The sequence below is a fragment of the Gossypium arboreum genome, chromosome 11 (assembly GCF_025698485.1).
Source record: "Gossypium arboreum isolate Shixiya-1 chromosome 11, ASM2569848v2, whole genome shotgun sequence".
Classification (NCBI taxonomy): domain Eukaryota; kingdom Viridiplantae; phylum Streptophyta; class Magnoliopsida; order Malvales; family Malvaceae; genus Gossypium; species Gossypium arboreum.
This window is the reverse complement of record NC_069080.1, coordinates 11,561,139-11,696,207: the sequence shown is the minus strand read 5'-3', so window position 1 is coordinate 11,696,207 and position 135,069 is coordinate 11,561,139. Positions and strand designations below refer to the sequence as shown.

At 34.7% G+C, this 135,069-nt stretch overlaps 6 protein-coding genes, 4 long non-coding RNA genes and 2 pseudogenes across 11 annotated transcripts; 7 read left to right on the top strand and 5 right to left on the bottom strand.

Annotated features, from left to right (window-relative positions):
* Nucleotides 1-26,344: 26,344 nt before the first annotated feature.
* On the top strand, nt 26,345-28,015 carry LOC108473282 (uncharacterized; annotated as a pseudogene).
* A 512-nt stretch (nt 28,016-28,527) lies between these two features.
* Nucleotides 28,528-34,438, top strand: LOC128283636 (uncharacterized). The gene is made up of 5 exons (XR_008274031.1): nt 28,528-28,652; nt 29,126-29,209; nt 30,599-30,667; nt 33,159-33,243; nt 34,192-34,438. It is a non-coding gene; the product is annotated as an uncharacterized LOC128283636 (long non-coding RNA).
* Nucleotides 34,439-36,348: 1,910 nt separating this feature from the next.
* LOC108471123 (uncharacterized) lies at nt 36,349-38,222 on the top strand. The gene is made up of 2 exons (XM_017772712.2): nt 36,349-36,875; nt 37,516-38,222. Exons 1-2 carry the CDS (start codon nt 36,440-36,442, stop codon nt 38,058-38,060), a joined length of 981 nt encoding a protein of 326 aa, XP_017628201.1. The 5' UTR covers nt 36,349-36,439; the 3' UTR covers nt 38,061-38,222.
* A 2,742-nt stretch (nt 38,223-40,964) lies between these two features.
* LOC108473001 (uncharacterized) lies at nt 40,965-42,153 on the bottom strand. Its single transcript, XM_017774571.2, has one exon. The coding sequence runs from the start codon at nt 41,970-41,972 to the stop codon at nt 41,055-41,057; it is 918 nt and encodes a 305-aa protein (XP_017630060.1). The 5' UTR covers nt 41,973-42,153; the 3' UTR covers nt 40,965-41,054.
* Nucleotides 42,154-46,273: 4,120 nt separating this feature from the next.
* Nucleotides 46,274-47,181, top strand: LOC108472521 (uncharacterized). Its single transcript, XR_001869555.2, has 2 exons — nt 46,274-46,601; nt 46,897-47,181. It is a non-coding gene; the product is annotated as an uncharacterized LOC108472521 (long non-coding RNA).
* Nucleotides 47,182-50,263: 3,082 nt separating this feature from the next.
* LOC108471258 (WRKY transcription factor 22-like) lies at nt 50,264-52,426 on the top strand. 2 transcript variants are annotated; one of them, XM_053021156.1, is made up of 3 exons: nt 50,264-50,921; nt 51,046-51,186; nt 51,445-52,426. In XM_053021156.1, exons 1-3 carry the CDS (start codon nt 50,842-50,844, stop codon nt 52,028-52,030), a joined length of 807 nt encoding a protein of 268 aa, XP_052877116.1. In that variant the 5' UTR covers nt 50,264-50,841; the 3' UTR covers nt 52,031-52,426. The 2 variants fall into 2 exon arrangements, with proteins under 2 accessions (XP_052877116.1, XP_017628382.1); XM_017772893.2 differs by having other exon boundaries at nt 50,381-50,921; nt 51,049-51,186.
* A 476-nt stretch (nt 52,427-52,902) lies between these two features.
* On the bottom strand, nt 52,903-56,504 carry LOC108470525 (ATP-dependent Clp protease proteolytic subunit 5, chloroplastic-like). The gene is made up of 9 exons (XM_017771869.2): nt 56,082-56,504; nt 55,682-55,801; nt 55,461-55,575; nt 55,275-55,367; nt 55,114-55,159; nt 54,944-55,016; nt 53,675-53,709; nt 53,482-53,570; nt 52,903-53,278 (listed from the first exon to the last, which is right to left on the bottom strand). The coding sequence occupies exons 1-9, from the start codon at nt 56,207-56,209 to the stop codon at nt 53,069-53,071; spliced, it is 909 nt and encodes a 302-aa protein (XP_017627358.1). The 5' UTR covers nt 56,210-56,504; the 3' UTR covers nt 52,903-53,068.
* Nucleotides 56,505-65,970: 9,466 nt separating this feature from the next.
* On the bottom strand, nt 65,971-91,306 carry LOC128283831 (uncharacterized; annotated as a pseudogene).
* Nucleotides 91,307-97,892: 6,586 nt separating this feature from the next.
* LOC128284343 (uncharacterized) lies at nt 97,893-99,994 on the bottom strand. The gene is made up of 2 exons (XR_008274762.1): nt 99,795-99,994; nt 97,893-98,134 (listed from the first exon to the last, which is right to left on the bottom strand). It is a non-coding gene; the product is annotated as an uncharacterized LOC128284343 (long non-coding RNA).
* Nucleotides 99,995-103,196: 3,202 nt separating this feature from the next.
* On the bottom strand, nt 103,197-103,874 carry LOC108471687 (uncharacterized). The gene has a single exon (XM_017773267.1). It carries the CDS (start codon nt 103,872-103,874, stop codon nt 103,197-103,199), a length of 678 nt encoding a protein of 225 aa, XP_017628756.1.
* Nucleotides 103,875-105,354: 1,480 nt separating this feature from the next.
* Nucleotides 105,355-114,668, top strand: LOC128283702 (uncharacterized). The gene is made up of 2 exons (XR_008274111.1): nt 105,355-105,482; nt 114,505-114,668. It is a non-coding gene; the product is annotated as an uncharacterized LOC128283702 (long non-coding RNA).
* A 4,376-nt stretch (nt 114,669-119,044) lies between these two features.
* LOC108471685 (uncharacterized) lies at nt 119,045-119,410 on the top strand. The gene has a single exon (XM_017773265.2). It carries the CDS (start codon nt 119,045-119,047, stop codon nt 119,408-119,410), a length of 366 nt encoding a protein of 121 aa, XP_017628754.2.
* Nucleotides 119,411-135,069: the final 15,659 nt, after the last annotated feature.

Sequence of the window (135,069 nt, the reverse complement as noted above, 5' to 3'; positions counted from 1 at the left end):
TATATTATTCATTATTAACCCCTTACAATTAGATCCCTAATAGTTTAAACATAACCAGTAAACTTTGAGTTTAATTTAACAATGTTTCAAGCTAACCCATTTCATCTCTTTCATAATTTTCACATAATCAAGTTTAATCGTTTCACCTTTCTAAACTCTCACTTATATCAGGACTTTCTGTTTTGACAATTTGAACAATTATTAACAAATGTAAAAACTAATCAATGGGTTGATTAGTATAAACTTCGTAGATCAATAATTCACCTTATGCCATAAAAACTTGAGAAATTTGTTCTTCCTTTCTTCATTTTTCTGGGTTCAGTCATGAAGAGTAAAAAGATAATGATAATAAACATTCATTCTCCATTTCTTCTTTCTTTCTCTTCAAACTTAAAAGATGTCAGATCTCTATTTTTTTTTCTATTCGAATGATCGTAAGCCTTATAGCTTCTCATTTTTTCCTTCATGAAGCCGGTCACTCCATGCATTAGTGGAGGATGACCTTATCAAATTAACCATCCAAATTACCCCACTATTTGATTTATAAAAAGAATATCACCACTAAATACAGTCGGTTCCCCTTATTGCTATTTAGGTCCTCCTTAAATTCGTAAACTCCTTTCAGATTCTCTCTTCCACCAATACATATAACTTGATTAATTAAGTAAACTTAATTATGGATTTTATAGAGGCCAAGGCAAAATTATCACTTAAGTCCCCTCCCATTTATACTTTCACTTCTTGATTTATTAACAAATTAATTATTGTACTATTTGACTACTAAATAATTTTATTTTCTAATTTTCGTACTTACTTTGAAACTGTTGGATCAATTTTTTTAATGGTTCAATTTAATAAATTCAGATAACTTTTCTTACACCGATAAAAATCGGGTCATCGTCATTCTTGGGTGTCACAAAGGCCATGGACCATGGATGTTATTTGGGGCTCTCTTCTCTTATTGGCCACGATGAGAAACAAATCTTTAGCTTCATTCGGGAACGGCTTAGTAAGAGGATTTGTCTCTGAAAGAACAAGCTTCTTTCTCAACCAAGCAAAGAAGTTGTCCCTAGGATTGATGTGCAAGCTTTACCAATCTACTACATGAGTGTTTTCCTCCTTCCTACAGGTGTTTGTGCTTCTTTCCAAAATCTTATGGATGCATATTGGTGGGGTTCAAATGACAGTCCCTAGCGCCGGATCGATTGGAGTTCATGGGAAAATCTATGTGTGCCAAAGAATTATGGAGGCATGGGCTTTCGAGACCTTCATTGTTTTAACATAGCCATGTTGGGTAAGCAGAGATGGCGGCTTATTTCCTGGTTGGATTCTCTCATTTTCCAAATACTCAAAGCCTATTTTCTTGATACAGGGTTCTTTAAGGCCTCAGAGGGAAACAACCTTTCATTCATTTGGCATGGTTTATATACAACGAGGGGTATGTTAGCCGTTGGGCTTAAATTGCGGTGTTTATCGTTCGCCATGGCTCATTGATGATGAAATTTTTTTCGTAAGGTTAGAGCCTCTGCCTGGTTCGAAACTATGCCAGTGAGTGAGCTTATGACAACGGATAAGGGGTCGTGGGATCGTGATTTTGTTGAGGGTATGCTAGCTCTCAATGACGTGACCAAAGTTCTTAGGGTGCCGATAGCTACTCATAATCTGCCTAATTCGCTGGTATAGAACTTTTAAGGAACTTACACGGTTAAAACAGGATATACTTTCACATTTTCTCTTTATTCCAATATTCATACTTGGAGTACAATGGCCTTTGGTGTCGCATTTGCAATTCGAAATGGCCTCCTAAAGTTGAAAATTTTGTCTGCCTTTGCTTGTATATTTTTGTTCCAAGCCGCACTTGTTTGATTGAGAAGGTTGCAGCATTGATCATTTTTGCGCCCGCTTCCCATTACTGGAGTATATGAACCATGTGTTTTTAATGTGCAACTATGTGATTGATGTGTGACCTTGCTGGTTATATCTATGATTTTCCCACTGTCATAGCAACGACTGATGCTATGGTAAGTGTAAGTTCTAATAGTGTGAAAAGCAAATGGTTTACGATCCTGTGGAAAATTTGTAATTTTCGAAATCTACTAGTATGGCAAAATAAAGTTGTTCTAGTGAGCACTGTTGTTCGGTTGCTGATGATTTCTTGCCATGTTGGGACACTGCGAATCCATCTATGAACGTGTCCAACCAGTTTTGTTACCTGGGGTGCTGTTTGGTGACCAAACCAGAGCCTAGCCTGTTGAAATGCAAAATAGATGCATTGTGCATTGTTGCAGAGTTGGTGATTACATTCAATGCGTTTCTTCGCTATGCAGAGGGGCATTTCTTTGCTAGCTTGATAGGTTTCTTCTTGGTGTTGCATGATTCGCTTATAGCAGAAACCATGTCTATTCGTGAGGCTCTCTTGACTCAAGTTGGAAGGGTGGGATAATCTTCAAATGAAGTTGGATTGTAAAGATGCCATTATTTCTTTGAATGGCCAATCTTTGGGCATTTATGAATATAGTTTTATTTTACGTGACTATTTACGGTTGAAATAACAATTTCAAAGTTTGTCCTTCTATTGGACATATTCAACCACTAATAAGGGGGCTCACTGATTGGTTAGGGTGTTTTTATCTTACACAGATCATATGTTTTTTGTTTCTCTTATTCTTTGTCTTTTTGATATCTTAAGTTTTGAACAGCGTATGAATAGCTCTATGTTATAGTATCAATACACATGTGATTAATGTGTAACTAGCTTAGTGTAAGTAGCTTAGTGGTTATGCAGACAGTTACAAAGCTGGTATTTGTTATATTCTGTTAGCAGCAGTTTAGACTTCATTTTTCTATATAAGCTTATATTGTGAATATATTAAGATCAGAGTTAATTTCTTTACCTTGAAAATATTTCTTCTTCTTTTCTAGAGCTTTATCTTGTTGTTCTTCTAGTATTCTATCATGGTATCAGTCGCTCGGTGATTCTCGGGCATGGCTTCCACGCACTCTGCTAACTTCGATTCTGTTGAGCCTCATGGCTCGGTGTTTCTTGGTGATCGCATGGTTACCTCCTTTCCTCGACATGAGGTTGTTAAATTGGATGAAGGCTCGCTCGTTCAATGGCAACAGCAAGTCCGGCTTATCCTTCGTGGTTATGGTCTGTTTGGGCTGTTTGATGGCTCCTTGACGGCTCATGTGCGTCTTATTCACTCCGATAGCGGTCTTGTTGTTAATCCGGCTGTTTCGATCTTTGATTAGCAAGACAATTTGCTTACCTCTTGGTTGTTATCCATAATTAGCTCTTCCTTCTTGTCCTCTTTCACGGATGTTCGCACCGCTCATGATGTCTGGATCGTGGCGAACAACTTGTTTGCGACCGATTCAAGCACGAAGCAGTCCTAGTTGCCTCATAGACTTCACTCCCTTCGGAAAGGTAGCCTCTCTGTTCAAGCCTATGTAAATAAAATTACTAGTCTGTGTGCTCTACTTGCAGCATCTAGCACTCAGATCTCGGAGGCCGAACGGACCGCTGATAATACTCTAAAATGACGTGTTTTTATATACTAATAATGTGTTTATTTTGAGCTTGAGCCTACTAATTTGAGCTATTTATGTCTTTTTATCTTTTAGGGACTAAATTGGAGGCGAAAAGTAAATTCAAGGGAAAAAGCGTCAATTCGGAGATTAAATGGGCCAATATGCAACGTGGGACAAATATGGTGCCAAAAGTGCGAACATGGAAGGCACAAGGACTTAAAAGCAAATAGAAGAGATTTTATTTTGGAAGACTCTATTTTATTTTATTCTATTAGGATAATTAATATTAAGATAATTATTAGGATTATTCAAATTTAGGATTTTATTTTAATTATCTTTGTTTATTTTTAATTAAATGTATTTATCTTTTTAGAATTTAAGTTCAATTAGACTATCTCCCTAGCACTATAAATAGGGGGTGAAGTAACTCTATTTGGAAGGATCTTTTTCTGTAAACACTCTCCCCCAAAAGTCTTTTGTTCTTTCATATTTCTTTTCAATAAATTTTCTTTTTCTATATTTTTATTTATTTTCTTTCCCACAATTATCATGAGCCACTAAAACCCTTCTAGCCAAAAGTTGTTAATATTTCCCCCAAAAAAGGTTCTTGAGGCCTAGAATCCGTACTTAGCCTTCTCGCCAAGTATTCATTGTTTCTCCGCACTATGGGCTGACGCTTCCGTCCATGGCCCTTAAGAAGTAAGCTTTTCAGCATATGCAAAGGCGGCCGCTTTGTATGTTTTGGAAGGATTACATAGTCGGTTCGTTAACTTCTCGTCGAGGTTGGCGAGCCAAAGAGAAAATGGCGTGGGATTCGCCATTGAGAAGCGTTGATCTAGCATAGATTCTTGGCTAGAGTCAGGTTCCCTAAAAATCATAAGTCTAATCTTTGGAGCTGGTGGTCGTAGGCGTCCTCTTCCACTATAACTGGCTTACTCGAGTCGAGAAGGATCATCCAAAAGCCAAGGATTGAGCCCAAGGCGGAATGAGACAACCGAGGTGGAACTTTCCATAAGAATTTCTTTTCACTTAAATCTCTCTTTATTATTTTTATTATTTTCGTAATCATAATTTCATAAACTTTAAACTTTGTTTTTATTTTATTTTCGCTTCCAAAATCAATTCTTAAAATCTATTTTTTTATTTTTCCATGAACGAGTTTTCTTGGGCACGATTCTTGAGATTTGAAAACAAGCATTCGTATAATCCGGTCCCTGAGTATTCGACCCTACTTCCCCTTTACTGTTCTTTTTCTATTTTTATTATTTTACAGGGAATAGGTTATTTTTGGTACTCTCAACGACCGCATCAAATTTTGGCGCCGTTGCCGGGGATCGGCAACATACTAATCTTGTTTTTCGTTGTTTTCTATGACCAGATCTGCTCCAGGTACTCTTGCATTCGACTCAGAAATCGAAAAGACTGCGAAAGCTAATCGAAAGGAAACAAAACTAAGGAAAAAATAGTCAGCGGTAGTTGGAACTCAAAGCAATCCACCGCCAGAAATTAGAATCAACGATGAAGTAGAGTCTAGGGTTAATGAAAACCCTACTCAAACGTTAGAAAGTAAAGAAGAAGAAGTCGATTCCCCTGAAGAAGTGCTGAACACTAGGGTTGAAGAAAACCCTAATTTAACACCTCAACTTATGGCTCAGACAATTCGGCAACTGGCCGAAGCGCCTATAGAACAACCGCCACTATGCATCGCGTATCCTACTATGGATACTGATTTTGAATTAAAGTCAGGCTTAATTCAGCTACTGCCAACTTTCCGTGGGTTACAAAATGAAAACCCCCACAAGCATTTAAAAGAATTCCATATGGTTTGTTTGAGTATGAAACCTCAGGGGGTAACTGAGGATCAAATTAAATTGCGCGCTTTCCTTTTTTCCCTAGCGATTCACCGGGGAATGGTTATTTTATTTACCTCCGGATCCATTACAACTTGGGTGATCTATCTCGTTTATTCCTTAATGAGTTTTTCCTCGCATCACGGCGGTGAGTTAAGAAGAGAAATCGTGGGCATAAGGCAAAAGACACGAGACTCTATCGACTATTGGGAGCGATTTAAGAAGTTGTGTGCAAGTTGCCCACAACACGGTATAACGGAACAGTCTTTGCTCCAATACTTTTATGAAGGCTTGAAACCCATGGAGATGAATATGGTAGATGCCGCGAGTGGAGGAACGTTAGTCAACATGACTCCACAATAAGTAAGAGACTTAATCTCTACAATGGCTGCGAATTCCCAGCAATTTCGAGCCAATCCTGAACCCCCTAGAAGGGTTCACCAGCTAAGTAATTCTACCATTGAAGATAGACTTGATAGACTTACTAATATTGTGAATTCCCTTGTTACAGAAAAATTGAAACCAGCCCGAGTATGTGGAATATGTGCTACACCTGAACATACGACTGATGCGTGCCCTAGTCTGTGTGACGATTCTATGGCCCATTTAGATGCTGTGGGAAATTTTCCTGGGCCACCACAAAGACGATACGACCCTTACGCCAATACCTACAACCCAGGATGGAGGGACCACCCTAATTTTAGTTATGGGGCTAATCCACGATATAACCAGCCATACCAAAATCGAGCCCCACAACAGTCGCAAGATTCAGGTAATTCTTTAGAAACTTTGGTCAATAAATTAGCAACTAATGTCCTTGATTTTCAACAGCAAACTCTCAATTTCCAAAGAGAAATGAAGGGTTTTCAGCAGAAAACTGAAGCATCCATAAGGGAGTTGACCACATCAATTGAGAAATTAAACTCTCAAGGGAAACTGCCATCACAAACAGAACCAAACCTGAGGCAGAATGCGAATGCAGTAACGTTACGAAGTGGAAAGATCCTGGAACCAGTTCCTGGCAAAAATCTTGGTCAAGAAATCGCCCAGGAAACTCCAGGAAACGACGACCAGATCCGAACGAAACCCCCACTGCCGAAAATCCAACCTCCATTCCCAGGACGATTAAATCAGTGTCAAAAAAGTAAAGAAGACAAGGAGATCCTCGAAACATTCAAGAATGTTGAGATCAACTTACCACTGTTAGATACCATTAGACAGATTCCGCGGTATGCCAAGTTCCTCAAAGAACTTTGCACCAACAAACGAAAACTAACAGGTAATGAAAAGGTAAGTGTTGGTGAGAATGTTTCCGCAGTTCTACAACGAAAAATGCCGGTTAAATGCAAAGATAGGGGTATGTTCGCTATTCCATGCAAAATTGGCCATTTGGGAATTAAGAAGGCTATGTGTGATCTAGGGGCCTCAATAAATGTAATGCCTTATTCTATTTATGAATCACTTAACATGGGTTTTTTGACAAAGACAAGTGTTATTATTGAATTGGCAGACAGGTCTATTGTGCATCCCGAAGGAGTCCTCGAGGACGTCTTGGTAAAAGTTAATGAACTTATTTTCCCTGCAGATTTCTACGTAATTAAGATGGAAGAGGACAACACTGTTGGATCTTCAGACCTCCTGTTGGGCCGACCCTTCCTTAGTACTGCTAGCACCAAGATTGATGTCCGAAGCGGCACTCTTACGATGGAATTTGATGGGGAGATCGTGAAATTCAATGTTTACGATGCCATTAGCCATCCAAGCGAAATCTTGAGCGTAAACGGCGTCGACCTGATTGACTCATTAGTGGACGAGACTTTTGAGTCAACTTATGAAGACGAATCTGAATATAGATATGATGATTATGAATTTGTTAAGACATTATTATCACCATCAGAAACTAAACTTCTACCTTCTGTTGTGCAGGCTCCAGATTTGGAATTGAAACCACTTCCCGCGCATCTCAAGTATGCATTTTTAGGAAAAGGTAATACCTTGCCCATTATAATTTCAAATAAACTCTTTAAACCCAAGGAGGAAAGTTTGATCCAGGTACTAAAGAGTCATAAGAAGGCAATTGGCTGGACCATTGCTGACTTGAAGGGGATAAGCCCCTTGACATGCACCTACAAGATTTACTTGGAGGAGAACACGAAACCAAGGAGAGAGGCACAAAGACGCTTAAACCCGAATATGATGGAGGTGGTGAAAAAAGAAATAATTAAGCTGCTGGATGCTGACATCATTTTCCCCATTTCTGACAGCAGATGGGTAAGTCTGGTACAAGTCGTGCCCAAAAAAGCAGGCGTTCTGATGAAAGAAAAATCTTGAGGCGACTTAGTACGGTCCGAGTGTGAATCGGTGGCGGTGTCGCATCGATTCTGAGAAGTTGAACGCTTATACTAGAAAAGATCATTTCCCTCTTCCTTTCATAGATCAAATGCTTGAACGTTTAACTGGTAAAACTCACTTTTGTTGTCTTGATGGATATTCAAGTTTCTTCCAGATCCCTGTTGCGCCAGAAGACCAGGAAAAGACCACTTTTACATGCCCGTTCGGCACGTTTGCATACAGGAGGATGCCATTTGGACTTTGCAACGCACCAGCTACATTCGAGATGCATGATGAGTATATTTTCGAATATGTAGAAAAATTATTGAAGTTTTATGGATGATTTTACCGTGTATGGAAACTGTTTTACTGAATGCCTTAAAAACCTTACGATAATTTTGAACAGGTGCATAGAATTTAATCTTGTCTTGAACTATGAAAAGTGTCATTTTATGGTAGACAAAGGTTTGATTCTAGGTCATATAGTCTCATCTAAGGGAATTGAGGTTGATAAGGCCAAAATTGACATTATAAATTCTTTACCATATCCCTCTACTGTTAGAGAGATACGTTCTTTTCTTGGCCATGCAGGATTTTACAGGCGTTTTATAAAAAACTTCTCAAAAATAGCTGAACCATTGTACGAGCTGTTGCAGAAAGACAAAAAAATTGAGTTTGACTCAAAATGCAAGGAGGCTTTTGATACACTTAAGCAGAAGTTGGTAACCGCCCCTATAGTACAAGCACTAGACTGGAACTATCCCTTTGAAATTATGTGCGATGCAAGCGAACATAGCATGGGAGCCGTATTGGGACAAAAGATAGCGAAAGAGCCTCATGTCATCTGTTACGCCTCAAAGACCCTAGATGCTGCACAAAGCAACTACACAACCACAGAAAAAGAACTTTTAGCTATTGTGTTTACTTTAGATAAATTTCGATCATATTTACTGGGATCTAAGGTGATTATTTTTTCTGACCATACAGCTCTTAGGTACTTAATCGCAAAGAAGGAAGCAAAGCCAAGGCTCATTAGGTGGATTTTACTGCTTCAAGAATTTGACATCGAGATTCGTGACAAAAAGGGGTGTGAAAACCTGGTGGCCGACCACTTAAGTAGGATAAAAACTCCATTTGATGTTGATCCCATAAAGGATGAGTTCCCCGACAAAAGCTTATTCTTAACCGAGGCTTACTATCCGTGGTATGCAGACATAGTTAATCTCTTAACCACGGGATCGCTGCCCACTGAGTTAGCTCAATCCGTAAAAAAACAAGCTTAGACGATAAGCTCGGTATTACATATGGGACGATCCATACTTGTGGAAACATTGCTCAAATCAGATAATACGACGATGTGTTCTAGAAACTGAGGTAACCTCTATCCTTACTTTTTGTCACACAGAAGCTTGTGGAGGTCACTTTGGCCCTAAGCGGACAGCTCACAAGGTATTGGAGTGTGGGCTATATTGGCCTACAATCTTCATGACGCGTTTAACCACAGTAAGTCTTGCGATAAATGTCGACATACGGTAATATCACTAGACGAAATCAAATGCCCCTATCCCCGATTCATGTATGTGAGATTTTTGATGTATGGGGCATTGATTTCATGGGCCCTTTATTTCTTCGTTTGGAAGCGATATATACTTCTTGCGAGACTATGTTTCTAAGTGGATAGAAGCAAAGCCTACTCGCAATGATAATGCTAATACTGTTGTGGAGTTTCTAAAACGAATTATTTTTTCTAGGTTTGGAACACCTCGAGCTTTGATCAGTGATCGTGGTACCTACTTTTGCAACAAGGTCATGGAGGCACTATTATCAAAATATGGGGTTCATCATCGTATAGCAACAGCCTAACATCCCCAAATGAACGGCCTAGCAGAGGTTTCAAACAGGGAGATCAAGTTAATTTTGGAAAAAACGGTTCGACCCAACCGTAAGGATTGGAGTCTCGGCTCAATGACGCGCTTTGGGCCTATCGGACGGCGTATAAGGGACCAATTGGCATGACCCCGTATCGACTTGTTTTTGGCAAAGCATGTCATCTACCAGTAGAGTTGGAGCATAAAGCTTATTGGGCTATTCGACAATGTAACATGGAGTTAGAGCCCGCGGGGAAGGTAAGGAAATTGGACATTCAAGAATTGGAGGAAATTCGCAATGATGCCTACGAGAATGCTCGAATTTATAAGGACAAAACAAATATGTTTCATGACAAAAATATAGTTCAGAAGCATTTCTCAGTAGGACAAAGAGTTTTGCTTTATAACTCCGTATTAAAGCTATTCCCAGGTAAGCTTCGATCTCGGTGGCAAGGACCTTTTATTGTGACTGAAGTATTTACAAATGGCGCAGTTGAAATAGAGAGTGAAGAATCAGGAAAGCGGTTCACAGTCAATGGTCAACGGCTGAAGCCATTTTACGATAATTTCCAGGCCCACACGGCCGAGAAAATTCAATTAGAACCATCATAAAACCGTTTAAGGCGTCGAGCTAACGACGTTAAACAAGCGCTTGTTGGGAGGCAACCCAATCTTTCTTTTTCTTTTTATTATTTATTATTTTCTTTTATTTTTATTTTATTTTAGTTAAATATTAATAAATTTCTCTTCTTCCATCTAGGTGAAATGAATCGAAAATACGAAGAAAAAAAAAAGATAGAAAGTGTGCACCAAAACAACCCTATCTATGCTGCCAAACAGTTCTATTCCAGCCCAGAATGCCATATCTCTACAGCCAAACAGTCCTATTCCAGCCTTAGAATCCCCAAAACCTGCAGCCAAACACTCATTTTCAGCAAATAAAACCCCCAAACCTTACATTTTTTTTTCTTCTTTTCCCAAATTTCTCCATAACCGCCAACTCCTTTCTTCTCCACCACCCACGCTGATTTCTCAGCCACCATGGTGAGAACCCGAAGCTGAACCGCCGTTGCCACGTCACCCACCCCGTCTCCACCTCTTGCCGTTTTGCCATCTTTTTCTCCACCGTGTGCGCCTACTGACGGTAACTACATGGGGAGTTTTTCTAAACTCTTTTTTTTTTCTCCACCTATTTGTTTTCATTTTACTTTCACATCGAGGACTATGTGTTTTAAGTGGGGGGAGCATTATTCGTTGTTATTATCTACTATTTTTGCTGTCATATTGTTGTTGCTGCTGTTTTGTGCTCGTTTTTGCCCATTTATTTTAAGAATATCCTGCCGCTTTTCATGCCCAATATGTTACTAGGAATTGCCTACTGTTTGACCTACAAGCATGATTCTTACCTTCTAAGGAAGTTATGATTTTTCCCATAATTGATGCCATCTCCACTGTTTTATTTTTATTAAGCTAAAAATAATTGTGATTAATAGGGTTAATTCTATCTTGCTTTTCGTAAAATTGATCAAGTTTAATATAAAGTGAACACTTAAAATGATTGCATGCTTAATTAATGTTCATGGCTATTAGGTGATTATTGAAACTTATTTTTGACACTTAAATTTTTTTCTTTCCTGAGTTCTCAAGAATTTTAAATATCGTTTAATTTTTAATAAAATTTTTTCCATGGTTATGAGTACAGCTTAGATCGTGACTGACTGAGTAACCGGGGTAGGGTGCTTGGGTTGTCATTCTACTTCGCGTCAAAAGGTTGTGTGACGTGACAAGTAAAACTCCGCTAGCCGAGGTTATGAGTATGGCTCAAATCGTGGCTGACTGAGTAACCGGGGTAGGGTGCTTGGGTTGTCATTCTACTTGGCGTCAAAAGATTGTGTGACGTGTTGGGTAAAACTCCGCTAACTGGAAATAAATAATTTTAGGAGTATGTTGAAATGAGTAACCGGGGGGGGTGCTTGGGTTGTCATCTCTCTTAGCGTCAAAAGGTTTAATATATTCCTAAGTAAAAAATAATAATAAAATTTAAAAAATATATAAAAAAATCAAAAAAGGAAAAAAAAAGAGAAGAAAAAAATAAGTACTAATAAAGTTGCACTTCGGGGACTAAAGGAGGAAATAATTAAGGTGTCTTAGTAGGTTTGATAATTTACCTAAATGGTATAACTCAAGTCGATCTTAATTTTTGTGTGAAATAATTGGAATACTTTTTCTGTTTTACTTAAAGCAAGCTTAGAGGTCTATTTATTTTTCATATGCGTTTTTAACTAATTTTTATGAAACTTTGGAGTGGTATTTCTTTTATGGAAGAATCTAGCTTTCACAGTCGATAGGAACCATACTTGAGGGCAAGCATGGGCTAAGTAGGGGGGAATTTGATAATACTCTAAAATGACGTGTTTTTATATATTAATCATGTGTTTATTTTGAGCTTGAGCCTACTAATTTGAGCTATTTATGTCTTTTTATCTTTTAGGGACTAAATTGGAGGCAAAAAGTAAATTCAAGGGAAAAAGCGTCAATTCGGAGATTAAATGGGCCAATATGCAACGTGGGACAAATATGGTGCCAAAAGTGCGAACATGGAAGGCACAAGGACTTAAAAGCAAATAGAAGAGATTTTATTTTGGAAGACTCTATTTTATTTTATTCTATTAGGATAATTAATATTAAGATAATTATTAGGATTATTCAAATTTAGGATTTTATTTTAATTATCTTTGTTTATTTTTAATTAAATGTATTTATCTTTTTAGAATTTAAGTTCAATTAGACTATCTCCCTAGCACTATAAATAAGGGGTGAAGTAACTCTATTTGGGAGGATCTTTTTCTGTAAACACTCTCCCCCAAAAGTCTTTTGTTCTTTCATATTTCTTTTCAATAAAATTTCTTTTTCCATATTTTTATTTATTTTCTTTCCCACAATTATCATGAGCCACTAAAACCCTTCTAGCCAAAAGTTGTCAATATTTCCCCAAAAAAAAGGTTCTTGAGGCCTAGAATCCGTACTTAGCCTTCTCGCCAAGTATTCATCGTTTCTCACTTTTCTGGTGGACGCTTGGTCCATGGCCCTTAAGAAGTAAGCTTTTCAGCATATGCAAAGGCGGCAGCTTTGTATGTTTTGGAAGGATTGCATAGTCGGTTCGTTAACTTATTGCGTCAGAGGTTGGCGAGCCAAATAGACAAAATGGCGTGGGATTCGCCATTGAGAAGCGTTGATCTAGCATAGATTCTTGGCTAGAGTCGGGTTCCCAAAATCGTAAGTCTAATCTTTGGAGCTGGTGGTCGTGGCGTCCTCTTCCACTATAACTGGCTTACTCGAGTCGAAAAGGATCATCCAAAAGCCAAGGATTGAGCCCAAGGCGGAATGAGACAACCGGAGGTGGAACTTTCCCATAAGAATTTCTTTTCACTTAAAACTCTCTTTATTATTTTTATTATTTTCGTAATCATAATTTCAAGAAACTTTAAACTCTGTTTTATTTTATTTTCGCTTCAAAATCAATTCTTAAAATCTGTTTTTTTTATTTTTCCAATGAACGCAGTTTTCTTAGGCGCAGTTACGCCTGATTTGAGAAACAAGCATTCGTATAATCCAGTCCCTGAGGATTCGACCCTACTTCCCCTTTACTGTTCTTTTTCTATTTTTATTATTTTACAGGGAATAGGTTATTTTTGGTGCTCTCAACGACCGCATCAACGGCGATTCTTCTTACCGGTCTCTCATTGGATTTTGATGCTATTGTTTCGTCCGCGTCCCTCTCCTCGGGGCCATTTCCATTTCAGCGCATCGTTGATGTTTTGGTTGAGTGCGAAGCTCGACATGGTCAGACTGCCCAAGAAGTTTTGATCGTTGCTAATATAATGGAGGAGCCGCCACTTCCATCGACGGATACTCTATTTCGTGGAAGAGGGCGTTCCTCCGTTCGTGGTCACGGTCGTTCTTTCAGTCTGCGGATCTAGTGTCAGATCTGCAGCCGTGCAGAGATGCTACTACAGGTACGATCATGATGATCAATCGCCGATCGATGACCTGTTGGCTCGACAGGGTGGTTTGTGTCTGGCTTGTTTGGGAGAGATGATGACCGAATAAGAGAGAATGGCTTTGGTTAAAATTGGGGAATTGTGGTCAAAATTGGAAGTCATCTGTAACGACCCGAACTTTAAGGTTATCGAAAAATGTATTTTCGGGTCTCCGTTTCTGAAAAATTGATCAGTAAATATTTTAAAAATATATATATTTATGAAGTTAGTAGAGTGGTTACTTAGAGTTTAATTAAGTGAATTTAGCTTAATTAAGAGTAATTAGGAAAATGACTAAATTGAATAAAGGATAAAAGTTGAATTGTAGATTAAAAGAAAATAAAAAGGACCAAAATGGAAAATAGACCATTTAGTATAGTTGAGGCGACAAACAATGAAAAATCTAAAGATTTTTCTAGATTATTGTTGAATTATAAATTATAAATTATTATTAACTATTATTATTAAATAAATAAAAAAAAGAAAAGTGACAAATGTATGGTTTTAAATAGATACACATGTATTAATAATATACACATGTATAAATAATAAATAAGTATTACTTATTATTTAAGTATAAATAATATTATATATATATATGTATATAAAACAAAAAGAAAAAAAAAGAGAAGAAGGGAAGAAACAGAATAGTAGAAACGAAACAGAGAGGGAAGGAAGGAAAGAAAGAAAAGAAAGAAAAAAGGGGAAAATATAAGGTTTGATGCTTGAAGTTTAATTTGGTAAGTCAATTAAGTCATTTCCTCTTAAATTTGATGTTTTAGAAGCTTTAAAACAAGGTTTTATTGAAATTAAGTTGATATTTTGAGAGTTTATAGTTTTTCAAGTATAGTTCATGTTGAATAAAATAGTGAATTAAGGGTTTAATTGAGTGAATTTCAAGTTAGAATTGATAATAGGATCAATTTGTAAAGTAAGTTATAAGTTTTATGTTGTAGGAACTAAATTGATGAAATTTTGAAATTAGGAAAATATGCTGGAAATTTAATATTTAAATGAGAGTATGGATGAAATTTGAATAGAAATAGAATGTGAATTGAATTAGAAACGTAAGTGAAAATTAGTTAAGATTAAATTGAAATTAAAGTAGAAAATTGAATAGAAAATTCAATTAATTAGATATAAATTAGTAGTGAATTAATGAATATAAATTGTTTTAATTTCCGTAGCTAACGTTGTCTCGAGAAGTTTCGGCTAAGTAAGGAAATAGCAAAGTCGACGAGGAAAAGCTTGGAAAAGCTCGAAAAATACAGTTTGTATTTCTATAATCCGAACTCAGTCATTATTTGTTATATTTATATACATATGACAATTGTTAGTGTTAGAATTATGATGTTTTACAATTGAAATGGATTGATTTTGGTATGTGATGAATTTATCAAATTTATATTGATTGAAATCATTTTGATTGAATTTATATTGATTGAAATTATAATATATATATATATATATATATATATATGATCTATGTAAAAATTTGAATATTGAATGAATGTTATATTGAAAAATTATATTGATTGGAAATATGAGGAATTGATATGAATATATGAGATTTGTGATAATTGAATATTTGATATTGAAAAGTGAATTGAGTTGTATTGGATTATGAATTAATGTGAATAATTGAAATATATTTGTTGAATTGAATGAAAATGTATGAAATTGTGAAAATGTGTGAATATATGTGATTATTAGAATGGTATATTGATGAAAGATTCATTAAATTGAGAAAGTGAATCAAATACCCTATTAACAGTATTGGACCAGATTGGATACAAATGGCATGCCATTGGGTTTGTGATGTGATGAGGAGATTTGTAGTTCGCCCGAGAAGATGTTTCTGTTATTATATACTTCGGTTTATCTGAAGAGGCATTTAATGCCTTATTGGTGTGTTTGGGAGGATATGATATACTGGTGTGTTATGGAGGATTTATAATATTTCGGGTGTGTTTGGGTTGGATATTGTGGTGTGTTTGGGAGGAATCCGCGTATCTATCAGAGTCCGAGTCTTGTTAATAGGGGTAAATAAGTGAAAAGATAAATCGAGTGAATTTGATTGATTGAGCTATTAGAATGAAATGAGAAATTGAATTGAGAATTGAAATTGAGATATGAGATTGAAAACATGAACCAAAAGGTTCATGAAATGAGTGAAGTTCAAATGGATGATGATTGATGTTAGAATGAATTAAAATGGTATATTGTTAAGAAGTAAAGTGTGAATACAAGTGAATTGTTAATATATTGTATAGAATTTATACGGTAAGTAAATGAAATTCATCTATAAAATAAATAAATGAATACTTATAATTGTTATTGTGATTTTAAGTTTAATTGTTATGTTATTAAGTGTTCGGATTATGGAAATACCACTGAGTATACCATACTCAGCGTACGGTTTGTTTTCGTGCGCAGGTTAAGTAAAGATAGAACGTTGAATCAGCATCCCAGGCCGATCCCAAATTCAATGAGGTAAAGTGTGTTAATTATAGGTAATGGCATGTACCTAGGATGCCTTATGTGTGTGTCACTTTGAAATTGTAAATGTAAGGATGAAATAAATAAATTTAAGGTTTGGTTATGGTATAAAATAGGATTTGAATAATTTGGTATGAATTTGAATTTTTATGAGACAATGTCAGATTGATTTCGGAATTCCCTATTTTGAATTGGGAAAATCATTAAAAATTGTATAAAAATAATTATGGGCTATAATTTATATTCTTAGAATCCTTAATGAGTCTATTTTCAAGATAAATAAACGGGAACATCACCCGAGTCCTGTGCTATGAGATAATTAAATTTTAGTAAAGAAAGGTCGAAGCTGTCAAATAGAAGACCAGGGGTAACTTTAAGGAATAAACTGTACTAATTGGCTAAACCAAAAATTCTGAAATTTTTATGGTAGAAAGGTATATGAGTCTAGTTTCAATAAAAATTAACGGAACTTAATTTTGAGCTTCGTAGCTCCAGATATAAATATTTTAGTGACTGTTGCTCAAGAAGACAGCTTTGACATGAACATAAGAAAATAATGGAATTGTGTGTAATTATTCTGTAAACTCCGGTAATGCTCCATAACTCTCTTCCGGTGATGGTTTAGGGTTAGGGGGTGTTACATCATCTGTTTGGACAAATTATTGAATGGCCAATAGTGTCCCACGTGGGCCACATGCAGGGATTCAGAATAATGGATCCAATCCATTTATTAAACATAGAAATGGGCAGCCTAGTAATGATGACCCAAATTCATATAATAATAGGCGTGATTTTAGTGATATGGGTTTTCACTAATGACTCCTTGGGCAATGCGTATGGTAAGATGATCTCTCAGTTACGTGGGCCTAGTGGGTCGGTTCGGGTCCATACACATGATGATCGATTTGTGCCCGAGCCTTCTGCTAATTGTGTTGATGTTGATAGATCTTGGCAGACTGTTCATGAGGCCCCGTGGAGAATAAAACCACGTGCTCGTGTGTTTAGTGTTGCCTCGTCTACATATGACTCATCCTAGTTTGTTGGGCTTCCCCCCCACTTCCTGAGTTGCACGCCTCTGATTATTCTGATGCTTCCGCATACGACTCCAATTTTAATTCTACTGACTCCTATGTTCCGTTACCGGCAGGAAGCATGTCCTGGTGCCCGGACTCAGGGGCTACTCATCATGTCTGCAAGAATACTTCAGATTTACATGGTTCCACTCCTTATACAGGTACTTCTTCTCTCTTAATGGGTAATGGGGTCTCTACCGAAATATCATCCATTGGGAGTACAACTTTTCCTTCAATGAAGCGGTTGCTACATCTCTCGAATGTGCTATGTGTGTCGAGTATTCGGAAAAATTTATTATCTGTGTCTAAGTTTGCTACTGACAATAATGTGTTTTTTGAGTTTCATCCTTCGTTTTGTGTGATTAAAGACATTCAGACACAGGAAATCTTAATGCGGGGCCAAGTTCGTGATGGGCTCTATCAGTTCTTCGCAGGTTCGAGTGTTTTGCCTACTCCATCTGTTAATAATACGGTTGTTCAACGTTCTTCTACAGCTGATGTTTTTGATTTGTGGCATAAAAGGCTAGGACATCCTACTCCTAATACTGTAAAAGATGTTTTAGATAAATGTCGTATTACTGTAAATAAAAGTTGTCTTGATAAAGTTTGTGTTGCCTGTCAAAAAGGGAAATTTCATAAGTTGCCTTTTTCTCGTTCTTCTACTGAGTATGTTGATTTGTTTGAGTTGGTTGTTTCTGATTTGTGAGGCCCAGCTGCTGTTCCCTGTGAAGGAAATTTGTATTATGTTTCTTTCATTGACATGACCAATCGATTTACCTGGATATATCTGATAAGTCGCAAATCTCAAGTCGTGGTGTTTTGGTCAATTTCAAAAAATGGTTCTCACTCAGTTCGGGAAGTGTATTAAGAAATTTCAAAGTGATTGGGGCGGTGAGTTTCGTGCTTTCTCGTCTGTTCTTGCTAGTCAGGGGATAATTCATCGTGTTTCCTATCCTCACACGTCTGAACAAAATGGTGTCGCTGAACGTAAGCACTGACATATTGTGGAGACTGGTCTCACTCTTTTGGCTCAGGCTTGCAGTGCAGTTCATCTTATTAATTGGTTGCCCACTTCTGTGTTGAACGGACGATCCCCGTATCAAAGCTTGTTTGATCGCGAACCGATATGATCATCTTAAAGTATTTGGTTGTTGTTGTTTTCCATATTTACGTCCGTTTGTTAAACACAAGCTTGATTTTTGGTCTCAACCATCTACATTTCTTGGGTATAGTGCGCATCATAAAGGTTATTTTTGTCTAACACCCGATGGTAAGGTTATTGTTTCTAGGCATGTTGTGTTTGATGAAACTCAATTTCTGTTTTCAGTCTCTTCTCCTACCAGTACTCCGATGTCTCCGGATACTACTATGTATGTTCCTGTAGTTCGATCGTTTCCCCCTACGGACACTGGTGTGCCTTCTGCTCTCACACCTGGGGTTTCTCTAGGAAGTCATACTAGTGAACCTGATCTGAGTGGTTCTTCTGCTACGTGTAGTGCTTTTCGTCATAGTTTTGTCAATTTGCTCGATGACTCAGAACCTGTTGTCTGAGAGGAGGCTATCTCTACTCCAGTTTTTCCTGCTGCACTTGTTCCTATTCATCCTGTTTCTACTACCAATACTCATGGTATGGTGACTCGATCTAAGGCTGGTATCTTCAAACCCAAAGCTTTGTGTGCAGACAATGTTGAGGTTAAGGTTGAGCCAAGTTCTATTGAGGAGGCTCTTGCTCATCCAGACTGGCGGCTAGTTGTACAAGCTGAGTATGATGCATTAATAGCTAACTCTACATGGGAGCTCTGTTCTCTCCCTCCTGGTCGGAAGGCGATTGGTTACAAGTGGTTGTTTAAGATAAAGAAAAATCCTGATGGAACAATTAATCGTCGAAAGGCACGATTAGTAGCCAATGGCTGTTCACAGGTGCCTAGATGTGATTTTCAAGAGACGTTCAGTCCAGTAGTCAAACATGCTACTATTCGAGTCATCCTCTCTGTTGTCGTAACCAAGGGTTGGCCACTCCGACAAGTTGATGTAAATAATGCATTTTTGAATGGTGATCTAACTGATGACGTATTTATGAAGAGCCTCTAGGTTTTGTGCAACATAGTTCCAGTGGTGAAAAGCTGGTGTGTCATCTGACTAAAGCGTTATATGGTTTACAGCAAGCTCCCCGTGCCTGGTTTGACAAGTTAAAACAGTTTCTTGTTTCTACTGGTTTTACGTTGTCAAAGTCGGAGCCTCATTGTTTGTTTGGTCTTCTTCTGATTCAACTCTATATGTGCTTGTCTATGTGGATGATATTGTTATTACTGGCAGTTCTTCTGATGAAATCAATTGTTTTGTCCAGCAGCTACACAACAAGTTTGCTTTAAAGGATATAGGTGAGCTTCATTATTTTTTGGGGCTTGAGGTCAGTCGGTCTTCCTCTGGTAGTCTTCACTTGTTTCAGCACAAATACATTCGAGAGTTTCTTGCACGGAGTTCTATGTCTACTACCAAAAGTGTTCATACACCAATGGTTAGCTCTTCCATGTTGTCGAAGGATGATGGTGAGTGCCTTGTTGATCCAACTGAATATCATAGTTTTACCGGTGCTCTTCAGTATATTGTGTTAACTCGACCTGATATTGCATATGCTGTTAATAGGGTGTGTCAATTTATACATGCTCCCACTAATCTACACATGGTAACGTTAAAACACATTCTTCGGTACTTACGTGGTACTCTTTCTTATGGCTTACTTTTTCGGCGGTCTGAGCGGCTATCATTGGTCGGTTATGCCAATGCAAATTGGGGGCTTGATTTTGATGATCGTCGGTCTACTACGGGATACTGTGTGTACTTTGGTCATACACCTATATCTTGGTGTTCCAAGAAACAACAAGTTGTTTCTCGCTCTACGGCGGAGGCTAAATATCGTAGTTTGGCCGCTGCCACTAGTGATGTTGCTTGGCTGGTCTCTCTTTTGACAGAGTTGAAATTAAGTTCGGTTGATCCTCCGACAGTGTGGTGTGATAATTCTAGTGCAGTTGCTGTTGCCGCTAATCCAGTTCTGCACTCCAAGTTTAAACATGTTGAACTTTATCTGTTTTTTGTCCAGGAAAAGGTAGCCGGTGGCGAATTGGTTGTTGGCGAAGTTCCTGCTTGTGATCAAGTGGCCGATATTCTCACTAAACCATTGTCTGTGTCGCTCTTTACTCGATTTCGTAATTTTCTTCGGGTCGTCCCACTTGAGGAAGTTGGATGAATGTTATAGTATCTAATACACATGTGATTAATGTGTAAGTAGCTTAGTGTAAGTAGCTTAGTGGTTAGGCAGACAGTTACAAAGCTGGTATTTGTTATATTTTGTTAGCAACAGTTTAGACTTCATTTTTCTATATAAGCTTGTATTGTGAACAGATTAAGATCAGAGTTAATTTCTTTACCTTGAAAATATTTCTTCTTCTTTTCTAAAGCTTTATCTTGTTGTTCTTCTAGTATTCTATCACTCTACAATTGAAAGAGATGTTTAGGACATGGTGTATAAGACAAACCTATTAGTTTGGGGTTAGTGTAAATCCCTTTGAATTTGGTTTTGGTTTTAATGATAAGTAGTTTGCCTTAGAAAAAGTGAATTACAAATGTATAAAAAAGTTCAAGTTGAGTTTTAATCTTGAATGTTAAAGTTTAAGCTTGACTCATTTTTTAAATGAGTTTATATTTTTGTACAGTTTAATTTTTTGGGTAATGTATTTTTATTCAAACCCTTTTATATTTTGGACGAGTTTTTAAGTTTGGGCAAATAAGTTGGTCAATGAACAAGTCTAATAGCATATTTGCAAATTTTTGCTTGATTGTTGTAACTCTTTTTAATTTTTTATTATAATAGGTTTTTGTAAAAAATATTTCTAAGAATACATTTTTTAAGAGGTATTTGGTACCATGAGTGTCGAGTTTAATGATATTAATTGCATTATCAAGTTTTTTGCACCTTAAAAGAATTAGGATAATTATTTGGGAATCACTACAGCACCTTAACTAGAACACCCCTAACCCGTATCCATCGCCAGAACCGGGTTATAGAGCATTACCGGAATTTTCAAATCAAATAGACAAAAATTTCAAACATTTCATATCATATAATATTTAGATTAGAGACCAATCAATTCGTACATATTGTCCCTTATTCGAGTCCTCGAGACCCAAAATACGTGTTAGAAACAAATCGGGACCAATTCGAAAACTCAAAAAATTTTTCAGAATACATTAATTTTTTTTAAAGCTGCAGGGTGCACATGGCTGTGTGGCTAGGCTGTGTGGGCATTCGAAATACGGACACACGGTTGTGTTCCAGCCCGTGTCTGTGCCCGTGTAACTCTTTGACTTGGATTACACGGCCAAGCCACACGCCCGTGTGCCAGACCATGCACCCTTTTGAAATATTCTTGCACGCCCGTGTGTTAGCCTTATGTCTCACAAGGCCAAGTCACACGGCCATGTGTCTGGTTGTGTAGACCTAAAATGTGCCCTAAACAACAAATTTACCATTTCCTACATGCTTGGACAGTAAACAATTTAAAAACCATTCATTTAACCATTTCAAAACATGATCAAACATATTCAAATCCAAATTATAAACATACCAATTTCAATCTATTTTGCCTAGTTCATAAGCACTTAAACACGAACTTAAATTCACATGCACATATCTAGATTTAGTTCAATTTACCATGCCATGGTATGGCTTCAAAAACAAACACAATATTATATATATACCAAACCAATATTAAACTTATATTCTCAATTAAAATCCATCCACAAAATAACTATTATTTAGACACCTAGGTACATGCCAACACAAAAGAAAGACATCACCACATTTGAGTTAAACCGAAATAAATTGGCACTCAGTGCCTTATCGACTCGAAGTCGAAGAAATTCCTAAACTCTTCCTATCTATGACATACCATTTATATCCGTCTTAGCCCGATACAATTAATAGGGTTTAATTTCACATTTCATATGCAACCAATATCCAATATTAAGTTTTCATATAATCACATATACACATGAATTCAGTTCAATTTATAACAATCAATATCCAACTTTCACATTAACACACATATTCATTTCACTCAACTGTCAAAATGTCAAATACTCACCTCAACACTTACCATATATATTAAATTGAATTACAACAATAAACAACTAAATTCGGATTATAGAAATACAAATCAGGAATCAGGAATTCCGAGCTATTCGAAGTCAAATTTATCTTTCCCCTTTTTAGTTGAGGATTCCAGTACTTCGTTAGCTATGGCATTAAAACAATTAAAATTCATCAATATAACACAATTCAATTTCATATTGAATATTTCAATTTTGACTCAATATTTACCCAAATTTTAATTTAATTTTTAAGTCGAGACTAATTTTTATTCTTCATAATTAATTTTATATTTTCATACAAATTTCACTTTATACTAAATTTAACTCTCTATTTTCACTTAAACCTCTAAATTTTGAGTTTTTACAATTTAGTCCCTATAACTCAAATTTTACAATTTATTCTACAATTTAATCATTTTTCACTTGTAGCTTAAAAATCTATCAATTTAATCTCTATTACTAAAATTATTCAACATTAACAACATTTAAAAACTCAATCAATGCTAAAATTTCGACATGGGTCGGGTAATACTTAACATTGAAATTTCAAAAACATAAAAATTACAAAAAAGAAAAAGACTTTGACTAACCAATTAAACTTTGAACAATTTGAAACCCTAGGCCGCGGGTTCTCTTTCTCTTTTTCTTTCTTTATTTTCTTTCTAATTTTGTTTGGCTTTCTTTCTTTTTCTCTCTTTTATTACTAACTGTCCCACTTAAAGAAAAAATTGGTAAATTTCTTTTTTAGTCCCTTTAATTATTCTTTATTTATAATTCAACTTTCACTTTATATGCAATTTAGTCTTTATATCTAATTACTTTTAATTTATACAAATTCACTTAACCGAAATTTAATTAACTACACAACTAGCTTCTTAAATACTTATTAAAAATATCTACGAGTTTGATTTACAGGAACGGAGTCCTGGGAATGCACTTTTTTTTTTCAATTTGGTTATTTTTAATTAATTAACTATCGAAACGTTAAAATTTTTCAACGAAACTTTAATACCACCTTAATGACACTCTGTAAATAATTATAAAAATATTTATGGCTCGGTTTATAAAAATAAGGTCTCGATACCTTATTTTCTAAAACCACTTGAACTTGATAAATCACTTATATAACATAAATTATCAAATCAAAAACCTTTTTTAAAAATCACATTTGACAATATTTATGAACTTACTCGTCGAATTTAATGACTTCAAAACCATTGAAAAACAGGTTGTTACATTAACATCCACAAGTGTCGTGTTCTTTTAAAATATTTGAATTTTAAATTGTAATAATATAATTTAATTTGTAATGGTTGTGAATAATATTTAAATAAAACTCAATACACACAAATGTTGAAATCCTTTTATAAATTTTAAACAACGTAAATCATACTTTGAAACTGATTACTTTGAAACTGATTATTTAAAGTGAAAATGATAAATTTAATTTACCTAGTTACCCATGACTGTCGAAGTTATCTCAAAAGCAATAACAAAGCAATTCTAAAACCTATACTCGTTAATTTTTCGCAAAAACCCAAAACATTCTTCCTCTACAAATTATACTATTTTTTCATCATGTTTTAATATACAAGTTAGTAATAAAGTAATTTCAATTGATAATATTTAACAACTCTAATAACTTATTTTTAGAAAAAAATCATTTACTTTATAAAAAGAATTTTATTTATCATTCTAATCTTAAATTTAAATGTGTACTAATTATTTTTTATTTTATATCTAATTATATATTAGATAAACAACCAAATGTAGCATAAATATTTCTAAATTTTGATTTTCATTTATACTAATTTCCAACGTTTTTCTGTTAGACCAAATACATCATTAATTTCCATCCAAGGATTTCCGCTTCGGCAGAGACTTGAGCGGTACAAAAATCAGGTCTTTTAATGGGTGGATGGGCTACCCAACATCTTTTAAACTTTCTTTATTACTAAAATAATATCAGCAATTTACCTTTTAAATATTATAATTTTAAGCATTATTAAAATATTATCACATCACTCATTTTAAATATAACCAAATATTATTATACACTCATTTCTATCTATTATTTTTTAACTTAAATTAATTTTAATTAAATTAGTTAATATAACTAAATTTTTAAATAATAAACAAACATTTTTTTTCTTTTACAATTTTTTTATCAAAAGTTATTATTTTTTTTATTTTTGTGCCACCAATTTTCTTAAAAAGAAATTAATTTCTAGACGGTGGAATTTTTTTTCATTTTAACTTTTAATCAAATAATATAGTTTGATAATACAATTAGTGGGTGACTATAAATTTTCAATTTCCTCCAAACCTTTTTTTATTTTTAATTGTGGGTTTCATTTTTCTTTTATCTCTTCTTTTCAAATTTTAATTATTTATTTGAGGTTTTTCAATTTCTTTATGGGTTTGTTTTTTCAAGCTGTAGTTTAAACATATTTGGTTTTTTTCCTAAAATTTTAATAGTTTTTATGTAATTTAGACGAATGTATAATACTATTTGTATGTTTTAAAATTTAATGATGTGAAATAATTTTATTAATATCAAAAATTATAAATTTTAAAATGATGTTAATTTAAAATATTTCGTAAAACATATACTATTACTTGTGGTTGGTTGCCGTGCATCTCCTTCTTACTAAAATTTACGATCTAAAAGTTCTTCCGTTGACTTTCAATAAATAAATGCATTACGTCATCCAATCTGGATTCCGCAAACCGTAAAATAAAAAACAATAAAAAATAGTAACAGCTTATTTTGGCAATGAAATTTCTAAACAACTAATGCCAATCCTTTTTTTTTTTTTAATTAATTTATTATATATATATAAAAATGAGGTAATTGTAGTTGTTTTTATTTATTCCTTAAAAAAATCAAAAAGTAAAGAAGATGATATTAACATGGTTTGACTTTGTGTGAGGGATGTGGTGGGAATTGGAAAGTGCAGTTTGTAATAAATATGATTAATCACGTCACCTATAATTCAACCACAATCTCCATATTTCACACACCATTTCCATCTACCCAACCTAATCCAAGTATCATCAATCAACACTGACTCAACTTATGTTTACATGCACTCATTAAAACTTATCTCATTATTAATTTTATTTTCTACATTTCTTTCTTTTTTTAATCATTGTATTAATTATATTGTTTTCTTCTTAAACACCATCTCAATTAATTTCTATTTATAGTCCCATTTATATATTTATATATATATATATAGATATAGAATTATCTTGTATAGTCTGATTTTACTTTTATTATTATTATTGGTGTACTTTAATATTAATTGATTGACCAGCAGCTATCAGGACTTTTAAAATATTATATTGTTTGATTGCTATCTTCTTAAAAGAAAATTATTATTATTTTAAATAATCTCACTTTTGATTATATATGTTTTTTAACGCAATACCTAAAATTATTTATAGTCTTTTTTTAATTTATAAATAGGAGAATAAAATGCTCAAATGCTTGAACTTACATCTTCTACATTTTTAACATTATCTAAATTAGGTTAAAATATGCCATAATTTCTTCTTGTACTATTTGTAAATTTAGAATTTACCCTTTATATTTTTATTTTTAAAATTTTAGTTTATTTATTGTTTAGATTTTAAATTTTAAATTCAACTGCTAATATTATTTTATTAAATTTAAGTTCATTACAACACAAATTTTTAGTTATATTGCTATAAAGTGAGTATTTTTTCTATTTTGAAATGCCGCACGAAAAAAATTAAAGGTTTTAATAATTGGACCTAAAATTTAAATTATAAAAAAATAGAGAGATTAAATACCTTAAAATAAAAGTGTAGGAAGTAAATTTTAAATTTATGGAAAAATGAAATGCAGAAAAAACAAATCAAATACCAGCAACCCGCTCCCCCTCCGTTTGGGCTTTACTTAAACCTTTATTTTTTTTAGTTATTTTGATTCCACAAGTCCCATAATAACACGCATCACGATGAAAGAAAAAGGCATGGCGCTTTGGTTTTGCTCAGCAAGGTTTCTTGTTTTCCTCTTCATCGTATCTGCACTTCCAATCGCTTACATACTCTTCCAAGAACGCGCTAAGACTGACCACCACGTTTTCCACTACCACATCTCCGGCTTTTTCCGCGAGTGCGCCAAGTGGGACGATCAGGGCCGTATATTCCTTGTCAGTTTCTTGGAAGGCGGCGTCGGAGAAATCCACGTCCTCCAAAATTACACCCGTGACGTCGTATTACAAGAGGTCACAGTCATCAAAGACTCTGACTTGACCGGGAATGCTTCCAACGGCATTGCCCTTGACCGGCCCAGGAACCGGCTACTTGTGGCCGTAGCCGATGTGCTAGGAAACCGATATAGTGGACTTGCGGCTTATGACTTGTCCACGTGGAAACGGCTCTTTCTAACCAAGCTGAGTGGCCCTGGCAAGTATTCTAAACCAATCTATGTTCTACTGTAACAATAATCAAATTCAATTCAATATTACCTGAAATATAAAGTTTGAATTGGGTTGGTCTAAGTTCTCGTTAGGCTGATAACAGCATATCCCAACTCGCAAGGGTACCGTAGAAATGTTTTTGTTTCTTTTGGTGATTTAAGTTGGCCGGTAGATGATGGTGGTATAGTTTTTGACTTGATAAAAAGAAAAGAAAAGCATAAATGTTAGTATTTAATTGGTGGAACTTTATCTTGGAATCTGAACTTGTCTGTATGTATGGATATTTTACTTCCATTGGAGGAGGTATAGTTTTTTGTATGTATGTTTGGTGGTATAGTTTTTGACTTGATAAAAAAGAAGCATAGATGTTATCGTTTTGAATCATCATATACATTTCGGAGGCCAGGCCAGCACTCAGCAGCCTGGGCTTGTGTTGTTGCCTAATGGGCTATGGTCAAAATTCAAGGCCCGTTTAAATCATTGTCCAACTCACCGTTGATGTTTTGGCTATGTCGTTATCTCTCTATGCTCTAAATAAAACTATAAAGAAAAGTTTTTTTAAAACGCTTTTTTAACCTAAACTTCTTGATGTTTAGGAGATGAGAAATCCATGGCAGATGATGTTGCAGTAGATGCAGATGGTAATGCGTACGTGACCGATGTGAAAGGCAGCAAGATTTGGAAGGTAGGTGTGGATGGTGAGTTATTGTCTACCCTCACAAACCCACTCTTCACTCCAAAAGAGTGGTACAAAAGCTTGCTTAGATTAAACGGAATTGTCTACCACCCCGATGGCTACTTAATTGTAATTCATACTCTCAGCGGAAATTTGTTTAAGATTGATCTAGGCAAGGGAGATGAAGTGAAGTTGATTGAAGTTGCTGGTGGTCCACTAGCATTTGGCGATGGTTTAGAGTTGATTTTTCCTACTAAGCTTATAGTTGCCGCCGGAAACCCTTCTGGGAGATTGGTGGAGAGCACCGATGGATGGGAGACGGCTTCCGTCGTGGCAAAGTTTAGGGTCCTATGCATCGTTTAGCCACGGCGGCGACTGTGAAAGATGGGAAGGTTTATCTCAACCATATGTTTGGAATGGGGTACCCCAAGAAGACACATGCCCTCATTGAGTTTGTTCTCTAAACTTGAAATTGAACAATCTAATTGGTGTATATGGATATGGACTTGCACTTACATGATATAAGTTATCAAAATTTCAACTTCCAAGAATCCAAACTATTCCTTTTCTTTTGTGGTTTTCACTTTTTTATTGTATCATAAAAAGAAGACAATTGTTAGGTAATTAATGATTTTATGCACTAAACCACAGTGCAATTTCATATGCATGAGCTATATAAGTCCTCTCTAACCACAATTTACTAATATAGGAATTGTAACAGCCCGATTTTGGGCCTAGTCGGAACAGTGGTTTCGGGACCACTATTTCGAGGCTAGAGAAAATTATTTTAGTATTATTTTATGTGTTATAATATAATTTTATAAGTGCATGTAAATTTTGGTAAGTTAATTTTAGCAATTTCTAGTCCAATTTCAAAAAAGGACTAAATCGCGTAAAAGGTAAAAGTTGTGTTTTAATACCTAAAAGTGTTAAATTGCCTTGTAACTTAAATTGGGGGTCTTTAAAGTGAAATTAGGCCATTGAAAGTGTGATGGCTGGCCATGGGAGACAAAATTGTTGAAAAGTCAAAATTAGGTGAAATTTGGTCACCAATTTTGACTAATTTTATTATTAACAAATCAAAAAGAAAAAGCTATCATTTTTCTCTTCTCCTTCACCGAAATATGCAGTAAAGAAAGGGTTTTGAAGCTGGAAAATTTCAGCAATATATTTCCCTTGCTTGTAAGTGATTTTAATGTCTTTGCTTGATGATTTTTACATTTTTGGAACCCCTAAAGCATGAGCTTTCATAAGAGGGGACTATTTTGCAAAATGATGAAGAGTCTAGGGTTTTTTCATGAGAGTAAATGTGTTGTTTGCTGTGTTTTTATGGAAGATTATGAGTCCTAGTTGTCTAATAAACAACTTTTGTGAAAGAAATTGCATGAAAACACCTTAAAAAAAGGGCTAGATTGCTAAGTTGTAAAATGAGTTGTAATGTGTAAAATAGTTGAAATTATGAGTTGCTATAGTTATGAAAATGGTTCATCTAGACTCAAGGAGTAAAGAAATGTGATAAAAATTATTTTACGAGCATTGGGGCAAAAGTGAAAATATGCAAAAGTTTAGGGGTCAAAATGAAAATTTGTAAAAATATGATTTTTAGACCCATATGAATATTGTGACTGATTGGTAGGCTAAATGTGATATTATAGATCAAGGAAATCGAGATTTGGACCTAGAACGGAAAGAAATCGATTAAGGGATGATTATGTCCTTTTCACATTTGTGGTATCGAGGTAAGTTTGTATGTAAACAATACCATGCTATACATGTATTTAAATGTTATCATTACATGAATTGTACAGATATTAAGTGTATGTGATTAATAGAAATATGATAAGACAAAGCCTTAATAGACGAGGAAAAATCCCATTTGAACCTTAGGAATAGAATAGGATACGAGTGACATGTCACTAGGAATTATGAGTCTAGATGACTAGCTCGAGAGTGAGCATTGAAATGTCATGAGATATGAGGTAGCTTTAGCTACAATTGAGGCACTTATGTGCAAAGGCTTTTCCGAGTTTCCAATTAGTATTCTAAGTGTTCAACGGGTAATCCAAGGAAAGAGTTGATGATGGTCCCAATGAGGTAAGTCATTGGTGAGTATACACTTGAGATATGTTACGAGTTGTGCAAGTATGTATATTAAGCCTATGAGAATGCCTTGATATGTGATGATCTATGATGCATAATATGTGTTCTTACCATGATGGATGAAATGATGTTGTATTAATTTTGTGAACAATGATCATGAATGAGTAACTTAACCTTGACAAATTTAAGTTACTGCAGTAGTGTAACTTTGAAAATACACTAAAAATAGTGGAAAATGAGTTAGAGGAAGAATAAAATATGGGATTAAATCTTAATGAGTCTATTTTCACATGAAAGAAACAGGGGAAGAAAAAGAATTCTATATTGTGTGATATTTGAATTCTTGTAAAACAGGGTCTGAATGAATTCGAGATCTCCTGTTCTGACTTTAGAAATTCATCATAAATTTTAAAAAATTTATTAAGAGTCATACCTTACATGCATGGATTCCTTATTGAGTCTATTTTTAAGAGAAACAAACAGCATGGTCATTGGAATTTTGTACAGGGAGAAATTTGGTTCGTAGTGCACAAAGGTCAAAGTGGTCATACCCTGAAACAGGGGAGAATTTAACTAATAAAATCTACTAAATGGCTTGACAAAAAATTCTAGAAAAAAATTAGTAAGTATACATATGAGTCTAGTTTCAACAGAAATAGATGAGAACATTATTCGAATCCTGTACTATGAGACAATTGAACTTTAGTGCAGAAGGGTTGAAGCTGTCAGACAGTGAATCAGGAGCAAACTTGAGGAATAAACTGTACTAATTGGCAAAGTAAAAAATTCTGGAAATTTCATGAAAGAAAGATAAATGAGTCTAGTTTCAGGGAAAATTAACGTAACTTAATTTGGAGTTTCGTAGCTCCAGATATAAATAATTTAGTGACTGTTACGCAGGAAGACAGCTTGCAGTGAACTTGAGAATATGTTGTAAACATTGATAAAACAAGTTAATGAGTTGCTTATTGTTTTCATATGAACTTACTAAGCGAAAGCTTACCCCCCTTCTTTCCCATGTTTTCTAGAGTTTCCAGGTTAGCTCGAGTTGGAGGCCGTCAGAGATATTATCACACTGTCGAGTTAACGCTATCGGTGTAAGTAAACTCAAGTGATTCTAGTCTATGGCATGTATAGGGTTTTAACGTGAGTATGTAGTATTATGATTTAGCCAAAGGCATTGGCTTGTTATTAAGGTAGTATTAGTCATTTAAATTGGCCTATGTCGGCTAATATCGTTATGGGCCCATATGATTATTCTTATGCATGTATGTTATTATCTCTTGTGATGTGGCTTACAACATGTATGCCTAGAGATTGAATTGAGATTCATTGATGAGCTAATAACTAATGCAGGATTAAGTGATTGGTAAATAGTTAATAATGCTTCATGAATGGTTTGTGGATATGATTATGCATGCTTTGTGATGGACATGAGGTTTGATGACATGTTGATAGCTATAGCATTAATATGGTAAAGATGAAAGAAAAACTTATTGTAATGGTTGCATGTGAAATTACCATGGTCATGTCATGTGAGGAAGGTTTAAGTGCCTAATTTTGCCATGTTGTATGCTATTGTATAAGTATGTGTGCATGTGTTGTGAGTGTGACAAAATGGCTTGGAAAATTGCCTTGTATTTGTCCAGGTTTTGGACATGGGTTCGGGACACGGGCGTGTTCTTAGCACCCGGGCGTGTGTTCTATACCTACACAGGCGTGTGGAGCCTTGATACAAGAGATTTCCTAAGTTTTTCATGAGTTCTCTGTGACAGCCCTAAATTGACCCTAGTCGGAAAGTGGTTTCGGGACCACAAAACCGAGTTATAAAAATAAAGAACCGTTATTTTCTATGTTTATTGTGCATGAACATGCATGTGTGAAAATTTCAATCTTTAATTTATTCATTTGAATGTGAATCTTTTTAACAGGACTTATGTGAGACAAATGTGAAATGGGATAGGTAATCCTAGAAGTGGTTCAATAATGCATGTAATCAAAAGGGTGGACTTGCATGTCAATTCCCCACTTTGATAGTAGTGGCCGGCCATGACAATGAGGATAAGCAATATGTGATGGGTAATAATAATAAAATAATGTATTAATGGCATAATTTATGAAAAAAAGAAAAAGGGTGTTAAACTAATTAAGTGAATAAAACAAAGAAAAGAAATAAAGTGTTCATCTTTTAACATCTTTAGCCGAAAATTCTAAGAAGAAAAGGAAGGAAACAAACATTCGCCACTCCTTCTAGTCTTGAATAAGGTATGTAATTCATGGTAGCTTTTGAAATTGTTGAATGTATTAAGCTAGATACTAAGTCCCTTAGTTACCCCATGTCCAAATTTTGAATCTTGTTGGTAACATGAGTAATCGGTTAAGAGAAAATGTTCAAGAAATGGTTGTTGTTCATGTTATTTGGATGAAAAAATTGGTAGTTAGGTGAAGTAGAGTCTAACAAATGAGCACATATGTGCATTAGTTGCTAGATGGAGAAAAATCGGCTAACAAGTTGTGTACTAAGGCCGAATATGATTTTGGATATTATTGGGCAATGTATGTGTTTTGAATTGATGGAATGGAGAGGATGCTTTAATTGTGTTATGAACAATTATATGTTAAATTAAGGTTTGCTAAGCTAGCTATTAAGGTGAAGTGCAAATGTTAGTATTTGATTGGTAGTGTATATATGTGTATTAGCCGAGTTTTGAACTTGAATAATGGTTTGAGCACCATGTGTTGTATTGAGATTGTTTGAGTGAATTTATAGATATTTATATGATGAATTCGATTGTAGATATACATGCTTAAATAAAATGTATACAAAGAATGTGTGAAAGAGTGATTTGGTAAAAATCTGCTTGGGGACAGCAGCAGTAAGGTGATTTTGGAAAATCGCCATAAATTGTAGGAGTTGAGTTAGAAGCTGAATAAATTATTTCATTAAAGCTTGAAGAGTCTAGTTTCTTAGAAAAGAAACTATAAAAACAAAAGAGTTACTGATCTTGAGATATTTGAAGTATTGTGGGGCTGAGTCAAAATGACTACTGGATTCCCTGTTCTGTTTTTATAAAATCAGTATAAATTGTAAAAAAATTGCCCTAAGATAAAATTTATATGCTTAGACTTCTTAATGAGTCTAGTTTCAAATGAAATAAACGAGAACATATTTTGAATTCTGTACAATGAGAAATTTGATTCGTAGTGAAGAGTAGTCAGTTTAGTCAAACAGTGAAACAAGGTGAACTTTAAGAAAAATCTGGTATTGTTGGGCTAAACTAAAAATTTTGAAATTTTTTTTGATAATAGATAAATGAGTCTTCTATCAAGAAAAATTTACAGCAATTAATTTGGAGTTTCGTAGCTCCAGTTATAAAAACTTTAGTGACTGTTGCTCAGGAAGTCAGCTTATAGGGAAATTGTAATTATATTGTAAACATTAATGAAAATTTGCTAATGAATTATTTATTGATTTTTATAAAGCTTACTATAATCTATATGTGTGAAAGTCGAATCCATATGTATTATATTCTGAAAGTAATACTTGAATAGTCGATTAATGACTAGTTAAAATTTGTTGAACTTAAGCTCAAGAGCATAGGGGGGCAATTTCAGATAAGGGAAAAGAGAAAGTAACCGAGTAGCCACTCCGCAACTGTACCAAATATCCGAGGTAAGTCTTTGAGTAATGGAACTTAGTTTATGATTTGATTAAGTCATGACATATAAGCATAACAAATAAACGGTGATATAATGATTCTACTTGAATTATATATTGAGGTGATTAGTTTATACTTGTGACGGGTAGCCGAATGTGTATAGAGGTCATGTTATAAAGCCAATCAAAATCATGCTCTTTGTATGTGGCTATTGAGCCGAAATTGGTAAGGTTTGATAAGTGTCTTGTGTTTGAGCTTTAGTAATGAAAATGAAATATGGATGTGTCATGATTTATTGATATATGTGCATGATTATTCGAATGATATCCGGCTAAGTCCCGAAGGCTTTTGTGCTAGTGACTATATCCGGGCTAAGTCCCGAAGGCATTTGTGCTATTGACTATATCCGGCTAAGTCCGAAGGCATTTGTGCTATTGACTATATCCGGCTAAGTCCGAAGGCATTTGTGCTATTGACTATATCCGGCTAAGTCCGAAGGCATTTGTGCTAGTGACTATATCCGGGCTAAGTCCCGAAGGCTTTTGTGCTATTGACTATATCCGAGCTAAGACCCGAAGGCATTTGTGCAAGTTGTTATATCCGGCTAAATCCCGAAGGTACTTGGGTTTGGAATTGAGCGATCTTGCTGTAATAATTTCAATTAATACGCTCATAAAATCCAAACGATAAGGTATGTTTCGTATATGCATCGGAAAAGTTAATTCCTTTTTAGATAGTATTCGCTCTATTGATTAACAACTTCCGGCCTTTAGTTCGGTTTGATCCCCTGTGTATGAGTATACTGGTTGAAGTGTGAAGTAAGTATGATTTTAGGAATATGCGTATATGCAGCTATTCATTTAGTCATATGAACGCTATACTTTAGTCGTAAATAATTTCATTACTTGAACTTACTAAGCATTAAAATGCTTACCCTGTTACTTTGATTCTCTGTTTTATAGATTTTGTTCGTCAGCTACCGGACTCGGAAGTGTCAAAGTCGAAGTCATCCACACTATCTAAGCCACTTTTTGGTACTCTTTTAGTTCAATTTTGAAAATGGCGTGTATAGGACTGACCCTTGTTGTTAATTAAGTACCCTTTGGTAATGTGTATTCGTATAGCCATGCGAAAATGGCTCGTATATTTCGAAGTATAACATTATGGTCTTGTGATATGGTTATTAAGTAGTGTGGAAATGTTTGGTAATGACTAGCTATTGGAATGGCCAATCATGGTCCTATTGGTGCTACGTACGTCATGGCTAATCGGGATTACCCTTGATAATAATGTATGTCAATTTGCTATTTGATTCATGGAAAATTATGAAATAGGTAAAATTTACCTTAAAATAGATGCTGACAGCAGTAGTAACATAAGTTGGAAAAATCACTAAAAATAGTAGGAATGGAATTAAATAGTGAATAAATTATGTAATCGAATCTTGATGAGTCTATTTTCATATGAAAGAAACGAAATGACCATATGAGTCGTATTTTATGAGATGTTTAAGTTTTCGTGAAACAGGGCCAGAGCATTTTCTGGATCCCATGTTCTGATTTTGAAAATTTACAATAAATTAACCAGAGACAATTAGAAGTCATTCTCTATATGTATAGATTCCTTTTTGAGTCTAGTTTCATTAGAAACAAACGGCATAAGTATTGAAGCTCTGTACAGGGAGATATCTAAATCGTAATGCATGAAGGTCAGAGTAGTCAAACCCTGAAACAGGGGAGACTTTAACTAATAAACTGTACTAATTGGCTCAACCAAAAATTCTATAAAAAAATTTGTAGATGGAAATATGAGTCTAATTTCAGGAAAAATTTACGGAATCAGTTTTCGAGTTTTGGAACTCGAGATATGATTTTTAAAGTAACTGTGATGCAGTTAGCCAGCTTGTCTGGAAATTTTAAAATGAACTGTGTAAGTAAATGAATTAAGTCCGTTAACACCTCGTGTTCGACTCCGGCAACGGTCTCGGGTACGGGGCGTTACATTCTCGGTTGGGTCCCGAACCATCTCGAATGCATGTATTGGGCCTCGTAAGCTCGCACAAAGGACAGATTGCATGAGAAAAGAAAAGTTTTTAATTATTTGAGATTTTATGGCCCTGTTTAGTATGGAAGTGTTAATAAAAGTCAGGTAGCACCTCGAACCCCGTCCAGGCGTCGGATACGGGCGAGGGATGTTACAGAAATAATTCATTAGCATTTCCACTATGCTTTCTCTTTGTTCCCTGCGAGTGGAATCACTAGGTTTCTCTTTAATTTTGTCCTCCTTTTTTGGGGTTTTCCCTTCCTTTTCATCTTACTTCCAAGTCCCTTCTCAAAGTTTTACCAAAGTTATTTAATAAAGTACATTACCACAAAGCACCCAGAATTTAATATTTTAATCTCAAATAATAAATGCATAAACAGTAACTACTTAAACAAAAAAAAAACTAAACTACTTAAAACTAAAAATTAGACTTAAACAAGCCTCGTCTAAGAAAAATAAATTAGAGAAGAAATATCATGTTTCCACTCTAATGGCTTAATATCACATTCGCCCCATCCATCTTGGAACTAGTCTCATTTTCTCTTTCATCTAGATATCCATTAGTCTTCCCTTTCGGTGTTTAGCTTTTTTGTCTTGTATGTCGACAATTTGAATATCTGCCTTTTTTGCATCACCAGGTTGTTAATTACTGTGTTAATCAAAAGATCCCGCATGAACTCATCTTTAGTGTCAACTCATTCATCAGAATTTGCAAAGGTGGAAAATAAAGCCCTTCCTTAGATCATCAAATCTCACAAATATAATATAACAATATACCACATTCATGAATCACATTAGTTGAACACTTGGAAGGCATTAGTCTTGAACACCAAAGTGAAAATATTTCAACATACAATAAAAAATATCTTTGTCAGTATAATACTTTTACTTTATTTATAGATTAAATATATATATTATAAGATGACAAAATAGCCTTCAACATGAGAGTTGGATCATCTTGAATTAAATAAATTTTAATATAAAAATAACATGAAAAGTCAAAAAGAGCGCATAATTTTATAAAGTGAATTTTAATATTTTCTATTGATTTTTATGATATTAAGTCATCCATAACATTATTTAAAAGAAGAACAGTCCAAAGAAGAAATCAAAGTATGAAATTGAAACACCAGCAGGCTACGCCTACCTCTCTCTCTTTGGAAAAACATGGCGCTTTGGTTCTGCTCTGCAAGGTTGTTTATTTTCCTCTTCATCCTATCCGCACTTCCCATCGCTTACATCATCTACCAAGAACGCGCCGAGACTGATCACCACGTTTTCCACTACTACAGCTCCGGCTTTTTCCGCGAGTCCGCCAAGTGGGACTATGAGAGCCGTCGTTTCCTTGTCACTTTCTTAGAAGGTGGCGTCGGAGAAATCCATGTCCCCCAGAATTACACCTGCGACATCGTATTAAAGGAAGTCACAGTTGTCAAAGACTCTGATTTGACCGGGAATGCTTCCCTCGGCCTCGCCCTTGACAATCCTCGAAACCGGCTGCTTGTCGCCGTTGCCGACATGTTCGGCAACCGATATAGTGCACTCGCGGCTTACGATTTGTCCACGTGGAAACGACTCTTTCTAACCAAGCTCAGTGGCTCTGGTAACGATTCTTAACCCTTTTTGCCTACTGTAATAATAATCAAATTCAATTCGATATTATTTAAAGTAGTAAGAAATAACAGCATGTCCGTAGTCTCTTTAATCTAAACCGTCAAAATCTTTTCTTATATCTTATTAAAAATATTCTATATATAAAATTTTAGGTCATTCCTGTTTATTTTTAACAATAATTTCATTAAATTTATTAAAAGAACAGTTTAAAAATTAATAAATATTAATAATTTAAAAAACAATTAAAATCATTTTAATAAAATATATAAATAATAGTGATAAAATTTTTCATTAAACTTTTTTTTAACAGCCTCAGCTTGTCAGTTTAGGGTTGATAACCTACCTAATAGGTTATGGTCAAAATTCTAGGCCTGTATGAAGCCTGAAGTTGTAAATGAGCAGTTGGGCCACTTGGATGATGGCCTTCTCTGTGCTGTTGATAATATCAAAGTGGGCATTTACGTACAATAGACAATGAACAAAAGCAATTATCCCCTTAAAATTTAGGGTCCAACCCAACTAACCCGGTGACATGCTACCATACACCTTTAATTGCTTCCCTTTTCACATGCTCAATGCTATGTCGTTATATAGAAACATTTTTCATACCTTAGTTGCTTGATTCTCAGGTGATGAGAAATCCTTGGCGGATGATGTTGCAGTAGATGCAGATGGTAATGCGTACGTTACCGATGTGAAAGGCAGTAAACTTTGGAAGGTAGGTGTGGATGGTGAGATCTTGTCTACCCTCACAAACCCACTCTTCACTCCCAAAGAGTGGTACAAAAGCTTGGCTGGATTGAGCGGAATCGTTTACCACCCCGATGGCTACTTGATCGTAATTCATACTTTGGGTGGCTATTTGCTTAAGATTGATCTAGCCAAGGGACATGAAGTGAAGTTGATTGAACTTGCCGGTGGTCCACTATCATTTGGTGATGGTTTAGAGCTGATTTCTCCTACCAAGCTTGTAGTTGCCGCCGGAAACCCCTCTGGGAGATTGGTGGAGAGCACCGATGGGTGGGAGACGGCTTCTGTGGTGGCAAAGTTTAAGGGTCCTATGCATCGTCTTGCCACGGCGGCAACTGTGAAAGATGGGAAGGTTTATCTCAACCATATGGTGGGCATGGGGTACCCCAAGAAGACGCATGCCCTTGTTGAGTTTGTTCTCTGAACAATCTAATTGGTGTATATAGATATGGACACGATATAATGTTCCAAATTGTTGCTTTTCTTTTGAGTTTTTCACATTTTGTTGTATCACAAAATGAAAACTAAAAACTATTTGAAGGATTTCTAGGAAACTTTTTCTAATCAAATAACCTTCCATACAAAACTACAGTCAACAACTTTGAATTAATTCAACTAATCTGACTTTTAGCCAAAATAGTTAGAATCGAAACCAACTGCTACATAGCAATATGAAGAAACAAAAAAAGAAAAAAGAAAAAAGCACATGTTAAAATAAACCAATATTCAACTCATCAATGAGATTTAGGATTAATCAGAGATTGTTGAATCAACTTGCACCTAGACACGCAGTGAATGCTTCCCCCAACAACTAGAGACCAAGTGACCATTTTGGAGAACTGTAATTCGTTGAATTTGAACACTATTGCTAACAATTTTAATCTAACAACTCTTTCTAATGTTTAATTAAAATAGTGAAGAACTTTGCAAATCTGCATCCATTAATGTGAAGGGAAAGGAAAAAAGGCCTTGCAAAGGACCAACACGTGAAGAGTATCATTGATGTGGGCTGGCTTCTACTGTGGAGATCCGCCTTTTTGTCCGTCTACATGGGCCCCTGCCCTGCCCTGTCTTTTCTTTTATTAGGCCTAAGGAATTTCTTTTGAAGTATTCAAAATTATGCCCAATATGAAATTTTTTATCCATATTTTAATTTTATAGAAAACAAAGAACGATTTGTTCTTATGATATTTTTTGGCATAATGACCTTTTTTCCCTTCAACTTTATAGAAAATGTCATTTTAACCTTTTATTTATTTTTTACATTTTTTAACCTTTAAACTTAAGTTTTTTTTGTCAAAACATCCCAAAATGAATGAAAAAGGGATGTGGGTAAACAACCTAACTCCAGGGTACATCCTACCTTTCATGTACCCCTGTTCGAAAGGACATTGTGGGTAAACAACCAGTCCAATCCACCCTGCCTCCTACTGGCTATAATGGCATGTTGCTCAAGGAGCCTATTCGCATCCTTGATTATTGAATGGTGAAGAAGGGTAACCGAGATGCTACTGAGGTGCTGGTTGAATGGGTTGCTTCTTTTCCTGAAGATGCCACATGGGAGTTCTTGCAAGAACTGCAACAATAGTATCCAAATTTTGATCCTTGAGGTCAAGGAGCTCTTCGAACAGGGGTATTTGTTAAGGGATATAAATTGGTTGCTGAAATGATGTTTAAAATTCTGTTAATTCTGTTATACTGTTGTTTATTTTTTGTTTCTGTTTTTGTTAGTTGATTAAATGCATCGCTTAAGGGCTTAGTTAATGAAACAATGTGTTTAAGGTGTAAGGAGGTGAAACGGGCCGTATTGGGTTGGGGTAGGTATCATCGTTTAATGAAACGAACGATGCGTTTCATACCTACCGCTGGCCGTAACCGTTTTCAACCGAATTTCAACCCAGCTGAACCTCTCATTCTCATGCTTAACAGTAGAGGAAAGGTGAAGGAAGGGCGAATGAGTATGTTATTGAATGAAACAAAACTTATCTTGTTTTCTTTTCTCTCTCGTCTTCCAAATTCCTCTATTCTTCTTCTTTTGTGGCATTCAATCTTAACAGATTAAGCTACTTTGAAACTTACACAAATTTTCAACTCCCATAATATAGATATTGCCTTAAAACTCTACATGTTTAGAAAAAAATCAAAAATTAGAATTTTACCGCATGTCAACTATTAAAAGAAGAAAAAGTTCACTCACGAATTGATCAGCAATCATAATAATTGACAGTAGCACCTTGGCTTTTATGTAAGTTGGTTTTTATGGTGCAGGGTAGTGGAGTGAGGAATGATAGAGATGGGAGCATAGGATTGGTGGTTCTTATGATGCAAATAAATCAAAAAGAAATATTTTGGATTCATTATAAAGAGGTTTTCAGCTTTAGTTAAAAATAAAAAAAAGCCACGTCTGGAATCCGTTAGTGGATTAATAAAATTTTTAGAGGTAATGACCAATTCGAGTAATTATCTTAATTAGAATGATTAAATTGACAAAAAATATAAAATAACTAAAATACGTACAATACTTTTTTCGAGTGATCAATAGTGTAATTTATTACATTTTGGTGGTTTGAGAATTCCTTAGACTATAGCTGTTTAGGAATTAGAAGTTAGTTAGAAAAATAACTAATTTATTTACCCATTTAATTTTATAAAAATTATTTTAATTCTTTATTTAATTTTACGTGTATTTTAATTATTAAACTTGAGCTTTTATTAAATTTCTTAAAATGAATGAAAAATTAAGAAACAATATTAATTTTGCTGACGTGGATGTCACGTCAACAATTAATTAATTTTAATATTTTTGAAACTTTTAAAACTTTTGTAATATTTTTATTTTTATAATTTTTAAATAATTTTAATAACTTTTATATTTTAAAAAATAATTAATTATTGACGCGGTGTCCATGATAATTCATGTAAGCAAAGTTAATATTAATTAATTTTTTCATCCATTTTGAAGTGATTTAAAATTTAAAAATGAAAAATTAAACAAAAGTTAGAATAATTTTTTATAAAATTAAAAATTAAAAAATCATTATAGGAACCCGAAAAAGAACTCTTACGTTCATATTTTTGTTGTAGTAGCGTCGGGATTGGTATTAAATATTAGGAATTGCAAAATCAGGTCACACATAATAAAGGGTAGATTAGCAGCAAAAATTAATAATAAAGGGTGGATAGGTATTGAGAAATAAAATATTAAATTTAAATATATAAAAGAATTGAATTAAAAATGGAATAATTATCAAAAATCATATAATTTTGCTCAATTAATTGAACTTTTCAAACATTTATATCTGAGTCATCATCCATTGAATTAAAAAAATTATTTGATGAAAATAAATGTTTAAAATTTTATTTGATTGTAGTATAATTATTTAATTTACTTGAGGAATGCTCTTTAGTCTTTACATAATTAATCAAAAAGAAAGAAAAACGGACCAAGTTTAGACCTTGTCTTGATCACCTGGCTGGTTTCAGCAGTAGTGTTTTTTGTAAGCAAGAGAATTCCTAGCCACAGAAGAGCTTTAACAACTCTAACCATCCCAATCGTGGCGGTCAAGTAATACAACCACCACCCAACAAAGTCAGCCATCTCAATCTCCATCAATAGCTGCTTTTTAGCTTCCGCCACAGCCACCAACGACTCCACGTCATCTCTCAGCTTCCACCACCACAAGGTCCCGACGCTGAGAGCAATGGCGGCCCTTTGAATCCACTTCTCTGGCGTAGCAGCCCCGAAGATAGTGTCATCCACCACGGGTTTCACCACCGTTCTAAACCAAAGAAACGTGATTTCATGCAAACCCAAGAAGAATATTATTCTACTCAACAGGCTCCTCTCTACGCCAAAACCCCCACCCTCGATTCCCCATGCTATGCTTCCTTCAATCCCCAATCCAATCGAAACTTGCATTATACATAGAACGATCCAGGCGACCAACAAACGGGGCCGGTAAACGGCATCTGGCGAGTCACTCGCCAAGGTGATTTTCCCTGTCAAGCCGTGGAAAAGGGCGGCGATGCTAACGACTGAAACAACAACAGCTGGGCTGGTGTACAAGTAGAAAGACAAGAGAAAAGGTGGGGAAAAATGTGAAGGATTTGAAGCGGTGGTTGTTAAGATATAGTTAACGCAGGAAAGCCTGGCAAGGAGAAGAAAGGAGAGGGGAAGCAAAAGGCTGAGAAGGTTGAGTGTGAGGAGGTGAAAGGATTCTTTCAGGGTCAGCGTCTGATATAAATTCTTGCAGTTCCACATTTTCCCGATTCCAAACTGAAGGGATCTGTAAAGCTCTCCTCTTTGTGTCACAAAGGAAAACAGGTAGAGATCCATTTATGTGTCTGGTTTAATTTGCAGTTGGGAAAGAAAGAAGGTTAGAGTGGTTGCCACGTCCATGGTTTGAATTAGTTGACACCAAGACATGGAATCTTATTCCAGGCAGCCGTCACATTTTTTTTTAAAAATTCATCATGCAAATTAGTATTTGTATTTAATTATCTAATCTGCCCATCGGAAACGCTATTACTTCAATCTCCAAAGATTTGTATTTAATTATCTAGTCTGGGGTAATTTATATATACTAGTTTTATCTCACGTCTGTTGCGCCTACTATATATATATATATATTCTAGTTTTATCAGCATAAAAATATTAAAAAAATATTGATAATATTTAATAAAATAAAATAAAATAATTTTATTTATAAATTTACGTTTTCATTTAAGAATAATTCTATCTTTATTTTCAAATGCAAAAATATTACATCATTTCAAAGATTAAACCATAACATATTTAAACAACTTTTTATACATAATATATTTAAATAATTAATTGATTAAAATTTTATGATATATAATAATGATATATGTAAATATAATAGTTAATTGGTCTTATGATATATAAGATTATAAAACACATAAATTTAGATTTAATTCAAAAACTTTCATTTAATATATAATTTAATTTATAAATTTTAATTTGATATAATTATACACGTAAAATTTTAATTATGATTAAAATATATACATAAAATTTTAATTATAGTTCAATTCTTCATATTCAATCAAGAGGCCTGGGTGTTCTTACTGTCCGTCCCAACAGGCTGAAACATGGTCGAAACCCTCTTTTGGGGTACTGATGAAAATTAATACAGATAGAGCTCTGAGTAAGATGAGAGGATTGACCTCAGCAGGTGGCGTCTTTCGTAATGATAAGGGAGAGTGGATGCTGGGTTTTTCTCGCTTTGGGCCATTTTTGATGGAATTTCTCTCGCTTGGGATCGTGGCTGGATGGAGGTGATTGTTGAAAGCGACAGTCAAGGAGACGGTGGAACTGATAAACAATGGGCAGACTGCTGATTCTTTCTCTGCTCTTGTAAGGGAAATACACGCTTGTGCGGGCGTCACTGGACTGTTAATTAGCGTATTTTATGTTCCACGTCAAGCAAATATGGTAGCTATATGGTAGCGAAAATGGCTTTGGGTTGTCGGCCTGGGTTGGTTTTCGTATCCAAATACTATTCCGGGTGTCATGCAACAGCTTTTAGATTGGCTCTAGTTCCTATCGTGCTCTCCTTTTGTTAAAAGAAAAAATATATTCCACTTTATTTTATATTAAATAGATATAAATATTTGGGCATAAAATAATGTTACATCAACAATTATTATGTTGATTTGTGAATATTAAATCAAATCAAAATTTAATGTATAAATTATGCATGATAATAGTTTAAATACAACATTACACGTTGGAGTAAAATTTATATATAGTTTTAAGATTTATCCTTAAATATAATTATGATGTGTTATAATTACCATCAAATCTACCATAGGGAAGAGCAATTTTGGTTTTACCGAAAAATTGACCCATTCAATTTTTTGGTTTCTATTTAGTCAGATAGGATGACTTGGTCGGTTTTGACCTTAGTTTAGTCGGTTAGTTTAATTGGTTATCGATTTTTGAATTTCGAAACTGAACCGGCCATAAAACTTGATGTTTATATTATTTTTTAAATTATTTACAATATATTTATAGTTTTATAATGTATAATAGATATATAACCAAATAGATCCAACCCAATAACTCAAGGTCAATTAACCAAAAACATTGACCGAATTGGCTAAATAAAAGTCGGTTCGATTTGATAGTTTTCTCAACTAAAGTTGATCGGATTAGATTTCTTAAGTCAAAGTCAATTAAATCGATTCGAAAAAAAAAATAGCCTACTTAAACAGAATACTCTCACTGCTCTACCATAATCTCCACCTCCTAAAACAAAATAAAGAAACATATATCACGAACTTCCTACCTCAACAAATCTATTTTTTAAATAGATTTCACAATTTCTTTGCTCAATGAGATGATTAGTGCAATAAGAAACGATATTCTCTATTTTATTAATAAATTCACAGAATTTTTCTACTTATCAATATCACACAATGCATACACATTAGCCATCACCAGCACTCTTGCAATAGGATTTTAAGCTCTAATATCTCATTTGATAGTTATTCTACTCCCCAATCTCACATTACGGATACGCATAGGCTATCTAGATGGATCTACAACATTTGTTCCTTCATGAGTGCATCTCTAATCATGCTTGATATTATTGTCGAAACCATTTTTTTTTAAAACAACGGAAATCGACTTTTAAAACAAAGTATGGAGTCACCACCAATCCTTTTATTTAGGCGTGATTGGATCACTTAATAAAACATTTTGTTCCATTTAAATTAATTTTGGTCTACGTAAATTTAAAAAAATGGGTTTGGGAGCCGATTACGTATGAGGAAGGGTTAGCACTCTCACTACGCCCAAAAATTGGTACCAGATTGATTAGGTGTTATCCTTATGTCTAAGATTTTTAGGAAAAAAAATTGAAATATGGTTCCTTTTAAAACATTTGAGTGGTTCAAGTTGGTCGTCAAAACTCTCTCGTTTCAAAGGTATACAACATTACACCCAGCACGATAGGGCACGATCCTTTATACCTTTGAAAACACGTTTGATTTTTTACTTCCAAAAGCTTATACATTGAACATTACAAAAGGATGGCCAATTATTTAGTCCAACGAAGAATCGAAACCCAACACGGTAGGGCACGGTTCTTCGAATTTCTAAATATTGAACATTGTCTTATTTGAAAATTTTTAAATGAACCATTGTAAACTAGCTCAAAACGCCTTAATTTTACTTTTAATAAAATGAAATAATTGATTTTAAAGAGTTGGAAATTATAATGCAACATTTGTAAACCAAAAGAAAAAAATAATAAATATGGGGTAATACGCATGCATAAAGTGCAATACTTGATGAATGAAGATAATATAACTTTACTTAACCAATTAACAGAACAAACAATTAAATATAACTAACCTAAGAAAAATGTAACCAAATTTTCAAGCATGGATGGAGAATAATTGATAACAATATGAAAAAATGTATAAACAATATAAAACAATCAACACAAAATTTATAAAACAAAATAGAAATTAGACGTCACGTATAAGACAATTTTAAAGTAATGATGAACTAATGAATATATATAATATATGAATTGATGAATTGACTAATTTGAAATAATTTGTATAAAAAACTAGGGATATATATATAATTATTAAAATAGATGTTATAGAGCGAATACATTTGAATCAAATAATTTGCAAAATAAAAATATTTATTAAAAATTGGCAATATACACACAATAGAGGAAATTTTAAATAATACATAAAGTTTGAAAGGATAGCAATATATATATATACTAAAATATAATCTTAGAAAATAAATTATATACATAAAACACATATATATATATATATATATATATATATATATATATATATATATATAAATTTTAGAAGCCATTATATGTACAATAGCATGGAATTAAATATGTATCTAGGATGTACCAATATAAACAAAAACATTCAAACAAAATATTATATAAAATGTTAAAATAATTTAATGTAAAAAAATTCAAAATGATGATTTTATAAAAACACAATAAAGTTATTAAGATAGCTCAGCATATATATAAAAATATTAAGAACTTTAAAATAATAGACATTACAAATTGAAAACTCAATGAAAATAATATATGTACAAATATATATAGAATAATTAAAGAAATATTGTGCAAAATGTTAAAATAATACGATAAAAACTTCAAAATAATTGCACAAATAAAAACAAACAAAATTATTAAAAGGATCAACACATATAAAAATATTAAATGTATTTTAAAAGAGTAAGTTATACAAATAGAAAACTAAATTAAAATTGAATTAAAATAAGCGGGATAATTTATAAATAAAATAGGCCACTGAAATCAAAAAAGGACCAGCGCGCCATGCATGCAAATTCTCAGGGATTAAAGCTGTAAATAATCAGATCCCAAAACGCAGTGTTCAGGCGCAGGCTAAAATACAAAAGCACGCTGATTTTGGGGAAAAATTAAAAAACAGATGAGACGCAAATAGGAGCCAATTGAAACGCGGGGCAAAGGGGAAGGACTAGCCGCGAAATGTTCCCATTTGAAGCGTAAAGGTGTGGATCTGGGTCCTGGAGCGGGTTGACACGCGAATCCACCTCCCTTAAACGGCGCTGTTTTATTTTATTCTAAAATTAAAAGAAATAGAATGGCCATCTGCCATTCACTACAACCACTGAATCAAAACCCTAATGCCCCATGTTTTCCCCTCATTTAACCGACAAAAGAACCAAAACCTTAGATCCTTTTGATTCTCATTAGGTTTAACCGGAAAAAAACTCATTAATCGCCATGACACCACTGTATTTGATGATTGGCGACGAGTATATGCCCCTCTTTTACCCCGTTTAAAACCACAACTTGTGGACTGCTGATTTTAATTCTGAAATCCCATCTCAAGCTCCGATTGCGACGAAGGAGATAGGGACCCCGACGGTGGAGATAGGGACCCCGACGGTGTACTTACGAAGGTAGACTCTTCCTCTATACTTTTCTATGCGAAAAAATAAAAAAAATATGCAGGCCCAAAAAAAGAAGCAAATCGCAAAAAAAAAAAAAAAAAAATCTAAGATCACCTTATAATTTTACTTGAATTGCTTTTTCTTGTATTTCATATGCGTAAGCTTACAAAGTACAGGTAATGGCCCTTTTATAGCCGGATCTACAGAGAATAAAGAATAAAAAAATATTTTTCTTCTGGCATGTAGCAGTATATTTTGTTAGCTTTCTCTTCTCGTGTATTCTAACGTAGGAACGACCGTACAGAGGGGAAGACCTGGTGGCCATGCGTGGGAACCACTCGTGGGAGTCCTAATCTGCTATTGTTCTAGCGTTTTCCAGAAACCATTAGGGTTTCTGGTATCCTCTGTTATTGGGCCTTTTTCGGGTTATTTTTGGGTCTCGAGTTTGGGCCTGAAATTTTGTAAATGGGTTTGGATTTAATTTAGGCCCGAAATTTTGTAAACGGATTAGGTCTGGGTTTTAATATTTGGGCTGAACTGTAAATGGACTTTGGACCTATAAATAATTTAGTTTATTATTTTTGTTTAATATTTTTTGATATTTTTCGGTTTTTTATAAGCCCGGGAAAATTGGGCCTATTACAATTATGTTCCATTTCTTCATTATTATGTTTTTCACATATAAAATCCACAAGCCATGTCATTAAATGTGTCCGCTTTCTCTTTTGTTATCTTTGTCTCAAACATGAACTTGTTCCTTTTCCTTTCTCATTTTCTTTCTCTTATTAATAAAGCCATTTCATTTAGCACCGATAGCATTGTGGATATGGATTTGTTAAAATCTTTTCTTTTTTAAAGTGAATATATGGCAACACATCTATGCATTCTAAAACTTTAATTGGTAACTAATCACCATGGTAGTTGGGTGTCAGGCCCTACTTGAAATAACTTAATTAATTAGTTAAAATATACATAATTATAATCTTTTATGAGTGATTTTTCATCGATACTGCCTATCTTTATGGACCAATAATCTGTTGAAAAGTTGTCATATTTTAGGTGAGAAAAGGGGCTCCCATCACAATTGCCCAAGTAAACTTGAATTTCATATAATCCAAGCACGTCAATGGTTCCATCTCTTCAAACAAATTCGATATCCAATCCTATCCTTATTTAAGAAACATTCTTTTTCAACCCATCTCATTCAAAATCAAGAAGAAATGGCTTGAATATTCTTCATATCTCCCTTTCTTCATTATTATGTTCCACGAATAAATTCGTAAAGTTAGCTCACTAAATACACCCATTTTCTCTCCATCTTCTCCATCTTTGACTTGAACATGTTCCTCTACCATTCCCAACTTATTTTATTCAAATATGAAATTTAAAGGTGGATGGCATTGGAGATGAATTGGTTAGAATTATATTCTAGACAAAAACAATCAATGGAAGCCAATGCATCTCTGCATTTTGAAACTCTAACAGGGAATTGAATGCCACCACACAATTAAGTGCTAAAGCCTCTTGGAAATGACTTAATTGAATATTTAAAATTTCATTATCATCTTATCATAATCATAATCTTTTATAAGTGATTCTTCCACCTATGCTACTTCTCTTTATGTATAATAATGTTTTTTAAAATTGTCGTATTCTAGGTGTGAAGAGTGATTCTCATCAATATTACCCAAATAGATTTGGATTTCATTTAGTCCAAACGTGTCCATGGTTCTGCCTTTTCAAACCAGCTTAATATCCAAACCCTTCCATGCTTAAGAAACATTTCTTTCATATTATCCACTTGAAACTTAAAAAATAAATTGTTTGTTTGAGGTTCTCCACCTTCCAAATTCTCCTCTTCAAATTTATCTTTCAAGCAGCTAGCTTTATAAAAACAATCATACATTTGTTCAGTGTGTGCATAGTTTTGCAATCAACAAAACTAACAACCATTTTCTTGGATTCCATCAATACACCTATCACATTCCATCCACTTATATTGCCTCTACCATCTTCCACATGATATTTTAACTGTATCAATTTGTATTAAAGGTTGCTTGTAGGTTTTTTTTTTTATAAGTGTCCTTTGAGTTTTGAAGAAATTAAGCATTATGTTGATGTTGGTTTAATCTCTTCCAATATATGGAGCACTTATTAAACTGCACATACTGACTTCGATGGAATGATTGAGAAGCCAAAAAATCATTCAACTTGTTTGCTTTACCTCCTTGATTCTGGAGAAACTTAATCATATATATTTTTAGAAAACATCGTCGGTGGATATTTGATGGCAGATTGTTGACTTCCAAATCATCATTTTAGAATCTATCACATTCTCTTTTACTTCAATTATGTTATATCAAATATTTTCCAAGTCATTTTGCTACTCTCTCTATATAATATAATAAGTAAATTTCTCACGTTATGGGATATTTTTCTGAATTGTTATATAATCTTTTCAATATACCAAAAGATGCTAATCTATGTAATGATTAATATCATTTTAAATTATAATTCTTTATATTTATAAAACAAATTATTTGCAAACAAACCTTTCTTAAAAGAAAAGCAATTGAGGTCATTAAATTAGATTAAAAAACCTACCTCAACTTTGAGCTAAATCAAAGTGTAAATAAGGGCCATCGTTTATTAGTTGACGTAAATGATAAAAGCTTAAGTTAATGATGATTTATCCTGAATTACCAAAATATTTACATAAAATCCTAACAAGTGGAATCAATGTAAAGTCGGCGGTGAATGAACTTGTCATAGAAATTGAGCACCTTGTTTTACCTAAAGGATTGCCACATCTTGACCACCTGTCAGACTTTGTTATCATTAATTAAAAATATTGAAATGGTCAGGCGGTTTATAGCACCCAAAATTCAAACTCTGAAATAAAGCAACGGCGACTCGGGACCTTAATGTTAGTATAAATTTAATTAGAGATGGATTTGTATGGTGTGGGTTCTAGCACAAGCTGAGTAACAAAATTTATCCCTTCTTCAACGCCAAGAAATATCAGATTAATTATATATTCAAAAAAAGTTTAAAAGCTCCACTGGGGTTTATCTATCTATTCAGACAGTTTTTTTCTTAGAAATATATGAGTATATATATAGAAAGTTGTTAATTTGATATATTAGTCGGTTCCATGACGTCCACCAAACAATATTCTTCAAATCATTCATGTACATGGCTCAAATGATCGTATTTGATTGAAAATTGCTTACATTTTGACTTTGAGACGAAAAACGCATTGTATCCCTACTCAACTCTGGTTAATGCCTTCTGGAGTTTACTCAAAGCTGCATCAGTTAATTTTAAACCCAAATTGATGATATGGAGTTCTTACCACAAGTAACCAACGTTGGTTATGTATTACAGTTCTGCTTCAAGAAAAAAAAAATCCAAGTCCTTCAATAAATAAACTATACAATATCAGATAATCGTATGTATCTGCATTGAATGTTTTTGTAAATCAAAAGGAGTTATCAAGTTTCATCCCAAACTTTTAATATTAAACCTCATTTGTCAGCGTTAATGATTGATCAATCAGTTAGAGGATATACCCCAGTTTGGCTGCGCCGCCTTTAGAAATACGCGCCTGCTGCATTTCCCAGGCAGCTATGTTCATAAGCTCTATGTGTAGAGTTAGATTCAGCTGAGATTTACGAAATTCTAACACATGTTCTTTCCACCAAATCCAACAGCAAACTGGATTGCTTCTGTTTGGGGAGAGTCATAAAACGTGTCCGCGTTCAGGATTTTTGGTTTAAGATAAGATTTGAGGATTGTCAGCTTGCAAGTGGAAAATTGATTGTGTGTGGGAGCAAAACTTGGCTCAAGCCAATGGAGTGGAGGATGGGCCCCGCCCCACGAAATATCTAACACATTTATATGCTGTAGCTGTCTGGACGGTTTTATTTTATTTTATTGCAAAGGTGGATGTGGAGGGAGCGCGAGTGATTGGTGATTTATGCATAGCATTGTTGCAAAATAACTTTAATATTAAATGAGTGACAAGAAAGGGAAGAAGCAAGTTGCGGGGTTTTATGTCGTGTTGCCTAACTCCCTTTTTATCTTTCTCGCAATCAATTGGTTGGAGATCTTTAATCCTTTTGATTTTTATCTGTTCCTATGACTAGTAAGTACTGTAGGTTCATTAACTCTCCAAACAGCTCTGCTTGTCTCTTTTAATCATTTTGGCAGTAAGTAATAACATTGCAAGGGGATACAGGAAGTGGTGATGGACGATTCTGTCTCTCCAAAATTGGCTTCAGAAGATTCCGAACTCAACCCAACTGATACTCAGTCATCCAAAAGAAGGTTAGTGGTATTTAATATATACTCAAATTTTCTCGTCTTTGGCTAGTACATGGCTGTTTTGACATCTTTAGCAATGGTTTATTTCAGGGATAACATTTCTAAGTCTTAGATATGTTGTATTTAGCAGGAAGGTGGTTGAGAAGATTGTTGTTACAGTGAAGGTAGGAGAAAATGGTGGAAAGCTAAAGAGCGAGGGGCCTCCTTCTGATTTATGGTCCTGGAGAAAATATGGGCAAAAACCTATCAAAGGATCTCCTTATCCCAGGTGTGCTTTCTTCTGCGTCGCGATTTCTTGCTTTATATCGTCCTTAAGATGAACTCATAAACTTTTGTCAATACATCCAAAACTTACATCATGTTTCTTCAGTTCTGTGCATGTTTTTGTTGAAGTTTGAGTTAGAACTACATTTTTCCTCCCACACCTTAAAATTTAGCCAATAAGGGTTTTTCCGCCCCTTCACTTTGTCCCATTCCTCCGTTCCCCATTGAGAAATCTCACAAGGTTTCATGTTTCATTATGCAGAGGCTATTACAGATGTAGCACATCAAAAGGTTGTTCAGCCAAAAAGCAAGTGGAAAGATGCAAAACAGATGCCTCGATGCTTATCATCACTTACACCTCTAGTCATAACCATCCAGGTCCTGATCTCCACTGCGCCGACCTAAAACAGTCCCCTAAAGAACCCCAAACCACCCATAGTGATGATGATAAGCCCCCAACTACTACGCTGAAGCAGCTCCCGGAGGTTTCAGAAAAAGAGCCAGAAGAAGTAAAAAAGGAGCAAAACAAAACGAGCAGTACAGATGAAGATGCAAGTGAAGAGCAGCATTTTCACTATTTACAATCCCCATTAAGTTTTCCCCAGAATAACATCATTAGCCAAGAAGATCCCTTCAACGGGAATCTAGAGAAAACCCATGACACACTGGGGTTTCTGTTGGATGAAGAGCCACTGTCTTGCCTTCATATAACAACATCTTCAATACCAAAATCAGAAGAAAATGATTTCTTTGATGAGCTTGAAGAACTACCCATATCTTCAGCTTTCACAAGTTTGATGATGCGAAGCAAGTTTTGGGATGAAGGAATTCCTGTTGTCCCTTCTTGATCAGTAGTGTTTATGGGTCTCAGGAAAAAAAAATAAAAGTAGTTAAAATGCTCATAATGAAGTGATTATGCCTTCCACTACTAATGGTTCTAGTTTAGCATCTTCTATTTTTATCCTCTCTTTTTTTCTTTTTTTCTTGTTTGAGGGTTCACACAAAAAGTGAAAGTTGGATCACTTTGGCAACCAAAAGGTCCGTGGTTGCTATAAAAATAACCAAATCTTTTTTAGCAAACAGGGAAAACCATGAAGTCTAATGGATAGAGACAACCACACACGCACGCCCCAAGAGAGAGAGAGGGGGTGGCTACTTTTGTTGGGTTGTAGTAGGTGTGAATTAATGAAGGCACGAGGTTCACGCGAGGATGCTTCTTAAGATCCTCTTTTATCTACTAAAAATTTACTCACATTAAATGTATTTATTAATTAATAGTATAATTACAGTGAATAAAAATATTATTTTTATAAAATTATAAATACTAATAATTATTGTTTTTTATTATTTAATCAAATAATTTAAGTGATCAATTAAAATTAAAATTAATTAACTAACGAACACCACAAGTAACAAAACAGGAAAATAATCAATTAATAAGTAAGAAGCAAAATAATACCAGGAAAAAATCAGCCTAGATTTTAACTATCACTACCTAAATAAATTTTGCAATTTCTTTACTTAGTATTTGATTGTAAAAATATTTAAATTATGTTAATATCTCTTTCGAATTTGATTAATTAAAATTTCTTTCTAATTAAAAATTCTTTGAAGAAAATGATTTCTAATTAAAACCCTATTTATAGCTGTAGAGAAATTTCAGTACTTTTTGCAGCAAAAAAAAGAAAAAGAAAAAGAAAAAGAAAAAAAACCCTTCATATTCCCTGTTTAATATTGTTTATATAATAATTAACATCAAAATTCATATTTCTTTACCATAATATCATCATTATTCAACACTGAAAGAGGCACTCAGATACGTGGGCAATTATTTCCAGTTATCTCTAAAGAGTAAGGCCATGTCATTGCTACCAAACACGCAATGGCTATTCATTACCATCAGCTGTAGAAGCTAGTGGCTGAAGTGCTTTCAAAGGATTCATGATAACACCATCAATAAGTCCATATTCCTTTGCTTCTTTTGCGCTCATGAAAAAATCACGGTCCGTATCCTGGTTAATCTTCTCCAAACTTTGACCAGTGTGGTAAGCAAGATATCCGTTTAAATTTGCCTTATGGTGCAGCATTTCATTCGCCTGACAACTCGTGTGTAACAGTCAGGGTATTGTACAACAACTGAACAAGATTGAAGCTACATGCTAAAAAGTTCAACAAATCAAAACTGTTGATATCTAGCCATGAAGGCATACCACTGCTGCATTGTTTTAATCTTTTCTACTCTTTTCTCCCCTTAAAAACAAGTTTAAAAAACATGAGGTTGGCCAAGACAAATGCGTACCTGGATATCAATATCAGTTTGACCTCCTTGAGCTCCACCAAGAGGCTGATGTATCATTATCCTCGAATTAGGTAAACTGTATCGTTTTCCTAGGGGTTTCAAGAAAAACAAAGAGTAAACTACACTTTGTAGACTGGAGGGAACCATACCAAACAACAGAGCTATGAATGTATAAATCACCAACGTTAGATACCTTTAGTTCCAGCACTAAGAAGAAAAGCTCCCATGCTGCTCATTTAAGAACAAAATACATCTTTTATCAAAAAAACAAACAAACAACAAAATACATCTCATTAATCATAGCAGACAACTGCATCCACATGCACATAGAAAATGTTACTCCCAAGGACATCCGTAGACATCTTACTCTAGAAATATATTTCATATCAAAGGATTTGCGATTTCTAACATTCATCACTAGGCTCTTGTACTAAACACATTACTTTCTCATATAACTAACAGAAGTCAAGCTACATCCCGATCCTTACTTCTAAGCATTTAGGAAGGATTACATAAAAAATATAAGACTATTTCGTCAGAATGTTGTCTGCATGCCTATGCCAGAATTTAGATTAACAGGAGCAACTAAGAAATTTATAAAATTCTTGAAACTGCCTTATATCATCCATCTCAAATTGACAGCAAGTAACCAATAATTACAATTAGAGCATTCCATTACAAATAGGAAAGTTATTTCAATATTAATAAAAATGCTTTAAGCATTTCACATAGAATCGAGTATCAGCTTATTTGAGGAATGTCAATCCACAAAATGCAGGGTAGGGTTCTTTTCTGCAAAAAGAGCACACAGTTAAGAACCACCCCATCCTCCAATCCTTCACCCATCCTTACCACCCTCATATCAATTGCTACTGCTTTTCCCTTTACCCATCTTTTGCCAAAGAATCAGTTTCCAACCCAGCCCCTAGTGCTCATAAAATCTGTTATCATGCATAATGATGTACAATCGAAACTGAGTGCAAGTCATCTGGCAAGATGCAGCAGTACAAGCTACTATGAAGATATAAATGCCAGAATTAGGCCTTACTCTATAACATTCCGGCACCTGGGACACCAACCAAATGCATATAACCTTTTCCAAAAGCAGTGAGTAAACTAAATGTGGCTTTGAAATGCAAATCTCAGGTATCAAGTGGGGGAGACATTAAAAATAAAACAATCTCTATCACCATGCCCCTTCTATCTCAAACAAATTGGAGTATTACAACCAATTTGGCCAAAAATATATTTTACACGCATTAAGAAATATTCTCAGCAAGAATAGAATGTCAGAATGAACCAAACAACGTGGTTTAAGTTACAGAGTTAAGACCAATAAATAGTCCATAAATAATTGAAAAAGCAGCTACAGTTGCAAAACTACTGCTTTCTAATGTTCCATACTGAGATGTAAAAAAAAATTGCATCATAAATAGAAACAGTTGCATCAATGAATTCATACCTAGCAGCAAGTCCGACACAGACAGTTGAGACATCAGGCCGGATATGCCTCATAGTGTCAAATATGGCCATACCTAAGAAAATTCAGAACAGGCTGGTAAAGAAAATGCCTATTGGTTGCTATTTGAAACAAACCAGTACGATCACAAATACATTTGATAGGTACATTACCAGCTGTAACTGACCCTCCAGGGGAATTCACATACATGACAATGTCCTGTTGACGAGATAAAAAAAGAAGAAGCTCAAGTATTAACTTTCACACTGGAATTCAAGCTTCCTTATTTCGTTAATAAAAACCAAAGAGACGGTAAGCACAGAACCAAACAGACCTTCTCAGGATCAACAGCATCAAGATAAAGAAGCTGAGCTACAATAATGTTTGCCATATCATCATCAACAGCTCCACCACAGCGAATTATTCTCTTAACAATCAAAGAAACAACCAATACAAGAAAATAATAAGAGAGAAAACTAAGTCTAGTGAAGCCAAATTCACAACCAAAACAAATCTGTACATATTGGAATAGCTGGGTAATAACACTCTGAAATCGCTCTTGCACCATTGGAGGGGGGCCCTGCCCTTGTGCATATGCAGGGAAATAAGGTGACGACGGGATTTGCAAATCATCCCTGCATATTTACAAATAACATCTCTGATGTTTTATCACATTTTTTTATTAGAAAAAAAAATATTAGACAACATAGGGTTGTATTTTCATTCCAGTTCTTTTTGTACCTTATTGACCAAATTCCATGTCGAGAGCTTTTCTCTGGAGCCCAAAACTCACCTGTGTAGACAGCCTTTGGCTGAGAACCCCTCGCATTCTTTTGATTACTAAATAGCTTCTTCAGTTTCCTGAAAGTAAAAAGAACAACAAAAAGAAGAGTACTTTTCAAACTTTAGCCAATTAGGTAAAAAGTAAAAAGGAAAAAAAAACACATCAGGATTACAATCCGTCTTGCACCCTTTCTAAAGAAACAAACATTAATTCAAGACATGGGTTTTAATTAACATTGGAAGAACAGAAAATCTACCTCCTTGATTCTAGAACCTCGAATCAAACGTTTAATTGAAATCTAAAACTTCATTACATTTTCCTAGTTTGGATAAGAGAAAGAGAAAGAAACGAAAATACCTGGGAGGAAGGGGATGGAAAGGAAGAGATAAGTTATGAGAGTAAAGATTGGTGCTTGATTTTGAAGAGAAGGGCAGGCTAGTCAACCGAAGAGACGATGCCGATGTCGAAATGCAGGTGTGCGCCATTCTTATCTTTAACTAGCCTGTCTGTCAGAACAACCAAGATGGGAGAACTTGTTTCAGCCAATTTTGGAGGCCTGTTCTTCTGGGTTCTTGGCAATGGCGAGGGAACGATAAGGGTAGCGTAGTGTGTAGCTCTCCGTAGAAGTGTAGTAGACCAAGGAACTAGTTTTTTCTTGGAACAGCGACTTCCTCAATATCTTTTCCCAAGGCAGAGACGAGTAACTACAGCAAATCTTGTTGTTTGACCCGAATTTTAATTACGGACGGGTACTGATTTCAACCCATTTAGTTTTTATTTTTTAAGTTTGACAAAATAGAATCAAAAGAAAAATACAGATATATGTATGAATACTTATAAGTATCAAATTATTATAACATTAACTGTTTAAGGAATCACAAAAATAGAATCAAATTAATATTATTATTTAAGAATTAGTATAGTCTAGATAAAAATTAACAAACTAAATTAAACTTATACATGAGAATCGTATATAGTGAGACTTTAAAATTAACATATAAAATTAAAAATAATAAATCTCAAACTTGAATACTCAAAAATAATATATCTATATGCTTAATCACTTATATATCACACTTTTTAGTAATAAAATTAAAATTTCACTAATTTGAGGGGAGCAAAACTTATGTATATCAAAAATTGGAATGAATATGTGGAAAGTTATGCCATTATAGATACATCTTGGGTGCCGCCATATGCACAGAAGTTTGAGGTGGATTTTGTTATGTTGTACATTAGCAGAAAGATTCAGCTTGCAACCGTAGACTACAAAGGGGAATCGTGATACTTGTATGGGTTAGTGGACGATCAGAATAAAGCAAAAACTGGAAATTGAATCAATTTTATACCTACCTAGAGGCCAAGGGCTTGGCATAAAAAATACTAGGGAAACCCGTATGCTGTCCCTATAAGACCCATCACCAATCTAATGGTATTTAATGCAAGCATCTCATCTTTAACAGCCTTCTCCTGTATATAAATAAAACAAGGTTCGAGTAAATCAGCCTAACATGATTTTTAATTTTTAAAAAGGTATTCGGTCATTCGAATTCAACGAAAAAATCGAAACCCTGTAAATTAGTATACAATTTTCTCGAATCTTCTAAATATGAAACATTACCTCATTTTGAAAATTTATTTTCATGCATTGAATAAAAATTAGTGTAACACTTACAATGGTTTACATGTTTAATTCGAACATAGCGTATAATACAATGATGGTGAAATAATGTGATAGCTATAGGTACGACATTTATATTAGAATGATAAATGATAAGTAAGTGGACAAATCATATAGCAATATTAAGAAAATTATGATATCACGACATAATAAATAAAGCAACTCAAAATAAATAAATAAAAAGAGTGATAGGTGCTTAATGAATATAAATAGTATTCAATTTCATATTTTAAAAAATAAAATAATAACAATAGTAATAATAGATTGATGAATGGATAAGGCAAATAAATATTAACCTAAGTATTAAAAAGAGTAGAAGAATAAATATATTAATAAATTCACAAAACAAATGTGAATAATGTCGAATTTAAATGTTTTAAAAATAAAAGAATAAATAAGTAAATAAATATAATAAATATTGATAATATTAAATTTAAATGGAAAAATGAAAGAATGAAAATATAGATAAATAAATTGATAAAACAATTGTAAATAATATCACATTTACATATTAACTAAACAAATAAATGTACAAAAGATATAAGTAATATTAAATTTAGGTATTAAAAGGGTGAAGAATAACAAATAAATATGTATAAATAGTCAAATTAATCAAAAGAAGGATCAAATTGAAATTTAAACGAGTTTTAGGTACAAATTTTAATAAATTAATTAATAAAACTAGATAAGTACTAAAATTAAAGGCGCGTAAACAAAAGGGGGGCCAATTTGGAAATTATCCCAGGCCTTATAAACATGCCGCTCTACAGAGGACCAAAATAAAATAAAAATAAAATTTCAGGGGCGAAACTAAAAAAAAAGGAAAAAAAGGAAATAGGACCAAATTAAAAAACAAGGAAAAAGCGGAAGGGCCAAAGTGGAATTAGCCCATTTAGACTTAAAAACACGCAGATCCTCCACCAATCGGGTCGAGTCGGATGGGCCATATGCTAAATGACGCTGTTTTGGCCTATGTACACTGGCACCAAAACGGCGCCGTTTTATGTGTTTATAAAAGCTAAAAAATTTTACAAAAAATTCATTTTAAACCTTCAATCCCCCCAAAAAAACAAATCTGAAAACTCTCTCATTCTCTCCCTCCCCTCCAAATATCCGGCCATGGCTCGGTGCCAGACCACTGTGGCGGCCGCCGGTCGCCATCGACGGCGCCACAGTCCGCGATGGCCGAAAAATCGAAAAATGCCATTTTTTTTGGCTTTTCGACTCCCCGACTCCATTTTCACACCATCTATCATTGGAGATGGTTTCCTCAGCCACCCACGGCGGTCCAAACACGAGAAAGGTGAGATTTTTTCTTTTTTTATGTTTTTTTTAAAAAATGACGAAATAAAGATAAAAAAAAGAAGCAAAAATAAAAAAAGAACCACCTTTAAAATTTCTCTTTTTCGAATACTGTTGTATTTTTATTTCTGTGTGTGCCCGTAAAAAAAAGGAACCCCTAATACATTGTGTTCATGGCTTTTTATAGCCGAAAGAAAAAAGAAAGAATACAACATTTTTGTTTCTTTTTTCGTTCTTTTGTTGTTTTTTTTTTGTCTGATTTGCAGGTACAAAGCTAGCTGGACGGTGGCACGAGGCGGTGGTACGGAGGGTACAGAACCAGGCTGTTGGCTGCTTGTGGCACGAGAGGAGTAGTTAGGGTTTGTTGCAAATGTTAAGGTTTTGGGCCCTTTTGGGTTTAGGGTTTGGATGGGTTATTTGGGCTTGGGTATTGAGTTTGTAGATTGGGTAGTTTTGTAATATTTGGACATTGGACTATTATTTTGGATTTCTTTTTGGTATTTTTATTGGTTTTGGGCCCTGGCCAAAATTGACCTATTACAATCACTATCAAATATAATTAAAATATATATGTAGCGACGTAAAAATTTACTTGATCGCTAATTGTGGCGATTTATTAAGAAACTTAGAAATTGAAATTTGATTTTAAAATAAACCGGGAGTCGCCACCGATCTTTTTTAGGGTGTGATCAGACACCCATTAGATTCCTCGTTAAAACAAAAAGAAGGCCGAGTTTAGGTCTACGTAAAAAGTCAGAGAAGAATTAGGGTTCGGGAGTCGGTTACGCGCGAGGAAGGTATTAGCACCCTCGCGACGCCCAAACTTGGTATCTTATAAACATGTGTTGTCTTGATTTTCAAAAATACGATTTCAATATAAGATTTAATCGTGATCCGATTGAAAAGACGAGAACTTTCAATTTTTGATTTTTGAGAAGGATATACCGATTTAACACGAGCCGACAAATTTCATCCAACATAGCGATGAGATTCGATGACTTAATATTAAATCGGTACATTGCCTTGATTATTGAAATTAATTAGAAAACAAGAACACAATTTTTGTTGTAATGCAAAGCAAAGCTGATATGGAATAAAATGAATAACTGACATAACCAGAAATATATTGAAGCAAATAATAATCGCGGCAATAATCTCAAAAACAATAATCATGCATGCTATATTAAACATAATAATAGTATTAAACTAAAACATTATAAATATATATATATATGTATATATGAACATATATTAGCAATGATAATAATAGTAATAATAAAAGATGTGTATATATATACCAACTAATACGTAATTTAAAAAATAAGTGAAAATAAATAATGAATGTAATAATATACTAAAATAATATTATATGTAAAATGTATATACAAGAATAATGAAATATGTGTCAATAAGATCGTATAAAATATATAACAAGAACATTAAAGTATATACATAATATGTATAAAAACGTAGTATGGTATTGGAAATATATACATGGGATAATATGTAAATATGTACATAGTATAATGTTAAAAATACATACTGATATAGAGTTAAAATATATATATATATACATAAGACAATATACAAGATCAAATGTAATACAATATTCAAATATGTACACAGACAAAAATACAATACTAAAAAAATACATATATGTAATATAAAAATGCATAATATAATGTTTAAATATTTACATAATATATATATGCATAATAATAATGTTGAAAATATCTATGAATAATATTACATAAACATATACTTATATGTATTAAGGATATATACATAAATAATAAAATATATGCTAATATTAATGATAATAAAATAATGTAAAATATATGCGTAAGATTGTATATAAAAAGATATATATATATATATATATATAAATATTATGGTAGTAAAAAATATGTGGAATAATAAAAGAAACATATAACAAAGATCATAAAAAACATAATATATAAGAAGTTAGATAATATGTACACAATATACATGTGAAAATATATGCATAATATAGTATTAGACCATAATAATACAACAATAAAAATATATGATGTATGTAAAGTATAGTATTAAGAACACATATATATAATATATGAAGAATATACATATACATATAATACTAAAACATTTAGGTAATATATACATAATAAAATAAAAACTTTAGTACTAATATTACATAAGTATATACAAATATATTAAGCATGTATACGTATTATAAGTATATAATTGTATAATAAAACATAAGCTAATAATAATAATAATAATAATAATAATAATAATAATAATAACAAGAACATTTAATAAGAAAATAAGAATAAACAAAAAGGACTAAAATTAAATAAAAACACGGTGGTAAGGCCAATTTAAAATAAAAACAAAGAAAAGGGACTTAATTATAACATGCGCGTGACTTGGAGGGTCAAAAGCGCAATAAATCCCTTAGTCAAAACGCTGCGCAGTACAGGGGACCCAATTGAAAAAACACTAAAAATTATGGGGCCAAATTGAAAATAAGAAAACTTGATTGTAAAGCCCCAAAAAAGCGGAAGGACTGCGCACATAAATAGCCCATTCGAACAAAAACACGCGGATCCTGAGGCGGGTCGGGTCGGACGGTTCGGGTCATGTTTAAAACGACGTCGTTTTGGGGCTAATGGGCAACCCCCAAAACGACGTCGTTTTGGTGGGCTATATAAGGCCCTAATTTGACAAAAAAAAACATTTGATGAAGAGAAAAGAAAAAAAAAGAGAGGAAGAAGAGAGAATGGGAGAGGGAGAGGGAGAGGAAGCTCCGGCTAGGGGGCCGGTCACCGGTCTGTCACCGGACCATCGCCGGCGCCAGCCACCGTACACGGTGACCGAAAAAGGTAATTTTCTTTTTTTTTTTAAATATTTATTTTATATTTATTTTATATATTTTAGTATTTATGTATGGAAAATAAGCTTAGAGAACGAAACTAAATAAAAAATAAAAAAGATTACCTTATGTTTAATAGTTTTTGATTTTTTTGACAACTTTGATCCTCTGATTTCAGTGTCAGAGTCACTGCTTGTATGTGTATTTTACTCTAACTTGGTTATTGACTTCTCTTGAACATTTGAATGAATATCAAAAACGAAAAGAGAAAAAAAAAAGGAAGCTGAACCCCTTTTACAGAAATCCAAATCGGCTTTTATAGCCTTTACAATATTTTGTTTAATATTTGTTGTCTTGTCTCTTTTCTGGTCTTGCAGGGTATGGAGGTGCCATGCATGCGGGGATGGTGTTGGCAGAAGCATGGGGCGTGGTAGCCGACATGGTGGTGACCAAAGATGGTGCTAGTGTTAGAGGAAAGTGGGGTGGCTGAAGGGGAGGAAACCCTAGGGTTCCTCTGAAAGTGTTAAACATTTTTGGGCTTAGGGTTTTAGTATGTTGGGCTTGTAACTGGGAAATGGGTAATTTAGGGTCTATTGGGCTATTCGGGTTTGATTATAACAGGCCAAAATTGGCCTACAACAGCTGCCCCTCTTTGCTCATTGTCGTGTAACGGGAATAGAGCGAAGACACAAAGAAAGGCCAATTTTGCCTGGTCTTGCTGAGTCTTGACTTCTTTGGTGTTCTTTTTGCTCAAGTAGTCTCCTTCCAGTCCACCGTATCTTGCAGCTTTGGTTCAATCCACTGCATCTTCTGATATATGCTTTGTAACTTTGATCTTCTCCAATGTGACTTCAATTATATGAGACTTGCGGCTTCTATCTACTCTTCTATCACTTTAGTGAGATAAGGTTTGTAGTATTCTCTTCTGCAACGTAGAAAGGCAAGATCTGATATCCTCGATCAGCTTCACTGTATTTTAAGGGAGACAAGTTCTGGTGTCTTCAATCAGCTCCAATCTTATCTGTACTCGGTGTGTGATCCTGAGCTCAACTCACTTCTCGCGATATGAGTTGACTCTTTAAAAACATACATTAAAACAGAAATTGAAAATAGCTCAGCACGTGAGTCAAGGCTCAACTCACTTCTCGCAATATGAGTTGATTTTTTTGAAAACAGAATTTGCAAAGCATCAATTGAAAATACCTCAGCGTGTCTTGAGGCTCAACTCACCTCTCGCAATATGAGTTGATTTTTTTTTTGAAGGACAAAAATTGAAAAACAGAAATTGAAAATACCTCAGCGTGTCCTGAGGCTCAACTCACCTCTCGCAATATGAGTTGATTTTTGAAACATATAAAAAAATTGACAATATCTCGGCGTGTCCCGAGGCTCAACTCACCTCTCGCAATATGAGTTGATTTTGACAAGTAGAAATTGAAATTACCTCAGCATGTTCTGAGGCTCAACTCACCTCTCGCAATATGAGCTGATTTTTGAAAACAGAATTTGCAAAACAGATTTTGAAACTACCTCGGCATGTGACCTGAGGCTCAACTCACCTCTCGTAATATGAGTTGATTTTTGAAAAGCATAAATTGAAAAAACATTAATTGAAAATACCTTAGCATGCCTCGAGGCTCAACTCACCTCTCGCAATATGAGTTGATTTTGATGAACAGAAATTGAAAAACAGAAATTGAAAAGACCTCAGCATGTGAGCCGAGGCTCAACTCACCTCTCGCGATATGAGTTGATTTTTGACAAACAGAAATTGAAATTACCTCAATGTGTCCTGAGGCTCAACTCACCTCTCGCAATATGAGTTGATTTTTTTTTTGAAGAGCAGAAATTGGAAAGAAGAAATCGAAAATACCTCAGCGTGCCCTCAGGCTCAACTCACCTCTCGCAATATGAGTTGATTTTGATGAACAGAAATTGAAAAGACCTCAGCATGTGAGCCGAAGCTCAACTCACCTCTCGCGATATGAGTTGATTTTTGACAAATAGAACTTGAAATTACCTCAGTGTGTCCTGAGGCTCAACTCATTTCTCGCAACATGAGTTGGTTTTTTGAAAAACAGAAGCAGAAATTGAAAATACCTCAGCGTGCCCTGAGGCTCAACTCACCTTTCGCAATATGAGTTGAATTTGAAAAGCAGAAGTAAAACATTAGAATACCAAAACATGTCATCTGGAGGAACTCATGTGTCTTTTCAGCTATCATCACATCCTCTTGCTCTACTAGAGTACCTGTATATGTCATGCATGAGATTATCATAATATGCACATGTTTGTCGTAAATTATTTTATGCCTACATGATTAAGCTATGAGCTTTAGGCATGTTTGTCATATATCCCTTTTTCGTCACGATTTTCGTGATGATCTGCATTCATTACTTTGGCTCCTGACTTCCTCTTTAGGCCCTGTACCCGTCCTCAAGTTTCACGAGTAATCAATGTTTCTCAAATATCACTCTTTTGCCCTTGGTTGAACTTTGTCCTTACTTTGAGATTCTTGTACTTATTAAATTCTTACCCGAGTAATGCTTAACATTTCTTTTGTTTAGAGTATGTCATTTCACTATTTATCATGTAAATGAACCACATAATGAAATGCATGAAAATGGTTAGGTAGGGACAAAAGGATACCTTACATTTATTCATTTCAAATGTAGCAAACAAAGAAAGTTAACCAATGATAGTAAAAGAGTGTCATAAAGAGAAAAGGGATTGCATTCAACAAATCCAAATGCTCTAGATATTCAATGCATGAACTCTTCCACGTTCCTCAATCAAGAATCTTTTCGAGCATAGCTTCTTACGTAAAAGATTTCGAGCTTTCAGAAATGCTTCAAATACGGTAGTCTCACTATTTGACCCACCGTTCAAAATGCCTTGCTTTTTAAGCCAGTGCTTGCTTCATTAGAACGCCCTTTTGGGTTTTCATCCTATTCTTTTTTGTTAATCAAGACGCCCTTTTCGGGTTTTCACCTTGATCACCCTTTTTTTTTTTAGGATGCCTTTTCGGGTTTTCATCTTGATTTCCTTTTTCAAGCATAATATTTCTTTATAGCATCTGAGTTCACTGGATTCGGTAACTCCTTCCCATCCATCTCGGTGAGAATCAAAGCTCCGCTCGAGAATGCCTTCTTTACGACGTATGGACCTTCCCAATTTGGCGCCCATTTTCCTCGGAAGTCTTTTTGTATTGGGAGAATCTTTCTCAGCACGAGTTCTCCTTCGTGGAATTCTCTTGGCCGTACTTTCTTGTCATGGGCTGCGATCATTCTCTTCTGGTACCACTGTCCATGGCAGACTGCCTTCAGACGTTTTTCTTCAATAAGGTTTAACTGGTCATATCGAGCTCGAACCCATTCTGCTTCTTCTAGTTTTGATTCCATTAAGACTCGTAGAGAGGGGATCTCAACTTCGATGGGTAGCACAGCTTCCATTCTATAGACCAGAGAGAAAGGAGTTGCTCTTGTAGATGTCCACACAGATGTACGATATGTATACAAAGCAAATGGTAGCTTCGCGTGCCAGTCTTTATATGTCTCGGTCATTTTCCCAATAATCTTTTTAATATTCTTATTGGCTGCTTCAACAGCTTCGTTCATCTTTGGGCGATAGGGTGAGGAGTTATGATGCTTTATTTGGAATTGCTCACACACTTCTTTCATCATCTTGTTATTCAAATTCAAGGCGTTATCTGAAATGATTCTTTCAGGCAAACCATATCGACAAGTGATTTCCTTTTTCAAAAACCTGCAAACTGCAGTCTTCGTCACATTGGTAAACGATGCGGCTTCTATCCATTTTGTGAAGTAATCAATGACAACAAAAATGAACCGGTGTCCATTAGAAGCTTTTGGAGAGATTGGCCCTATAACATTCATGCCCCACATAGAAAAAGGCCACGGAGAAGTCATGACATGAAGGGGCGAAGGAGCTACATGAATTTTATCACCATAAATTTGACATTTGTGGTATTTCCGTGTGAAACTAATGCAGTTACTTTCCATCGTCAGCCAGTAATAACCGAGTCCCATAATCTTCCTGGCCATAGTGAAACCATTAGCGTGTGTCCCACAAATTCCTTCATGGATATCTTCAAGTATTTTTCTGGCTTAAACAGCATCCACGCATCTCAAGAGCACCTGATCTTTTCCTCTTTTGTATAGGATGTCCCCATCAAGAACAAATCCCGCTGCCATTCTTCTGGTTGTTCTTTTGTTGTTCTCGTTTGCTTGTTCGGGATACTTTTGATTATTGATATATTCTAAGACATCATGGAACCATGGCCGTCCATCTGTCTCTTTTTCAATGCTGAAACAATGTGTAGGGACTTCATGTATGCTCATTTGAAAAGGCATTATTTCTGTTTCTCTGTTTGCTTAGAACATTGAAGCCAAAGTGGCCAGGGCATCAGCCAATTGGTTTTCTTCTCGTGGGAGGTAATTAAAAGTTATTTCTTCGAATTCTTTAATCAACTCTGCCACTAGATCTCTGTATTTAACCAATTTCGAGTCTCTCACTTCCCAATCTCCACGAATTTGGTAAATCACCAAGGCTGAGTCTCCGTATACCTCTAAAGTTTTGATGTTTCGTTCAATAGCTGCACGAAGTCCCATGATACATGCCTCATATTCTACTATGTTATTAGTACAGAAGAAGTTCAGCCTAGCAGTGAGTGGGTAATGGTTCCCTTCTGGCGATACTAAGATTGCTCCAATCCCATGGCCCAATGCGTTCGATGCACCATCAAAGCTCATCTTCCATGACTTTTTTTTGATGATTCGCCCTCTTTTTCTGTAATGCACATCAAATCTTCATTCGGGAAATCAAATCTCAATGGCTCATATTCATCCATTGTTCGGGTTGCTATGAAATCAGCTATTACACATCCTTTTATTGACTTTTGACTCACATAGACGATGTCGTACTCTGATAGTAAGATCTGCTACCGTGCCATTCTTCCTGAGAGTGCAGGTGATTCCATCATGTACTTTATTGGATATAGCTTTGAAATTAACCATGTCGTATGATACAACATGTATTGCTTGAGTCTCCGAGCTACCCAAACCAGAGCGCAACAGTATTTTTCAATAGACTAATACTTTGCCTCATATTCAGTGAACTTTTTACTGAGGTAGTAGATCGCCTTTTCTTTCTTTCCTGACTCGTCGTGTTGCCCCAGTACGCAACCCATTGAATTTTCGAACACAGTCAAATACAATATCAATGGTCTTCCCGGAGTTGGCGGTACTAGCACTGGAAGACTAGACAAATATTGTTTTATCTTATCAAAAGCCACCTGGCACTCCTCATTCCATTCTCCCGGGTTATGTTTTCGGAGAAGCCGAAAGATTAGGTCGCATCGGTTGGTAAGTTGAGCGATGAATCGGGTGATGTAGTTCAACCTCCCTAAAAATCCTCTGACTTCCTTTTGCGTGCGCGGAGGTGGTAACTCTTGAATGGCTTTTATTTTATTTGGATCAACCTCGATACCTCTTTCACTGACAATGAAGCCCAGCAATTTTCCCGAGGTAGCCCCAAACGTACATTTGGCCGGATTGAGCTTTAGTTGGAACTTTCTCAGTCTGTCGAACAATTTCTTCAGGTTCACTACATGCTCTTCTTCCCCTCGGGATTTAGCAATCATATCGTCGACGTAGACCTCTATTTCTTTATGCATCATGTCATGGAATAACGTCACCATAACCCTCTGATATGTTGCCCCAGCATTCTTTAACCCAAATGGCATCACCTTGTAGTAGAATGTTCCCCACATTGTTACAAAGGTAGTTTTCTCCATATCCTCAGGGGCCATCTTGATCTGATTATACCCCGAGAATCCATCCATGAAAGAAAACAATGAATGTTTTGCTGTGTTATCCACCAACGTATCAATGTGTGGTAAGGGAAAATTATCTTTAGGACTTGCTCAATTCAGGTCACGATAATCCACGCACATTCGTACTTTGCCGTCTTTCTTTGGTACCGGGACTATGTTAGCCACCCATTCTGGATATTTGGAGGCTTGTAGGTGTTGTAGGCTAATTTTGGCCCGTTTACAAAATACCCAGGCCCATTAAACCATTTAACCCATCCTCAAACCCAAAACCTAAAATTAACCTAGCCCAACATCCAAGCCCAATCCCAAAACCCTAGACTCCCACTTGCCTCTTCCCACTCTCCCATGTCATTCGCCACCAGACCATCACACACTCCCACCGACCAAGAAAGACAGAGGAAGGAAGCAAACATGCAACAATAGTAAAAATAGTAAAAAATAATTTGTAAATAAGGCTATAAAAGCCGAATGAAAAAGGTGGTAAGGGGGGACTCTTCTTCTTTTTTTTTTCTTTCATTTTTTTGCAGTGAGAAATGAGCACAAAAACAAGAAAGTGAAACATTCAATCTCAGATTCAATATAGTGATTCAATCAGCGTTTAAATACAGAAATATCATTCAAGCATAAAAAATACCAAGATCAAAGGATTGAAAGCTTTAAAAAAAAAAAAACCTAAGGTGATTTCTTTTTCTTTCTATTTTAAATTCGGTTTTAAGTTTTTTTAACCTATATATATATATTAAAACATAAAAAATATATACAAATTTTTTTTATCTTTTTTTTCACATCGTCAGGTGGTGGCCTTGATGTTTGCGAGCCTCCGATGGTCGTCCGTGATCCAAGCCCCCGATTCCTCCTTCTCTCTCCTTCTCTCTCCCTCTCTCTTCTTTTTTTCTTTCCTCTCCCAAATGATTTTTTTTGGTTATTTTAGGCCTTATATAGCCCTCAAAGCGACGTCGTTTTGGGGCTACACTTAAGCCCCAAACGACGTCGTTTTGGCCATGCCCGACCCATCCGACCACCCACCGGGAGAATCCGCGTGTTTTGTTTGAATGGGTTATTTATGCTGCTGATCCTTCCGCTTTTTCAAGGTTTTGCAATTAAGTCATTTTTTTTATTTTCAATTTGGCCCCATAATTTTTTGCGCTTTTCGATTTAGTCCCCGCTAATGTGCTGCGTTTTAATGGGAGGGAATAATTGCTGTTTCGGTCCCCCTTTGTTTTGTGCGCGCTCAAATAAGCCCTTTTCTCTTTATTTCCTTTCACATTTGCCCCAGAACTTTGTTATTAGTTCAATTTTAGTCCTTTTTTATTTGTTTTTGTTTCTTTATTAAATATTACATTTTTTGCATTTCAATATTATTATTATTATTATTATTATTATTATTATTATTATTATTATTGTTATTGAAATACATTAGTGTATATCTTCATGTATGTATATATATATGTAGTAATGTTTCTATTACTTTATTTTAATATTTTTATTATAATGGCTTTTGTGTTTCAATATTATTATTATTATTATTATTATTATTATTATTATTATTATTATTATTATTATTATATATCCTTGTTAGATGTATACATATGTATATTACTGTTTTAATACCTTTATTTTAATATCATTTTATTATATTTACCTTTTGGTATTGTATTACATGGTTATTATTATTATATTTATTAGTGTATGCCGCTTACCCCGTATATATTTTTAGTACGTATTAATAGTCAATTTTTTAATATATATTATATGAATAATTCATATATAATATTATGTATATATTTTAATATTATCGATTATATATACTATATGATTTCTAATACTATTATTTATATATATATATATTTTCTTAGTACCACATTATGTATATATCATGTATATATTTATTTTTACCCATATTGTATTTATTATTAATTTTAATACATTTATTTTATAATCCGTATGTATATACCTTTCTTATTTGTATTATTTGTGTATGTTGCATTATTGATTTTGTATTTATTATTTTCCCTATTGCTACTTATTATATTATTATTTGGTGTATATATATCTTTTACTATTATTAGTATAAATGTATTTTCCTTGTCCATAGTATTCCTAATATTATTGTATATGTTGAATTATACTATGTGTATTTGTATCTAGTACGATATATTTAGTAATATTGCATATATATGTCTATTAGGCATTATATTTTCATACATCATGTATATATGTCATATATTATATTTTTGCATATTATCTTATGTATATATTACCTTATATTATTATTTCTAAATGTACTTTATATTTGTTTATGTTTGGTTTTTATTTCTCTTTTAAATATTATTATTGTTTTGCTAATTGCTCTACTATTATGTTAATATTTTTCATTTGAAAATGTCATTGTTTGCATATTTGATTTATTTCAAATTCTTATTTTGTGAATAGTTTTTATGTTTTAATTACTAGTCGAGGCAATACACCGATTTAACGTTAAGTCGTAAATTTCATCGCTATGTTGGATGGAATTTGTCGGCTCGTGTTAAAACGGTATATCCTTCTCAAAAATCAAAAATTGAAAGTTCTCGTCTTTTAAATTGGATCACGATTGGAATTTAAATTGAACTAGCATTTTTGAAAATTAAGACAACACATGTTTAAAAGATACCAATTTTGGGCGTCACGAGGGTGCTCATACCTTCCTCACGCGTAACTGACTCCCGAACCCTACTTTTTTTCTGATTTTAACGTAGACCTAAACTCGGCCTTCTTTTTTAAAAAAATAAATTTATTAGGTGTCCGATCATACCTATAAACAGGATCGGTGGCAACTCCCATCTTTATTTCTGTTTTTTCAGTTTATGTTTCAAAAAAATCAAACTTCAGTTTTAAAGTTCTCAATAAATTGCCACAATTAGCGACCCCAAACCAAATTTTTTTTACGTCGCTACAGCTGGCGACTCCGCTGGGGATCGAAACTTGCGAGTCGAGTCGAATTAAACACATTTTGTCAAAATTTTCAAATTTCTTTGTTCAAAGTAAATATTTGGTCGTGATCCGAAAATCTCGTTTTCAAAATTCATGCATTTGTATCGTGTTGTAAATATTTCTTCTAACTTGTTATTTGGTTGTTTTTCGCTTTTCAATTTTATGGCTTTAATTTTGGTTTAGTTTCTTTAAGTAAAACGTAAAGGTTTATGAGTTTTTCCCACACACGTGCACTTGCATTTTCACATAACATGAGTTCTCTACCCGACTCCGTCCGTTTAAGTGAAAGTAAACGCCACGCCTTCGTAAGTTAACTCGTCCCTCCGCACAAAGCTAGTGAATACTTTGGGTTACATATGACTTATGCTTTCGTGAGTTAACTTGTCCCTCCGCATAGGCATAAGTAAATGTAATCCTCGAATTGAACTCGTGAGCTTTGTGATAGGTTATGACCGAGGCTTCGTGCTGATCTTAGCAGATGATAGTACGAGCAATTCGAGTACCTGTCTAGAACCGAGACTGCATATAACGAACCATACGAGCTATCCAATTAGAGCCATGCCGAACCTCTGTCCGCTTATAGTCACCAAAATAAGTACACGGGGAAAATGCCTTTTGCCTTTCATTTACACTCTTTATACAAAAGATTTGGGTTGGGTAGTTTAAGTTGTTTCTCAAATTATATTTGTTGTGTTTACTAACCAAGTTCGTTTTTATTTTTTTTTCATCATGCATCATAGGCATCATATTAGGAAGGTGTTGATTAAAGGTTGGTTGCCAAAAAACGGGTTTCTGATGGAGGAGTCAATTACACAGATAACCGAGAAGAATGTCGTGGTTCGGGACTGGTCTCTAAAAACTCAGAGAGAAAAGGGGGACAGTCTAGTGGAAGGGTGTGCTGCCAATTTGCCCGAACATATAACTGTAAATGTTCGCCAAAATAACTTTGAGGATCTGGTTCAAATTTGGAATCAGTGGGATTCAGACATTAAGGGCATTTTCACTGAGAGGTATGGAGACATAGCTCACTTGATCACCATCCGTGTAGATGAACAGTTAATTCAAGCCATGGTTCGATTTTGGGACACAGCTTATCAGTGCTTCACCTTCAATCAAGAAGACATGACTCCAACCATAGAAGAGTATGCTGCTTTACTCCGCATCGACAATGTACAATTCGGCAAAATATATGTGAAGGAGCCTAAGCCGATGACCTTCAAGAAAAAGTTAGTAAGACCGATGACATGACTGATGCATGGGCCGAAAAATAGATAAAAAAGAAGAATGAAACCATTTGCATTCCATGGTCTTCCCTACGAGATTTGGCTCTGAACCATCCCGACATGCTGAAAAGGGTAAATCTATTTGCTTTGGCCATTTATGGTTTGGTCATTTTCCCAAAAGTTCTCGGACATCTCGAAGTTGCAGTAGTTGATTTCTTCGAGAGGTTAAAACAAGGAGTCAACCCTGTCCCAACTATCCTAGCCGAGACCTTCAGGTCCCTGAGTAGTTGTCGAAGAAAAAGGGAAGGACGATTTATTGGATGCGCGCAGTTGCTCAATGTTTGGATTTTGAGTCACTTCTGGAAGGTAGAGCGCACTCCGTTCCATATGTTTTCTAAAACATTCTCCCCGCTAGAAGCTTACCTCAAGAAAGAATGGTCGAAGGAAGTCACCGAGCAACATTGGGTATCAGTTTTTCAGAATCTTCGCGCCGAGGATATAACATGGAGAGCACCCTGGATCCGTCCTTCAGTTCTGCTATACAAATGTGGAAGCCAAGATTGGGTACCTTTACTTGGATTATGGGGAGGAGTTGGATATGCTCCGCTATTGGTTCAAAGGCAATTTTCTTCGCGACAATTCCTCCCCGCAACTGGAGGATTAGCACAGTTCGAGTTCGCTTTCACGGGTGAAGGATATATGAAGAGAGTCCGAGACACTGCAAAGTCTTGGAAGGAAATTTATTTCATGGAATTAGCTTTGTATGCTGATACCCTTACCCAAGATTACGACATATGGAGGAAGCAACGGGTAAATAGTCAGTAAATCTCGTCAACCAACTACACCATCCAGAATCCTTTCTCGGAGGAAACGCCATCTGAGCTAGAAATGGCAAGACAAGAATTTGAACGAGAAAAGGCCAAGATGTCTCGGGACCTTAGTGCCCTTCAAGAAGAAAACTATCAACTGAAGATTGAAGTTCAAAGTTGAAAGATCCGAACTAAAAAGTACAAAGAGAAGCGAGATTGTGAGAAACGACTTAAGGGACCTTCATTTGGAAAACAAGAAATTAAGAAACACTATAAAGAATAGCGGGTTGGGCAAGTCGACAATAGAATGGAAGGAAGAAATTAGCAATATCAAGGGAGGAATGGAGTTTTGGAAGGGAAAAGCAAAGAAAGAGGAGGAAAAGGCTGCGCGCGCTGTGATAGAGTTAAGAAGGAAGAACGCCGAGTATGAAATAGTGACTGCAGAATTGGCGAATAGTCAGTCTGAACATCAAGAATTAAAAAGGAAAACACGAGATCTAGAAAATATGCTGCAATCTCGTCAACAACAATTAGATAACCTCCTGAAGGCTCTAGAAGAAAAGAGTGAGCAGTACGATAGGGACATTCACGCGTATGAAGGAACTCTCAAAGAAAAAGAAATGCAACTCGACTTCTTGATCAATGAAATTCGCAAAGCGGCTATGCAAGTTGTTCAATTATCAGATGAAGCCGAAGTTCTCAGTTGCCAATTCCCTCCGAGCCAAAGATCGAGCATATCAGAGTTTTTAGAGCAAGTGAAGAAACAAGGCAATGTGGCTAGAAAATTTGTGTAACCGTTGGAAAAATGGAAACTTTGTGTAATAGACTATGTTGATAAATGAAATGCCTAAATATGGGGTTATCTTGAAATCAACACCAATTTTTTGCATTCCTTGCATAACTAACATTTTGACATTCGTGCACTCATTCATGCATTCATACATTACATATCCCATACTCGGTCGCTAAAGACAAAATATATAATTCGCAGTTGTAATACTACAAGACTGGAACCACGTCATCCGTATAAAACGCGCCGACAAGCTAGAGTAATGGAGGCTGAATTCAATGAGAAAATTGAAAGGTTGGAAAGGGCTCAAAAGGAATTACAAGAGCAACTGGCGAAATCGCAACAAGAGACGAGAGACCTAATGGTGAGATCTCGAGAAGAATCACTCGAGCAAAGAGATCAGATGGTCAAGATGATGGAGATGATGTCAGCTTTAGTTAAAGGAAAGGGACCCATACAGAGCCCTGACATTGTGGAATCTCGATCAAGAGTTAATCACAATCAAGACCCGCTCTATCCCCCCGGATTCACTCCACCACACGCTCACAAGCAGACAAAGAGGGTACACCCAAGGAGAACCCACGCACCGAAGCAACGGCCAGTAGCCACATACTCATTTAGGGCAAGGAATATTCATATCAAATTCAGGGCTAATCCCGCCAATCCAATTGTTCCAGATTTGGATGATCCAATGAAATAGCCAGTTGAGAACTGACGATCATGAGGCTCAAGAGAAGTATAGGAGCTTAGAGGAAAGACTCAAAGTAATAGAGGTATGAAGCCTTCTCGCACTAAGTGCCAAAGAGCTCGGTTGGTGCCCGGTCTAGTTCTACCTCCGAAGTTCAAGGTGCCCGATTTGAAAATACGATGGCACGAGATGTCCAAAGGCGATCTGGTCATGTTTTGCCAAAATGACAAAGTTATGTGATCGAGGATAAACTACTCATACATTGCTTTCAAGATAGTCTAACGTGGTCACTCTTCTATGGTACAATCAACTTAGTAGAGAAAAGATTCGGTCCCGGAAGGACTTGGCGTCAAGATTTTGCGAAGCAAAGACAAGCATGTATCGGATATGGTGCCGAATCAGTATGACCTTGCAAATGATGGAGAAGAAACCAATGAATCCTTTAGACAAGATGCAAGAAAGATGGAGAGATATCTCGCCCAAGTGGAGCCTCTATCGACTAAGACCGAGATAACAATCCTTTTCATCAATACTCGAAAGCACTATTCTATGACAAGTGGTGGGAAGTGCTACGAAGGATTTTTCGGATATCGTAATATCCGGTGAACTCATAGAGAATGCCGTCAAGAGCGGTAGAATGGAAGGATCAGAAGGCCCAAGAAAAGCAGCACCCTTTAAGGAAGAAAGAGCCAGAAGCCCACATAGCGGGAACTGGGAGTCGTTACATTCCCAATTCGTATCCTAACCAACCCCGACCTTAAAATTATCCACCCCCGAATTTCTATTATCCCCCTCAAGCCCCTTACTACCAAGCACCACATCCGTCCTACCTCGTATACGCCACGAACAACCAAAGACCCGTCACCACTTTCCCACAAAACACGGTACCGCCAAAGCCAACCCGAAACGAACCAAGACCAAGAAGGCATAATCCCGAGAGATCGCAATTTACCCCCATCCTCAGGTCGTATGGGGAATTGTACCCAAAACTTTTGGAGAAACAATTGATATCTCCCCATTACATGGCCCCCCTTAAACCTCCATACCCAAAATGGTACGATCCAAACGCTAGTTGTGCATACCATGCGGGGAACCGAGGCATTCTATCGAGAACCTGCCTTGCTTTCAAAAGGAGAGTTCAAGGGCTCATCGATCACGGGCATTTTGCGATTTGATGGTACCGGCAAGACGACCGTAAATCCATTCCCAAACCACTCAAAGGGAATGTGAGCGCAGAGAGAGGAGGATAAACAACAAAGTAGAAGATGGGTTTCAAGTAAGAACACCTCTACAGAGAATCTGGGAGATACTTGAGTGAGAAAGGGTTGCTCTATCGTTTAACGGAGTATCCAAAGGAAAAGATGCAAAAGGTCACGCTTTTTGAGCTCCATGGTATTGGGGAGCATAACATTCATCCTGTGAGAAATTCAGAAGTTTACTGCAAAGTATGATGGACAATAAGGAGATTGGGATTTTTTGTAAAGCTAAAGAGGCCGATAGTGGAGAAATATGTGCCTCGATAATCAATCATCGGGTTTCCCATATAGCACCGAATCGAATCGTTAATAATCTATTATGACGCGAAGAAGGAGCCGGTGAAACCAAAAATGATAATTGAAGTACCATCTCCTTTCCCTTATAAGGACAATAAAACAGTACCGTGGAAGTACGATGTCAATATCGTTACACTTGAAGGTGAAAAGCTTGAAGCCACAACTGAAGACATTGGGGAAGTAGGTCATTTTACCCGCAGTGGATGGTGCTATTCTAAAGAAGTTGAACCGGTAAAGAAAAGTAGCGACTTGAAGCAAAAAGAGAAAGCAGTGATGCACGAAGTCGAAGTCGAGCAAGAAATTCCACCCGTGCAAGAAACTAAAAAGCCTGTGAATGAGGAAGAAGCTCGAGAATTCTTGAAATTTATTAAGCACAATGAGTATAGTGTGGTGGAACAATTGAGCAAGCGACCAATAGCGAATCTCGCTTTTATCTCTCGCTCTAAATTCGAGCCATACCGAACGCTTTCTTGAAGGTGTTAAATCAAGCTTACGTAGCTAACAACATATCCGCTGAGAAGCTTGATAGGTGGGTTAACAATCTGAATGCGGACAATTTTATCTCTTTTAGTGATGATGAGATACCGCCAAATGGTAGAGGCTCGGTGAAAGCGCCGCATATCACGACTACCGCAAGGGCTACATAATACCAAACGTGCTCATCGATAATGGGTCAAGATTAAATGTTATGCCATTGGCCACGCTTTCCGAATCACCGATGGATTTGTCCTACTTAAGGCCATGTCATTCCACGGTAAGGGCATTCGACGGACGAGGCGTGAAGTCATGGGAAAGATCGAAATCCCTTTGAAGTGGGCCCTTACATTTATGATGTCGAGTTCCAAGTCATGGACATTACACCTCTTATAACGCCTTTTGGGAAGACCTTGGATCCATTCTCGCCGAGCGGTCCCATCATCCCTCCATCAAAAGGTAAAACTTATCATGGATGGTCTGTTTGGTCACGATCGAGGCGAAGAAGACATTGTCGCATCTATCTCTCGCCGATACGCCATACCGGAAGTAAGCAAGGACGCAGTGGAATGTTCCTTTCGATCCCTTGAATTGCCAATGCCACTTTCGTCATTGAGGGAACAGATTCCGATGCCAAACCGCCGAGAAATACCAGAATGGGTGTCAAGTTGACCGTAGGAAGAGGAGCTCGTGCGAGAAGAGGTTTAGGGAGACATCTGCAAGGAATAGTTAGGGCTTTAAAGCCAGTGCACCACAGGGCCCGATACGGTTTGGGGTTCCAGCCTGACATGCGTCAAAGAAGAAGACCGTGGAAGAAAGCTCAAGAAAGAAGGATCACGAGAACCTTAGGCCGAGAACCAGAATGGGAACCTATGGAATTCCCTCATTTGTCAAGAACATTTACGTCTGTGGGAATGATATACCAAAGGCAGGACAATGCACAAGGCACAATGTTAATGATCGAAAAGGGTTTTCAGAACATCAGTATAAATGTCATTGACAAAGGAGCTAACACAAGTAAAAATGTCTCAAGGATACGCCTTTGTCCCCCTGGTTTCATGTTGAACAATTGGACTGCCGAGGACTTTCTTGTAGTTTATAAGTCTTCAGAGTAATGTTCAAACATTAACATTCTATTGTGTCTTTAGATATAATAGAATTCTTTTGTAAGAGCTTGCATTCGCTCTTTATCATTCAAATGAATATAAATGAAGATGCATTTTGTCATGATCTTTCGCATTATCACTAATTTCATAATCATTTTTCATTTCATAGCCTATCCTTACATTTGGCTCATTGCCACGACATAATATTTTGTTTGTTGTTTCCAATACTTGGATGTCCCTCTATAGCTTCCTTTTCCATTCAACTTTCAGGTGCTCAGATATCAATGGCATGAACAAACCCATTCTGAGTCCCAAATCAATTTTGAGAAGGTCGTTTGTTTAGGAGAATTTGAAGTCAAGAAAATGTCAAGACTATGTCTCATCTCCTAAATTGTTAAGAATGGTGGAACAAGAGGATAAACAGATTTTGCCTCATGAAGAATCAGGAAACAATAAACTTGGGCAATCAAGAAAGGAAACAAGAAGTGAAGATTGGGACTTCTATTTCGAGAGCACTAGGCATAATTTGATCGCTTTGTTCATGAGTACAAAGATGTTTTCGCATGGTCATACCAGATATGCGTGGCTAGATGAAGATTTAGTGGTCCACAAGCTCCCATTAAAGCCGAATGCAAGCCTATCCAAAGAAAAATTAAGACGGATGAGACCCAAATGTCGTTGAAAATGAAAGAGAAAGTCAAGAAGCAATTTGATGCTGGCTTCCTAAAAGCCTCCAAATATCCAGAATGGGTGGCTAACATAGTCCCGGTACCAAAGAAAGATGGCAAAGTACGAATGTGCGTGGATTATCGTGACCTGAATCGAGCAAGCCCAAAAGATAATTTTCCCTTGCCACATATTGACACGTTGGTGGACAACACAACAAAACATTCATTGTTTTCTTTCATGGATGGATTCTCGGGGTATAATCAGATCAAGATGGCCCAAGAGGATATGGAGAAAACTACCTTCATAACAATGTGGGGAACGTTCTGCTACAAGGTGATACCATTCGAGTTAAAGAATGCTGGGGCAACATATCAGAGGGCTATGGTGACGTTATTCCATGACATGATGCATAAAGAAATAGAGGTCTACGTCGATGATATGATTGCTAAATCTCGAGGAGAAGACGAGCATGTAGTGAACCTCAAGAAGTTCTTCGAAAGGCTAAGAAAGTTTCAGCTAAAGCTTAATCCAGGCAAATGTACATTCGGGGCTACCTCGGGAAAGTTGCTAGGCTTCATTATCAGTGAAAGAGGTATCGGTTAATCCAGATAAAATAAAAGCCATCCAAGAATTACCACCTCCAGCGCGCAAAAGGAAGTTAGAGGATTTTAGGAGATTAAACTACATCGCCCGATTTATCGCTCAACTTACCAACCAATGTGACCCAATCTTTCACTTCTTCAAAACATAACCCGGAGAATGGAACGAGGAATGCCGTGGCCTTTGATAAGATAAAACAATATTTGTCCGATCCTCCAAGATTAGTACCGCCAACTCCGGAAGACCATTGATATTGTATTTGACGTGTTCGAAAGTTCAATGGGTTGCATATTGGGGCAACACGACGAGTCAGGAAAGAAAGAAAAAACGATCTACTACCTCAGCAAAAAGTTCACTGAATATGAGGCAAAATATTCGTCCATTGATAAATATTGTTGCGCTCTGGTTTGGGTAGCTCGGAGACTCAGACAATATATGTTGTATCACACGACATGGCTAATTTCAAAGTTGGACCCAATAAAATACATGATGAAATCGCCGACACTATCAGGAAGAATGGCGCGATGGCAGATCCTCCTTTCGGAATATGACATTGCCTATGTAAGTCAGAAGTCGATAAAAGGGAGCGCAATAGCTGACTTCTTAGCAACTCGAACGATAGAGGAATATGAGTCTTTAAGATTCGATTTCCCAGACGAAGACTTAATGTGTATCACAGAAATAGAATCCGAGTCATCAAAAGAGAAGTCATGGAAGATGTGCTTTGATGGTGCGCCAAATGCTCTAGGGCATGGAATTGGAGTATTCCTGGTATCACCAGACGGAATCATTATCCGCTCACCGCAAGACCGAACTTCTTCGCACTAATAATATCGCAGTATGAGGCTCAGATCATGGGGCTTCGTGCGACTATCGAACTAAACATCGAGATCTTGGAGGTGTACAGGACTCACCCTAGTGATTTACCAAACCGTGGAGAGTGGGAAGTGAGGGACTCAAAATTGGTTAAGTACAGCAATCTAGTGGCTGGATTGATCAAGGAATTCAAAGAAATAACTTTTCATTACTTCCCACGAGAAGAGAACCAACTGGCTGATGCCCTGGCCACTTTGGCTTCAATGTTCAAAGCAAGTAAAGAAGTAGAAATAATGCCCCTCAAAATGAGCATATACGAGGTCCCCGCACATCGTTGTAGCATTGAGAAAGAGGCAGAAGGACGGCCATGGTTCCATGATATCTTAGAATATATCAAGAATCAAAGCTATCCCGAACAAGCGAATGAGAACGACAAAAGAACAATCAAGAATGGCGGCGGGATTTGTTCTTAATGGGGATATCTCAGATAAAGAGGAAAGGATCAAGTACTTTTGAGATGCGTGGATGATGTCGAATCCGAAAGATACTTGAAGATGTCCATGAAGGAATCAGGGACACATGCCAATGGTTTCAGATGGCGGAAAAGATTATGAGACTCGGTTACTCTTGGTTGACGATGGAAAGCGATCGATTAGTTTTGCCGAAAATGTCACAAATGTCAAATCTATGGCGATAAAATTCATGTAGCCCTTCGCCCCTTCACGCCATGACTTCTCCGTGGCCTTTTTCTATGTGGGCATGGATGTTATAGGCCAATTTCTCCAAAAGCATCAAATGGACATCGATTCATTTTTGTGGTTATCAATTACTTCACAAAATGGATAGAAGCTGCTTCGTTTGCCAATGTGACGAGGACTGCAGTTTGCAAGTTTTTGAAAAAGGATTTACCGGTATGGTTTGCCTGAAAGAATCATTTCAGATAATGCCACGAATCTGAACAATAAAATGATGAAAGAAGTGTGCGAGCAGTTCCAAATAAAGCATCATAACTCCTCGCCCTATCGCTCAAAGATGAATGGGGCTGTTGAAGCAGCCAACAAAAATATCAAGAGGATCATTGGGAAAATGACTGAGACATATAAAGATTGGAACGAGAAGCTACTGTTTGCTTTGTATGCATATCGTACATCTGTGCGAACATCTACGGGAGCAACTCCTTTCTCTCTGGTCTATGGAATGGAAGTTGTGCTACCTATTGAGGTTGAAATCCCTTCGCTGAGAGTCTTAATAGAATCAAAGTTAGAAGAAGCAGAATGGGTTCGAGCTCGATACGATCAGTTGAACCTCATCAAGAAAAACGCCTAAGGGCAATTTGTCACGGCGATGTACCAGAAGAGAATGATCGCGCTCATGATAAGAAGGTACGCCAAGAGAATTCCATGAAGGAGAACTCGTGTTGAGAAATATTCTTCCAATACAAAGAGACCTGCGAGGGAAATGGACACCGAATTGGGAAGGACCATACGTCGTAAAGAAGGCATTCTCGGGTGGAGCTTTGATTCTCACTGAAATGGATGGGAAAGAGTTACCGAATCTAGTGAACTCAGATGCTGTGAAGAAATATTATGCCTAAAAAATCAAGATGAAAACCCGAAAAAGGACATCTTAAAAAAAAAAAATTCAAGGTGAAAACCCGAAAAAGGCGTCTTGATTAACACAAAAGATTAGGATGAAAACCCGAGAGGGCATCCTAATGAAGTAAACCCGCCCAAGAGCGTGGCATTTGAACAATGGGTCAAACAAAGTGAGACTACGATATTTGAAGCACTTCGAAAGCTCAAATTTTCTACGCAAGAAGCCATACTCGAAAGATTCTTGATTGAGGAACGTGGAAGAGTTCATGTGTTGAATATCTAGAGCATTTGTTGAATACGATCCTTTCTTTCTTTTTGACATTTTTACTCTCGTTGGTTAACTTGTTTTGTTTGCCACATTTGAAGTCAATGAATATGAGACATTATTTTTGTTCCTACTTGACCTTTTTCATGCATCTCATTATGTGTTTATTTACATGATAAATAGTGAAATGACATACTCTAAATAAAAGAAATGTTAAACATTACCTGGATGAAAATTTGATAAGCACAAGAGTCTCAAAGTAAGAACAAAGTTCAATTGAGGGCAGAAGAATGATATCTGAGAAACATCGATTACTCGTGAAGCTTGAAGACAGGTATAAGGCATGAAGAGAAAGTCGAGAATTAAAGCAATGAACATAAATCCTCAACAATCGTGGCTAAATGGACATACGACAAACATGCTTAAGGAGCACTGCATAATCATGTAGGCATAAAAGCATTTAAGACAAACATGTGCATATCATGATAACATCATACATGGCATATACAGGTACTCCAACAGAGCAAGAAATCTTGAATGAGAGTCGCACTGAATCAAAGGAAAAGACACCCAAATTTTACCAAAGAATCAACTCATATTGCGAGAGGTGAGTTGGGCCTCAGCTCACGCGCTGAGGTATTTTCAATTTCTATTTTTCAATTTCTGTTCGTCAAAATCAACTCATATTGCGAGAGGTGAGTTGAGCCTCAGGACACGTTGAGGTAATTTTAATTTCTGTTCATCAAAAAAATCAACTCATATTGCGAGAGGTGAGTTGAGTCTTAGCTCAATACCGAGGTATTTTCAATTTCGCTTTTCGATTTACTCACAAAATCAACTTATATTGCGAGAGGTGAGTTAAGTCTCGGGACACGTTGAGGTAATTTTAATTTCTGTTCATAAAAAAAAAATCAACTCATATTGCGAGAGGTGAGTTGAGCCTCACCACGCTACCGAGGTATTTTCAATTTCGTTTTTCAATTTCATTCACAAAATCAACTCATATTGCGAAGGTGAGTTGAGCCTCGTGACACGTTGAGGTAATTTTAATTTCTTCATCAAAAAAAAATCAACTCATATTGCGAGAGGTGAGTTGAGTCTCACCACGCTACCGAGGTATTTTCAATTTCTGCTTTCAATTTACGTTCGTCAAAATCAACTCATATTGCAAGAGGTGAGTTGAGCCTCAAGACACGTTGAGGTAATTTCAATTTCTTTTCAAAATTCAACTCATATTAGAAATGAGTTGAGCCTCAAGACACGTTGAGGTATTTTCAATTTCGCTTTCAAAAAATCAACTTATATTGCTAGAGGTGAGTTGAGCCTCGGTTCACATGCTGAGGTATTTTCAATTTCTGTCTTTCAAAAAAATCAACTCATATTGCGAGAGGTGAATTGAGCTTCAGATCACACACTGTGGTATTTTTTCAATTTATATTGCGAGAGGTGAGTTGAGCCTCGGGGCACGCTGAGGTATTTTTAGTTTTAAATTGACTCATATTGCGAAAGGTGAGTTAAGCCTTTTTATTTTTGTTATTCAAAATCAACTCATATTATGCGAGAAGTGAGTTGAGCTTGGGACACGTTGAGTGAGTTGAGCTCGGGATCACATATCGAGTAAAGAATAAGATTGGGGTGATCAAGACACCAGATTTTGTTTCCTTGAAGTTGCAAGGGAGCTGATCAAGGATATTAGATGATGTCCTTCTAAAGTTACGTAAGAGAAGACCACAAGCCTTATCGACTAAAGCAATGAAAGAGCAAATTGAAGTCATTAATCTTATATTTCAAGTCACAAGAAAGCGATCAAAGTTACAAATCTTATATCCTTGAAGTTACATTAAAGTGGATTGAAGCCACAAAGCATATATCGAAGATGCAATGGATTGAACCAAAGCTACAAGATACGGGAACTAAAAAGAGACTACCGGATGAGAAGATCACCAAAAGAAGTCAAAACTTAGCGAGACCGGCAAAATTGGCCTTTCTTTGTATCTTTGCTCTATTCCTGCTACACGACAATAAGCAAAGAGGGCATTGTTGTAGGCTAATTTTGGCCCGCTTACAAAATACCCAGCCCATTAAACCATTTAACCCATCCTCAAACCCAAAACCTAAAATTAACCTAGCCCAACATCCAAGCCCAATCCCAAAACCCTAGACTCCCACTTGCCTCTTCCCACTCTCCCATGCTCAGTTCGCCACCAAGACCACTCCCACTCTCCCATGCTTTCCCCCACCAAGACCATCACACACCCCCACCGCACCTGCAAAGACAGAGGAAGGAAGAAAACAAGCAACAATAGTAAAAATAGTAAAAAATAATTTGTAAATAAGGCTATAAAAGCCGAATGAAAAAGGTGGTAAGGGGGGGACTCTTCTTCTTTTTTTTTCTTTCATTTTTTTGCAGTGAGAAATGAGCACAAAAACAAGAAAGTGAAACATTCAATCTCAGATTCAATATAGTGATTTAATCAGCGTTTAAATACATAAATAGCATTCAAGCATAAAGAATACCAAGATCAAAGGATTGAAAGCTTTAAAAAAAAAAAAACCTAAGGTGATTTCTTTTTCTTTCTATTTTAAATTTGGTTTTAAGTTTTTTTTAACCTATATATATATATTAAAACATAAAAAAATATATACAAATTTTTTTTTATTTTTTAAACCATCACGTCAAGTGGTCAGGCGCCGGTGTTCTTGAGCCTCCGGTGGTCGTCCGTGATCGCCCCTGGCCGATTCCCTCCTTCTCTTTCCCTTCTCTCTTCCCTCTCTCTTCTTTTTTTTCTTTCCCTCTCCCCAAATGATTTTTTTTGGTTATTTTAGGCCTTATATAGCCCTCCAAAACGACGTCGTTTTGGGGGCTACACTTAAGCCCCAAAACGATGTCGTTTTGGCCATGCCCGACCCATCCGACCCGACCCACCAGGAGGATCCGCGTTTTTTGTTTGAATGGGTTATTTATGCGCGCGGTCCTTCCGCTTTTTCAAGGTTTTGCAATTAAGTCATTTTTTTTATTTTCAATTTGGCCCCATAATTTTTTGCGCTTTTCGATTTAGTCCCCGCTAATGTGCTGCGTTTTAATGGGAGGGAATAATTGCTGTTTCGGTCCCCCTTTGTTTTGTGCGCGCTCAAATAAGCCCTTTTCTCTTTATTTCCTTTCACATTTGCCCCAGAACTTTGTTATTAGTTCAATTTTAGTCCTTTTTATTTGTTTTGTTTCTTTATTAAATATTACATTTTTGCATTTCAATATTATTATTATTATTATTATTATTATTATTATTATTATTATTATTGTTATTGAAATACATTAGTGTATATCTTCATGTATGTATATATATATGTAGTAATGTTTCTATTACTTTATTTTAATATTTTTATTATAATGGCTTTTGTGTTTCAATATTATTATTATTATTATTATTATTATTATTATTATTATTATTATTATTATTATTATTATTATATATCCTTGTTAGATGTATACATATGTATATTACTGTTTTTAATACCTTTATTTTAATATCATTTTATTATATTTACCTTTTGGTATTGTATTACATGGTTATTATTATTATATTTATTAGTGTATGCCGCTTACCCCGTATATATTTTTAGTACGTATTAATAGTTAATTTTTTAATATATATTATATGAATAATTCATATATAATATTATGTATATATTTTAATATTATCATTATATATACTATATGATTTCTAATACTATTATTTATTTATATATATATATATATTCTTAGTACCACATTATGTATATATCATGTATATATTTATTTTTACCCATATTGTATTTATTATTAATTTAAATACATTTATTTTATAATCCGTATGTATATACCTTTCTTATTTGTATTATTTGTGTATGTTGCATTATTGATTTTGTATTTATTATTTTCCTATTGCTACTTATTATATTATTATTTGGTGTATATATATCTTTTACTATTATTAGTATAAATGTATTTTCCTTGTCCATAGTATTCCTAATATTATTGTATATGTTGAATTATACTATGTGTATTTGTATCTAGTACGTATATATTTAGTAATATTGCATATATATGTCTATTAGGCATTATATTTTCATACATCATGTATATATGTCATATATTATATTTTTGCATATTATCTTATGTATATATTACCTTATATTATTATTACTAAATGTACTTTATATTTGTTTATGTTTGGTTTTTATTTCTCTTTTAAATATTATTATTGTTTTGCTACTGCTCTAGTATTATGTTAATATTTTTCATTTGAAAATGTCATTGTTTGCATATTTGATTTATTTCAAATTCTTATTTCATGAATAGTTTTTATGTTTTAATTACTAGTCGAGGCAATACACCGATTTAACGTTAAGTCGTAAATTTCATCGCTATGTTGGATGGAATTTGTCGGCTCGTGTTAAAACGGTATATCCTTCTCAAAAATCAAAAATTGAAAGTTCTCGTTTTTTAAATTGGATCACGATTGGAATTTAAATTGAACTAGCATTTTTGAAAATTAAGACAACACATGTTTAAAAGATACCAATTTTGGGCGTCACGAGGGTGCTCATACCTTCCTCGCGCGTAACTGACTCCCGAACCCTACTTTTTATCTGATTTTAACGTAGACCTAAACTCGGCCTTCTTTTTAAAAAAAATAAATTTATTAGGTGTCCGATCATACCTATAAACAGGATCGGTGGCGACTCCCATCTTTATTTCTGTTTTTTCAGTTTATGTTTCAAAAAAATCAAACTTCAGTTTTAAAGTTCTCAATAAATTGCCACAATTAGCGACCCCAAACCAAATTTTTTTTACGTCGCTACAGTAGGAAGCCAGCATCAAATTGCTTCTTGACTTCCTCTTTTATCTTCAACAACATCTCAAGCCTCATCCGTCTTAACTTTTGTTGAATGGGCTTGCATTCTGGCTTTAATGGGAGCTTATGGACCGCTACATCTTCATCCAATCCTGGCATGTCCTGATATGACCATGCGAATACATCTTTGTACTTGCGGAGCAAAGCAATCAAATTATGCCTGGTGCCCCCTGAGATAGAAGTCCCAATCTTCACTTCTTGCTTCCTTTCTTCGGTTCCCAGATTTATTGTTTCAACAGATTCTTGATGAGGCAAAATCTGTTTATCCTCTTGTTCCACCATTCTTAGCAAGTCAGGAGACGAGACATAGTATTCAGCATTTTCTTCTGCTTCAAATTCTCCTAAACAAACAACCTTCTCAGAATCGATTTCAGGACTCGTAACGGGTTTGTTCATACTGTTGACATCTGAGCACCTGAAAGTTGAATGAAAAAGGAAACTATAGAGGGGCATCCAAGTATTGGAACCAACAAACGAAATGTTATGGCATGGCATGAGGCAGATGTAAGGATTGGCTATGAAATGAGAAAATGATTATGAAATTAGTGATAATGTGAAAGATTATGACAAAATGCATCTTCATTGATATTCATTTGAATGATAAAGAGCGAATGCGAGTTTACAAAAAATTCTATTATATCTAAGGACATAACAGAATGTTAACGTTTGAGCATTACTCTGAAGACTTATAAACTACAAGAAAATCCTCGGCAGTCCAATTGTTCAACCTGAAACCTAGGGGACAAGGGTGTATCCTTGAAACGTTTTTACTTGCGTTAGCTCCTTTGTCAATGACGTTTATACTGATATTCTGAAAACCCTTTTCGATCATTAACATTGTGCCTTGTGCATTATCCCGCCCTAGGTATATCATTCCCGCAGACGTAAATGTTCTTGACAAAAGAGGGAATTCCATAGGCTCTCATTCTGGTTCTCGGCCTAAGGTTCTCGTGATCCTTCTTTCCTGATCTTTCTTCCACTACCTTCTTCTTTGACGCATGTCTAGCTGGAAACCTAAACCGTATCGGGCCTTGTGGTGTACTGGCCTTAGAGCCTTAACTATTCCTTGCAGATATCTCCCTAAACCTCTTCTCGCTCGAGCTCCTCTTCCTACAGTCAACTTGACACCCATTCCAGTATTTCTTAACAGTTTTGGCACCGGAATTCTGTTTCCCTCAGCGACAAAAGTGGCATTGACAAACTCAAGTGATCGGAAGGAACATTCCACTGCGTCTTTGCTTACTTCAAGATATGGCGCAGCAGCAGAGATAGATGCGATAATGTCTTCTTCTCCCTCGACAGTGACCAAACAACCACCCATGATGAACTTTACTTTTTGATGGAGAGAGGATGGAACTGCTCCAGCAGAATGGATCCAGGGCCTTCCCAGAAGGCAGTTATACGAGGGTGTGATGTCTATGACTTGGAACTCGATATCGTATATGTAGGGACCCACTTCTAGAGGGATCTCGATTTTTCCCATGACCTTTCTTCTTGTTCCATCGAATGCCCTTACTGTAGAATGGCAGGGCCTTAGATAGGACAAATCCATCGGAATCCTGGAAAGTGTGGCCAAAGGCATGACATTGAGTTCCGATCCATTGTCGATGAGTACGTTCGGTATTATATAGCCCTTACAACGGGTTGTGATATGCAATGCTTTCACTGAGCCTCTACCATTGGGTGGTATTTCATCATCACTAAAAGAAATGAAATTATCCACATTCAAGTTGTTCATCCATCTATCCAGTTTTTCAACGGATACATTATTTGCCACATAAGCTTGATTTAACACTTTCAGCAGAGCGTTCTGGTGTGGTTCTGAATTTAACAGCAGAGATAATATCGAGATTCGTGCTGGTTGCTTACTCAATTGTTCTACCACGTTGTACTCACTATGTTTGATAAACTTTAAGAATTCCCGTACTTCTTCCTCATCTACCGGCTCTTTAGTTTTTTGTTGCTCGGGCAGAGTTTCTTACTCGACTTCGGCCTCATGCATCACTGCTTTCCCTTTTTGCTTCCAGTCACTATTCTTCTTCACTGGTTCGACCTCTTTCAAATAACATCTTCCACTTCGGGTAAAATGACCTACCTCTCCAACATCTCCAGTTATGGCTTTGAGCTTTTCATCTTCTGGTGTGACGATATTGATGTCATATTTCCATGGTACGGCTTTGTTGTCCTTGTAAGGGAAAGGAGATGGTACTTCAATTAACATTTTTGGTTTCACCGGTTCCTTCCTTGCATCGTAATAAATTACGAATGGTCGATCGGCACTATACAGACAACTTGACGATTGATTGTCAGAGGCACATACTTCTTTCTCATTGGCCTCTCCTTCATTAATGATCTCAATCTCCTTATTATCTATCCGGTCTTGCAGTAACCTTTTAAATTTCTCACATGATTGAATGTCGTGCTCTACAATTCCATGAAAATCACAAAAAACCTGACATTCTTTTCTGAGATTATCGTCGGGGCGACAGAGCAATCCATTCTTAACCAGTGCCTCCCAGATTTTCTACAGAGGCGTCCTTATTTCTGAAACACATCTTCTGACTTGCCATTCATCTTCTTTCCCTACTGTGCTCACATTCCCTTCAATATGGTTAGGGAACGGGTTCCTAGTTGCATTACTGGCACTATCGAATCGTAGGATACTCACATTAATTAGTCATTGAACTCTCCTCTTAAAGGCTAGACAATTTTCCGTGGAATGTCCCTGGTTTCCCGCATGGTATGCACAACTAGCGTTTGGGTCGTACCATTTCGGGTATGGGGGCCTCAAGGGTGTCATATAATGCGGGGATATCAATTGCTTCTCTAAAATTTTTGGGTACAGTTCCCCATATGACACAGGAATAGGGGTAAATTGTGGTCTATCGGAATTGGGTTTTGCTGGCCTCTGCTAGTTTTTGGGTTGACCTTGGGCGGGTATTGTATTTTGTGGGAATGTGGCAGTTGGTCTCGGGTTACTTGTGGCGTAAACGGGGTAAGAAGAGTAAGGATGCGGTATTTGGTAGTAAGAGGTTTGAGGAGGATAATAGAAATTCGGAGGTGGATAATTTCGAGGTCGAGGTTGGTTTGGATACAGATTAGGGGTATAACGGCTTTCAATTCCCACCATGTGGGCTTCTAGTTCTTTTTTCTTCGTGGGCGCTACCCTTCTTGAACTTTCTTGACCTTCCATTCTACCGCTCTTGACGGTGTTCTCTATAAGCTCACCGGATATTACAATATCCGCGAAGTCCTTCGTGGCGCTTCCCACTAGTTTGTCATAAAACGGCGTCTTTAAGGTGTTGATAAAAAGGACGGTTATCTCCGTTTTCGTCAGTGGGGGTTCCACTTGGGCTGAGACGTCCCTCCATCTCTGCGCATACTATCTAAAAGTTTCTGACGACTTTTTCTCCATAATTTGTAAAGTCATCCGATCAGGCACCATATCTGATACATGCTTGTACTGTTCACAGAATGCCAATGCCAAGTCTTTCCAAGATCGGATCCTTTCTTTACTGAGCTGGTTATACCACCGAAGAGCCAATCCTACAAGACTATCTTGAAAATAATGTACAAGTAGCTTATCTTCGTTCACGTAACCAGTCATTTTTCGATAAAACATGACAAGATGTGCTTTTGGACATCTTGTCCCATCATATTTTTTGAAGTCGGGCACCTTGAACTTTGGAGGCAGAATTAGATCAGGTACCAAACTGAGTTCTTTAGCACCTAGTACCGAGAAGGCTCCGGTGCCTTCTATTGCCTTGAGTCTTTCTTCCAAACTCCTATACTTCTCTTGAGCCTCGTGATCATCTATTTTCAACTTGGCTATTTTGACTGGATCATCTAAATCTGGAACTACAGGATTGGTAGCGTTTGCTCCAGGATTTGACATAAATGTTCCTTGCCCTAGATGAGCAAATGGCATAGGTCGTTGTTCCAAGCCTGTGGATTCCCCTTGAGTATACCCTCTTTGTGCTACGTGAGTATGTAGTGGAGTGAATCCTGGGGGATAGAATGGATCCTGGTCATGATTAATTCTTGATTGAGGTTCCATACTGTCGGGGTTCTGCATGGGTCCTTTTCCTTTGACCAAACTGACATCATCTCCATCATTCTAGCCATTTGATCCTTTTGTTCAAGTGATTCCTCTCGAGATCTTACTATCAAATCCCTCGTTTCTTGCTGTAACTTAGCCAGTTGTTCTTGCAATTCCTTCTGGACTCTTTTCATCCTTTCGATTCTTTCATTGAACTCAGCCTCTATTGCTCTAGCTTATCGACGCGTTTTATACGAATGGCGTGGTTCCAGATTTGAAGTGTTGCAACTGTGAGTTATATGATTCTAACCTTAGCGAATGATTATGGGATATGTATATGCAATGAATGAATGAATAAATGTTGAATGAATGTCAGTCATGAAAGAAATGGGAGAGATTGGTGTTGATCTCGAGATAGTCCCTATTAGGCATTTCATTCATCAAAAGAGTTCATTACAAAACATTTCGCCATTTTTTGATTCGGCCATTACACAAACTTTCTAGCTATATCACCATATTTCTTTACTCGCTCTAAGAACTCCGATATGCTCAATTGTTGGCTCGACGGGAATTGGTAACTGAGATCCTCTGCTTCATCTGATAGTTGTACTATGTGCACAGCCGCTTCACGAATTTTGTTGACCAAAAAGCCAAGTTGCATTTCTCTTTCTTGGAGGTCTGTTTTATAAGCGTGAGTGTCTCTATAATATTGATCATTCTTTTCTTCCAAGGCTTTTAAGAGAGTATCCAATTGTTGCTGACGAGCTCGCAACGCATATTCTAGATCCCATACTCTTTCTCTTAAGCTTTGACGTTCAGATTGACTAGTTGTCCATTTGGTAGACATAGCTTCATGTTCAGCGCTTTTCTTTCTCAATTCTATCGTAACCCGCACAGCCTTTTCCTCTTCCTTCTCTGCCCTCTTTTTCCAAAATTCCATCCCGCCTTTAGCATTATTTAATTCTTCTCTCCACTCTGTTGACGACTTATCCAACCCACTATTCTTGATAGTGACTCTTGACTTTTTATTTTCCAGATGAAGGTCCCTTAAGTCATTTCTTACGACTTCAACTTCTTTTTGTACTTTCTCGATTTTAGACCTTTCGATTTGGACGTCGATCTTCAATTGGTAGTTTTCTTCTTGAAGAATACTAATGTCCAGCAACATTTTGACCTTTTCGCGCTCAAATTCCTGTCTTGCTATTTCTAGCTCGGATGGCACTTCTGCCGAGACAGGATTCTGGACGGTGTAATTTGTCGACGAGATTTGCTGGCTGTTCACCCGTTGCTTTCTCCATATGTCGTAATCTTGGGTGAGGGTATCAGCATATAGAGCTAATTCCATGTGATGAATTCTTTTCCAAGACTTTGTAGTATCTCGGACCCTCTTCATATATCATTCACCCGCAAAAGCAAACTCTGATTGTGCTAATCCTCCGGTGGTGGGTACGAATTATCGTGAAGAAAATTACCTTTGGACCATTAACGGAGCATATCCAACTCCTCCCCATAACCCGAGTAGTGGCACCCAATCTTGATCTCTGACCTTGTATAGAAGAACTGACGGGCGTATCCACGGGGCTCTCCAAGTTACGTCATCGGCGCAAAGATTCTGAAAGACTGAGACCCAGTGTTGTTCAGTGACCTCCTTCGGCCATTCTTTCTTGAGATAAGCTTCTAACGGGGAGAATGTTTTAGAAAACATATGGAACGGTGTGCGCAGAATGTTTTAGAAAACATATGGAACGGTGTGCGCTCTACTTTCCAGAAGTGGCTCAGAATCCAAACATTGAGTAACTGTGCGCATCCAATAAAACGACCTTCCTCTTTCCTCCTACAGCTACTTAGTGATCTGAAGGCTTCGGCGAGGATAGTTGGGACGGGATTGATTCCTTGTTTTAATCTTTCGAAAAAATCTACCACCGCAACTTCTATGTGTCCAAGGACCTTCGAAAAGATGATCAAACCGTAAATGGCCAAAGCGAGCAGATTTACCCTTTTCAACATGTCGGGATGGTTCAGAACCAAGTCTCGTAGGGAAGACCATGGGATGCAAATGGTTTCATTCTTCTTCTTTATCTATTTTTCGACCCATGCGTCAGTCATGTCTGTCAATCTTACTAACTTTTTCTTGAAGGTCATTGGCTTAGGCTCCTTCACATATATCTTATAGGGTTGTACATTATCGACGCGGAGCAAAGCAGCGTACTCCTCTATAGTCGGAGTCATATCTTCTTGGTTGAAGATAAAACATGCGTAAGCCGGATCCCAAAATCTGACCATAGCTTGGATCAATCGTTCATTTACGTTGACAGCAATCAAATTGGCTATGTCTCCATATCTTTCAGTGAAGATACCCTTAGTGTCCAAGTCCCACTGATCCAAACCTGAACCAAATCTTCAAGGTTATTCTGGCGAACATTTACAGTTACTTGCTCGGGCAAATTGGCAATACATCCCTCCACTAGACTATCCCCTCTTTCTTTCTGAGTCTTTAGAGACCAGTCTCGTACCGCGGCATTCCTCTCGGTTGTTTGTATAATTGACTCTTCCATTAGAAACCCATTTTTTGGCAACCGATCTCTAGTCAACACCTTCCTAATATGATGCCTATAATGCATGATGTAAAATAAGAATAAAACAAACAAACTTGGTTAGCACAACACATATGAACAGAGAAAAACTGTAGACAATCTAATAAATTAAGCTACTTGATCCAATGGACTCGATTCCCTTGCATAGAAAGCGTAAATGTAAAAGAAACAGAAGGTAAGATGTGTTTTTCCCGTGTACTTATTTCGGTGACTAGTAAACGGATGGAGGTTTGGCACGGCTCTAGTTGGATGGCTCGTATGGTTCACTATATGCGGTTTTGGTTCTAGATAGGTACTCGAATCGTCTGTACTGTCATCTACTAAGATTAGTACAGAGCCTCGGTCATGGCCCATCATAGGCTTACGAGATCAATTCAAGGGATTACATTTACTTATGCCTATGCGGAGGGACAAGTTAACTCACGAAAGCATAAGTCATATGTAACCCGAAAGTATTCACTAGCCTGTGCGGAGGAACTCACGAAGGCGTAGCGTTTACTTTCACTTAACAGGGACGGAGCCCGGGTATAGAGCTCGTGTTATGCAACAAAAATGCATGTGCGCGGTGCGTGGGGAGAAACTTGCAAACCTTTCATTTATTTTAAAACTACAAAACTAAAACCATAAAACTTAAAGCTGAAAAACGAAAGATAAAACAAATTAGGAGATATGTATGTATGATTTTTTCGAAAACAAAACTTAAGGATCATGATTAAATATTAATTTGAACACGGAACTTTGAAACTTTTGACAACACGCGTTTAATTCAACTCGACTCTCAAAAATCGTCCCCAGCGGAGTCGCCAGCTGTAGCGACGTAAAAATTTACTTGATCGCTAATTGTGGCTATTTATTAAGAAACTTAGAAATTGAAATTTGATTTTAAAATAAACCGGGAGTCGCCACCGATCTTTTTTAGGGTGTGATCGGACACCCATTAGATTCCTCGTTAAAACAAAAAGAAGGCCGAGTTTAGGTCTACGTAAAAAGTCAGAGAAGAATTAGGGTTCGGGAGTCGGTTACGCGCGAGGAAGGTATTAGCACCCTCGCGACGCCCAAACTTGGTATCTTATAAACATGTATTGTCTTGATTTTCAAAAATATGATTTCAATATAAGATTTAATCGTGATCCGATTGAAAAGACGAGAACTTTCAATTTTTGATTTTTGAGAAGGATATACCGATTTAACACGAGCCGACAAATTTCATCAAACATAGCGATGAGATTTGATGACTTAATATTAAATCGGTACATTGCCTTGATTATTGAATTTAATTAGAAAACAAGAACACAATTTTTGTTGTAATGCAAAGCAAAGCTGATATGGAATAAAATGAATAACTGACATAACCAGAAATATATTGAAGCAAATAATAATCGCGGCAATAATCTCAAAAACAATAATCATGCATGCTATATTAAACATAATAATAGTATTAAACTAAAACATTATAAATATATCTATATATATATATATGTATATATGAACATATATTAGCAATGATAATAATAGTAATAATAAAAGATGTGTATATATATACCAACTAATACGTAATTTAAAAAATAAGTGAAAATAAATAATGAATGTAATAATATACTAAAATAATATTATATGTAAAATGTATATACAAGAATAATGAAATATGTGTCAATAAGATCGTATAAAAATATATAACAAGAACATTAAAGTATATACATAATATGTATAAAATGTAGTATGGTATTGGAAATATATACATGGGATAATATGTAAATATGTACATAGTATAATGTTAAAAATACATACTGATATAGAGTTAAATATATATATATATATATATATATACATAAGACAATATACAAGATCAAATGTAATACAAGATTCAAATATGTACATGACAAAAATACAATACTAAAAAAATACATATATGTAATATAAAAATGCATAATATAATGTTTAATTATTTACATAATATATATATGCATAATAATAATGTTGAAAATATCTATGAACAATATTACGAAACATATACTTATATGTATTAAGGATATATACATAAATAATAAAACATATGCTAATATTAATGATAATAAAATAATGTAAAATATATGCGTAAGATTGTATATAAAAAAGATATATATATATAAATATTATGGTAGTAAAAATATGTGGAATTATAAAAGAAACATATAACAAAGATCGTAAAAACATAATATATAAGAAGTTAGATAATATGTACACAATATACATGTGAAAAATATATGCATAATATAGTATTAGACCATAATAATACAACATTAAAAATATATGATATATGTAAAGTATAGTATTAAGAACACATATATATAATATATGAAGAATATACATATACATATAATACTAAAACATTTAGGTAATATATACATATTAAAATAAAACTTTAGTACTAATATTACATAAATATATACAAATATATTAAGCATGTATACATATTATAAGTATATAATTGTATAATAAAACATAAGCTAATAATAATAATAATAATAATAATAATAATAATAATAATAATAATAATAATAATAATAATAATAATAATAATAATAAGAATAAGAAAATAAGAATAAACAAAAAGGACTAAAATTAAATAAAAACAGGGTGGTAAGGCCAATTTAAAATAAAAACAAAGAAAAGGGACTTAATTATAACATGCGCGAAACTTGGAGGGTCAAAAGCACAATAAATCCCTTAGTCAAAACGCTGCTGTAACACCCCTTAACCCCAAACCGTCCCGGAAGAGAGTTATGGAGCATTACCGGAGTTTACAGAATAATTACACACAATTTCATTTACATTCTTATGTTCATGTCAAAACTGTCTTCTTGAGTAACAGTCACTAAAATATTTATATCTAGAGTTACGAAACTCCAAATTAAGTTCCGTTAATTTTTCTTAAAACTAGATTCATATACCTTTCTACCATAAAATTTTCAGAATTTTTGGTTTAGCCAATTAGTACAGTTTATTCCTCAAAGTTACCCCTGATCTGCTATTTGATAGTTTCGACCTTTCTTTACTAAAATTTAATTATCTCATAGCACAGGACTTGGATGATGTTCCTGTTTATTTCTCTTGATAATAGACTCATTAAAGATTCTAAGCATATAAATTATAGCCTGTAATTATTTTTATACAATTTTTAATGATTTTCCCAATTCAGAATAGGGAATTCCAAAATCAATCTGACATTGTCTCACAAAAATTCAAATTCATACCAAATTAGTCAAATCCTATTTTATACCATAGCCAAATCTAAATTTATTTATTTCATCCTTATATTTACAATTTCAAAATGATATACACATAAGACATCCTAGGTACATGCCATTACCAATAATTAACACACTTTACCTTAATGAATTCGGGATCGGACTGAGATGCTGATTCAACGTACTATCTTTACTTAACTCAAGCAGAAACAAACCGTATAATCGAGTATGGTATACTCAGTGGTATTTTATAATCCGAACACTTGATAATATAACAATTAAACTTAAAATCACAATGATAAATATAACCATTCATTTATTTATTTTATAGATAAGTTTCATTTACTTACCATAAAAATTCTATACAAGCCATATAACAAACACAACAACATATTTGCTCAATTCTTTTCATTTGCTTACTATATAAATTCTTTCAATATATTCACAATTCACTTGTATTCACACTTTACTTCTTAACAATATACCATTTTAATTCATTCTAACATCAATCATCATCCATTTGAACTTCACTCATTTCATGAACCTTTTGGTTCATGTTTTCAATCTCATATCTCAATTTCAATTCTCAATTCAATTTCTCATTTCATTCCAATAGTTCAATCAATCAAATTCACTCGATTTATCTTTTCACTTATTTACCCCTATTAACAAACCCGGACTTTGACGGATACAAGGATTCCAACCCAAACACACCAGTACGGCACATTGTGCCTAAAATGGTACACAGTACCTGATCAGTATACGACACATAAAGTGCCTAAAATGACATACGAGGTGCCTGATACGACACACGAGGTGCCTAATACGATACACGAGGTGCCTGAAATACGACACATAAAGTGCCTGATCGATAAAGCCGGCAAATCCCGTACACTTTCAGATCCTATGGCATGCCAATTATATCCGACTTAGCCCGACTAGTTAATAGGGTATTTCATTCACTTTCTCAATTTAATAATTATTTCATCAATATCTCATTCAGATAATTACATATATTTACCCATTTTCACAATTCATACAATTTCATTCAATTCAACAATATATTTCAATTATTCACATTAATTCATAATTCAATACAATTCAATTCATTTTTCAATATCAAATATTCAAATATCACAATCTCATATATTCATACCAATTTCCTCATATTTCCAATCAATATATTTTTCAATATAACATTCATTCAATATTCAAATTTCTACATAAATCATATATATTATATAATTCAATCAATATAAATTCAATCAATATAAATTCAATCAAAATAATTTCAATCAATATAAATTTAATAAAACAGATATTCATAAATCAATTCAATATAAATTTATCACACACTAAATCAATTCATTTCAATTATAAAGACACAATACAAATAATTCCCATCTTAATTATTTATCATAATATTTATCCAAAATTCAATTATCATAATTGCATAATATCTCATTCACATCTCATTCACACACACACACACACACACACACACACACACACACACACACACACACACACACATATATATATATATATATATATTTATAATATATAATTCAATTTAATCTTTTATCCAATTATCCTTAATTAAGCTAAATTTACTTAATTAAACTTTAATTAATCACTCACTTAACTTCATAAATATTTTTACTTTTTTTTTATATAATCTAATCCATTTTTCAGAAACGGTGACCCGAAAATACACTTTTCTAATAACCTTAAAGTTCGGTCACATACAAGCAAAGACAGGGACCCAATTGAAAAAACACTAAAATTTGTAGCACCCCAAACCCGCCCGAAGTTATGGCGGATCCGCATGCCACATCAAAAACGTTAAAAAAATTTCCATTCTAAGTCCGAAAATCGTACTTGATGTTCAAAAGATTAATTCATTAAGGGTTAAAGTGAATGGAAGTCAGGCACCGTAGGAAACCGGAAAGAGGTGGTGAGTCCATCGGATCGCTTAAGTACCAAGCTCCTTCGGATCCAATCCTAGACATACATACCACCATTGCCACACCTTAACGTCATGGATATTTCTAGGAAACCGATTTGATTAAGTCATTTTTAGGAAAAGTGATTAATTTTGGAAAATACTTTCATTGCGGAAGCTTTGCTTGTTGTCGTGTTATTTTGAAATCAACTGTTGTTTTTGAAAACGCGCCCTAAAGCTATCCAATTTCAATAGTTAAAATAAGTATTACCTATCTTAGTAATACATATTAAAACCATCAAAAATAATTAAGCGGCCTTATTACATTTAAAAACCCAAAACTTCAAACGTAAATAAAAATATGTCCAGTTCACCAGAAGAAAAATCAAACTTTCAGAACGGGTGGCCACTCCGAATTCCCTTACAGCTCCAAGCCCACTATGGTTGGGGATTTCCTGCGTGGATGAAAATAAAAGGGGTGAGTTTGGGGAAACTCAGTGTGTAAGGAAAACCCATTCAAAGCCCAAGTCAGCTCAAGCCTATTGGGCCTAAGCCCATTTAGGTAACAGTGGTACTGGGCCAGAGCCCTTTTCAGATTACAATAAACTGGGCCTTAGCCCCTTATTCAGATAACAGTATGGCCCATAGGCCCATTTCAAAATACATGCAATATCAGTAAACATATGCAAGCCCATTTGGGGAGACTACTCAACCCACCAACCACTACACTTCACCCGTACCAGCCATACACTCCATGTGGGAAATAGCTCAACCCACCCATTAACACTCCACAGCTTGCGGCCTTGTCATCATTTAACAAAGAATTGAGGCAAAGCCTCCAAGACGTGGACAAGCCACTTTCAAGATTCCTCCGTCAATATCCCAATCCCATGCATCAGATAATAACAACATGGCATGCAGTAAATAACAACAGTCAAACATGCATTTAGGTCAATTTAACCCTAGGGGTATTTCGGTAATTTTGCACCTAGGGGTATAACAGTAATTTTCCATACATAGGGGTATTATAGTAATTTAACTGCTTTTAGGGTTTTTCATGCATATTCCTACTTTTCACGTACTAACAGAATCACGTACCGAGGGTTCTTACCGAATTGGGCCCGTTGGCCCATCATTCCAATTTTGGCCCATTAAGCCCAAAAATATCGAGGGCACAGAAATCATGCACTTTGCAGTCCAAATTTTGCAGCTTACCAAAAACATTAATCGATTTACCTCAGAGCATTCGCACACTCGCAAATCTACAAAATACCGGTTTTCGGCATTTCGGCTTTTCGAATTTTGCCGATCTAGACTAAGAAAGAGGGTGTTAGTTACACACTTGTTTACCACATAATCATAATTTCACTGCAAGCTGTCTTCCTGAGCAACAGTCACTAAATTATTTATAACTGGAGCTACGAAACTCCAAATCAAGTGCCGTTAATTTTCCATGAAAATAGACTCATATATCTTCTATCCATAAAATTTTCAGAATTTTTGGTATGGCCAATCAATACCAGATTTTTCTTAAAGTTTCCCATGTTTCACTGTTTGACTAATCTGACCACTCTTCATTTCGAATCAAATTTCTCATTGTACAGAATTCAAAATATGTTCTTGTTTATTTCATTAGAAACTAGACTCAATAATCTTTAATTACATAATTTATTCAGCTTCTAATTCATCTCCCACAATTTATGGTGATTTTCCAAAGTCACGTTACTGCTGCTGTCCCAAGCAGATTTATTACCAAATCACTCTTTCACACCTAACTTGCATGCTTGTTATTTAAACATGTATATCACCAATCAATCATCACATATCTATGATTTTACTTAAGTATAATCTCCATTTCATCATTTTAAAGCACAACATGTTAGCTGATTTTTCCCTTTAACATCTAAGGCATATGCATGCTCATTTGTTTGGCTCAACTTCACCTATCTTCCATTTTTTCATCAAAAGAACATGAAACAACAACCATTTCCTTCATTTTAATTCATGACTAAATGCTCACAACACAACTAAAAATCAAAATATACTTCAAGAGTCAAGGTAGAATCAAGAAGAATTCATGAACCTCAAAATAGAAGCAAGGTACCAAGAACTTACCTTCAATTTTCCTCCTCCTAGTGACCGAATACTCAAGAGCTTTCTCCTCTCCTTTCTCTTCTCTAACTTTCAGCTATGATGAACAAAGATGGACAAAACTTTGTTCTTTTCACCCCTTTTTCTTTTAATAAAACTTCATATTTCATCCATTTAATTCTTTAATACAAAAGACATAAAATTCTTATCATGAAACATTTACCTAACCCATTATCATGAAACATTTGCCTAACCCATTATCATGGAACATTTACCTAACCTATTATCATGGAACATTTACCTAACCTATTATCAATTTGTATCAATTTGTACCATAAATTATGGATATCAAGTGCACATTTTGTCTACAACAACATGATGGCTATCCACTTCATGTAAAATGGGAGGTTTGTCATGCAAATCCTCCTATTTTGCACTCCTATTTATTTGGCCACTTCAATTTAGCCTATAGCATTTTCAAACATTTTCACATAGGTCCTATTTCACAATTTCACCCCCTTTTTCTTATGGAACAAAAATTAACTAAAATTGTCGGGTTCTATCTTAAGTTTGGGCTTTCTAGAGGCCCACTAACATAATTAAACCTATGCCAACATTCACAGGATTCTCGAAAATTGGGGCGTTACAAAATTATGGGGCCAAATTGAAAATAAGAAAACTTGATTGTAAAGCCCCAGAAAAGCGGAAGGACTACGTGCATAAATAGCCCATTCGAACAAAAACACGCGGATCCTGAGGCGGGTCGGGTCGGATGGTTCGGGTCATGTTCAAAACGACGTCGTTTTAGGGCTAATGGGCAGCCCCCAAAACGACGTCGTTTTGGTGGGCTATATAAGGCCCTAATTTGACAAAAAAAAATTTGATGAAGAGAAAAGAAAAAAAAGAGAGGAAGAAGAGAGAAGGGGAGAGGGAGAGGGAGCTTCGGCTAGGGGGCCGGTCACCGGTCCGTCATCGACCCTCGCCAAGACGCCGGCCTGGCCACCGCATACCTGTGACCTAAAAGGTAATTTTCTTTTTTTTTTTAAAATTTTGTTTTATATTTTTTATATATTTTAGTATTTATGTGTGGAAAATAAGCTTAGAGAACGAAACTAAAAAAAAATAAAAAAGATTACCTTATGTTTAATAGTTTTTGATTTTTTTGACAACTTTGATCCTCTGATTTCAGTGTCAGAGTCACTGCTTGTATGTGTATTTTACTCTAACTTGGTTATTGACTTCTCTTGAACATTTGAATAAATATCAAAAACGAAAAGAGGAAAAAAGAAGGAAGCCGAACCCCTTTTACAGAAATCCAAATTGGCTTTTATAGCCTTTACAATATTTTGTTTAATATTTGTTGTCTTGTCTCTTTTCTGGTCTTGCAGGGTATGGAGGTGCCATGCATGCGGGGATGGTGTTGGCAGAAGCATGGGGCGTGGTAGCCGACATGATGGTGACCAGAGATGGTGCTAGTGTCAGAGGAAAGTGGGGTGGCTAAAGGGGAGGAAACCCTAGGGTTCCTCTAAAAGTGTTAAACATTTTTGGGCTTAGGGTTTTAGTATGCTGGGCTTGTAACTGGGTAATGGGTAATTTAGGGTCTATTGGGCTATTCGGGTTTGATTATAACAAGCCAAAATTGGCCTACAACAATATAAATGTTCTAAAAAAAATAAATTTAAATCATGATTAAAGTAATTATAGAATATTTCATTTTCAAAAAGTGATTGTAATTATTAAATTAGCGAAACATAGAATGTAGTACAATAACGGTTTTAACAATCTAATAAATAAAATAATTTTTGAATAGTTCAATGATAATTTTGTAACTTTTGAAGTTGAATAAGCAAAACGTAACATTTTAGTGACTTTGGGTATAGTTTACCTAAATTTTTCTAGGATTTTGTGGATACCATATTTAGTTAATTGAGTTTTTTTTAATTTCCATCTTTTAATTGTTAATAGAGATTTAATTATTTACTGATAATATCGTAATTAACTATTAATCTAATAAAACCTAAAAAAATTAAAAATGATTTTACATATTAAGTCTAGAATGAATAACTATGAATAACTCTTGATCTAATTTAGACAAGTCAAGCTTTGATTTGTAATTAAGATAGGAATATACCTAATGAACATGGGTAGCCAAAATTTGAGTTTGTTCATAATCAATTTAGTCTAAATTATTGACATAAGAATATAATTCAATAATTAGATTAAGTTAGTTCTTTAATTGTTTGGAAGACGATTAAGGAAATATAGTACACAAAGTGGTTAATAAATTAGGATAATATGAATGGAGATAAAATATTTAGCTAATGTATTGGATGAAAATGAAATCCTATATATTTATTATTGATTAGTTGTTTATTTAAAATTGCTTTGTTAATTTTATTTACTAGATTTATTTAAAAAAATGTGTTGTTCATTTATTTGGATATATTATAGAATAATAGTTAGTGTTATAATACATATATTTACGTGTGCGACCAATATATACCATTATAAAGTGGAGCTTTTTATTAGACAATATGATAATAAGAGTTTTGCAAAAAAAATAAAAATAATAATAATAATAAGATTTTCGTTGAAATCGTTTTTTTAATAAATTGAGGATATTTTTTCTCTAATATTTCTTCAATTAAATTTTATAATATAAGATACTTGAGATTTAGTCCTTCTACTATCTAATTAATGAATTAATCAATTTACTTACTAACAAATTTTCATTTCTTAACCCTATTTGACTCCAAGCAACCCATCTTATTATTTAAGTTCGAACTTGACTTTTCCAACAGTGATGAGAATCGAATTGTTACAGAATTAGATTCATTAAAACACATTACAAAAAAATATGTATAACATTTTGTATTTATGATAAAATTTAATTAATTTCGAATTTTGATAATGATAAATTTAAAATCTTTATAAAGAAAAAACAACGACTTAAATAATTGATGAAATAAATGAATTAATTTTCAATTTCAATTGATTAATTCTGTTGACTCCTACATGCCAGAAAAGGTAAAAAAGATGAGTATGAGGAGTTGAATTCTTATGTTTGCACTAGCTGGGGTCTTCAGTTTTCAAAAATGAAATCTCTTCTTAACATAGTTTGATGATTAAGGGCATCGTAGGAATTCATAATTAGGCTCTAGAATTTCAGCATCAGGTTTCGCTATTGAAGATGAAAGAAGATATTAATATAGTTTGATGATCCAAGAGCGTGGAAGGTAACTGAATGGAGAAATTATAAACATGAAAAGTAATTCTTGAGCAAATTATATCTTCATTTAACAATAAGAAATAGTGACAAAGGTTCTTATATACTTCCTGCTTCTCTTAAAAGGATACAACAATAAAATTATAATATCCCACTTAGGCTTCATGTGTTTGTAGTCATCCTTTTAATTGTTTGTTCCTCTAAAAGTGGACCATGTCGACACCAATGGTCAAGGTGTTGCTAATGATATTTGCAAGCATTGCATCCATGTCCTTCATTGGAGATTCAAGCTTAGCCTGTTTGAAAGCATTGTCACAACCGAGTACAATTTCCACATTGGCGCCTAGTTCTGTGCTCAACTGAACAAGGTTATGGTTGGAGATGGCTTCAAGGGATTTTTGATCACTGTTAAGAATGTTATTGTAGACATCAATGCATGTTTGAAGGATGGGAACAATAGTTTTAGGGGTAGTGGGGTCCATTGAGAGCCTTGTAACCTCCGCTAATGCATCTTTGGTCTGGTTATCCATTGCTTTAATCCCAGCTTTAAGGACAGAAAGAGGCTCAATAGGAGCATTCCCATCTAGGAATGGCATAGTTGCTATGATACATTCGACGGGGTGATCAGTGTTCCCACAGATTTGCTGAAGGGCAGGGTCGACACCACTAGGTAGTATACTCAATAAATCATCAATGCTTTCCAATGTTGTACCATCGAATGCAAATGGTGATGGTGATTCAGACATGACCTCCATCATATCATAAAGTTCTGAAGAAGCAGGGCTAGAAGCATTGGAAAGGGGTGGAGGGACATTAGCAGAAACAGAGAAGAGACAAGAGAGAGAGATAAGGGCGAAGATGAAATGGTTGACCTCCATGATCTCTTCTCTTATTTTGGATGAAATACAATAGAAAAATAAAATGCAAGAAGTGAATTAAAGATGTGGAACTAGTGAAGCTTTTATAGTATTTTTTTAACCCTCATAAAAATAGTGTCTCACCGTAAGATGTGTCCACACAATCTAATTTTAGCATATAATTAACTACTTTTGCTTTTATTTAATTTCCCTTCTTAGTTAGAGAAAAAATAGATATATGAAACAAGAAAATCCTAAAAAAAAATTACCCCAAAAAATTATTAATAAAATGGAAAAATTACCATGTTAGAAGCAAAAGAAAAATAGAGTGTTTTCTCCTGTTCCACCGATAAGCCCGCTGCAATGACTACTGGTAAAGTGTTGTTATCACCCAAATACTCGCATTTCAAGTGTGCGGGAAGGTGTTTTATTTCCAACACAGGTGGTTTGATAATTGACAGAGTCATCTTGGCTGAAAGATTCTCTGATTGACGTAGAAGTTCTTTATATTGTCTTTTCCAGTCCAGTTGATAGACGTGTTCTAACTGCTTTTCGAGTAGTTTCTCAAAAAAATTGTCTTCTAGGGTTTCTTCAAAATCTGAAGTGCAATCTTCATCTTCGCTCAATTGTTCTTCCGTGTCTTCCTCGTTGTCTTCTTTCGTCTCATCGGTTCTCATTACTTCTTCTATCAATTCTATTTCTTTGATTTTTCTCCAAGTATAATCATCACTGCTCACTATTTCAAGGAGCATAACAATTTCCTGAGCAGTTTTTGACCAAACACTTCCTCCAACCATTACGTCAAACTATTCTTTGCTCTCTTGATCTAAACCTGCATTGTAATAACCCAAATTTTACGGTTATCGAAAAAAATGTATTTTCGAGTCTCCGTTACTGAAAAATGGATCCGTAAATAATTATAAAAAATATTTAAAAAGTTAATTGAGTGGTTAATTAGAGTTTAATTAAGTAAATTTAGCTTAATTAAGGATAATTGATAAAAGGATTAAATTGAATAAAGTGTGAAAGTTTAATTATAGATTAAAAGAAAATAAAAGGACCAAAATGGCAATTATGCCATTTAGCATAAATGAGGCGGCATATAAAGTAAAAATCTTAGATTTTTACTTAGATTTCAAATTATAAAAATATATATTTATTAGTAATAAATGATATTAAATTAATTTATTATAATTATATTATAAGATATTTATATGATAAATAAATTAGTACAAAGACAAATGCATAGTAAATAAAATATACAAGTGTATGGATAAAATACATACATCTCAAAACATGTATTAGATATTAAATAGATATTTATTAATTTATAAAAGATATTTATTAATTAAATAATTTTATTATAAGATTTTATATGATAAATATATTAAATAATGACAAATGTATGGTTATAAATGGACACAAATATACTAATAATATACACATGAATAAATAAATAATACTTACTATTTAAGTATAAATACATGTGTGTATATATATAAAAAAAGAAAAAAAGAAGAAGATAATAGAAAGGAAGAAACAAAGCAAACGAAACAGAGAGCAGGGGAAGAAAAGAAAGAAAAAGAGAAAAGAAAGAAGAAAAAGGTGTGAAGCTTGGAAGTTTAATAGGTAAGTCAATTTAGCCTTTTTTACTTAAATTTGATGTTTTAGAAGCTTTGGAACAAGATTTTGATAAAATTAAGTTGATATTTTGAAAGTTATTAGATTTCTAGATAATGTTCATGTTGAGTAAAATGATGAAATAAGGGTTTAATTGATAGAAATTCAAGTTAGAAATGAAATAAGGATTGAATTGTAAAGTAATTCATAAGTTTTATGTTGAAGGGCTAATTTTTAAAGTTATTATGGATGAGTGCTGGAAGCATATGATGAATAAACATAGAATTGAAGCTTTAATTTTGATATAAGATAATTTTATTAAGTAAAATTGACGGAAATTGATTTTAGGACCTAATTGTGAAAATGTTTGGAATTAAAGTCTAGTGCCGAAATTATGATTTCCAAAAGTTGTAAAGTAGTTTAAGGTGATATAATAAAGTGTTAATTGAGAAAAATCAGCTCAATTGAGAGGCTAATTGAATAGGGATGAAATTGTAATTTATTAAAGTTCGCGGGAAGAATGGTAATAAATAACTTGCACTAAAACAATATTAGACAGCAGCAGTAGACTAACTTTGAAAAATCACCATAAATTTTAGAAATCGAAATAGAAGATAAAAAAAATATGAAATTAAAGCTTATTGAATCTAGTTTCTCATAGAGAAACGGTGTAAACAATGGATTTGTAAATTATGAGATATAATAAATTTTGTGAGACAAGGTCAGAATGAATTCGGGTTCCCCTATTCTGATTTTGGAAAATCATAAAAAATTGGATAAAAATAATTAGAGGTTTAAATTTATATGTGTATAATTCTGAATGAGTCTAGTTTCAATAGAAATAAATGGGAATATCATTTGAATTCTGTACGATGAGATAATTAATTTTTAGTGAAGAAGGGTCAGAACTTTCAAATAGCAGAACAGGGGTAACTTTAAAGAATAAACTGTACTTATTGGCTAAACCAAAAATTCTGAAAATTTTATGGGAAGAAGGTATATGAGTCTAGTTTCAGAAAAAATTAGCAGATCTTAATTTGGAGTTCTATAGCTATAGATATAAATAATTTAGTGATTATGACACAGATGAACAATTTGAATATTCATAAAAATAAATAATAAAAATTATAGATGATGTTACTTACAAGTGTGTTATATAATTTAAGGATGTGGAATGGAGAGGAGGAGGAGGAAAATACATATGAATATTCAGCTAGCATGGCTGATTTGTATGTTCTAGGCTTAAGGACTAAATTGAATAAAAGTAAAACTTCAGGGGGTAATTTTGTAAAAATATCAAAAATGACCAGATTGAAGAGAATGAATTGTTTTATTATCTAAATTAATAAATTGAATGAAATTTTCAATATAAGATCAGGTGAAAAATCGAGGAAAATGAAAAAAAATTATCAAAATGCCCCTGAATCTTGGTATTTTTGTAATTTAGTCAGGTAAGTTCGTGTAACAGAATTATGCATAATTATAAGCTTGAATTAAATATCATACTTGTGATTTGTATTTTTTTCATGCATATGAAATTGATATGGATATATTTGATAATGCCCGATAAAATGATACATCCTGTTGAACAAAGGAAAATCGATGGATGTAAGTTTCCCGAATTGGTTGTAGTTCTGCATATGTTGCTGACACACCATAGCTCGAAAGAGCGTCCCGATATTAGCCCTCTCGAGCTCCCCGTTATATGGTTCTTGCGAGCTTACCGTTATAGCTCTTCGGAGCGTCCCGATAGGTTGTGATCCGCATGTGTTGTTGACACACCGTAGCTCTTAAGAGCATCCCGAAATACAGCTCTTCGTGAGCTTCCCAATAGGCTCTTTGTGAGCCTCCCGATAGTGCTCGCTTGAACTTCCCGATATATGGCTATCCGAAGCTTCCCGATAGGCTCCTCGTGAGCTTCATGATTTGGTTCTTTGTGAACTACCTGATTTCGACTTTATTGAGTTTCTCGTTATAGCCCGGATTAGCTTCCCGATATGGCTCTTTACGATCTCTCTGTTAAATAGCTCCAGACGGTAAAAAGGATCTAGCTCGGACGGGTGAACCTATCCTGATATAGCCCTCCTGAAGAATATGTGTAAAATGGATTTAGCCCGGACCAGTAATCCGAATTAGGGTCTGAATTTAGCCTGGACTGGTAATTCAGATCCAAGCTCATTAGAGTAATTGTCGTTGCAGGGGATTTAGCCTGGACTAGTAATCCCGACAATTCTCTATGAGTTTATATTACAAGGGATTTAGCCTGGACTAGTAATCCCACTGTAAGGATGAGGTTCGCGGGAGTGTGCTCTCTGAAATGAAATGTGTAAGACCATTGTTGAAAGATACCATGGCAACCTGATATGAAATGTGTAAGACCATGGTTGAAAGATACCATGGCAACGTGACATGAAATGAATAAGACCATGGTTGAAAGATACCATGGCAACATGATAGAAAACGAGTAAGACCAGAGTTGAAAGATACTATGGCATCATGTCAAAGATAAATAAGATTGTGGAAGAGAGACGCTAAGATATCTGTTGAACAACTAATATTCAGGTAATATGTACCAGATGACAAATGGTTATATGAAATGGGTTATACAAAATGGTTGTGTGAAATGTTTACAGGAACTGGTCATATGGAAATATACGTATAAAATAGTTGTATGAAATAATTAAGAAGATAGATAAATGAAATAAGTATAGGTACATGGAATTTAATTTATGTTAAGTTTAATATGAACTATTACCGAAATAAATATACATAGGATATAAGGAAATGATGGTGCATGAAATATTGAAATAACGAAATGAATAATATATGCTTATGAAGAAATAGTAAGAGAATAATATATTTTGTGACATGTACATATATAATTATCTTTGATATGTTAATACAAGCAAATTATGTAAGTCGATACTATTATTAAACTCAAGTGTGATATGTTGAGAAAATAGGTATATCAATGTTGAATTTATATGAAATATGTGCAAGAATACTAACAATGTTGTTGTTTGACGGTTAGACAAGTACCAAGCTGTTGACTGAATGGTAACATGTTTAATTATAAGGAGCATTGAAATGGTAAATACTTAGATGAAAATATAATTTAAGATTTTGCGAAAATTTTTTCTATGATCCTGATTTTATTCCGGTTGATTTCTAATGTATGTTTTGGGCTTCGAGGGCCCAGTAGAGAGACGTTATGATTATTTTCAAAATATGAATAATAAATGACTTAGAATTATTTGAAAATGTTCAGTAAACTCCGGTAATGCCTCGTACCCTATTCCGGCAATGGATACGGGTAGGGGGTGTTACGTGCATAATAGTGTTGTTATTGAATGATCGTATTAATTCCAACCTCCAGAGCATTTTGTACAATTATTTTGAATATATCTCATGGTTGACCAAGCATTTCAATAGGACTTTGTTTAAATTGCAATAGATCATCATTTGTCTTTAACATCACAAGAATGGGTATAATTCTTTGTAACAATCATTGCAAAAACTCTTCCCATGTTGTAATAGTTCCCGAAGCCAATGCTTCTAACCATTCTTGAATTTGGCCTCCAAGGGCAAAAGGGATCAGCAGTAACTTGATTGCCTCTTTTGAAACTCCAACATAGCCCACTGTGCTACATATTTGTTCAAACTATCTCGGAAAAGCTACATGGTCCCTGGTTGAGTCGTCATTAAACTACATATTAGTTGATAACCATATCAATAAGGAGGGATTAATCTCAAATGGAATTGTATTCATTACTAGTTGGGCAATACTAGGCTTTAACTATATTTAGAGTTCTCATTAGGATGACAAAAACTGAATTGCTCTGTAAATTTTGTAGTACTCTACTCTAAATAATAGGGTTTTCTTTTAAATGGTAGGTTAGGAAAATTGAATGAGAAAGTTGTGGTAAATATTTGCTCCACTCTATCTATCCTCGACTCTTTAAATTACCATTTTACCGCTTATAATATTAATACACTAAAAATATATAAAATATAAAATATAAATATATAAATAAAAGAAAACTCATATAAACTAATAAAAATGTTTCTAGACTAAAATCTTATTTTAAAATCTAGTAAATAAAAGATAAATAACATGAGTTATTGGTATGTTCTTATAATCTTTATTTTATGATTATAGTTTTATTGAAAAAATTTCACTTTACCATGTTAAGTTCTTATTATTTATTATGATAATTTTAATTATTTAAATAATTTAAATTCAAAAGAATTTAATAAATACATTGCAAATTAATCTAAATATACTAGGATGGATGAGTTCAATATAATTTAAGTAAAATGAAGTATATTAATATTTTATTATCTAATGTATATAACATATATCATATATATATATATATATATATATATATATATATATATTTTTTAATTTTCAAATATCTTAAGTACATAATTAAATGTTTTCAGTAATAAATATATATTGCAAAATTTATTTACCGCTTTTAAATACATGTACTTTTTTGCATTTCTAAAGTAACAATTCTATGATCTATATAAAAGCGCGTGTTTTGAAAAAAAATTGATTGAGGAAAATATCATTTATTAAATGATAATGATAAAAGTAATATTAATTAGTTTGATACTATGTCAATGTGAAATTAATTAATTTGGCCATATCTTTTAAATTTCTACTAAAGAAATAGCATAATATATTAGAGTGATTCTATTTTAGTCACCAAACAAAAACAAATTTCAATTTCATCATTAATATTTTCAACACTTGATTTTTTTAATCGTTTTCCATTAAATCATTAAAGAACGCTGACATGGCCTATTTTATTGGCCTAATCACAAACTTTTAATAAGTTGTTCCTTTAAAAGTGGACCATGTCGACACCAATGGTCAAGGTGTTGCTAATGATCTTTTCAAGCATTGCATCCATCTTTTTCATCGGCGATTTGAGCTTAGCCTGTTTGAATGCATTGTCACAGCCGAGTATGTTTTCCACATTAGCGCCTAGCTCTGTGCTCAATTGGACAAGGTTACGATTGGAGATAGCTTCAAGGGATTTCTGATCACTGTTAAGAATGCTATTATAGACATCGATGCATGTTTGAAGGATGGGAACAACATTTTTAGGGGTAGTAGGGTCCATTGAGAGCTTTGTAACCTCAGCCAATGCATATTTGGTCTGGTTATCCATTGCTTCAATCCCAGCTTTAAGGATAGAAAGAGGCTCAATAGGAGTTTTCTCACCTAGGAATGGCATAGTTGCTATTATACATTCGACGGGGTGATCAGTGTTCCCACAAATTTGTTGAAGGGCAGGGTCAACGCCGCTAGGTAGTATGCTTAATAAATTTTCAATACTTTCCAATTCTATACCATCAAATGCAAATGGAGATGGTGATTCAGACATAGCCTCAATCATATCATAAAGTTCTAAAGAAGTAGGGCTAGAAGCGTCGAAAAGGGGTGGAGGTGCATTGGTAGAGGCTGAGAAGGACAAGAGACAAGTGAAGGAGATAAGTGCAAGGATGAAATGGTTGATCCCCATGGTCTCTTCTCTTTTCCTCTCTTGAACCAAAGCAACACAATAGATTAAAGGTAAGAGGGTTTGGTGTGCTAGATAGTTGAAATTAGTGCAAAATTTATAGTGTTTTCTAGGCATGTACTGTGGATGGTAATTATGCCACACAATCTAATTTTAGCATATAGTTAGTTTTACACCTATTTTAATGGTTGAAGTTCACTTCTATCAATTTTCCTTCACATAAATTGGAGAAATTGGAAGTATAAAACAAGAAAACTATAAATTAATGGTAATATGTATGTTTAGACATTTAAGAAAATGAGACTTTCTTTAAATTTGGAAATGTTGAAATTAGTGAATAAAATAAAAATAAAATTCCAAGGTAAATTACCTAAAATTACATCGTTTTGTTGTGTTTGTTAAATGCAAGTTATGGCTTATATGATTAACAATTATTATGTCAAAATAACAAGGCTAGTTGTCAAATATGAAAAATATTGTTTTCAAAAATTTGACATAATACACTTAGCAATCAAGGTCATTAAGCCAAGAGTTAGTTATTGGTAATGAGGCAAACCAACAGAAAGTAGTTAGGCAGCCTAATAACCAAGTAGAGGCACCTATAGGTAGGAGCAGCACTAAAAGGCAACAGCCCTAAGAAACTATACCTGACACAATCGCCAGGTCCAGGTACCGAATGATACAATAACCCAAGTAACTTAACGATATTTCTAATTTTGCTTTAATTACATGCTTAAGTAACTTAAATTTCAAAATCCAACTGTTATTAAAACTCATACATAATTAGTGATAAATTCTTACAATTTCGATCCCAAAAACTATTTAAAAATTGTAAATTAAGACATGTATAAGCAACTTAAACCCTGAGGCATGACCTCTAGGATGCCCTTTTATATACATGAACAACAACTCCGCCCATCACTAGTCTGTGGCGGTGTTTGGCTTAGTCCCTCCACTAAATTCCTGAGTCATCACCTACCCTGCGTAAAAAGCAGTAAAAGTTAATAGTTCAGGAGAACTTAGTGAGATCCTATACAATGGTATTCATAGAAGATTTCTTTGAAATTAAGTAAAATAAATTTTTAAGCACAGATGAAAAACTCTTTAAAACTCGTAGGAAGATCCATAATTTTTCTAATATAGCCATTGCCTTTTTTTTTTTTTCAAATGAATTGTCAGTGAACATTACCACCCGCCAAAACTATGTTCTAAACATTACTTTCTTATGGGTCTTAACCATGTTTATCATTATTCCAAACTTCCCTTAAACCCGCCAGGATATGCCTCAGCACGGATATCCCGCATTTGCTATCATAGATGTGGCAAAGCCTACCGACGTTTTAACCTAGACCTCACCATAGCTGCAAATCTCTTCCTTGATCCTTTTGATCCACCCTGATCTCCATGAAAATTTGTTGTACTATTTTGACGGTAATTTGCTTTTTGACTTAATTTATACCTATATCCCCTTTTTTTATATATAAGGTCTTTTTCTATCATCCTCATTTGCGGACTTTAATAAGATACTTGGTTGAATGAATCAACACCCTTTTTTTCCCCTAGTGGACTCGTACCCGCATTGTAACCCTAAAGTACTTACTCCATTGAGCTCAATCTTCTTAAGATACTTCAATTTATTAACAACTCCTAATGGACTATTCCTACTAAACTTCACCTTTGGTAGTCCTACATAGTCTTTCCGATGCTATATAGTCTTGATGGACTTCTATTTTTTCCAAAAGTTTTCGGCGGATTCAAAATAGTTCTTCGCAGGCTTCTTTGATAGAGGGTCCCTGTAGACTTTTTCGCGCTAACAAGTCTTAGCCCAACATCTTCTTTATCTGAAGATCTCTGGCAGACTTGTCCATAAAATCTTTTAGCTTAAAATCTACTTCATTGACTCACCCATTGTACTCATTATTAGATTATTCGCTAATTGTTGGTGAACTAATAATGAAGGATATCCCATACCTTGAATAGAGTACCCTTTCTATTACCCTTGCCTTGATAAGACCACACATATAACAAATTCCTTTTTCCGTCACAATTTGGCGGATTCCCCTATTAACAAACTTACCCACATTTTTGGGGATTTCTACCAGCTATTCTCCTCTTCATAGTTAGGCAGATTCTCTTACTATCCCATTTACCCGCGTTCTTAGACACGTCGCATTCATCCAAATTCACTACTCTCTACATGAGTCATAAAATGATCTCCATTTTCTTGCCCAATTAGCTTATTGGTTCATCATCCTAGTAGACTTTATCTAATGCCATAGCCCAGCTATGATATTACACAACATACCTTTTATTTAATGTCCTAACGGACTTTAAGGAAATGTGCCCATATTGTAGTAAACATGTAATTTTTTTCTATGTATTTAAACGATGAATAAATTAAATTTCAAATTTCACTATTATGTCTTTTATATTTCTGTCTTTCATATTTTACATGCATAGAAAAATTGTGACAAGCAAATATTAAGTCATTCATTGTTTAAGTTCAAACTGATGATAAGGGACATTGTAAGAACGTTTACATTACAAGAAAGATAACTTACTTCAGTAGATAATCTAAACGAGTCTGTAATCTCGTAAAAGAATCAAAGTGAGCATTTGATTCAAATATTGAGAAGGATGATGTAACGACCCGATAGTCAAGGGTGTCAGAAAGTATATTCCCGGGACTCTGTTTCCATAAATAGGACTCATAAATATTTTTAATAAATATTTACAAAGTTAGTTGTGTAGTTAATTAGGTTTTGAATAAGCGAATTTACTTGAATCAAAAGTAATTAGGTATAATGACTAAATTGCATTTGAGTTAAAAGTTGAATTATAAATTAAAAATTAATTAAAGGGCCAATGTAGTAATTATACCTATATATATGTATAGTGGACGACATATGTTATAAAAATATATTATAATATTAAGAAATCTTAATTATTAATTTAAATGTATATATGTATTATATAATAATTAGTATAGTAAAAAGAAGAAAGGAAAGAAAGAGAACACACTACCTTAGGGTTTTTAAGGTTCAAAGTTCATTTGGTTAGTCAATTTAGTCCATCTTCTTGTAATTTTTATATTTTTGGAATCTCGATGTTAAGTACTGCATGACCTATGTCGAAATTTTAGCAATTATTAAGATTTTAAATGTTTTTAATGTTGAATAGTTTTAGTATTAGAGATTAAATTGATAGATTTTAAGTTGGAAATGAAAAAATGATTAAATTATAGAATAAATTGTAAATTTTGAGTAATGGGGATTGAATTGTGAAAAAATTAAAATTTAGTGGTTCAAGTGAAAATAGGGAATTAAATTTGTTTTAAAGTGAAATTTGTATGAAAATATAGAATTAAATGTAAAGAATAAAAATTAGTCTTGCTTTAGAGACTAAATTGGAATTTAGGAAATATTAAGTAAAAATTAAAATATTCAATATGAAATTGAATTGTGGTGTATTGATAAATTTTAATTGTTTTAATTCAGGGGAAGGATAAAATCAACGTCGAATAGCTCAGAATTCACGGTTTGTATTCCTATAATCCGAACCTAACTGTTAATTGTTGTAATTTGATTTAATGCATATGGTAAGTGTTTGAGGTGAGTATTTGACATTTTGATAGTTGATTGAAATGGATTGAATTGGTATATAAATTATGAATGTATTGATTATTGAATTGAAAGGAATATATGTGCTAATGTGAAAGTTGGATATTGATTATAATAGATTGAATTGAATTCATGTGTATATGTGATTATATGAAAAATTTATATTGGATATCGGTTGTTTTTGAAATGTGAAATTAAACCCTATTAACTGTATTGGGCTGAGTCGGATATAGATGGCATGCCATAAGATAGGAAGAGTTCAAAGATTTCTTCGACTTTGAGTCGATGAGGCACTGGGTGCCAATTTGCTTCAGTTTAACCGATGAGATACTGGGTGTCAATGTATATAACGCTGGATGCAGTTATTACTTCAAATTTATCCGATGAGGCATTGGGTGCCAAACTGGTGTGTTGGTTGGATGTGTGTATCCATCCAAGTCCGAGTCGTATTAATAGGGGTAATTAAACAAAACAGTTCTAAAATTGATATTGGATGATATTGTATGTGAATTGAAAATGGGTAAGAGATTTGGAACATGAAAATGAGATATGTTATGACTAAATGAGATACATGAATTATGTACTCATGAATTGAGTATTGAATGGCTAATGCCAATGCATAAACAATTGTGGTTTGATATGTGAATAGCTATTTATATAACAATTGTGTGAATTAGGACATTGTTAATCAAATAAAAGATGTTAGCATGTGCAATTTGAGTATAGTACAAAATGATGTTGAAATGATGTGCTAATGTGTATGAATTCAAAAGGTTGACATATGATAGTTGTGATATTAGTCATTAATATGTGTTTATATTTCAATTGTGCATTTTGTATTCTCTTCTTTTTAAATGTTCGGATTATAGAAATATCACTGAGTTTTACTCAGCGTACGATTTTGTTTTCCGTGCGTAAGTTAGGTATTTCTCTTTTGATTGTCGATTCAGTATCCAGCAACGATCCCGAACTCAAATATGGTAATGTTTGTCTTTTGTGTCGGCATGTACCTAGGATGGCTAAATGATAGTTACTTTGTGGATGGATTGTAAATGAGGTTATAAGTGTAATGTTGGTTTGGTATATATATAAACATGTGTTTGTGTTTGACGCCATAGTATGGTTTGATAAATTAAACCAACGCTTGATATGTGTATGTGAATTTAAATTAATGTTTTAGGTAGATATGAGCTAGGTCAAATTGATGGATTTTGGCATGTTTATAATTTTCATTTGAATGATGCATTGATGATATGTTTTGATAATATAAATGTGGTACCAATGAGGGTACATTGGTTAGGCACCTAGGATGATTGTTTTGACATGTTAATGATGAATTATATTATGATTTTTTAAAATGTTTGAAAATAAATTATTTAGATTACGGTTACTCAGTAATACTCTGAAACCCTATTTTGGCGACGAATACGGGTTAGGGTTGTTACAGATGATTATGTTTTTTACAATTCCGATTGAGGAGATGGCTAGTCTTAGCTACCCGAGCAGTTAACTCCACGGGTAGAGACATAGATGTATTTATCGGCAGAATGATGTACTGGACTAGACCCAAGATGAATTAATTCTGAATCCGTTTGTGAATTAATTCACTTGTAACATTCGTGGTGTGATTTACCTAAATCCTGAGTTAGTCACTGACCATGCACATGTAACACATGTGCTTTTATATAAGTGGAGGCTTATGCTCTAAAGATGATCGAGCTGATAGCCGGTATGTTTGGTACATGACTTGTGTATGGCATGGCTTTACTAGCAATAGTGGAATTCATAACTCAATTAAAGAGTTAACAATATCCTCTCATTGGTATTGTGTGGATTGATAAATATGGAACGTGGTCACGGGTTGCTTGTTCTCAAATGAGCAATTTATCACAGTCATTTATTGACAGTGATCATATTAATCATTAAAAAAACAAAATGGTGACAATGAGATAAAATATGATTGTATTGAGTGAATAGATTTAACTCAAATGAATCAATGATATCATATAAGGGTAACACACACATAACGAGGTCATTAGATAAAGCAATTGGATAATTGCTTTCATAAAGAGTATATAATAAGGAGTTTTCAATCATGATACTTATTGTGGATTGACCCCATGATTAAGTAATGATGAATTATCGGAACGATGCTTCCAGACAAAATTGCAATTACTAAAGCCTAATTGTATATGCCCGATTGGTCCCTCTGCTAGCTCAACAAAAGCTCAATCAGACTGTTTTTGAATTAGAAGAAAATTCTACGACTTTGGAAATAATTTAATTGAGTTGATTTATTCAATGTGGAATTAAATTGGGCAGTCGAAAGAATTGTTCAACTAGAGAATTTGATTAAAGAATTTTCTTGAAAAATTAATATGGAAAATATAAGTGATTTTTGAAAAAATTAAATTTGGTCAAGTAAAATTAAATTAATCAAATTAATTAATTTTAATATGATATTTTTAGAAATTAATTTTCAAGTTAAACAATTGGCTCAATGGGTAATTAAACTTGGAAATTGGGCCTGACATTGTAAATTGGGCCTAAGAGCCCAAAACTGAGACCAAGAACCAAAAATTGGTCAAATCAAGCCTGGTACATGAAATTGGGCCAATGGTCCAACCGGTGGCTGGACTGGATTGGTCAAGCTGTCATTGGCTCCGATCGAATCAAAGAACTAAACCTACTCGGTATCGATGGCTACGATGTGGCGTCCAAAGGTTTCGCAAATGGTTGGCGGCGAATGTTTTTCTGTGGTTGAGCAGTGGAAGAATTACACTCCTATTGGAACTATACCAGAGAATTTTATTTCAGATTAACTATACCAAAAATAATATTATTTTAACAGATTTAATATTAAATTTAATTTAATATTTATCTTGTAGATAAATATTATATTAATTTAATATTAAAGTGATTAAGTTTAATGATAGTTGAACTCTCTAAACTCTCTCTATATAAAAAAGCCTTGGGTCATTTTTAACTCACACTTGAATTCAAGAGAAAGTTGTAGAGAGAAAATTCTCTGAAGAAATTATTTTAGAAAATTTCTAAAGATATTCTTCTTATTTACAAATTGGCCTAAAAATTTAGAGAAATTACAAAATTACCCCATTAGTAATTTTTGTGAAAAATTTTCTAATTCGAAGCGAGTCCACACTTTATATGACAACCATATATCGGTTATCCCAACACCAGCTGGTAATACAGAAACTCACCTTAAATCCTTTCTCCTTATCAGCTTAGCTTGTCCCAATGCCAGAGTCTTCTTTATCCTAACAGTTAAGCAGGACAATCATATATCAGTTAAATCGAAGACATTTAAACCTTAAAACCCATAAACCACTTTACAGAAACTTAATAGGAAATCCTTATTCTCTCCCTTCTTCGAATACTCGAGTATAGAAGGATAAGAAAACTTATCAATTCCTTCATTTTTCTACTTCCAGACTTAAATTCTCGCGACTTTCACTCCATGTAGGGCTCTCTTAGATCTTCCTCTTCTTTGGAACAATTGAAGAAGATGATACAAGGAAGAAAAAGGTTATAAACTGATTGAGGAGAATTTCTTACACACACACACACACACACACACACATAAATATATATATATATATATATATATATATATATATATCCTAATTTAACACAGTCTCCATAGTCCATCCAAGCCGACCATCGCTAATTATTTTGTCCACCACTAAGAAACCAGCCAGCTCCAACCTAACCAAACCAGAATTGAAATCAAATTATTTGCCTAGTAGTTACAAAATTTTCCAAAAATTCCCAGTAGAGTCTGCTAACTCACTAATTTGCTCAATTAACTCCCAAGGTTCCTTTAAGTTCAAGTCTTGAAGGAAATCCTGGTGTGACAAATAGCTAACTCTTGGCTTGACAACCATTGATTGCTAAATGTACTATGTCAAACTGTTGAAAACAATATTTATCATGTTCGACAACTAGCCTTCTTATTTTGACATAATAATTGTCAATCATATAAGCCATAATTTGCATTGAACAAACACAACAAAACGTTGCAAATTTAGGTAATTACCTTAGAATCTTTTATTTTATTCACTAATTTCAACATTTCCAAATGTAAAGAACAACTCGTTTTCTTAAAGTTTTAGACATACATATTACCATTAATTTATAATTTTCTTGTTTTATATTTCCCATTTCTCTTTCAATTTATGTGAAAGAAAATTTAAGAAGTGAAATTCAACCATTAAAATATATGTAAAACCAACTATATGCTAAAATTAGATTGTGCGAACATAATTACCTTGCACAATACATGCTTAGAAAACACTATAAAATTTGCACTAATTCCAATTCACTAACACATCAAACCACTTTACCTTTTATCTCTTATTGTGTCGCTTTTGTCCAAGAGTGGAGAAGAGAAAACACCATGGGAATTAACCATTTCATCTTTGCACTTATCTCCCTCACTTGTCTCTTCTCCTTCTCAGCCTCTACCAATGCACCTCTACCCTTTTCCAATGCTTCTAGCCCTGCTTCTTCAGAACTTCATGGTATGATTGAGGACATGTCTGAACCGCCATCTCCATTTGCATTTGATGGTACAACGTTGGAAAGTATTGATGATGTATTAAGCATATTACCTGGTAGCGTCGACCCTGCCCTTCAGAAAATTTGTGGGAACACCGATCATCCCGTTGAATGTATAATAGCAACTATACCGTTCCTAGATGAGAAAACTCCTATTGAGCCTCTTTCTGTCCTTAAAGTTGGGATTGAAACAATGGATAACTAGACCAAAAATGCTTTGGCTAAGGTTACAAAGCTCTCTATGGACCTTACTACCCCTAAAAATGTTGTTCTTATCCTTCAAAAATGCATTGATGTCTACAATAACATTCTTAATAGTGATAAAAAATCCCTTGAAGCCATCTCCATTCGTAACCTTGTCCATTTGAGCATAGAGCTAGGCGCTAATGTGGAAAACGTACTTAGCTGTGACAACGCATTCAAACAGGCTAAGCTCGAATCGCCAATAAAGAAGATGGATGCAATGCTTGCAAAGATTGTTAGCAACACCTTGACTATCGGTGTCGACATGGTCCACTTCTAAAGGAAGAACTTATTAAAAGTTTGTTATTAATCCAATAAAGAAGGCCATGTCAACATTCTTTTAGCAAATTAATGGAACAAGAAAAAAATTCAAATGTGACATTGAAAATTTGTTTTTGTTTGGTGACCAAAATAGAAACACTCTAATATTTGGATGATAGTTTTTGTAATTTACTCTATATAAATAGTGATAATAATATTACAAAAAATTGTTCTTGCTTCGACCATTGCTTTAGGTTAGGTTTGAAGAAGAGTAAAAGAATAATATTATCTTGAACTTTCATGTAAATATTTCAAAGATTCACTTAAAAAATTAATTAAGTATTTGAGATAAAATCAAAGTATAATTTGTACACCAAGAATATATAAAATTAATTATGATTTTTAAATATTTAAAATTCGAGGCTAACTATTAATTTTTAAATTTAATGTTAAAACATTAATATCTATATATATAATTAAATTTAATCCGCTTAAAACATAATTGGTTGCACTTTATTAAAATTTGAGAATATATCTAATTTTCTTAAAATAAATTAAAAAGAAATTAAATAAATCCAACCACCTAAAACAATTAAAACAAATTATTTTAGATAAAATAAAAATCCAACCTCCTAAAAAAGTTAAAATTTAATTTAAAATAAATATAATTAATATTAAAAAATATTTAAATATTAAAATTCGTGATTTTCTTTTTCTCAATCTGTCAACCTTATCAATCATCTCCAATGAATAAGGATTCCTCCTTGTCAAAGTAGTTGAATTTCTAATGCAATTAATTATCTTTTAACGTCCATTTCTTCGTTTAACTCATAAGAAAAAAGAAAAGTCTTTTTCCTTTACAAAGAATCAATAAATTAACTTTTTTATCTTAAAATAAATAACTTCCCTCATTTACAAATTTTAAATATTTTAATGTTCTAATCTCATCAAAGAAAATCACATATAAGCTCTATTGTTATTCAGAATATTTAATTTTTCATTAATATTATAAATTTCGAATAAATTAAATAGGCCATTAGTCATGTTGGCCTTCTTTTATAATCAATTGAGCCCTACATCTTTGAAGTTGGGTTAAATTGATCCAATTTGGACGTAAAATGTTTGATTCTTTGTTAGCCACTAAAGTGGCTTATTTGTTTATGTCGCACTAAATGCAATTAATTTTAAAATAAAAAAATTAAAATTGTGAATATTTTATAAAATATAAAAATTAGAAAACATTAAGATTAAAAAATAGAAATTAACCAATTAAAAATGAAATTTGGGAAGGAAAAGAAAAAGAAAAACTTGAAAAAGTTATATTTTCTTACATCATGTGATAAACTCAATTGAGTGCATATGTAATCGATTTTCAAAAATAATCTCAAATTCATCCTTCTATAACCCTATATTATTAAAAAAATTATAGAAATATTATACTAATTTCAAAAATAATGCATTTTTGTCTCGATTTTCAAAACTAACAATTAAACTTTACAAACTTGTCATTTTTCACTACTAAGCTTAAAATCTAACAATTTAGCACCAAAAACTTCAAGAAATCAAAAATGAAAACTTTAACAGTTTTACAAATTGGTATACATATTAGCTAAATCAAGCTTCCGGGACCTCAAAAATATAAAATTTGCAAGAAACAGACTTAAAATCACATTCCAATTTAGGGACCAAAGTTTGAAAGCTTTGAAACCCTTTTTCTTCTTCTTAGCTATAGTGGGGAGAATATGAACATGGAAAATGACCATTTTTTTCCTTAATTTATCTTTTATACTAAAATTAAACTTTAATTAATTACAATTAACTTAATTAATTAACAATTAATAATGTTAGCCTTAATTAGCGAATTAGGTGGACGATAGTTGTACACCATCACCATTCACTATATCAAAAAGGGCCCTATTAATCAATTGCTCCTTCAATTAATTAAAATTCATAGCGATAAATTTTTACCATTTTTATAATTTGGTCATTATATCTTAATTAACTACCTAATTGACAAAATTAAGGGATCAATCTTTAATTAAACTTTATACTAACCTCGAAAATATTAAATAATGATAGTTAAGGACTCGAATATCAAAAATGGGATTCTGAAACTACTATTTCCGACACCACTGAAAAACGGGCTATTACAGGCTCTGTCGTCGATTCTGTGGTTTCACTTCCGTTCACCACCTCCTACAGGTCTTGACCTTGCAAGTACGACGTTATACATGTATACCAAGCAATGTAGTTCTGATTATTGAGTTTCTTAACTTCATTGATGGCATGAAGGTCGCTCATTTTGCCAAGAGGAGGCACAACAAACGATATAGAAACCTGGCTCAGATACTAGAATGAAAAACATACAGTAGGTAACAGAGGAAAACAATAAAAACAAGGGAATCTGAATTAAACTGATCAATAATTCCTGAAACCAAATGAATGTCTTATATAGGCTTACACCTCATGACACACCACTACCCTAAAAACTAGGGACACATCCCATAACAACCCACTACGCTAGAAAACAAGAACAACTGATTAAATTAAAATTGACTAAAGAATCAATTAACAAATCAGAATAAGATAATTAATTAGACCAACAGACCAAACATAGACAACATAAACATTATTGGTGTTGTTGCTTTAACACAATATAATAATTTAAAACCATCATTGTCAAGCCACTCAGGATGATAAAATATGCAAACAGTGAAAGCTATCATTGTCGGGCCACTCGGGATGATAGAATGTAAATAGTGAAAGTCATCATTGTTGGGCCACCCAGGATGATAGAATGTACAAGTTCTACATGGAATGTTGATGAAATTGCTATATTGTGTGTAACACTTCTTACCCAAGTCCGAGGCCAGGACTGGGTATGAGGCATTCCGGACTTAAACGTACACAACTATGTAAAATCGGGCCATAAAAAAATTTCGTTCAAATTAAAAACATTCATTCATATTCATAATGTCCCTTATATGGGCTTACGAGGCCCAAAACATACATCGAGGGTGGTTCAGGACTAAACCGAGACCTTACGAACTTTTTACAACACTTAGAAAATTTTCTAGTTTTGGAGAGTTACATGCCCATGTGGGTAGGCCGTGTGGTTACACACGTCCGTGTGGCTCGGACATGCCCATGTCCTCAGCCCGTGTAACTCTCTGTTTATAACGTCAGCAATATTTTAAGGTCACATGGCCAAGACACATGCCCATGTGCTAAGCCGTGTCTTCCACGCGATTGAGACAAACGGCCGTGTCTCTATCCGTGTGGCCAATACTTAGGCTATTTTCCAAGCCTTGGTCAACCATAATTCCTCACACACTTATACAACATCAAACCTTGGTCAACGTTAATCCCTCACACACTTATACAACATCAAAGGCATAGAACTTGGTATCCAATTAAAAGATTAAACATCCTCAACTAAGCTACAAACATAACATTTGCATGCCATCATACTTGTGTTTCTCATACTCATTTGGCCTTTTCTATTATAATACCACTTATACTTTTATACCACGGTTATCATCATACTAATTAATTTCAACTTAATTATAGCAAACAAGTATAACCACATCACACAAGATCTCGGTACATATAAACACATGATCACATTTCAAGGTATTAGCACATTGAACATGGATAAATAGGTTTACAAACCCATAACCAATATAAGCCACATCTCATGGCTATATACACTTGAATCATTATAAGCCAATACATTTGGCCAAACCATTAAACACATAACACAAAGGACTAAGTCTCTATACATGCCACTCACTTGAAAACATTTAAGGTTTATCGATACCCCAAAATTGATAATTTGATAGTGTGATATTGCCTTCGATGATCTCTAACCCCAAGCTAACCTAGCAACACTAAATAAATGAAAAGAAGGGATCTCTTATTGATGCCTATGCCATATCCCAGATATGGTCTTATAGAGGATCTCAATACTCACATGTCGTGATATCCGTATCTTAGCTATTCCTAGGGTTCAACCAGGATTTTTGAGACACCAACTTTTGTCTAATTGTCATTGAGACATCATGAATCAATTTCATAAAGACAAATACATATACATATACATATACATATACATATACATATACATTTCATGCAATATTTAAGCATTAAACATATAATAATAACATGTTGCATTATTTTCATACAAATTTACCTCAACACCAAAATGGCAAAAAGGGACCTAACCGTCAATTTCTCGTTTTTCCTACGTTCTAAGTTCGAACCTCATTTTTTTGATCTATAATATCATATTTAGTCTATTTATTAGTCACATTAGTCAATGTGGTCCCAAAATCATACAATGAAAAAATTACGTTTTTGCCCTTAAAGTTCCACATATTTACATTTTTGCCCCTAGGCTCGTAAAATGATTTTCATTCAATTTCTTTGCACTTTAAGCCTATCCAAATAATTTTCATAACTATAGCAGCCCACAAATTCCACTAAATCATACTTTTATGACAAATTTTATAACTTTTACAAATTAGTTTTTTTTAGCATTTTCACCAAAAACTACTTAATAAAAGTCGTTTAACACACAACAAACATTCATATTCTTCTTTTAAACATCAAATACACATATGTAGCACATGGGTGAATTTTTAAACATCAACCCTGGCTCAAATAAATGGTAGAAATAGATAGATCTTGTTACGGGGATTGTAAAAACGTAAAAATCATTAAAAATGGGGATAGAACGGAGTTACAATTGAGCTTGGAAGCTTGAAAAATCCTATCCATGGTTTCTCCATGCAAGTTTCGGCCATAGCTTGAAGATGGACAAAAATATGCTTTTAATTTTGTTTTTAATTCATTTTAATGACCAAAATACCCCTAACTTAAAAATATTTTATTTCACCTATTTCATGTCCATTTTTGTCCAAAAAATTAACCAATGGTATAATTACCATATAAGGACCTCCAATTTAAAATTTCATAATAATTGGAAACCTCTAGCACGTAGAACTCAACTTTTTACACTTTTTACGATTTAGTTCTTTTGACTTAATTGAGTGCCCAAACGTCAAAATTTTCAAACGAAATCTTCACAAAATTATTTCATGAAATCGTAGACCATAAAAATATAATAAAAATAAATTTTCTTACATCAGATTTATGGTCTCGAAACCACTATTCCGACTAGGCCCAAAATCGGACTGTTACATTGTGATAGTTTGTTGTGTATAAGTTTACATCTAGAAGTTAAGTTCTTTTTTAGATTTGATTTGTTTAAGTTTTTAGATCTTACTTAAATTTGATAAAATTTATGTTCCTTTAAATTTTTTAGATTTTAAGTTTTAATTAGAATTTTAGTTCTATAGCAAATTTAGATTTAACTTTAGACTAATTTTTTTTTATGGATTTAGCATTTTAGGTCTTTAACTCTTTTTTTTTCATGTTTCTTTGATTCTAGAATTTTACATTTTTAGGATTAGATGAGTTTAATTAGATTTGAAGTTAAGTTAGATTCATTTCACTTTAGTAAATCTTCGGTTTTAATAGATTAAATTATGTAGCGACGTAAAAATTTTAGCTTAGCTTGGTCGCTAATTGTGGCGATTTATTGAAAAAAAGTTTGAAATTTGACGTTTGATTTTTGAAATAAATAGGGAGTCGTCACCGATCCTTTTTCCTAGGTGTGATCGGACACCTATTAAATCTCTTATTAAAACAAATAAAAGGCTAAGTTTAGGTCTACGTTAAAATCCAGAGAAAATTTAGGGTTCGGGAGTCAGTTACGCGCGAGGAAGGTATTAGCACCCTCACGACGCCCAAAATTGGTATCGATCCGATTGAAGGAAATGAGAAGTTGCAAGTTTTTTTGTTTTTTAGAAGGACGTCCCGTTTTTAACACGAGCCGATTAATTTCACCCAACATAGCGATGAAATCGATGACTTAATGTTAAAATCGAAACATTGCCTTATTCTTAAAATTAAAATGTAAAAAGTTTTAAAATGATAGTAAAAAAATCCAAGAATATTATTGTCAAAAAATGCGAATAATGATGTGAATAATAAAATATATAAAATATAAAATATTAAAATATCAAAATATTAGAATAATAATAATTAATATTGACAAATAAAAATAAAATAGAAATAAAAAAATGTACATAATATAGTGTTAAAATACATACATAATATAGTTAAGATATATACATAAGATAACATGTAAAAAAATATATATATAAATAATATAATATTAAAGATATATACATAAAATAGTATAAAATATATATATATACGTAATATAGAATTTAAAATATACCTAATATATTAAAAGAATATATATAATATAATATTAAGAAATATAATAATAACAAAAAGGAGAGAGAGGGAGAGGGTGGATGATTTTCACCACAAGGTCGGCCATATAGTCCGGTCATTGAATCGTCACGGCCACCACCACCACACAGCAAATGGGACCTCAAAAAACTTTTTCGGTAAAAATGGGTAAGCTTCCTCCTTTTATTTTTTTACTTTCAGATAAAAGAAACAAAATAAGATTGAAAGGAAAACAATAAGTAAACAAAGAACTTAAAATGAGAATAGACAAAGAAACCTCTTTTGCTTTGATCTTTGATTAATCTTCAAAAAAAACTAGCTTCTCCAAAAACTAGCCTTCACAATACCTCTTCTCCTTGATTACTTTAAAAAGAAACCTCTCCAAAAATTCTTTACAATAACTTTCTCTCCCAAAAACTCTCCAAAAAAAAATCCCCCCCTTACATGATTTTGAATGGCTTTTTATAGCCATCTTTTACATGATTTTCTATTATTTCTTTTTCTATTTTGTAGGTGGTGGTGGTAGACAATGGATATCAAAAATGGGAGGAAAAATGGGGCAAGTGGGAAAGTGGCTAGGTGGCTAGGGTTTCTTGGTTTTTTTTGGGGGGGGTTAGGTTTTTTTTTTGGGGTTAGGTTTTTTTTGGGGGGCCTAATGGGCTTTTGAATTGGGTTTAATATTTGGGTTTTGTAATGGGTTTGGGTAGATGTAAATGGGTCATGGGTTAAGGGTTTTAGTGGGTTTAGAGGTTTGGTTGGGTTTTGATATAATCGGGCCGGGCAATTTGGGCTTCTACAATGCCCTCTTTGCTCATTGTCGTTAAACGATAATAGAGCAAATACTTTCAAGGAAGACCAAATTTGCCCGGTCTTGCTAGGTCTTGACTTGCTTTGGAACTCTTCTTGTTTAGTTAGTCCCTTTTCAGTCCACCGCATCTTGTAGCTTTGGTTCAATCCACTGCATCTTATGATATACGCCTTGTAGCTTCAAGGATATGAAATTTATGGCTTCGACCTACTTCACTGTAACTTCAGAAAGGTGAGATCTACAACTTCAATCTGCTCTTTTATCGCTTCAGTGAGATAAGGTTTGTGGTATTTTCTTCTGCGACTTCAGAAAGGCAAGATTTGATGTCCTTGATTAACTCCACTGCAACTTTAAGGAGACAGAATCTGACGTCTTCAATCAGCTTCAATCTTTATTCTCTACTCGGCATGTGCTCCTGAGCTCAACTCATTTTCGCAATATGAATTGACTCTCTAAAAATAGACAATAAAAACAGAAATTGAAAATAGCTCAGCGCGTGAGCCAAGGCTCAACTCACCTCTCGCAATATGAGTCGATTTTTTTGAAAGGCAAAAATTGAAAAACAGAAATTGAAAAGCAGAAATTGAAATTAACTCAACGTGCCTTGAGGCTCAACTTACCTCTCGCAGTATGAGTTGATTTTTTGAAAGACAAAAATTGAAAATACCTCAGCATGTCTTGAGGCTCAACTCATTTCTCGCAATATGAGTTGCTTTTTTTTTACAACAGAATTGAAATTACCTCGGTGTGTCCCGAGGCTCAACTCACCTCTCGCAATATGAGTTGAATTTTTTGAAAATATAAATTGAAAAGCGAAATTGAAATTACCTAAACTCGCTTTGAGGCTCAACTCACCTCTCGCAATATGAGTTGATTTTTGAAAGACAAAATTGAAAATACCTCAAAGATGTCTTGAGGCTCAACTCATTTCTCGCAATATGAGTTTATTTTTTGACAACAGAAATTGAAATTACCTCAACAGTGTCACGAGGCTCAACTCACCTCTCGCAATATGAGTTGAACTTTTTGAAAAATATAAATTGAAAAGCGAAATTGAAATTACCTCAACGTGCCTTGAGGCTCAACTCACCTCTCGCAATATGAGTTGATTTTTGACAAACAGAATTGAAATTACCTCAACAGTGTCCGAGGCTCAACTCATTCTCGTAATATGAGTTGATTTTTGAAAAATAGATTGAAACACAAAATTGACAATACCTCAACAGTGCCCGAGGCTCAACTCACCTCTCGCAATATGAGTTGATTTTGAAAAAGAAATTGAAAATACATCAACAGTGTCACGAGGCTCAACTCACCTCTCGCAATATGAGTTGATTTTTGAAAAACATAAATTGAACAGAAATTGAAACTACCTGAACGTGTCTTGAGGCTCAACTCATTTCTCGCAATATGAGTTGATTTTTTTTTTTGAAAGACAAAAATTGAAAATACCTCAGCATGTCTTGAGGCTCAACTTATTTCTCGCAATATGAATTGATTTTTTTTTGACAACAGAAATTGAAATTACCTCAGCGTGTCTTGAGGCTCAACTCACCTCTCGCAATATGAGTTGAATTTTTTTGAAAAATATAAATTGAAAAGCAGAAATTGAAACTACCTCAACGTGCCTTGAGGCTCAACTCACCTCTCGCAATATGAGTTGATTTTTGACAAACAGAAATTGAAATTACCTCAGCGTGTCCTAAGGCTCAACTCATTTCTCGTAATATGAGTTGATTTTTGAAAAATAGATTGAAACACAAAAATTGACATATAAATTGAAAAGTAGAAATTGAAATTACCTCAACGTGCCTTGAGGCTCAACTCACCTCTCGCAATATGAGTTGATTTTTGAAAAACAGAAATTGAAAATACCTCAGCGTGTCTTGAGGCTCAACTCACCTCTCGCAATATGAGTTGATTTCCCTTGAAAAGCATGAATTAAAAACATCAAAATACCAAAACCTCATCCTTTGGTAGAACTCGGTGTCTTTTCCTTTGATTCAAGTCGACTCTCATTCAAGATTTCTTGCTCACTTGGAGTACTGTATATGCCATGTATGATGTTATCATGATATGCACATGTTTGTCTTAAATGCTTTTATACCTACATGATTATGCAGTGCTCCTTAAGCATGTTTGTCGGATGTCCATTTAGCCACGATTGTTGAGGATCTGTGTTCATTGCTTTGATTCTTGACTTTCTATTCAGGCCTTATACCTGTCTTTAAGCTTCACGAGTAATCGACATTTCTCAGATATCACTCGTCTGCCCCCGATTGAACTTTGTTCTTACTTTGAGACTCTTGTGCTTATCAAATTTTCATCCAGGTAATGCTTAACATTTCTTTTGTTTAGAGTATGTCATTTCACCATTTATCATGTAAATAAACACATAATGAGATGCATGAAAAAGGTCAGATAGGGACAAAATGATATTTCATATTCATCTATTTCAAATGTGGCAAACAAAGCAAGTTAGCCAATGAGAGTAAAAATGTCAAAAGAAAGAAAGGATCGTATTCAACGGATACAAATGCTCTAGATATTCAACACATGAACTCTTCCTCGCTCCTCAATCAAAATCTTTTCGAGCGGCTTCTTGCGTAGAATATTTCGAGCTTTCGAAATGCTTCAAATCAGTAGCCTCACCGCTTGACCTATCGTTCGACCGCCAGTTTGTTTCATTAGGACGCCTCTCGAGTTTTGATCCTAATCTTTTGTACTAATCAAGACGCCTTTTCGTGTTTTCGCCTTGATCCTTTTTTTTTTAAGATGCCCTTTTCGGTTTTCATCTTAAGCATAATATTTCTTCACAGCATCTGAGTTCACTGGATTCAACACTTCTTTCCCATCCATCTTGGTAAGGATCAAAACTCCTCCTGAGAATGCCTTCTTTACGACGTACGGTCCTTCCCAGTTTGGTGCCCATTTCCCTCGCAGATCTTTTTGTATTGGGAGAATTTTTCTCAGCACGAGTTCTCCTTCATGGAATTCTCTTGGTCGTACCTTCTTGTCATGGGCTGCGATCATTCTTTTTTGGTACATCTGCCCGTGACAAATTGCCCTGAGTCACTTTTCTTCAATGAGGTTCAGCTGATCATATCGAGTTTGTACCCATTCTGCTTCTTCTAACTTTGATTCCATTAAGACTCGTAGAGAAGGGATCTTAGCCTCGATAGGTAGCACAGCTTCCATTCCATAAACCAGAGAGAAAGGAGTTGCTCCCGTAGATGTTCGTACAGATGTGCAATATGCAAACAAAGCAAATGGAAGCTTCTCGTGCCAATTTTTAAACGTCTCAGTCATTTTCCCAATGATCCTCTTAATATTTTTATTGGCTGCTTCAACAGCCACGTTCATCTTTGGGCGATAGGGCGAGGAGTTATGATGCTTTATTTGGAATTGCTCGCATACTTCCTTCATCATCTTGTTATTCAGATTCATGGCGTTATCTGAAATGATTCTTTCAGGCAAACCATATAGACAAATGATTTCCTTCTTCAAAAACCTGCAAACTGCAGTCTTGGTCACATTGGCAAACGAAGCGGCTTCTATCCATTTTGTGAAGTAATCAATGACCAAAAAAATAAATTGGTGTCCATTAGAAGCTTTTGGAGAAATTGGCCCTATAACATCCATGCCCCACATAGAAAAAGGCCACGGAGAAGTCATGACGTGAAAGGGCAAATGGGCTACATGAATTTTATCACCATAAATTTGACATTTGTGGCATTGTAGTCGCTTTCCATCGTCAGCCAGTAATATCCGAGTCTCATAATCTTCCTGGCCATAGTGAAACCATTGGCATGCGTTCATAAATTCCTCATGGACCTCTTCAAGTATTTTTCCGCTTCAACATCATCCACACATCTCAAAAGCATCTGATCTTTTCCTCTTTTGTACAGGATGTCCCCATCAAGAACGAATCCTGCTGCCATTCTTCTGATTGTTCTTTTGTCATTTTCGTTTGCTTGTTCGGGATACTTTTGATTCTTGATATATTCTAAGACATCATGGAACCATGGCCGTCCATCTGTCTCTTTCTCGATGCTGAAACAATGTGCAGGGGCTTCATATATGCTCATTTGAAGAGGCATTATTTCTGTTTCCCAGTTTGCTTTGAACATTGAAGCCAAAGTGGCCAAGGCATCAGCCAATTGGTTTTCTTCTCGTGGGAGGTAATTAAAAGTTATTTCTTCAAATTCTTTAATCAACTCTGCCACTAGATCTCTGTATTTAACCAGTTTCGAGTCTCTCACTTCCCAATCTCCACGGATTTGGTAAATTACCAAGGCTGAGTCTCTGTATACCTCTAAAGCTTTGATGTTTCGTTCAATAGCTGCACGGAGTCCCATGATACATGCCTCATATTCCGCTATGTTATTGGTACGTAAGAAATTCAGCCGGCGGTGAGTGGGTAATGATTCCTTCTAGCGATATTAAGATCGCTCCAATCCCATGCCCCAATGCGTTCGATGCACCATCAAAGCTCATCTTCCATGACTTCTCTTTTGGTGACTCGCATTCTTTTTCTGTAATGCACATCAAGTCTTCATCTGGGAAATCAAATCTCAATGGCTCGTAATCCTCTGTTGTTCGAGTTGCTAAGAAGTCAGCTATTGCGCTCCCTTTTAACGACTTCTGACTTACATAGGCAATGTCATATTCCGAAAGGAAGATCTGCCATCGTACCATTCTTCCTGATAGTGCCGGCGATTCCATCATGTATTTTATTGGGTCCAGCTTTGAAATTAGCCATGTCGTGTGATACAACATATATTGTCTGAGTCTCCGAGCTACCCAAACCAGAGCGTAACAGTATTTTTCAATGGATGAATATTTTGCCTCATATTCAGTGAACTTTTTACTGAGTTAGTAGATCGCCTTTTCTTTCTTCCCTGACTCGTCGTGTTGCCCCAGTACGCAACCCATTGAATTTTCGAACACGGTCAAATACAATATCAATGGTCTCCCGGAGTTGCTTGGTACTTAGCAATCGGAGAACTAGACAAATATTGCTTTATCTTATCAAAGGCCACCTGACATTCCTCATTCCAATTTTCCGGGTTATGTTTTCGAAGAAGCCGAAAGATTGGGTCGCATTGGTTGGTAAGTTGAGCGATGAATCGGGAGATATAGTTTAATCTCCCTAAAAATCCTCTAACTTCCTTTTGCGTGTGTGGAGGTGGTAACTCTTGAATGACTTTTACTTTATCTGGATCAACCTCGATACCTCTTTCACTGACAATGAAGCCTAGCAACTTCCCCGAGGTAGCCCCAAACGTACATTTGGCTGGATTAAGCTTTAGCTGAAACTTTCTCAGCCTTTCGAACAACTTCTTGAGGTTCACTACATGCTCTTCTTCTTCTCGAGATTTAGCAATCATATCATTAACGTAGACCTCTATTTCTTTATGCATCATGTCATGGAATAATGTCACCATAGCCCTCTGATATGTTGCCCCAGCATTCTTTAACCCGAATGGCATTACCTTGTAGTAGAACGTTCCCCACATTGTTATGAAGGTAGTTTTATCCATATCCTCAGGGGGCATCTTGATCTGATTATACCCCGAGAATCCATCCATGAAAGAAAACAATGAATGTTTTGCTGTGTTGTCCACCAACGTATCAATATGTGGCAAGGGAAAATTATCTTTTGGGCTTGCTCGGTTCAGGTCACGATAATCCATGCACATTTGTACTTTGCCATCTTTCTTTGGTACTGGGACTATGTTAGCCACCCATTCTGGATATTTGGAGGCTTGTAGGAAGCTAGCATCAAATTGCTTCTTGACTTCCTCTTTTATTTTCAACAGCATTTCGGGTCTCATCCGTCTTAATTTTTGCTGGATGGGCTTGCATTCTAGCTTTAATGGGAGCTTATGGACCACTAAATCTTCATCTAGCCCTGGTATGTCCTGGTATGACCATGCAAAAACATCTTTGTATTCGTGGAGTAAAGTGATCAAATTATGCCTGGTACTCTCTGAAATAGAAGTCCCAATCTTCACTTCTTGTTTCCTCTCTTCAGTGCCCAAATTTATTGTTTCCACAGATTCTTTGTGAGGCAAAATCTATTTATCCTCTTGTTCCACCATTCTTAACAATTCAGGAGACGAGACGTAATCTTCAGCATTTTCTTTGGCTTCAAATTCTCCTAAGCAAACAGCCTTCTCAAAATCAATTTCAAGATTCATGACGGGCTTATTCCTGTCGTCAATATCTGAGCACCTGAAAGTTGAATGGAAAAGGAAGCTATAGAGGGGCATCCAAGTATTGGAAACAACAAACAAAATGTTATGTCATGGCAATGAGGCAAATGTAAGGATAGGCTATGAAATGAGAAAATGATTATGAAATTAGTGATAATGCGAAAAATCGTGACAAAATGCATCTTCATTGATATTCATTTAAATGATAAAGAGTAAATACAAGCTCTTACAAAAGAATTCTATTATATCTAAGGACATAATAGAAGGTTAATGTTTAGCATTACTCTGAAGACTTATAAACTACAAGAAGCTCCTCGGCAGTCCAATTGTTCATCATGAAACCAGGAGGGCAAGGGCGTATCCTCGAGACATCTTTACTTGTACCAGCCCCTTTGTCAATGACATTTATACAGACATTCTGAAAACCCCTTTCAATTAACCCCAGCATGTTTCGTGGATCATCTTGTCTAGGGTATATCATTCCCGCAGATGTAAATGTTTTTGACAAAGGAGGGTATTCTATGGGCTCCCATTCTGGTTCTCGGCCCAAAGTTCTTGCGATCCTCTTTTCCTAATCTTTCTTCCACTGTCTTCTTCTTTGACGCATGTCTGGCTAGAACCCCAAACTGTATCGGGCTTTGTGGTGCACTGGCTTTAAAGCCCTGCCTATTCCTTGCAGATATCTCCCTAAACCTCTTCTCGCTCGAGTTCCCTTTCCTACGGTCAATTTGACACCCATTCTAGTATTTCTCGACAGTTTTGGCACCGGAATTCTGTTTCCCTCAATAAAAAAAAGTGGCATTGACGCATTCAAGGGATCGGAAGGAACATTTCAATGCGTCTTTGTTCACTTCCAAGTACGGTGCATCGGCAGAGACAGATGCGACAATGTCTTCTTCTCCCTTGACAGTGACCAAACAACCGTCCATGATAAATTTCACCTTTTGATAGAGGGATGATGGGACTGCTCCAGCAGAATGGATCCAGGGTCTTCCCAAAAGGCAGTTATAAGAGGGTGTAATGTCCATGACTTGGAACTCGACATCATAAATGTAAGAGCCCACTTCCAAAGGGATTTCAATCTTTTCCATAACTTCGCGCCTCGTCCCGTCGAATCCCCTTACCGTGGAATAACAGGGCCTTAACTAGGACAAATCCATCGGTATTCTGGAAAGCATGGCCAATGGCATAACATTTAACGCTGACCCATTATCGATGAGCACGTTCAGTATTATGTAGCCCTTGCAGCGAGTCGTGATATGCAGCGCTTTCACCGAGCCTCTACCATTTGGCGGTATCTCATCATCACTAAAATAGATGAAATTGTCTGCATTCAGATTGTTTACCCACCTATGAAGCTTCTCAACGGATATGTTGTTTGTAACGTCCCCCCTACCCGAGACCGTTGCCGGAGTCAAGCAGGAGACATTACAAAACTTATCTTAGCACTTAAACAGTTTTCGTAGTAAACTATCCATCTGCGTCACAGTCGCTAAAAAAATCATATCTCGAGTTACGAAACTCGAAATCAAATTTCGTAAATTTTCCCTGAAACTAGACTCATATATCTAATTACAAATTTTTTTCTAGAATTTTTGGTCCGGCCAATTAGTACAGTTTATTATAAGAAGTCTCCCCTGTTTCAGGGTTCAGCTACTCTGACCCTTGTGCACTTCGAATCAAATTTCTTCCTGTACAGAAATCCAATGACTATGCCATTTGTTTCAATTAAAAATAGACTCAATAATGAATCCATAAATATAAAGTTTGAGTCCTAATTCTTAATACACAACTTATGGTGAATTTCTAAAGTCAGAACAGGGAATCCAGAAATTGTTCTAACCCTGTTTCACCAAAACGTAAATATCTCATAAAATACAACTCTTTTACCAATTTTGTTTCTTCCATATAAAAATAGATTCATTAAGATTCAATTACATATTTTATTCATCATCTAATTCACTTTATACTATTTTTGGTATATTTTCAAAGTTGGACTACTGTTACTAT

Bases quoted from the DNA above. Each gene is read 5' to 3' on its own strand.
- LOC108471123 (XM_017772712.2), top strand. From the start codon at position 36,440: ATGGCGCTTTGGTTCTGCTCTGCAAGGTTGTTTATTTTCCTCTTCATC. The intron at 36,876-37,515 runs GTAACGATTCTT...CTTGATTCTCAG, and splicing joins AACCAAGCTCAGTGGCTCTG to GTGATGAGAAATCCTTGGCG.
- LOC108471685 (XM_017773265.2), top strand. From the start codon at position 119,045: ATGGGAATTAACCATTTCATCTTTGCACTTATCTCCCTCACTTGTCTC.
- LOC108473001 (XM_017774571.2), bottom strand. From the start codon at position 41,972: ATGGATCTCTACCTGTTTTCCTTTGTGACACAAAGAGGAGAGCTTTAC.
- LOC108471687 (XM_017773267.1), bottom strand. From the start codon at position 103,874: ATGGAGGTCAACCATTTCATCTTCGCCCTTATCTCTCTCTCTTGTCTC.
- LOC108470525 (XM_017771869.2), bottom strand. From the start codon at position 56,209: ATGGCGCACACCTGCATTTCGACATCGGCATCGTCTCTTCGGTTGACT. The intron at 55,576-55,681 runs GTACAAAAAGAA...GTAAATATGCAG, and splicing joins CATGGAATTTGGTCAATAAG to GGATGATTTGCAAATCCCGT. The intron at 53,279-53,481 runs GTACGCATTTGT...ACGAGTTGTCAG, and splicing joins AAACTGATATTGATATCCAG to GCGAATGAAATGCTGCACCA.
- LOC108471258 (XM_053021156.1), top strand. From the start codon at position 50,842: ATGGACGATTCTGTCTCTCCAAAATTGGCTTCAGAAGATTCCGAACTC. The intron at 50,922-51,045 runs GTTAGTGGTATT...TGTTGTATTTAG, and splicing joins ACTCAGTCATCCAAAAGAAG to CAGGAAGGTGGTTGAGAAGA. The intron at 51,187-51,444 runs GTGTGCTTTCTT...TTCATTATGCAG, and splicing joins AAAGGATCTCCTTATCCCAG to AGGCTATTACAGATGTAGCA.